The sequence below is a fragment of the Paroedura picta genome, chromosome 9 (genome assembly GCF_049243985.1).
Source record: "Paroedura picta isolate Pp20150507F chromosome 9, Ppicta_v3.0, whole genome shotgun sequence".
NCBI lineage: Eukaryota > Metazoa > Chordata > Lepidosauria > Squamata > Gekkonidae > Paroedura > Paroedura picta.
In genome coordinates, this window is record NC_135377.1 from 88,635,274 (window position 1) to 88,742,466 (window position 107,193).

General features: G+C 44.5%; 3 protein-coding genes across 5 annotated transcripts; all 3 read left to right on the forward strand.

Annotated features, from left to right (window-relative positions):
• The first annotated feature begins 28,652 nt into the window (after positions 1 to 28,652).
• LOC143845235 (leukocyte elastase inhibitor-like) lies at positions 28,653 to 65,567 on the forward strand. Of its 2 annotated transcripts, none has more exons than XM_077353464.1 (8): positions 28,653 to 28,680; positions 52,878 to 53,057; positions 55,655 to 55,765; positions 57,983 to 58,117; positions 59,595 to 59,712; positions 62,059 to 62,201; positions 62,399 to 62,566; positions 64,321 to 65,567. In XM_077353464.1, exons 2-8 carry the CDS (start codon positions 52,890 to 52,892, stop codon positions 64,723 to 64,725), a joined length of 1,248 nt encoding a protein of 415 aa, XP_077209579.1. In that variant the 5' UTR covers positions 28,653 to 28,680; positions 52,878 to 52,889; the 3' UTR covers positions 64,726 to 65,567. The 2 variants fall into 2 exon arrangements, with proteins under 2 accessions (XP_077209579.1, XP_077209577.1); XM_077353462.1 differs by lacking the exon at positions 28,653 to 28,680 and adding an exon at positions 48,670 to 48,719.
• A 2,050-nt stretch (positions 65,568 to 67,617) lies between these two features.
• LOC143845236 (serpin B10-like) lies at positions 67,618 to 83,921 on the forward strand. The gene is made up of 8 exons (XM_077353465.1): positions 67,618 to 67,674; positions 69,860 to 70,036; positions 71,964 to 72,002; positions 75,034 to 75,168; positions 77,269 to 77,386; positions 78,635 to 78,777; positions 81,611 to 81,778; positions 83,244 to 83,921. The coding sequence occupies exons 2-8, from the start codon at positions 69,869 to 69,871 to the stop codon at positions 83,646 to 83,648; spliced, it is 1,176 nt and encodes a 391-aa protein (XP_077209580.1). The 5' UTR covers positions 67,618 to 67,674; positions 69,860 to 69,868; the 3' UTR covers positions 83,649 to 83,921.
• Positions 83,922 to 86,543: 2,622 nt separating this feature from the next.
• On the forward strand, positions 86,544 to 105,955 carry LOC143845238 (serpin B6-like). 2 transcript variants are annotated; one of them, XM_077353467.1, is made up of 7 exons: positions 86,544 to 86,697; positions 96,077 to 96,254; positions 99,955 to 100,092; positions 101,307 to 101,424; positions 101,546 to 101,688; positions 103,912 to 104,079; positions 105,079 to 105,955. In XM_077353467.1, exons 2-7 carry the CDS (start codon positions 96,087 to 96,089, stop codon positions 105,481 to 105,483), a joined length of 1,140 nt encoding a protein of 379 aa, XP_077209582.1. In that variant the 5' UTR covers positions 86,544 to 86,697; positions 96,077 to 96,086; the 3' UTR covers positions 105,484 to 105,955. The 2 variants fall into 2 exon arrangements, with proteins under 2 accessions (XP_077209582.1, XP_077209583.1); XM_077353468.1 differs by lacking the exon at positions 86,544 to 86,697 and adding an exon at positions 86,745 to 86,886.
• Positions 105,956 to 107,193: the final 1,238 nt, after the last annotated feature.

Below are 107,193 nucleotides of genomic sequence, written 5' to 3' on the forward strand. Positions count from 1 at the left end.
GACAGTAGCCATTGGAGCTAGAACAGTAGCCATTCCTGGCGTGTTTAATGTGGAAGAAGCAAGCAGACTCCATGCTTAGCATATAGGAGCTGTCTTTTTTGCTTAAGTTTGTGGAGCCCTGATTAAGAAGGCAGGCTAATCGAAGATAATGATATATCTATATCTAAATATATTTATGCCAGTACAATTTTGACTCTCTATAGCTGTGTGTCTGTTTTGGAATTTTGCCTCTCTCATTTAAGATAAGGTATTTTACTACAGTCTCTCTCAATGGGCAAGTTGGGAGTCTCTCTTTCTTTTTATTTGTTGGTTGGCCTTCACCAGAGCCTTAATGCAGCTACCATTTTTGAGGCCAGTGCAAATGATTATTGGGAATACACCAAAATCCCAACAAGTTCTCTGGCTCTTTTTGGAAAGTCACATTCAAGATTGGCCTCCTCCTTTAGTGGCCACAATCACCTGCCAGGACAACGCACACAAGGGGCTTCCTGAGTTGGTCAGCGCATGCCATATTATTTATGTCCATGTTACGTAAGGCAGGAACCTGCCCTACAGAATGGCTCACTGTCTGCCACAACCAGTGGCACTCCTCCATAGTCTAGGCTTGTGCCAAAGCCAGATGTTGTTAAATTCTGCCAAGACCCTGCTGAGCCAGACTCCATCTTGGCAAACAAAATACAAACAAACAAACAAAACCACTAGTCTGTCCTTCACTACAGGTTCATAATGACAGATTCAGCCAAGCTCTTCTGTCTCTCCCCCCCCCCCATTGTATTGCTGATCCAGTGGCTGGTAATGTCTTGTTTCCCTAGGGGCTCCTAGGTAATCTCCTTTGTCTTACACCCATGACTCACCCTAGGCCAACCTGCCAGGGGAAATTGCTTCCCCCACCTCCATAGATAGACCCATTGCTAAGAAGTTACCTTTTGTAAAAGGTAAATGTATCCCCTGTGCAAGCACTGGGTCATGTCTGACCCTTGGGGTGACACCCTCTAGCGTTTTCATGGCAGACTCAATACGGGGTGGTTTGCCATTCCCTTCCCCAGTCATGACCGTTTACCTCCCAGCAAGCTGGGTACTCATTTTACCGACCTCGGAAGGATGGAAGGCTGAGTCAACCTTGAGCTGGCTGCTGGGATCAAACTCCCAGCCTCATGGTCAGAGCTTCAGACACTGTGTCAGCTGCCCTACCACCCTGTGCTACCCATTAAGTCCCATTTCCAGACCTGGCTAGGCCATTTCACAACTTCCTACCCCTGGAAAATCCCATTGTGCACCCACCATGCCCCTATCATGAGCTCAGCATAACCCCCATTCTCCCAAAACCTATAAAAACTCTGGTTTTGCCAAGCCAAAGTGTCTTCTGATTTGGACCCATTTGGAAAAACCCTTCACGCTGCTGACTGGTTGTGTCACTCTCTGACCTCTCTGCTCTCCAGGACTGTTAAATACACCTACTGCAACTCTCTTCCCTGTTTCTTTTCCTATCCTAGCGAATGTTAGTGTTCTAGATATATTTTTTGCCTATGCCTTTTTGTTACTTTCCTTCAAATAAAGATTATTATTCTACTATAACCATCTGTTGTCTGTCTCGAGTTCTAAAGGGTGTCATCACTTTGTAAATGAGCTAATCGGTATGTTACCAAATCTCTCACAAGGCAATTCCCCACTGCTCAATATACACGTGTCTTGGGACACGTTTGTGCATTTCTCATAACATACGGCACAGAGGTGCCCAAGCAGGTCAAGTAGAAATTTCAAAATGAATGGACTAATTTAAACAAATAAGACAATTAAAGAAATAATAAAAGTTTCCAGCCCTGGCCTCAGCCTGGTGGAATGTGCCATCTGCCATCACTGCTGAGCAGAAGAGAGGACCCACCCACCTCGTATCTGGGAATTTTAGTTAGAGGGCATCAGTGATAACTATGAGTGTTTTAAATTTTAACTTAGCATGTGGTTTGATTGTTGTTACTCACCCTGAGCGACATGGAAAGGAGGGATAGATTTTTTTTAAAGTGCACCTTAGGCTGGTTCTGGCCAGACACTGCCTAACATGAGTCTCCAGCTACAAGGGAAAAGATTCATTGCTCCTTGTTTTGTTCTCATCCTAGGGCTCCTCATTCACATCTCTTTCCGCCTTAAAAAGAAAGTAAGCTCCGCTACTTCGGGCCTGCTACCTACACGTCAGTGAGCTCTTCTTCAGTTCCCCCATTCACGGTTACCAGGACCAGGTGATCAATGCTCTGTCTCTACCCGGAGAGCCAGTTTGGTGTAGTGGTTAGGAGTGCGGACTTCTAATCTGGCATGCCGGGTCCGATTCTGCACTCCCCCACATGCACCCAGCTGGGTGACCTTGGGCTCGCCATGGCACTGATAAAACTGTTCTGACTGAGTAGTGATATCAGGGCTCTCTCAGCCTCACCTACCTCACAGGGTGTCTGTTGTGGGGAGAGGAAAGGGAAGGCGACTGTAAGCCGCTTTGAGCCTCCTTTGGGTAGAGAAAAGTGGCATATAAGAACCAAGTCTTCTTCTTCTTTTTCTTCTTCTTCTTCTACCTCACTTCATCATTTTATCTTCCTGTCTCAATCAAGATAGCACTTGTACTGGCTGCTGCTTTGCACTGCATTTCTTGTGGCCAAATGTTGAGGTGTTTAAAAAATTCAGCACACAGAACCATTCTCTCCTTTTGCATAAACAAGTCCTGTGAAGTCTTGCTCTGAGGCCAACTGTTGTTTTTGGGAGGGGGGGTCAACAAAGTGAAGGTCAATATGAACCCCTTTGAAGTGAGGGCTATGGTTTTTTAATAGGGAAAGAACGACAAAAGAACAAAAACACTGCCTGTGGATGGAGACCTAAAAAAGGAAAGAAAGAATCAGTTCAAAACGTTGTTCTCTGAACACAAAGTCATAGGGCAGAGTCTCATAAGCAGGAATGATCAGGAATGAGGAAAGGTGACAAGCAGAGGCAAGGGTTTTTAATTTCTAATCGCTCAATTGATGAATCAGTTAAGCACAAGGTGGTTAATTGGTTCCATGATCTATTTTTAGATGACTTGACATGAGGGAGGGAGAGCATCTCTGTCTATATTCTTCAGCTTGCAAAAAGATCCTTAATATCTACTGCTGTGTATGCTTATCCCATTAGTGTAAATGAAGTACTATTAATTACTGATGGTATGAAGTTAAAAAAATTTAAAAATGCATTCACCAAGCTAATTAGTTTTATTTAATTGCCTAATCTTGGAGATCTATTGGAGCATTAAAAAAAAGGTCCTGCCTTAATTAGATAAAAGCAAACTTGCATCTAAATCACTACAGTGTATCCGGGTCTTGTTTTATCAATACACAACAAAAGGAACCTTGGGATTGATCAAACGCTTATTAACTGGCTTTGTAATGCTTTTCAGAACAAACACCTGTGCCGATACAGAGTGAGCTGGTTGGGTATGAATTATCTATCAAAAGCCTGGTTTGAACAGGTGGTAGAAGGATGTGGCAGAGGGCTAAGATGACAGAATGGGTGAGGCTCAGAGAAACAATGGGAAAGTTGACTGAAGTCAACCCAGTTTCACTTAAATCCCGGCCTCACTTCAACTCCTGATCCCACATGGCTTTTGTCTATACAGATCCCACAATTCTCATCATAGTCTTTTTGGTGGCCAAAGGGTAAACCCCCTCCTCCAATTTTCAATCTAGGTAAAGCTGGCTGGATCCAACTCTTTGTTCTAGATGACTCTGGTAAGAACTGATTCAGATAGAGGTGCACACTTCAGAAACCCCGGCTGTTAGCTTTCCTATATCAGGTCTTTAATCTTTGGGCAAGAGAGACCTCACAGATGGGAATGGGGGTGGGGGTAGTCCAGCCAGGGTGTAGTACGACCTTTTTCAACTTTGTAACTACAGGGAAACTCCCTGAACCATTCTTCAGGCTTCAAGAATCTCCAGAAGTGACACAATCATGCAGAATATGGTTAGGAAGCAGAGCTGTGGACACGCCCACCCAGAATCCCTCCCCTTCCCACCCCCTCCAGGCCCATCACTGGCCATTTTGGGAGGGATGGTGGGTCAACATGGTCATATATGGTCATATTACCTGATAAATTGCCTGCCAGAAATAGGACAAGATTGCTCCAATGAGTAGCTACATCCTTCCATGAGGATATTGGTTATTACAGAGTAGCATAATTAATTGCACAAGGGGTCTGATCATTGACCTTTCTGTCACCTTGGAATGGTTTCACAAAGGAATCTTCAGCTCTGGTAACTTTCTAATGTTCTCTGATAGCCCTCAGTGCTATCCTTACACCTGGAGATCTTCTAATCCTAATTTCTTCCCTGATTATGTTATCTACCTCAGCCACTGTCAAGCCCATTTTACCAAAGTGCCACATCCCAAACCCATTCAAGTATGAATGTTCCAACTATCTGAGAAAACCCGCCACTGTGTTACATCACTCTGGAGGTTTCCCTTTAACTCAAACAAAGTTTCCTTGTCACAAACTTGTTAGAACCATTAGTGAGTGTCTGTTTCTTTATTTCAAGGTTATTGTTTTGGGGGCTAATCCCTCAGACTTGGCCTTTGGACACATTTTGGGGTATTTAAATGCCACATCAGACCATTTGTTATGCGTGCTGTTTCCTCAACTACAACATGCACCCAGCTTGCATGCTGGGTCAGTCTTGCTGCTTCTCTCTTCACAGACTTCCCCACATCACAGAAAGTAGCTATTAATTTTTTTTTGATCCCCACAAAAATCAGTCCTGTTTTGTACCATCTCAGCTCTTCTCTTTCTTCTTGTATGCTTGCTTAGTTTAAACAATGTGAAAGTGTATTTGGGATTTTATTTTGTTTTTCAGTTAAAAACAATCCTTTCCGGTTAATTTCAAAGTTTTCCTTTGCCTGAGATTTCTGGCTAGGATATGCCCTTCATATACCCAGGTGGAAATCTCACTTGTTACCCACTCTGATTTAGCACATCTCCTAAAATTCTTCAGCATGTCTTCTAGAATTGCGAATTGGAGACAAGTCTATTTTCAGTAACAAAAGATGTTCCAAGTCATCTCAGACTCTTGTGTTTATGCTTCTGGGAATTAGAGTCAAGTTGCCATCAATTTAGGGCAACCTCTTAGTTTTTTTTCTAGGCAAGAGTCCTAGACCCATTATGCACGGGGGGAATAATGCACATTCAGGGTGGAATGGCGGCGACTAAAATCACCGATAATGCACGGAGCCGGCTGCAACCAGCCGCAGCTTCGGTGCATGCCGCCGAAAAAGCCGTGTCAGTCAAACGCAGAAGAAAGCGCAGCTTCTGAGTGACTGGGGCGCAACCAGAAGCGGCGCCGGGATCGCCACGTGCATAATCGGTTACTCTAGGTTTTGCCGCCGTCGCTCCCCCTCCCGTGCATAACCGGTGTGCTTCACGTCTTCTCCCTCCACGTTTTCCATGTGATCCAAAATCGCCGTTTCAGCGGCCGTACATAATGGGCCATACAGAGGCATGTCCCTGCGAAGAAGCTGTGGATTCCCTTGGACTGTTTATGCACTGGAGGTTTCATGACACGCTGCAGGCTGGAGTTTTAGTCGTGGCAGGTTGCCCCACCTCATCCTGCATCCGCACGGGGGAGCATTTGGCCCGGGTCACCTCATCCGCCCCTGATTTGTGCTCCTGTATGGGAGGTGGGGCAGTGAAGTTCTTAGTGCATAAACAGTCTTGGTGGTCTCCCATCCAAGTATTAACTAGGGTCAAACCTTCTTAACTTCCAAGATCTAACAGTATTGGGTTGGCAGTATTTCCTAGGGGGCAGGTTTCAATCAAACTGTGAGCCCTACATTGGTCAGGATTTTTACAGTGAAGTACAAAAATACAATTCCAAGCCTCTCCTGCCCTCCATCTTTAAAGGCAGCTGTATTTTTTTCTTCCTTTTTTTTTGCAGGATTTAAGATTGAGCTCAGATGGAAAATTTTTCACTGACTGTCACCTCACAGATTGTTAATGGCTAGCTCTTAAATTATACTACGGAGGTACAGAAATGTTTATGGGGTACGCATCACATATTGAGTGTCTGCATTTGCCTGGGTATATCAGCAGCTAAGAAGAAATGTGTTCATAAAATTGACCATGCAAAATATATAACCGATACATGATAGAGCTATCTTACAAACAATAATGCGGAAAAAAACTTTGTCCACAACATTTCCGTGAATTAATATCAGCATGACTGATTAATTTCATGCCACTTTATATTTTGGTACAGTAAAATATATATATATATATATATATTCCATTTTAACCTATAGCTACTCATCTTTCAGGCAGAAGATAATGGATTATGATCATTTCAACACAGTAGCCAATATTAAATGAGAGATTATTGACGAAGTACTACATTTTCTAATCTCTCATGTGGAAATGTTATGCAAATTATTTGTAAATGTAAAAGCCTGGGGAGCAAGACAGGCTCCTATTGCAAAGGTATGCTCAATAATTTACAGCTCAGAGGTTTAATTGGATATAAATTGTTGTGACACAGGTCCCGGTTTGTGAATGGAAAGAGCACCATCTTGTGGAAATCGGGATGCACTTCCATTGGAAACCATGCAAGGAAAAAGAATCCTTGCAAGCTGCTTTCCTGCTACACTTACCATATTTAATGGCAGTTAAAAACCACATGTTGCGAAGACTTTGCAGGAACTAAATGCAAGCCTACAAAGCTACCATCATAGCTGGGGATCATTGGAAGAGCCCCTGCTTTCCATGCAAATGTTCCCAGTTTCCATCCCTGGTATCTCCAGTGAAAAAAGATCAGATAGGAGGTGATGTTGTAGAATAGCGATCCCCAACCTGTGGGCTGCGGACCACATGTGGTCCTTCGACTAATTGGAGGTGGGCCCCGAAGGACGCCTTCTCCTCCCCCCCGGCCCTTCATCCCCCCCAGCCCTTTACAACACACTTCATTGTTGTGGCGTGTCTGTATCTTATTTTGAAGGGATGTTTAAACATTACCATAGCGATCAGAGAGCGTTAGGGCAGTGGTTGAGAGTAGAGGAGTAAACTACCCCCCCCCCCACCAGGCCTCAGTAAAAGGCATTGAGTGGTCCCCGGTGATAAAAAGGTTGGGCAACACTGTTGTAGAAAATGCATTTTTCTTTCGGTATTTGGACTGAACAGGATCTACGACTTGAGTTTTAAAAGGTAAAGGTAAAGGTATCCCCTGTGCAAGCACCGAGTCATGTCTGACCCTTGGGGTGACGCCCTCCAGCGTTTTCATGGCAGACTCAATACGGGGTGGTTTGCCAGTGCCTTCCCCAGTCATTACCATTTACCCCCCAGCAGCAAGCTGGGTACTCATTTTATCGACCTCGGAAGGATGGAAGGCTGAGTTAACCTTGAGCCGGCTGCTGGGATTGAACTCCCAGCCTCATGGGCAAAGCTTTCAGACAGCTGCCTTACCACTCTGCGCCACAAGAGGCTCTTGACTTGAGTTTTAAGAAGGTTTTATTTTTCTCTTTTGGCAGAATACAGGCAGAAAGCTTCCAGTGGATGTGGGAACAGAGATGTTAAAACTATCTGGCATGAGGAGGAGGGTCACTTTTGTAATGGTTACACTGACACACGCAGAGCTTGCCGGAGGTGGGGCCTGGGGCCTGCTGAAGGCGGTGGTGGCCATGTCAGAGACTGTCAGCCAGAACAGAGACTCCAAGATAATGGTGGCTCCTTAGACCCACTGTAATGAGCCTACTTTAGATTAACATCTACTAGGACATGTACAGATGAAAAGACAGAAGTATGTGTATTTTAGAATCTTTGATCGATCTGTTGCTGTGCTGAGAGTATGCATGTGGACACTTTCTTTGAAATAAATGTTTTATAAATTGAGTGCTGGTAGTAGTTCCTTGTGCCACATAGATCTCCACTATCTCAGACACACTAGTTTGAAGGGCGGCCCAGAGGAAGAGGAGGGGCTACTCCCCTAGTAATGTACAAGTGCATTAAGCTGTTCCGGCAGTAACCAGATGCACAGTAGCATGAGACAGAGGCACTGAGTGGGACCTTAGAATAGCAACACAGAGAAAGGAACCTGGCAGTTTCTGCAGGTAGTTTCTACAAAGGCCAGGTAGTAGCAGTGGTTGAACCAGAAGAGGGAGACATAATGGCTATTGGAAAAACTAGGTGGGTGGCCTATGTCTGGCAGGGATCTTGAACAGCCACTGGTGCCCACGTTTCTTGGTTGGCAGGATGGAACAGGGCCTGTAGGTCAAGAGTGGGGCTGTTGAAAGACCTTTACTGGAAACATATTATGGCTTTCTTGGGAGGGGGCCTCATCTGGGCATGAAATTAGGGTCACTGTGGGTGCGTTGTGAGTTACCTGCATTGTGCAGGAGGTTGGACTAGATAACCCTGGAGGTCCCTTCTAACTGAGCTCTTCTGAGAGCCAGTATGGTGTGGTCTCAAGAGCAGTGGCTTCACAGCAGCTTCAAATCTGGCAATCCGGGTTTGATTCTCCACTCCTTCACCACATGCTGCCACCTGGATGACCTCAGGTTTGTCACAGACCTGATAATGCTGTTTTCACTGAGCTGTCAGAGATCTCTCAGCCTCACCTACCTCACAGGGAGAGGAAGTGAAGGCAATTGTAAACCACTTTGAGACTCTTTTAGGTAGAAAAAAGTGGGGTATAAAAGACAACTCTTCTTCTTCAAAGCATATCCTCTGCCATTGAGCCATAGTCCCTCATCTAGTACATCCTCATGATAGAGGAAGTTGTCACACTGTAGCAACTCCCATGTGTCTGAGCATTTGGTAGCAAAAGGAAAGGTGAATGACAATGAAACACTTTCCCAGCCCCCTTCCAGTCCTTGCCTGCACTATTCCTTGACACCAACCACTCCTCTTCTGGATATTTATTTACATAGCCTTCCTTTCTCATTGAGGCTGTAGGAGGACTCCAAGATAAATGCAAGGCTAGTGTTCAGAGGCAGTCTGGAAGCTGTGTGACTGGAGGTGGTGACTATGTCCGCTTCTGCTCCTTAAACTGAGAAACTCCATGTTCGTGTGAGCTAGCAAGCATGAGATGAGATCTCCCCCTGTCATTACCAAAGCCTTGTAGATACAGTGGTAGCCAGTCTTGAACAGGACAGTCTGGTATCTCTGCTTTCACTTTGGGAAACTGAGAAAAGACTGGACATTTCTCAATACTAAAGTGTGCTATAGTTACTTATGGGAGGGAGGGTGCTGTCCAGGATTTATTTTCAGTTTCAGCCTTTCCTCAAGAATCACATTGTGGAGGGCTAGTACAAGAGGGTTCTATCAGGCCAATGGTACAGCTCCTAACAGGCTTGAGTTTTGTACTTGTAAATGACAGTTGCTTGCTCATTGGTCGCAGCTTCAAATGAAAGGAACTGATGAGAGCAGCCTGGTTTTACCACTCCAGATAACATTGGCTAGGGGCAGAGAATCCTCTGAAACAGGAGTCATTTCTGTTCTCCTGTTTCTATTTAGGTCATTAACTGTATTACTAAATGCATTCTGAAACAAACCCTTTTTTCCTTGTTCTGTTGGCATCTGAAATGAAGATCAGGGATGGGGAAAAGTGTCTGATTTTAAAGAGTGTCAGCTTCTCGATTTCTTTGTGAAAGAAGGACAATGGCTTACAGAAAGGCAGGACGAAAAACTGCTTTATTTAGCGAGGCTGGAGAGCAGTAATAGCACTGCAGAAAGTTGGGCTCTAGCCCCTGCCCCTTTCAATTCCTGCTGGTGGATTTTCCATCTGCCTGATTACAAAGGCTTGGGTTTTTTCCCAGTTTTTTTTCTAGGTGGCTTGTTCTGAAAATCTCTCCCCTCTACTTTCCATCCCCCTCACACAATAAACCATTGTATAATTTGCATTTCCCTATGTCACTTTCCACTTCAGTGCGTTTTAAGCCAATGCTGCATATACGAAAGATAAAAAGAAATTTTTTAGAATAAAATATTTTCCAAGAATAGATGGATTGTTATCTTGTGTGCATAGACAGGGAAAGTACTATTAATGAAGAGTTTTTTGGGAAGACAGTTGAAGGGTTTTGCAAATTAGTTTCTAGATTATTTTTGAGAAATATTGGTTTTTGTTACCTGTTTTTGATATAATGTAGATTACTTTTACCTGTTTTTGATATAATGCAGATTGCTGACAAACTTCCCATATTATATGTGTGTTTTGAAAGTATGCAGTTATTAGTTACTTCTGTGGATGAGGCACAGATCCAAACTTCATGCTTTGAAGTTTAAAAGAGATATTCTTTACTGCATGGTCATTTACAGAAATATATCATATTAATCTGCTTCAGTCTCTTAATGAGTACCAAAGCATAAAGAGTAGTTTAAAAAGCAGCACATTTTAAGCCTCTATGGCCCCAAGGCAAACAAGAGACTGAGTTGTGCCAGCCCTGGGATGGCCCCAGCCCAGTGACAACATCATCTGGAATTGGGAATTTGCCCTGCAAACTTCAATATTTGGTGGACTGGAACGAGTTCCCTATGGGGGACAAGGAGTGGGTGGGGGCGGGACATGTTTGGGCTCCGAAGTTGGTGTGCACTTTTCATGCAGAATTTCGCCTGAAACTGGCCCTTCCTGTTGGAGGTTGAGGGAGGGAGAAGGATCTCTTGGAGGGGCAGAATGTCAAAATCCCTTCAGAACTGCTGCCATATTGATTGTGACTGATTCTCAATGCTGTTACATATGCCTGATCTGTGATGCTTCCCAGTTCCTGATTCCCTTCATGCCTCAAGGCTGAATTCCAGTGTTTGTGGTTTATGGTTCTGCTCTGACAGCCTCCCTTCTTCCCTGCTTTTCCTCCCCACACCTTTGTAGTTAGATTACAGCAATGTTTGGTCTTCCTTTGAAATGCAGGTCATCACCTTCCCATGGGAGGGGCGAAATAGGAGTGTACTGGTGTTTTATATGTGTAGCCTCATGCCTGCAACCCCAATTCTGTCTATGCCTTGAATGCATGTCTTCATTCCTGATTAAAGAAACTTTCTGAAACAGAACTTTGCTCGTCTGGAAATGGAGCACTCTGACACAGATGAGCAATAAGGCGGCGCAAACTCCCAGTGCGGAAAGGTTTGCCTGGAATTTGGCTCTGGGCTATAAAATCTAACTCTTAAGAACTTTACATTTGATTTGAGCAGATGTCCAATATGAAACCCGATAAGATACTGATAATCAAATGTTATCAAAAAACATGGCATATTATCTTTCAAATATGGATTCTAAATGTTATGGCATGTCATTCATCAAACAGTCAAAATACCACATGCTGAAATCAAATCTCAAGGGATGCCATTATTCAGCTAAAACTCAGGAAGTAGTTGGCAAGGAAGAAAAATTTTGAGTATAGAATTTCTTTTATTTTACTAAAAGTGGATTTTATTAAAAATGGATATTCTCTGTTTTTCCTGGAGCGGTTCTATGAGTTATGCTGGGTATTACATGCAAGAGGATTTGGACGGGAAAGGTACACTTGGCAGTTTGTCCCACCCACTCATTGGTTAGATGTTGAGCCTCTTTGCCTCTTCCTCACCTTCTGTTCCATCTTATACAGCAGGGGTAGTCAACCTGTGGTCCTCCAGATGTCCATGGACTACAATTCCCAGGAGCCCCTGCCAGCAAATACTTTAAGGCAGGTGTAGTCAACCTGTGGTCCTCCAGATGTCCATGGACTACGATTCCCATGAGCCCTTGTCAGCAAACGCTGGCAGGGACTCAAGGGAATTGTAGTCCACAGACATCTGGAGGACCACAGGTTGACTACTCCTGTTATACAGGACTTCTTCTTCTCTCTCTTTCCAGCACTCAGCACTGTAACAAATTAACCTTTTTCTAAGTTAATCTGTTCACAATAAATTAAATGTACATACATGAATACGTCCTATAAGACGTGCTTCTGTTTTTGTAAGTCAATGCTCTTTCTCTTGTTCTCTCTAGAGTCAGATCATTTTTTTTATTTGTTTGAACAGCATTTCCCCCTTAACTGGGAAATGAGGGAAATCACGGATACCGCATAAAGCTGCTGTGCTTCCACGGCAAATGAAATTTTATTATGTTTAACCCAATGAGGCTAACTATGTCATTACAAAAGACAAACCACTGGGAAAGTACCTTGAAATTGCAGTCAAAGGCCACCAAAAGACCGGGCTAAAGATTTTGAAAAAAATCTAGTAAGTATCCAATGTAAACAGGAATTTATAGTTATCTGGATAATGAGAGATGAAGGCAAGCAGATGGACTACAGGAAATAGCACTTAGATGAAAAACTAATCTCTGTTTCACTTTTAAAGATTGCTTCGTTGATAAATATAAATCTTTGCACCTTTTTCAGACTTCAGCAGAATCTCAATTGACTTTGCTAATTCAAAACTTGCAAGTCGTGACTGATACAATTTATTCACTGAAGAAGTCTATGAAATGCATCCAACTGGAATGACATTTCAAATATTATTTTTCCAGTTGACTACTATAAGCTATAGAAGCCAAAAAGGTCAGTTTGAGGGTTGCTAGATGTCCAGGGCTGACAGTCTGGGAATGGGGCTATTTTCTCTACATTCAAAGGATCTCGGTAGTCGCAAATGGAAACGAAACCTTAGTTTTCCATCTATAGATGGTTCATATGAATCAGTGGTTACTTTTCATTTCACACAGAAGTGCTGGCATGAGGATTTTATTATCCGAAGGAAATTAAAATGCAACTTCCACTTGAAGCCTTCTTGTATCCCAAAAGGATTAATTGTGCATAAAATGACCAAGAACTGATCAAGATATTCTTCTCTCATTTTCACTGTTGACATCAGTTACTTCTTAGGTAATCTTTTATAGCTTTGTCTATGGCCCATTTGAGAGCCTCTTGTGGCGCAGAGAGGTAAGGCAGCAGCAATGCTGTCTAAAAGCTCTGCCCATGAGGCTGGGAGTTCAATCCCAGCAGCCGGCTCAAGGTTGACTCATCCTTCCGATGTCGGTAAAATGAGTGCCCAGCTTGCTGGGGGGTAAATGTTAATGACTGGGGAAGGCACTGGCAAACCACCCCGTATTGAGTCTGCCATGAAAACGCTGGAGGGCATCACCCCAAAGGTCAGACATGACTCGGTGATTGCACAGGAGATACCTTTACCTTTTACCTTATGGCCCATTTGTGATCAGTAGAGATCATAGACCCAGTGTGGAACTACAAGTTAGTTTTGGACTTGGATCTGGGATGTCTGGGTTCAAATTCCCACTTTGCCATGACGTTCACTGGCAAATGTTAGGCCAATCAATTGCCTTGAAGATGAAACAGGGGAAAGAGAACCACACGTTAAGCAGGACAAAAATATACCAACAGGCAGACAGCTTTAAGTAGATGGGGGGGGCAGGTAACTGGAATCTCCCCCAATGTTTACTCTGCCATAGAAGTCAGCTGGCCAATTCCTCTTTTTCAGACTTACCTAAATCACTCGGTTGTTGTTGCTGCCCATGTCTTTTTCTGCCAACAATTAGTGCAGAAGTAGGAGTAGCTCTTTCTTATTGTAATGGTAGATGTCCTGGGGCCAATCTAAGTATTTAAGGGACAATCACCCCAAGATATTATATCTTATGAAATTTCTCCCTCACTTGCAAAAACCTAACTAAGGCAAACAGTCTGACAGTCATAATTCAGATGGAACAGTAACTGAAAGCAACAAGTACATTCAACTTATCTCAGAATAGCTGTCCTCTTTCTCAGTGTTAGCTTACAGCCATAAAAAGCTGAAGGTATGAATTATACCAGGATTAGGACCTGGTAGGGTGGGGTGGGTTGGGGTGGAAGAGGCTGATCCAGGGCATGATCGACCACAAGTCAAGAGTCTACTATAGGTCACATTCTGTGCCTGGAGATCTGAGTGAAGGAAGGATGGGCCATGGGAAATGTGCATTCCAAATGTGTATATGCAAATTCTGATGAGAATATGTGTTCTTTGCTAACCTTGGAAATGCAGTAATTCCAAATGAAATCACCTTAGACTATCAATACAGAACCTAATAAGCCATTCTTGTTATTGTTAGGTGTGAAGTCGTGTCCGACCCATCGCGACCCCATGGACAATGATCCTCCAGGCCTTCCTGTCCTCTACCATTCCCCGGAATCCATTTAAGCTCGCATCAACTGCTTCAGTGACTCCATCCAGCCACCTCATTCTCTGTCGTCCCCTTCTTCTTTTGCCCTCAATCGCTCCCAGCATTAGGGTCTTCTCCAGGGAGCCATATCTAAATGTAAAAGGCAGCAATGAAAAAGCATTCACACATTCATAAATACATACACCCAGCACAGAAAGAAAGATGTTTCTCTGCAACATGTCCAAAGACAGCCCTGGGGGACCTGATTATCGTCCAGCCCACTCAATTCATGTGAACAATGGTGGGTTTGTTTATGGGGTGGGGGGTTGTTGCATTTTTGCAAAAAGGGATTCTGTGAATGAAGCCAGGCAAAGCCCTCCCGCCCCGAATCTTCTTGCACTCTCGTGTCTGAACGCTGAAGCATTTAATTTTCTGCCAGAGAGCCTGTCAGCTCTTTGAAAGGTAGAAGGAAGTAAATTAAATTAAGTCAGGCATGGGGGAAGGGATGGAGAATGAACGGGGGTGGGGAGGAAAGAATGAACATAGAGAGGGGGTTGTGTGTATGTGCGTGCACATGGGACGCACATACAAATAGCATTCCTTTTTAAACAAAATGCCCAACTTCAGATCCCAGAGGTGGGAAAGGACAAAATAAAATCTAATCCCACACTTCATTGCGTCACCTTTTGCAAGGGGGCATTTTAACGGCCTGTAAAACGGAGATGCTGCTTCCCTTATTGTCTGCTCTTTGGCTGAGCTGATTCTTCCCAAGAAGGGTATAGGCCCTGAGAATTTCACCACTGTTGATTGGGAAACATGCACAACAAAGAAGGGAATGTGTTTCCCCCTTCTGAAGCATCACTTGAGTATAATAATGGCTCTGGACATACTGGCCACATTCAATTTTGAATCAACAAAATAAACTGAGCCATATAATTAGAATAAAAACCAAGCGTATATTGTTGCTAGAAAATAGCAGGGTGGTAGAAAGCTAGCAAACAAAAGTGTGATGGAAGAAGCAACAGGCTGAAGGCTAAACTTAGTGATAAACATGACAGGAGTGAGATTGGCGATGCAACAAGGATTCCAGGAAGCATGGCACACTTGCATTCAATGAAACAGGTTGTCCAGAGGGCAGCAACCAATGGCAACACTATTAGGGCTCTTGACCTACAAAGTGGGACACCGAGAGCCACCGGCAGAAGAACACTGGACTAGTTCAATCAATGGGGGTTTATAAATGTTCCCCCAAATCATTTGGTTAAAGGAAAATACTGTAATCCATTTTTCCCTACTAGCTCTATAGGAATGACAGGCCCCCTCTCATAACACCCATTCATGTTCTTGTGCTTCTTCCATGATTGTACATGCTGCAATTCATGAGTGCATTATTGAAAAACAAATAGATAACTGCTTTGTTCATACGCAACTTATTTAAATGAATAGCATTCTCCTTTTCAGCCCATCAGCCTGTAGACAGCAACTGGCTTCAAATTACAAGCCAAACATCAAAAGGACTGAACAAAAAGCAACAGCAGCAAACCACGTCAGTAAAAACAAACAAACAAAAAACAGTCTGCCAAATGAGACTGGAAGGAGAGCTCCAATAGTCCCAGGACATACAGCTCCAATAGTCCCAGGACATAGAGTCCTCTTGTGGTGCAGAGTGGTAAGGCAGCAGACATGCAGTCTGAAGCTCTACCCATGAGGCTGGGAGTTGAATCCCAGCAGCCGGCTCAAGGTTGACTCAGCCTTCCACCCTTCCGAGGTCGGTAAAATGAGTACCCAGCTTGCTGGGGGGTAGACGGTAATGACTGGGGAAGGCACTGGGAAACCACCCCGTATTGAGTCTGCCATGAAAACGCTGGAGGGCGTCACCCCAAGGGTCAAGCATGACCCGGTGCTTGCACAGGGGATACCTTTACCTTTACCTTTACCTTTACCTTTACCTTTACCTTTACCTTTACCTTTACCTTTACCGAGTCCTCTATAGATGATTGAAATGGGTATATAGGCTTCTATAATATCTTTGTGTTAAACTGGTCACAAATAATAGAGGGTTTTTATGGTCACTTGCCATAAGTCTGAATTGGGCTCAGGGGAAAACCACATCAACAACAACTTGAAACCAGTTGTCATTTCATAGAAGAGATTGTAATAGTCTAATCTGGAGTTCACTGCATGTAATGTATCTGAGTGTAGCCAAGGCCTTCCTAACTAGAAAAAGTTGCTGATGGTATGTTAACAGATGAAAGTTTCTCATAATACTGCTGCTATCCAGATATCCAGTAGTGGTGATGGATAAAGAAGCATGCCCAAGCTCCAAGTCTTAGGAAATAGAACCTCAGCCAGAAGAAGCTGTGAATTTACTTTCAGATCAACTGTGTCCCTCACTACTGGTACTTCCATTATTGTGGGCAAAGCTTCCAGTCATTTGCCTCCATTCAGCCCTTTACTGCTTCCAACTGATTGTACATTTGCATTATATTTTTGGATCCTCCGTATGCCCCCACTTGTGGGTAGGCTTTCTCTTCTTCCCATGAAACATGGATTGTTTGGCTGCTGCCTCTGTGGACCTGATTTGTGCGAGACTTTGTCTTTTAGCAAGAGTCAGCCCCTGACTATCAGGAAAAGGGTTAACTGTTTACACTTGTTGCTATGGGGACAGTCAAAGTGGGTCATGTGATATGTTTATTGGTATGCAAAGTGTTTAGGGCCATTGCCTCTATGTCCCGTTCTCATGTACACCAGTGTAATGGAAGAGAAGCAATTCTCCTTCTGCCTTTGTTCTCTGAAACTGTTTTGGGCAGAGAGGGAGATCCATATTGGAGTTGAGCCATGTAACATCTAGGGTATTAAGTTCCAACATGAGCTAAAGAAAACTATGCATTTTCTTGTTTTATTTCCAAGTTTCCCTACCCTGGTAGCCTTGTAAAACCCTTTTTTTAATACTTGAATACAGCCTTGTCTGGTCTCATCACTTATATATGAACTTTGCTATTTCTATTGCAATTGCTATTGCTACTTTTATATGCAATATACCCAACGATTTCCTCTTAGCTAGCTTTTCTCTTTTGATAAAATAATATTTCTGGTTGAATATAGACCTGATTTACTCCAAGAGTCCTCTTAAGGGGAAACTCCCTGTAAACATTGGTGGAGAATCCCAGTCACCCCCTCTTGTTTTGTCTACTTTAAAGCTAATTTCCCCCAGCTAGTTAGGAGAGCTCTTAGAGTAAGAGCCGTGCTGTAAGGGTGAGTGCATAGGACTGTCCCTTCCTCATTCACTCTTGCACCCCCCTGCACAGGGTGGGCTGGCTCAGCTGGAAAGTATCACAGGTCTGCCAGGAACTCCGGACATAACTAGAATTCATATGACTAACAGGCTAAGATTTCTTGATGCAGGTGAAGGCCCTGTTGTACAGCACCGTTACATTGTTTTGCTTATTTTTAGATAGTCAAGTCTGCTGCTATATTTGAACAGTGTTGATTAGAATTGATTTCCTGCCAAGGGTGATGTCTTAACTGAGCAAATGCTTGCTTCCCCCCCCCCCCCCTTCCTTCAGATGTCCCTCACCTGCTCTTTGTAAGCCTATATTCGCAACTGCAGCAAGCTTAGGTCGAACTTCCAAGCAATAATTTTAAAAAAGCACAAACATTGACAGATATGCATACTGTGACTTCCCAGCACATCATGCTGAGCTCTGTTTGCATTCCAGAAGAGTTATGACAGCAATTGCAAGGCATGTAGAAGATGCAGAATCAACGTCTTCTACTTGAAGCCATTCTGGTGGCATGGATGCAGCTGTGCTTGTAACACATCTCCAGCTAAGTGTTTCTTCATGTTTCAGCACATGAGCTCACAGTCAATGGGTTCCAGCCAGCCAGCTTTTTCATATGATCTCTATTAATTCTCCTCCATTCTGCTGCTCACGACTCTCATGGCTTTTGATGGTTATAATTCATTTAAACTAGAGGCAATCCCCAGTCTTGGTTCTGGGAGGCTAAAGAAGAAGAAGAAGAAGAAGAAGAAGAAGAAGAGTTGGTTCTTATATGCTGCTTTTCCCTACCCAAAGGAGGCTCAAAGCGGCTTACAGTCGCCTTCCCATTCCTCTTCCCACAACAGACACCCTGTGGGGTGGGTGAGGCTGAGAGAACCCTGATATCACTGCCTGGTCAGAACAGTTTTATCAGTGCCGTGGCGAGCCCAAGGTCACCCAGCTGGCTGCATGTGGGGGAGTGCAGAATCGAATGTTCTGAGGTGCAGGTCTATGGTCTTTGCCATGCAAGTTTCTGGGTGACTTTGGGCAGGTGCACATTCTGACCAAACATACCTTACAGCAGTGGTCCCCAACCTTTTTATCACCGGGGACCAGTCAACACTTGACAATTTTATTGAGGCCTGGGGGGGGGGGTGTAGTCTTTTGCCGACGGACGCTGCTGCCTGAGCCTCCGCTCCACCTGCTTTCCCGCTGGCGCCCCTGACTTCCTGCTGCCCGCTGGGGAGCACTGCCAGCAGCAGCTGTACAGTGCCATGCCCAGGGGGAGCCCCAGCCACGGCGGCCGCTGGAGAGCACCAAAGGTGAGCCGGCAGCAGAGTGGCAGGGCAGCCCCTGAAGCAGCAGCCAAGGAGGAGGACGAGGAGGAGCAGTGGCCCGGGACTGACTGATCGACGGACCAGTACCGGTCCCCAGACCGGGGATTGGGGGCCACTGTCTTACAGGGTTGTTGTGAGGATAAAATGAATGGAAGGAGAGTGATGTAAGCCACTTTTGGTCCTCATGGGTCAGAAAAGCAGAGTATAAATGAAATAAATAAAATAAATAAATAAAATGGTGATGTGTAAATGATTGAAATATATATATTTGGAAACAAATGCCTGTTTGGGTTAAGTTTATTTTCTGGTTCTTGAAGGACTGTTGGCTACCTTCCAGCTGAGCGATGCAAAACCAAACAGGGAACAGAAACCCAACCTGGACAAAGTCAGAAACTCAAAAATTGAGCTGAAAAACAATGTTAAATGAATATTAAAAAATATTACAAATATATTTATTAAAGTGCACCAATAATATATTAAAAACAAAGTCAAAACAATGCATATCTAACTGCACATGAAGAACAGACCGAATGCATTTCGACACAGAAGGGTCTTCCTCAGTGGTTAATATATACTGTACAATGCTCTCTTGTCTAAAAAAAATTTTTGCTGGGTGGTCAAGAGTAATCTGTTTGGTATAGCCCCAACCAATGTTTCTAAAGGGTTTCTTTTTGGAGCCCACCTTCTAAGATATATATTGTCTAGGAACACCACTCTCAGCTATAGTCATATTCTGCATCAAGAGTGTATTTTTGACACACATATCGTGTATATATTGACCACTGAGGAAGACCCCTGTGGGTCAAAACTCATTTAGTCTGTTGTTCATGTGCAATTATTATTTTTTAATCAACAGACAATCCCCAACAAAAACAAAACAAAACCCCAACCCAACTCAGTAGCTTCATCAATCTATTGATACCTTTAAACAATGTCCATTGTTACAATTCATCCAATATATTACAATTCATCCAATAATCATAATTCAAGTCTCAAGTTACAATATTAATTCACATACCGTACAGTCTGAAAAATTTCCTTAGGTAATTTGCCAAATCAATCCAAATTATATTTAAATCTTCATTCTTTTTTTCTCCCTTTGAATTACTTCATGTTATTTGTTAATTTTTCCAAAATCATAAACTGCCTTATTTTCTTTCACCAATTATCTAATAAATATTATCTGCGTTTTTCCCGTTAGTGGCAATTATCATTCTGGCTGCTACAATCAAAAAGTTCACCAATGTTTTCCACTTATTTTCATGTGCAATTAGATATGTAGTTTTTACTTTGTTTTTAATATATTATTGGTACACTTTGATAAATATTTGTAATCTTTTTTAATATTGTTTTAACATTGTTTTGCAGTTCAACTTCTGAGTTCCTACTTTCCAGCTGAGATGAAATCTTACCTTTTTTGGTGGTGGTGCCTCATCTTCGGAATGCCCACCACTTTGTGGCTTGCCTGGAACCTAAATTCACGTTCCCTTTAGTGCCCAAGTAAGACATTTACATTTTCCCCCCTTGACACAGGCTGTTAGCTGAGAAGTTCCATCTACATTTGTTGTTTTATGATCTGCTCCTTGCCTGCGAACTGTGTTTATAAATATCCAATTATAGAGTGCTGCATTTCGTGTGCTTTTGTGACTTGGCTTGCTTTTAGGGGTGGTTTTTATTGACATGCTTTTATTATTCCCAGTGACCGTTTTATTGAAATGTTGCTATTGTTGTTTTATGGTCCATTTGGTTTTGGTTTATGCTTCTGAGCTGCCTCAAGCAGGTCTGGAGAAGCCACATGCAATTCCCCCCCCCCCCAATAAATAAATATGTGAAGAGGATTAATCTAGCCCTGGGCATCTAGTTCCTGAGCATACAACAGCACGAATCCAACCTTGAGTCAGATTGTTAGTAACATCTACTCTGACTGGTACTACTGTCCAGGGTCTCTGACAGAGGTCTTTTATACCTCCTACTACCAGATCCTTTAAACAGGAGGAACCAGTTAATGAATCACCATGTAAAACAGTCAATCTACCACTGAGCTATGCCTCCTTTTCCAGAGAGTAAATTCCTGTAGAATACAAGCAAATAAGAAGCAGAGGTTGTTTGCTATTACCTTCTTCTGCAATATGTTCCTGGGTGGTCCCCCATTTGAGTATCAACATTGCTTAGCTTCCAAGACCTGAGGAGACACGGTTATGCCATTCCACCTTCCCTCCAGACATAATTTACGGTGTCTTCTTTTCACATAACTTTGAAGAAATCTGGCTGTGTGCCAGCTCTGAATGAGGTTTTCTTTCCATTTAAATAATCCTTACATTGTTTCTTAGCAATCAGTAAGTGATCCTGGGGCTAACTGCTTTTTATGTAGGTGTAAAATCATTACAATTACAACGGGAGTGCAGTAACAACATAATGAATTTCAAGCAAGAGGAATTCAACGAAGCAGGAAACTATTTTAGCAAAATACTGATATACCCATATGGATCCTTATTCCCTCTCCCCCCCTAGAAAGGTTATTTGAGTGTAAATGTGACATTTTGAAATGTGTGGCTGGTGCAAAATAAATCAGCCGAAAAACATTTATCACTTTCTAATGAAATCTCGTATTTATCTTTCTGCTCTTTATCATTTAAAGGGGACTTGTCCTCTTAATTATTAGCCATTCAGCCAACTTTCCTTTAATGCTTCCCCCAGCCCTCCCCCCAGATCAAGCAATTGAATTTTCCCCTCCCATTTGCCCATGGTCTACATAAGAATCTGTTCATTTACCAAACCTCTGTTTTCATATAAATAATATCACTTTTGTGAAACAAAAATGAAAGAAAGATGATGAAGCCAAACAAATTTCAAAATAATTAATTCAAAATAGTCTGGTCACTGTAAATTAGTCAAAATGGGAGGGTTTTTGTTTTTAAACCCCATCTCCATTCAATAAATCCTTTAAAATTCAATAGCTATTAAATTCTGGTGGGACAGAAATAAACCATGATATTAACCAAAAATTATAATATTGTCTGAGATTAATGAACTTGGAGAGGAAAGTAGTGGAGAGGAAAGGAAGAAAAAACAGAAATTGTACATTAAAAAAATCAAGAAATTATTCATTTTATTATTTTAAACCTACCTGTTGTTTTATGTCACAGGGACTATGATTACCTCACTATAAAAGAACAATGATAGATGATCACAACAGGACAGAACTTCCTTAATTTTTCAGTTCACATTTTATTTGTTTTTTAAAAGCAAATCATTGCTGATAACCAAAGTAGCAAACTGAACATTTTGCCATGATCACTCTGAATCAGCAGTATTAGTGGTCCTAGGAAGAATGTGATGCCCAGTATCTAAGTCAGTAACCCAGCCATGCACACCTGAGCATGCTGGTCCCAAGCCTGGGTTAATGGGGAGGGTTAAGGAAAGACCTGGCAACCTGCTTTGTAAAAAAAATTGCCAAGAAAATCCTATGGTACAGCTCTCAAACAAATTCAATATGGTGCCCAGTGCTGAGCCCCTCAGGTCATAAGGTACCCAACAAGTGACTGGGGAAGAGCAAGGACCTGCAGGAAGTTCTCCTAGATATTATGACATGCCTGGGGCAAATCCAGGAGGAACTCCAGGTGCTGATGCTGCCAATAATAAAAGTAAGAGTCTGTGCTTTACCAAAATGCATCGAATAACATCAAACACTGGAATTAAGATTGGAGGAAGGAATATAAATAATCTTCGGTATGTTGATGACACGACCCTCCTGCCAGAAACTAAGGAAGGCCCAGAACAGCTGATTACAAAGGTCAATGAAGTAAGCAAGAAATTGGGCTTTTTCTTAAATACTAAAAAGTCAAAAATAATGAAAACTGTAAAAAAAACAGACATGTCCCAATAACAATTGATGATGAAGAGATCAAATGCATTCAAGAATTCATTTTCTTGGAGCACAAATTGATAGGAGTGGCGATTGCAGAATGGAAGGATCAAATTGCTCTGAGTCACTCAGCACTGATGAGCTTGGACCAAACATGGAAATGCAACAACATAAGCCTGACTACCAGATGTAGATTAGATCAATCAATCATATTTCCAATAGCTGCTTCTGGCTGTGAAAGTTGGACGATGAAAAAATCGGACAAGAGAAGAATTGATTCCTTTGAACTCTGGTGTTGGAGAAAGTCACAAATAAGGAACTACTAAGTGCATAAAGCCTGATATATCATTGATGGGCAAAATCACGGAACTCCAGCTCACTTACTTCGGCCATATCACGCAATCCAACTCAATGGAGAAAGAAGTTAAGCTTATGGCCAGTGGGGAAAAGAAACCAGGCCAACAAAAATCATGGTGGTTGGATGCAATTGGGGTGCTCTTAGATTTGCGTAGTGGAGACAGATGTGTTCAAGACAACACATCAATTTATCAGCCAGAAGATGTGGAGACAGAAGTAACTGGTTTCAGGACAAGGGAGCTCATGGAGTCTATGATTCTAACAAACAAACAAAACCAAGCAGGAACTCCATCCCATGAGATTAAACATACTGACACAAATATTGTGGGGGGATGGGGACAGACGGTTCCACTGTAACACATCCAATACATTTATTTATTTATTTATTTATTTATTTATTTATTTATTTATTTATTTGCATATACCGCACACCAGAGCTCTGAGGCCATTCAGGCTGAAAACCAGGCTGAAAATGGTGAAGTACATCCAGAAGTTATTCATGTAAGTCTGCTATGACTAACTAACCCTAACTAAGGCTGCAGTCTAATGCACATTTACAAGGATATAAATCCACTAAATCCAGTGAAATATAAGTCTGAGTAAAACTGTTCAATGTCACACTACATATCTGTTCCATTCTGTTTACGAGGCAGAAAACGTACACTGAGATATTACACACACACACAATACTCCATACCCTTGTCAGACACACTGGGAAACCTTCAATTCAACCACAGTGCACATGTGAAGCTCAGTGCCAGTGAGAATTGTGAATAATACATTTTGACAGCACACCCTGGTGTTTCTTACTGCTTAAATGCTACAAAGGTCAAACTTTGACTGCATATTTTCATGTCTCCAAGAAGCAACTATGCATTACAATTTCCTTTGCTCTGTCTTTCAACAGAAAAGTCTATCAAATAGGCTACAATGAACTATAAAGCGCTTTAAGGAATTAACAACACTGATGGCTCCTTTGGGCTTAGACTGGAATAACAATGCATAGGAGTTCACAGTCATGTATAGACTAAGCCCCCCCCCCCCATGGCATCCATCCACATATTTACTGGTACCTACCCAGTGTTTTTAGGAAGTGGTTGGGGCCAGGTGGGGCTTTCCCTATTGGAGATCTGCTTGGCTGGGCAAATTTTCCAGATTTTTTTTTAATTGCTTTGTCAGTAGCTGCCACCAAAGAGCAAGGATCTTTATTTATTAATTAATTATTTATTTTTCAATTTTGTATACTGCCCCTCTTCCAATGGTGTCGCAGTGGTTCACAGCAATAAAAACATTAAAATGCAATAAGGTAAAGGTAAAGGTATCCCCTATGCAAGCACCGAGTCATGTCTGACCCTTGGGGTGACGCTCTCTAGCGTTTTCATGGCAGACTCAATACAGGGTGGTTTGCCAGTGCCTTCCCCAGTCATTACCGTTTACCCCCCAGCAAGCTGGGTACTCATTTTAAAATACAATAAAACCCCATAAAATCATCCCTTGCAACAAAGGCGGCAGGCGGTCACGTATAAACCTTCTAATTACCCTCCGATCCCTTCCTTCCTCGTCCACCTGGAGGCCAAGTCTTCGTCCATTGGGAGTGAGTTGCCATATCTGGTTAAACTCTGGGAGGGATCCTCAAATGGAGTACCGGAACTCCACCCTGGCCTCAACCATAAGCCATCTTCACTGTGCGACTGAAAGTAAGATGTGGCAGCCATTTTGTACAGCAGACCTTCTGTGGCAGCCATTTTGTCACTGCACATAACACACTGTGGCTGAGTTTCAGAGGTATCCTGCTGGCTCAGAGAGATCGGGGACCACTGGTCTTCCATCCTTCTGGAATTAGCTGTACAAGTTATGTATTTTGTCATTTATCACACAGGAGTAGGGACGCCAGCATCCAAGCAGACATTGGGGATTCCCCAGAATTGCTTACCATCCCCCAACTATAGAGATAATTTCCCCTGGATAAAATGGATGCTTTGGAGGGTGGACTCTATGGCATTGTACCCCACTGAGGTCCCTGTCCTCCCCAGATTACACCCCCAAATCTTCAGGAGTTTCCCTAGTTGGATCTGGAAATCCTATCACTCCTTCCCCCACTGGTGACCAGAGGGGACCTGGAAACCCTAGACAGAAGGGGGTGGTAGAGAAAAAAGAAAACAGACAGCAGGATTTATTAAATTGTCCCGCCATTAACTTTTTCCCCTAGAGTGGGAAGAACAAACGAACCCCTGTAGTAAATTAAAGAACATATAGAGGCATTAATGGAAGCATTAAGCTGGCTCCAGTGATGCTGCTGCTCCAAATCAAGGATGCATAGCACACACTATCTAAAGGGTCCCTGGCCACACAACCACCTTATAGTATTGTGTTATTGACTGTGAAGTCGATTTATGATCATTTGGTTTGCCAACCTCAAGATGGCAGGCACCTGGAGATCCCTTCCTATTACAATTGATCTTCAAATATCCCAAATCTGTCCCCCTAAATAAAATGGCTGTTTGAAGGGTGGAGTCTATGGCATTATACACCAATGAGGGTATCTCCCTTCCCTAAATCCCAGAGTTTCACCTCCAAAATTCAAGGTATTTTCCAAACCAGAGTTGGAAACCCTCTTTCATACAGTTTGATGCAGTTTCTACTGTTGGTATAATGTACCAAGTGACAGCTAACAGCGTGAAGTTGATCAAACTGATCTAACTGACAGGTACTGATCATGTGAGAAGTGTCAGGTGCACAGGAATGACACAGCACAAATGCTTCTATTGGCTGGATAGAAAGCTGATGCAACATTAGAGAAGGTTGCATGTACATAGGTTGTGTATATAAGGAATGATGGGAAAGCTGTTCTTCTCTCTCTGGAATGCCATTGTGCGCGCAGCACTCTGCTGGATAACATGTAAATATTCTGTACATAATATAACTGCTAAGGAACCTACAAACCTGTGTTTGCTTGTGTTCTTCTGTCACATCGAGGTGACAAACCACTACAACGGCTTCCGCTTCACAACAACGCCAACATCTACATTCTCTCTTATGGTTGGGCCAGATCCTCCATTTTTCTTCTTGTGCTTTTCTTGAGTGTCCACTCAGCAACATATACTCAGACTATATCAGAAATTTACAATTCAACATTTCTTCTAGCAATTTATGCACAACAATCCAGAAACTTTTTGATTTCTTCACATCTCCACCAAGTATAATAAAAGGAGCCAGTTGTTTGATTACATCTCTACCATGTTGGCTCGATATCCTACTAATTCCTTTTGGGGTTATATACCATCTATAAAACATTTTATACCGGTTTTCTCTCAGGATTTGACACTTAGTTTGATACTTTTACCCTATAATTGTTCCCATTCATCTGGCATTACATTGCGATTTAAGTTTTGCATCCATTTAACCATGCAATTTTTGACCAGTTCTGTCTCGGTCTCATATCTTAACACCGCCCGCGGCACCACGGGCGCCGCGGACTAAATAATGTGATAAGGCCTTGGGGGGAGGAGTTAGGGCGGGCTCAGTCCGGGATGAGGAAGGGTGCCGATTGGCCCCTTCCTCTGGACTGACAATGGGAGGGCCCAATCGGCAGGCGCAAAGTGCCTGCTGATTGGGCTCTCCGATTGCTGCCCCCCGCCAAGGGAGTACCCGCCAGCCGTGCGAAGTGAAGCACGGCTGGCGGGTGCTCCCTCCCCGACGGCCTGATGTGTCAGGAGGCGCAAAGCGCCTCCGACGCGTCAGGCCGCTGCCACACCGACAATTGCGGCCTGCCGACTCGAGGGCCGCACGGGGCCCCGCTAGCGCCCGCTGTATTCCAGGTACAGCGGGCTTGATTACTAGTTTCAGTAATAATGTATAAGCTTGACCTTGCAAATGAGGCTTGTCTTGATAATCTATCATCTCACATTCAGTCATTGTGCCTACTGGCCCTGGCAGACCACTCAGTTCCAACTTAAGCTTAGAAGTTCCTTGCAAGTCTTGAAACAGCCAATATTTTTCTCTCTTTTGAGTTGATCCCAACTCTTATTAGTCTGTCCCACACTGATTAAGAAATCTTTGGGCTCTTCTACACATTGGTCAAAATACCGGCATGTATCCTGCATGTGAACGCATGATAGTATATCAAGCCTGTGGGCTTTCCTTACCTTCAAGCCATCTCGCCTTTTCTAGCCACCTTTTCATGCATTTTACCCTCCTTGTTAGTGCTTGGAAAAGGCAGAAAAAGGAGAAATGTACCTGGCCTGTCACTCACTGTAGGCAACCAATCCCCACCCAGCATATCTGTATTAAGCAAAGGATTGTAAGCCACTCTGAGACTCCTTTGGACAGTGAAAAGGAGGGTATAACAAACTCTTCTTCAACTGGAAAGGTGCTACTGGGAAGTTGCTACTGGGAAACAGTGTCTCCCCTCTCCACATGTCTCCGTGACCTCATGGCGCTTCTGCGCCCCCTCTACAGTTTCCCCATCTTCCATGCCATTGATCTCAACTTGGCTTTGTTGTGATGGTCTTGTAAAGATTGGAACAAGACCAAGGTGGTATCCATATGGAAAGGGAAACTCTACATCTTCCCAGTTCCACCCACATCAGCATTATTTTCCCTGCTGCAATTTCTTGTAATGGCTACCCCCAAAGCATTCCTACCTTCTCAGACTGCAAATTGCAAACTTCACATGACTTCCTCATGAGTAAACTTTCCCATGGCAGAGGCTTTTCCTGGGCACCCTAGGCCCCAGAGGGCCAGCAGAGGGGCTGTTTCTGGGGCTCCTGCAGCCCCCATCCACATGTCCAGAAGGCACACAGAGACTGCCCCAGCTCCTCCCACGTCCTCAAAGTTAAAAGAGGCCAGGAGGCTAGGACAACTTACTGGCAGCAGGGTATGCTGTGAGGCTGTCTCCTCTTCCACCCATTAAACTTCTGAAACCAGCAGGAATTAGGAGGTGGAGAGCTGACTGCTTGTTAAGCCCTTCCTGGCTGAGGGCTGCCTCCTGATTGGGTCTAAACTACCTGGGCGGGCCATTCCTAGATGAGGGCCAATCAGGTAATGGGTGAGTTGTCAGTTTGGGCTTTATAAGGTTTACTGATGACTCCCCAAGGCCATAGTATCTGAAAGAACATGAGGCAGCTTTGGAGAGACTGGTCTTTCCCTGGAAGGCACCCAGTCACAGAAACTCAGGAGTCAGTAAGTGAACAGTCCCCAGGTGGGACCTTTGAATCCCCTTATCTACTGCGACAACAACAGTTCCACTGGAGAAAATGAGTGCTTTGGACGGTGGACTCCATAGCACTATATTGAGATCCCTCCCTGCCCCCATTTCCTGCACACTCCCCACTCCTCCAACAAAGTCTCCATGTATTTCCCAACCCAGAGCTGGCAGCCCTAGAACAGGCCCTTACTTCTTCCACCAGAAGTGGAATCTAAGCAGGAGATGATGACCTTTATTAGAGATTCCCTTTAGTCGCCATGGATAGCAATTGCCGATAGACCTGTCCTCCATGACCTCTGACTCTCAGTTCTGAAGTGGTTTTAATAATTTGGCAGTTAATGGATCCAAAGGGAGACGTATATGTGTGCGTGCCTTGAGGTCAGCCCTCGCAATCTAGTTTTTGTTTCCTCTGTCAAGGTCTGCATGGGAGGGGCTGCACTGAGTTCTGGTTCTGTGGGTACCAGTTGCTGATCCACATGTGTAGGGGGCAATAACAATGCCTGCTGCTGAAGATGCCCAAGTCTCCTGTGTGCTAACTGGACAGGTAAGTTTCATCCTTTGCACCAGACCCCACAGGATACATCTCATGCAGGTCTCCCACCCAGCATCCACAGGGCAGCAGGACTGGTGCTTGTTGCATACAAATCTGCCTTACTCAAAGGGATAGGCAAATCCACCCTGAACTCATTGAATTAAGAACTCATTGAATTCACTTCTCACAACATTCTTTGGGTATTTTTTTTTTCACCTTCACAAGGACATGAACTTTTGTCTTCAAATTTCACTGGAGGCCAATGGCACTCGTAATACTAATTATTCATCCAGTTCAGCACATCAGAAGGATCTTAGATGGAGCAGAAAGCAACCTGGTTTGACAGGGGGCAAGCCAGGCTATTGGGTTTTATCCCTGAGACTAATAAGGAACCAAATAAGGAGATGGCAGATGGCCACACATCTACACAAGAGGACTGTGAGGCCTAGATCTCACTGAGGAAGGAAACTTGTTTCTAAACTGTTCTGGCAGAAGGCAGATCTGACGGGGCAGAGACATATGGAGGGGGGAGTTGCCACCTTTATAATAGCATTGCATCATTTTTCTGGGTTACAAACTATTTTCTGTTTTTATTAATTTTCATTAAACATTCTTCTCCAATTGGGTAATTTATAATTTTAAAGCTGTTTTTAAACAATTTTCTTTCTTAATTTGTTTAAAGGTGTTGTCCTATTTCCAATTATTTTTAGGGCTATTCTTTCCCCCACTGCCTATGGGTGGTTATTGGATTATAATTTCACGAAATTGTTTGCAGTGTTAATTATAATGTAGTGAACTACTCTTACGTATTCCTTTTCAAAATGGCTAGACAGCTGTCATAAACTGAGCTGAACTCAGAAGTGATGTCGGTTTGCTCTACGAATCACCAGAAACTCTATGGTAAACTATAGTATTTCCTGTGAGTTCTAAGGTGGAATCAAATTTGCCAGCCTCCAATTGTGTACATGAAGTTTTACATTCCGTTTTTACCAATGTGTGATTTTATTCAATTGTTGTATTCCACCGTAACTTATGAATGAGCTGAGGAAGACTTGCGAAACTGGCTCAAAGCCAAGGGGCTAGTTCTATCTCACTCACTCTTGTTCCATGATGTTTAAATGAAGATATTTTCTGTTTTACGGTGTGAAAATGTACCATCTCTTCCATATTAAACGAAAGACTCAAATCTATTTTGTGTGCTTGAAATCAACTTTGTTGGAAATCCTGATCTTCCCAAACTCAAATTTTCCAGGATCTGGCAATACTAGGTGAACTGCAATTATTTCTTCTTTTTTTTCCTCCTGGGAATGATGTACAACTGCTTTGATGTTAGGGATTATTTTTTCTTCTTCCAGCCACTGGAGCAACTGTAGGAAATGTGGAGGGAAACTTGACAACCTGAGCTGTACCTATTCAGACTTCACAAGGAAGATCACATGATGGAGTCTTCCCTCCATGTGTTTTTAGGGGTGTTTTTCCTACAGAGAAAACTTGCAAGACATGTGCAAGTTTTATGTGTGTGTTTTTTTTTAAATGGAGAAACTGTCAATCATCTGAGCTTCCACCTACAGTCTATTGTGCTGTAGCCCAGAGAAGTAGATCAAGGAGGGGGTAACTTAAGGAACTCCTTTTCAAGCTAAGAGGGTAAGCTTCAAATCCCAGCAAGATGCAATACTTCATAGAGAGCAAAGAGACTTTGATTAAAAAGGACAAAGTGGAAGGCTCACTCCGATACAAACTCACACAGCCCATTCACAGGCACTCTTGATAAGTCTGCAAGCCAGTTTTTTTTTATAATTGATGCCGAACATACCTAGCAAAACTAGCAGGGATTGATTTCCCCTCTGAGATCAAGGTCTGTTCCCATTCTCATGATGAGTTAAATGGAGCCAGCGAGTCTTAAACCGATACTGTTCAAAGAAGCCCTGCATGAGGGATACATTTTGAGCTAAAGTGTTGCTTCCTAGAATATGTCCAAGGTCCCTACTCTCCTTCTCTCTAATTGGTAAACCCCTTGACTAAGATGGCAGTTTTAAAACAAACAAGCAAACAAGCATGCAAAAAAAGTCCAGTTTATTAGTAAGGCCCATTGAATAAAATGGACCTCCGGGACCTCCTTAGGATTGCACCCAAACCCATTTTTGTTATGCTACTTCAGACCAACACGGCTATGCACTTGAATCTACCCCAACCCCGTAGTGTTTACTCTTGTCTGAAAGAAAGCACAAGTGTACCAGCATCTTTTCTCTCCCCGATTCCTCAACTCACTCTGCACATGCAGGATAATGCATTTTCAATGGGCTTTTGCATCTGGGTTTTCCTGTGCAGAGCAGGAAAATTTCCTTCTGAAGTGCATTGAAAGTGCATTAACCATTGTGTGCAGAATGGGCCCTGGTCTCCCTCATCATTTTGCCTCTACCTATCCTGCAAGTTTGACTCCTCAAGTCATCTGGATTGCTGGCAGTTCATAACACTGCTTCCATAGTGCTAAGTAACCACAGAGAATCCTCTGCGTATATGAAAGTGGTTTTCCCATCCATGTTAATTGAGGGGCAATTTTGGGAGCTTTCTGGGTTGGGGTACAAAATGGAGACTTCTCCATTCTGTCCCCTAGCTGGGGCTGGGCAGTGAAGCCTCTGTGTTTAAAGTCTCTGTTGCTCATTTCATTGCTGATATAGAGAAGCTCATCCCTTTAGAGAAGCCATGGTCCATTGCTAGGCAGACTAGATCCCCCATCCCAATACTGAAAGGAAAAAGACAGAGTAGAAGGGGAAAAGTAGAGCAGGGGCTGGAAGAAAAATAAAGCTCTGTGTTAAGAATCTTGTTTCCTTTTCCACATCAAACTACACAGTGCTATGCGTCATCTGTAGGCTCCACATTCAAGTCCTGTCATCTCTAGTTGTTAAAAAATAGATGCATGCCGAAGAAAAGCATGACCAATAGCCTGAGTTGCAAAGACTCAGGAACAGCTGGAGGCCTGGTATATGGTAGCCCCTGTTGGAGTGAGTGATCCAGCATGCCCAGGAAAGTGGGAGGGGGACACTGTACATGTGTCTAGATGTTATCACCTTTAATTGGATGCCTCTCTTTGTTGTCACCTGGGAGCTTCCCTCTGACCCCTCCTCTCTCCCTCTGTCCTCTCACTCACTGTACATGGCCTTCCATGGAGACTCCTGTAGGTCTCTCCTGTAGAGACAGTGCCCTCATCCTTCACACACATGATGCTGCCCAAGCTAGCCATTTGTGACAGGGCAAGGACTCTTTAGATTAGCCTTTTCACCTAATCTAAAGAGTCCACAGCTGGCTTCATGTGGAGGAGCAGGGAATCAAACCAGACTCGCCAGGTTAGAAGCTGCTGCTTTTTAACCACTACACCTCCCTCTCCTTTGCAAATCCAACTCCAGTTCCGGGCTGGTGCCTGGAGAAAGAGTTTGGGTAGGGGAGGGAACTCAACAGGGGTGCCATTTCATAGTGTCCACCCTCTGAAGCTGCCATATTATCCAAGGGAATTGATGCCTCTAACCTGGAGGTAAGTTGTAGTCCTGGGAGGGTTCCAATTCCTACATAGAGTTTGGCACCCTGACGAGTTAATTTTGTTTTTAGATTTCAAATGTATTTAATTTGGGATTTTTAATATTTTTCTCTGCGGGTTTATTTTTCCATTTGATTTTGTTATGATGTAATCCGCCCGGAGTCTCAGGAGCCAGGGGCCTAAACTAAATATATAATGATAAAGAAATAAATACATGAACTCTGTGAATGAAATGTACAGCAGACAGAAATAAAGAAAATGTGGACGGGCGGGGGGGCGGGCTGGGGAGAGTAAGATAGAATGGAATTTATCTATCAATATAACAAGCCACTTAAAATCCCAAAATAAATTGGCTAAAATAAATTAAGTGTTAAAAAAATGGAAATCTTAAAGATTTCCTTATCCTCTTTTGTCACAGCGAGCAGCTCTCCCATGCAAAGTAAATATTTAAATAGAGTTAATTGGGTGATCACTTCACTTCAGCCCAGCACCACCTCCCAATTCCTCCCCCCCCCCCCAAAAAAAAAGGGCACAGAACTGAATGTCACAGACAAGGTTATTTGAGTAAATTATTCCAGGGTAGTTTTCTAGCTTTTCATGCTTGTCTCAGTCTACTGATTACTTCCCCCTATGATTGTGTTATGGAAACATTCCAGAAATCATAACTAGTGTGGGGGAGGCGGGAATTACAGGGAAATATTAGAAAAAATGCATTAATCGAATGTCTCATGAATAAATGTTTATATTAATAGAGTAGCACTATTGCTTTTAAATTAACACCAAAGGCACGGATTGACTTGGCCTTAGGAATCTCAAATGCCTGTTGTTTGAGCTTTCACAGGTCTGTTGATTAATTTATTATCAGCTTACAACAAACAGGGGGCATAATTGGGATTCCCCCCATGCCTCTCCGATGAATACTAATAGCTTACTGCGTGCCTCATTGGGGATTGCATAACACACAGAGGTAAACCTCTAGTTTATGGGTTTATTTAAATGTTAGGAATGTTCGGTTCAGGGTCTAAGAATGGGACTGAGTCAGTTAGCTAATTATGCTATCACATGTCTGCTTTTACTTTGTTTGTTTGTTTGTTTGTTTGACCTGGAAGGGTTGATAGGGAACAGGGGCCCTATCCATGAAGTGCATCAGGGACTGGTTCATCCAACAGTTGAGTATAGCTGGACCTGGGGATTAGGGATGGGCACATGATGAGTCAAAATTTGTGCTGAATTCTGAATGGATTGGGCTTCAAGAGGCGATGTTCAGCACATACGCGGTCTCCAAAGAAATCTCCAAGCTTTGGTGTGTGGTCTGGGGTGGTTGGGAAAACAAAACCCACCTAATGACTATGGAACAAAAATGCTAGACAACAGTGAGGATGGTGTTTTCCAGCCTTGGAAACACAAATAGAATCTCTAGAAGTATAGAAGCAGTGCCCATTTCCTTTGTTGGCATTGTGGTTTTGGACGGAGAGGGTAGACTCGTGAAAGCGTTTGGTGCTGGGCATGGTGGGGGATGGCTTTGCTGGGTTACTTGGTTAAGGGCCAGGGGCTTTTGCTTTGCCCTGGGTTCCTCTGTGTTGTGACTCAGCTTTTGTTTGATTGCTCATTTGCTGCAGAGAGTATAATGGTACTGAATTCTTCTTTCACTAGCATATTCATTTAGTGAGATTTTCCTGCTTCCTGCTTCCTTGGTGGTTTCCCTTCCTTTTTACTTCCATTATAATCCCTCCTACCACCTCGAACGGGGCACACCACAAAACACAAACTGAACTGAGCCCCATTTTCCTGGTTCAGGCTTATCCCTAGCTATCATGGCTGCTTCACACTTCCATCCTATTGGCAGACCTGTTAGGGTTTCTTGGTCCCCCCTGACCACCAGTGATGGAAAGGAGGGTAGGATTGCCAGTTCCTGGTTGTAAAACTCTTGGAGACTTGAGAAACGAGCCTAGGAGAGACCTCAGTGGGGTCTGAGTCCACCCTCCAAAGCATCCATTTTATTCTGAGGAACTCCTCTTGATAGTCTAGAGCAGGGGTAGTCAACCTGTGTGTCATGAACCCCGATTCATGCCATCTAAGTTTCGTTTCTCACTCTACTTTCGTTTCTCACCAGCCTGGTGGATTCGAGGCCATAAAACTGTATATCTGTCTGTAGGCTCCATGCCTCCCTTCCCTTTCCCAGCAGGAGTTTTCGGTTGTTGATGTATCAATCTCACTATAAGTGTCCTTGTGGAGGCAGCCCAGTGTCAACAACTTGGTAACAACTTAGATTAGATTCCTGACCATCTGGTACCCTGTGAATCGACTCACCTTTGCTGCCTTTTCGCTCTCCCGCCAAAATGCCTGTGTACCCCTCCCTTATGAACAGGGCCCTATATCTGCCCTGGATGTCCCAATTGCTCTTTGTTATTATCAAGATCTTTGGTTAGGAAGATCTTGGCTTGCTTTAGCGTTCTGTGGACTCTGTTTAATAAAGCTCTCTTTGGATTTAAAACTGCCTGTTGCATCTCGGATGTGTCTTTATCACGGACTCTGCAGGCTAGGCTCAGCCTGGTTCCTGCCACCTGTGGTCCTCCAAAGGTTCATGGACTACAATTCCCATGAGCCCCTGCCAGGTGGCAGGGGCTCATGGGAATTGTAGTCCATGGACCTCTGGAGGACCACAGGTTGATTACCCCTGCTCTAGAGAACCTCTCGTTCCGGGGAACCCCTAGGTCCCAGTACAAAGTCCATCTCTTCTCCTGCAGAGCTTCCATTTTTCAGAGGGTCAATGGCAAAATTGTCCTCTCCTCTTCAGGGCAGAGAGGGGAGTAGAAAATGCCATGTTTTGCATGGGCTGTTTAAAACATCTATAGAAAATGGGATATTGATCATGTATCCATTAATGTAGGATAATCAGAGCACTGCCTACTTAGACCTCTGCAACACGGAAAATCTCCCTCTTCTTTGTGGAACATCTTTAAAACACAAAATCCCTTTTGGTTTTGTATTTGATCATCAATTTGGCTTTGCAAAGGATTTCAAGGGAGCTTAACCAGAGGAAGCTGGCAGCTGGGTTTGTTTGTCGTGAGCAGATTTTTCTCTGTGCTGCCTATTCTTTCCTAATCCTCTCCTTTTCTCAGCATGGCACAGAATTAGGGGTGCCAAAGCATCATGGGAGGAAGGGTGAAAGTTGCACAGAAAATTGGCAGTTCCCACTACATACGCTACTGGCACAGAATTTAAATGTAATGAAGTTTCCCTCTCTGGAATGAAGACGGTCCTTCAGAGTCCACGGCGAAAACAAGAAATTCCAAAGAAAAGCCACTGTTAGAGGAGTAAATGCAAGTTAAAGGTAAAGGTAAAGGTATCCCCTGTGCAAGCACCGAGTTATGTCTGACCCTTGGGGTGACGCCCTCTAGCGTTTTCATGGCAGACTCAATACGGGGTGGTTTGTCAGTGCCTTCCCCAGTCATTATCGTTTACCCCCCAGCAAGCTGGGTACTCATTTTACCGACCTCGGAAGGATGGAAGGCTGAGTCAACCTTGAGCCAGCTGCTGGGATCGAACTCCCAACCTCATGGACAGAGCTTTCAGACTGCATGTCTAGCAGTCTTACCACTCTGAGCCACAAGAGGCTCTCAAATGGGCCATAGACAAAGCTATAAAAGATTACCTAAGAAGTAACTGATGTCAACAGTGAAAATGAGAGAAGAATATCTTGATCAGTTCTTGGTCATTTTACGCTGGAGATCTACATCGATAGGATAGTGCAGGGGTTTCAGGGCTCCACGTGAAAAGCTGATCACCAACGGTTCATAGGGAAAGGATTATCTGCCAAAGGGGGCCAGGTGATTCTAGGCTGGGGAGGGACTTTGATGTGTGATTTGCATACCTGATTTACAGATGCATCAGGATTTGAATCTCAGCATCTTAGGTTGTAGTCTGATGCTCCAACATTATGCTATTCTTTTAATGTATCATGCACATGGTCAATGTGATATAGATATATGATTTGAAGGCTGCTCAGATCCAACTTTGCCCTTACTTTGATCTCACTGTTATTACGAATGATCCCCGCTACATCCACTTTTGATTGTTTTTGTTTTTTTTTAATAATGAGCAGAACAAATATACAAACTTTGGTAGACCAGGGCAGAGTCTGCACTTACTTTGTTTATTCCATTGTCAATCCTGTTGAATTCAGATCGCTTTGAACTCGGATCTTCCTCCTCCCCCCCCCTCCCCATTGAAACAGGAAAGTGTTCTGCACATGGCAGTCTTCAAGCAAAGGTTGAATACACACTTTTCTTGGATGCTTTAGTATGCTTTGGGCTGATCCTGCGTTGAGCAGGGGGTTGGACTAGATGGCCTGTATGGCCCCTTCCAACTCTATGATTCTATGATTCTATGGTTAGGGTAGTTCAGAAGGGGGGGAGCCAAGCCTCTTTCTTTTCTTGAAGGGTGGGGGAGAGGAGCCAAGCAGGGAGCCTCTTTCTTTTCTTGGAGGGGGGGGGGAGATGATCGAAAAAGGCAGAAAAGGGAGAAAAAATCCAGTACCAACAGAAGTTGAGAGAAATTAGGGGCTTCTCCTTTAAGGCAAATTTGTCACATGACCACCTGTGGCCAATCACGGGTCCTCTACCACGGAGGAGAGCCGAGATTCAAAACAGCCTTTAAATATTGAGGGTTAAAAGCACTCTAAGATATCGCACAATAAAGGTAGGGTCACTCCGGAGCAATCCTTCTTGCTGCAGAAGGAAATTTTAAATCACCCCAAATCCAAACGGAAATCGCATTCTGTGTAGAGGGCAGGGACTGAATCGATCCGGGGTTGGAATAAAAGCTCCGTGCAGTTTACACCCAGGAGACTGACCCAGTAAAAGGCAAAGCTGAACATTTGTGATTTAAAAAAAAAAAAAAAAACCTGGCCAAGACTTACCTCGGCCATACATTGATGCAGCAGAGGGCTTGCTGGGAAGCAGCGACCACCCAGAGGCCTTCTAATGTGCATGCTGGCCGCCATTGCCTCCGCCTCGGTGAGGGGAAGACGCGGCGGCCCTGCTCCTTTCCACCCGCACACCCACCCAATTATGCCTTCTCACGGCCGCTGGGGCAGCCGCGCCGCCCCCACTTCCCCCCTTGCCTCTCACTGACCTTCACCGCTGCTGCGGCCACCGCCCAACACGATCCCCAGCCTCCACAACTCACCACCGCGCCCAGCACGGAACCTCCCACATGGCCCCCGACACAACAATGCCGCCACCCAGCCACTCTGCCGTTAGCCGCACGACAACACCCACCACGGACGCCGCCCTCTGACCTCCGCAAACGCCGCCGCCCCCAGCCACCAACCTCGCGCCTGGCCCCCGAGACCAGGAGGACTTTGCCAAGGCCACTGCGCCCACGCTGCACCCTCGAAGATGGCCACTGAAACAACGAGGCCGGCGACGACCCGCTCCGCCCTAAGCGACGCCTCCACACATTGCCGCCTGGCCTCTACTTCGACGCACGCCCAGCCAGTATGCCGAGCCGCCGCCCGTCCACTGCGACATGCCTGGAAATCCCCTCTCGCCTCCTTCACACCACTGCTGCCCTGGCCCAGGTTAGTGCCGCTGCCATAGACTCCCCGAGCCCCGGTGCCACACCAGTAAATAAATGCCATGTAAAATGATGTCATTTAACCTGTCTCTGCACCTATCAAAGTGTGAATCCTTTCTCCAGTCTAAGAAACTGTCCTCCAGCAAAGGAAGTACTGAAACAGGATGAAGGTTTCTTAGGCTGTCGGAAAGCTTTATATTTTGCTGAATTCAGGCAGACACATGCCAAAACTGTTTTAGAATCATAGAATCATAGAGTTGGAAGGGGCCATACAGGCCATCTAGTCCAACCCCCCACTCAACGCAGGATCAGCCCAAAACATCCTAAAGCATCCAAGAAAAGTGTGTATCCAACCTTTGCTTGAAGACTGCCTTTTAAAATGTCTTAAACAGCATTCCATTCATTGTTACAAAAATGCCTTTTATAAGAAGCCTTTTAAGTTATCATTTTTTTTAAAAAAAGCTGAGGGAAAGACCTTTGGGATCAATTATGGGGGGGGGGGAATGTTATCCCATATTTTTGTAGTCCCCCCAGCAAAGGTCAGGGGTCCCCAATCTCTTTGAGCCTGTGCACACCACTGAATCCTGACACAGGGTAGTGGGCAAAACCACAAAATGGCCAATGTGGGAGGCTGAGTCAAAAACAAAATGGCCACCAGGTAGAAGAGCATTCACAGACACACACAATGAGAGAGAAAGCCCAAGACATAAGAATTTATTTTTTTAATCCTTTGGGAAAGAGGAACATGAGAGAAGGAAGCCAGCATAGTAGTGGCAGCTTCCAGTGGAGCCATACTTTAACCTGCATGACCAGTCCGATCTCCAATCAGATCTCCAATAATGAGCTCCACCTGGATCCATCCACTTTCTAAATGTTGGCAGAGTTTAGCAAATAAAAAATAGTTTTATTTTTTTAATTTTGAAGAGAGAAACAACTTTGTATAAAAAGAGGAGAAACCCCGAACTGTCTAACTGTTCTGTTCTGTTTGTTCTGTCTGTTGTGGAGGCAAACAGGGAGGAAGCATGCTCAGGAGAGTAGAAGGACTCCAATTAGCCAATCAGGGCACTGGAGGAGACAACTGGAAAATATACCAGGAAGTTCCTAAATACGTTAACTACCCATCTCCCCCTATGCCCCCTGTAGGGTATTCTTCATATGTTTTTGACTCATTAACACTACGGATCTTGCTTATTAATATAGTCATGACAGCTGCCATCCATAGTAAGCAATCGACAAGCAGGATTGGTTGCAAGGAGTGTTGATAAAGAATTCTTAGATCTAATCCAAGAATCTGAGTCTTTAATGAACCAAGTGAAGACACCCACCATGGCTCAGTTCCTTTGATTAGATTTAAGAATTCTTTATTGACATGCCTTGCACCGATCCTGCTTGTTGACTGCTTACGTCTTTGGACCAGGTTGCCTTCAAATTTTATTTCACTTATGGTAAGCAGCAGGGGTGGGATGGCCCAGAAGAGGAGCCTTTGCAGACAACACAAGGGGACCAGCAGGAACCCTGGAGTGGTGCAAACCACTGCTTCCAGGCAAGTCAGGGTAGAACCGGGGGGGGGGGGTTGCGTGTATTTAAGGAGTGATGGGCAGGCCTGCCCTCTCTACAGCCTCGTGCTCTTCTCACCCTACATTTGTACTTTCTTGCATATGTTAATTTCTCTGTATGTTCATTACATTGAATTTTGTCACAGCTGGTGGTTGGGACAGAGTCCGTACCTGTGTGCTGAGCTCTGCCAAGTTGGGGGTCCTCCATAGGAGACTGGGTGCATGCTGAGCAGTGGTACCTCCCTGGCTGGGGAGGCAGATGCCTCACATGAAGGTAGCTTGGAAAATCCTAATAGAGGTTGACCCCTGAACATTTCCACCACATGCCACCCCACATCCCATTGCCTAGCAGTGGTTAGGTGGAGCTAGACCTACCATTGCTCAGTCCCTGTGCGATGGCCTGCTTGTGTGGTGAGGACCCCTGCGGTCAGCTTGCTACAGGGGAAGATTTTGGATCTTAAACTGGTGGTGCAAAATGCATCCATATTGGGAGGAGAGATCGCTGAATTCCATGGTAGGATGGAAAACTAACTTGAAAATTTGATAAAAATGGTGAGATGGGTGCAATTAGCATACAAGCCAGTAGATGTCACTGTAGAACAAGACTTGTAATCCATGTTTTTTTTATTTTGGGATCTGTTTCCTTCAACTACAAGTAGTAAACATTTCCTGTAATCCTATAGTAACAGTTTCAGATAGTTTATTTAATGCTGCTTTTCAACCCCCATGGAATGTATTTTATGTTAGCTAATAATTACAATTCATGCAAGGCGGAAGGAAGGAAGGAAGGAAGGAAGGAAGGAAGGAAGGAAGGAAGGAAGGAAGGAAGGAAGGAAGGAAGGAAGGAACGAACGAACGAACGAACGAACGAACGAACGAACGAACGAACGACACATCCAAACAGGACTGGTTCTCATCACTTCCCCCTTCCCTCTGCACAGCAAGTGTTTTGCCATTACAATTGGTTACAACTCACTTAGGTCTTATGAAGGAAGCCTCATCCCTTAACAGACATGATTTTTTCAAGCCTTAGGTAACATGGAAAAAGAGTTGAATTGGGAGTATACCAAACATCAACCACTGTGAGATTAAACTGACCACTAGAGGGTGCAAAACACATGAGAAACAGAAAACAACCCCTCAACACAAAAGAAAAGAAATTTACAAACAACGAAACCAGAAAGTAGAAAACAAAACTTGTGCTGAAATCATATGAACAAGACATGAAGTGTTATATGAAACCCAAATGAAGGGGAGGAATTGATATAGTTCGTGTATTGCGTATATCATCCCACCTTTCTTCCATCATGGAACTCAAGGGTATATGAACAAGTCTTTCTATTTCTGTCTTTCTTTGTATCTCTATTTATTTATCTCTCTCTTTCTAACTCTGTCTGCCTTTATACATCTCTCTTCTTTCCATCATTCTCTCTTTCTATCTCTCCCTCTTTCTTTATCTCTCTTACTTTTTCTTATTTCTTTTTCTCCTTCTTTCTAATTCTCTCTCACTTCTCTCTTTCCTTCTCTCTCTTTCTTTCTTTTTCTCTTTCTCTCCTTCTTTATCTCTTGTTCTTAATCTCTCTCTTTCTATCTATCTCTTTTTCTCACTGTCTTCTTCCTTCTGTCTCCCTATTTCTCTTTTTCCTTCTCTCTCTCTCTGATTTCACTCTTTCTAACTCTTTCTGTTTTTCTCTTTATCTCTCTCTTCTTTCTCTTTCTTTTTCTATTTTTCTTTGTATCTCTATTTGTCTCTCTCTTTCTAACTCTGTCTTTTTACCTCTTTAGTTCTCTCTTTCTCTCTCTCTTTCCCTTCAATCCCTTTCTATCTCTCTTTCTCTCTTTCTCTTTCTATTTCTCTCTCTCTTTCATTCTCTCTTTTCTGTATCTCTTTCTTTCTCTCACTTTTTTTCCAGCTTTCTCTTTCTTTCTATCTCCCTCTCTCTGTTTATATATGTGTGTATTTGTTTGTGGGATGAAGGGGCACAAAGAAAACAAAGGTGCAAGCAGGCACTATTTTGCAAAAACCACATTTTTTGAAAAAGGGAAGGGAGCAAAGCATGATGGGAGGCTCAGCTCTTTGTGGAAAACATATCACAAATTTTAGCCTGGAAAATAAGGGGAGGGAAGCCCAAATGTGGAAAGGCTAGAGTTGACTCACAGCATCCAAAGAAAATCAAAAACAAGGCTAAAACAAGGTATATCTCCTAATGCAGAAACGGTCCATGAGTTTCCTGTTTCCTCTTGGTTTTATTTATCAGGGATCATTTAGAAACATTGAATAATGCTGACAGGAACCAGTAGAGGGCACTCCATGTCTTTAGAAATTGGATTCAACTATCTCACAAAAACTATACACAGCTTTTCTGTTTTACTGTTCATTATATTTTAAATCCATCTTGTAAATTAAAATTTTGAAGATCTGCTCTTGTATAAACAAAGATCTAAATAGATGTGAAGCCACATGATATCATTTGCATGAGGTTGGATTCTGTTATTATAGTTTCATTTTAAATATTGTATGTTTTTAAATTTTTTATAATATACTGTGCCTCCATCATTTAGTACTGTAAATTTGTGAGGTAGTTTTAATAAACCTATATTAAAAAGCTAACTACTTTTGCAATGGAGACATTTTGCTGTTGAGTGTTATTTAGCTACCTTCTCCATAATCTGATGGCATTTATTGACGCGGAACATCTACTGGTGTTCTGCTTTAAACAGAATTGTAGATGGATGTGACGTCTGTCATCCCGCCTTAGGGAGAACGCCACTAGATGGACTGCAGCAGCCGCAGTGGCACCAGAGCCAATCCTGCCCTCCCTAGGCAGCGCAGCTGTGTCCGGGCCTCCTCACAAAATGACCCATGCTGCCCCTGCCCCTTCTGGTGCTCTCCCTGGGGCGGGGCTAAGGACATCACATCCATACCCATTTCCATTTCAGGAGCCACACCAGCAGATGTGTCCCACATTAAAAAAAAAACATGACAGGAGGGGAAGAGAACAGAATGGGCATGAGATAATGTGATGGCTACTATCTTCCCTTTGTCCCACAATACACTCAATTGCTCACTTTGGAGGGCAGCAGACTTCTGGGCCAAAGGTTTATAGTTCGAGATGAATAAATGCACATGAATTTCTTAACTTCAACAGCACATGTGCAGGGTTTCAATTGACCTGTAAGAATTCCTTTTTCCTGTGGGCACACTCTTTCTGGGGGAAACAATTGGGTATTTAATGAAAAAGAAGTTTAGAACCCACTTTTCACTACCCGAAAGAGTCTCCAAGCGGCTTACAATCATCTTCCTTTCCTCTCCCCACAACAGACTCCCTGTGAGGTAGGTGGAGCTGAGAGAGTTCTGATAGAAGCACTATGTAAGAACAGCTCTAACAGGACTGCAACAAGTTCAAGGTCACCCAGATGGCTGCATACAGAGAAGTGGGGAATCAAACCCAGCTCTCCAGATTAGAAGCCACTGCTCTTAATCACTACACCAAGCTGTACCTGCAGGGTTCAACTGTGGCAGGACTTTGGCATATTTATCATAAAGGTAAAGGTATCCCCTGTCTGACCCTTGGGGTGACGCCCTCCAGCGTTTTCATGGCAGACTCAATATGGGGTGGTTTGCCAGTGCCTTCCCCAGTCATGACCGTTTACCCCACAGCAAGCTGGGTACTCATTTTACCGACCTCGGAAGGATGGAAGGTTGAGTCAACCTTGAGCCGGCTGCTGGGGTCGAACTCCCAACCTCATGGGCAGACAGCTTCAGACAGCATGTTGCTGCCTTACCACTCTGCGCCACAAGAGGCTCTATATTTATCATAATGGAATGCATTTCAGCTGATTTGTAACTCTGTCTGCATTGGGGGTTTTAATGTTGCCGTAGCTGTGACCACAAGGGAACATGTTCGCTGGGACTTGAATCTTTGTACTGGGCTACCGGTCATGCCAGCCATGGGTTTGTTTCACCATTCAAGAAAGAGCTTGCCGAACTTTTGCTTTGCTCCGAGCTGTTTCCTTTAAGAGTGTTCTGACATCTTGATTGCAGATTCGGCTTCACCATTGGGATGACTGTTGTGCAGAGAGGTTGTTCTATGTTGGGCAAATTCTTTATCGGTGAACTGTGAGCCTCCAACCGAAACCACATAATCATGTTATGTATGCCCAGGTCTGCTGAAATGGCTACGAGATCTATTATTATTTTGCTGCTGCAGTATCTGGCAGTTTATCATTTTCCCAACAAATAAGAGTAATCATCCGCTATGATGAGATAAGTGCAGGAATTTATTTTTTCTAGAGAGGCCCATGTACTGTAATACAGTGGTCCCCAACCTTTATTAGGCTAGGGACCGGCAGGGCATCGGGCCGCGCCCATGGGGACCGCGCCTGTGCAGGCCACGCCCACGCTTCGGGCCGCGCCCACGCATCGAGCCGCGCCCGGCCGCGCCCGCGAGCCGCGCCCGTGGATCGGGCCGCACCCGCGGGCCGCGCAGGCGTAGCTTGCACGGGCACAGCCCGGCCCTGATTCCCTCTCCCTGCCCTCCCGCAGTAAGAAGCTTCCCGGGCCGCAAGCTTGCGGCCTGGGAAGTTTTTTACTGCGGAGGGGGAGGGCGGGGAGAGGGAGCCACGGCCCGGCGCCATGGCCTTTGCGGCCCGGCGGCGGGCCGCGGCCCTCAGGTTGGGGACCACTGCTGTAATATATTCCCAGGAGTTCCTTTTGTTGATTTGGTTGGGATTCTCTGTATGCATCACAATTTCTTATTAGGACTCTAATTTTATTATCGGTGTTTGTCCAGTATTTATTTATTATCTTTAAACCACCCGCTCCGGAGGAGCGGTAGGAATAAAGGAGTAAGGGCAAGTGGGGAGGAGTTAGGGCGGGCCCTGTCCGGGATAAAAACTCAGAAGGGCAAATCAGGAGCCCCTCTGAGTGGCAATCCAGGGCCAAGTGGCTAATGGGGAGCCGTGCTTTGGCCACTTGGCCCATTGGCCACTTGGCCCATCCTCCAAGGAGCACTCCGCAGCCCGGAGAAGGCCGCGAGTCTCAGCTGGGGGGGGCGGCCTTCTCCTGGCCCCGGGAAGAGCATCGCTGCATCGCAGATGTGGCAAGGCTCTTTCCACGGCCGGGAGAATGCCACAAGTCTCGGCCAGGGGTGGGCGGCCTTCTGACACCCTGGCCTTCTGACACCCCGACGGCCGCCGCTGACCATGGACTCTACAAACGGTGAGTACTGCTCCCCAGGGTCATGCCTATCACCAGGTTTCGGGGCATCTGCCTTCCACTTTCCTTTCTCCCCTTTCAAAGCCCATTTTTATAAATGGGCTTTGAAACTAGTTATATTTATATAGTGCACCTCCCAAATGTCAACTGAGAGCGCTTAACAACTTAAAATAAATCCCACAGAGTTAAAACCATAAAAAATAATACAATTAATAGCAATAAAACCAAATAACCAAATTTGACATCTCCAGCTTTTCTCAAACAAACTTCAGTCCCAGAATGCATTTCTGATAGTGCTTCTTTTCTCACGGCTTTTGCTATGAGCGTTTTGTGACCTCTAAATATAATGCCGACTGGACAATGAGTTCATTGCAATAGTTCTGACATCGGGGCTGCTTCCAACCTGCTAAAATAGCGGAAAGCTGTTTTTACCATAGAGTTTTTGCCCAATACCAGAGTGTTCCTGTGTTGCCATCAAAGTGATGATATCCGTTCCCCCCACCCCACTGTATTTCTTTGTCGCCAACAACAGAGGCCTAGAGCATCATCTTTAGCCTTGCCTGGGCCATCCAAAAATGACAAGTGACAAACAGGAACTTTTGACACAAGGACTTTACCACCAGCGATCTGCATGTCTTCATCTTCCTGTTGGTTTGGCTTGTCATCACATTGGGAAAGGGTGATGAGACCCAAGAAGTGACCCTCCTGCTGTCCAACTGCACATGTTTAATAGGTCTTTCCTGAGCGCAAAAGCAAGTTTGAGTCACAAGCCTACTTCTCAAAGGGGATAATTTGAGCAGTCTTACTCCAAACTAGGTTTGGGAAATACCTAGAACCAGTGTGGTGTAGGAGGGGTTAAGTGTGGTGGCCTGTAACCTGGAGAACTGGGTTTGATTCCCCACTCCTCCTCCACATGCAGGCAATTGGGTAACCTTGGGCCCGTCACAGTTCTCTTAGAACTCTCTCAGCCTCACCTACCTCACAGGGTTTCTGTTGCAGGGAGAAGGAAGGGAAGGCGATTGTAAGCCGATTTGAGACCTCTTCGAGTAGACAAAACTGGGGTATAAAACAGGTCTAGAGATTTTGGGGGTGGAGCTTGGGGAGGGTGGGGTTTGCGGAGGGGACAGACTTCAGTGGAGCATAATGCCATAGAGTTCACTTTCCAAAGTGGCCATTTTCTCCAGGAGAACTGATCTTGGTCATCTGGAGATTCATTGTAATAGAGGGAAGTGTCCAGGTGCCGCCTGGGAGTTGGTAACCCTACTCAGAGCCCTACTGGGAAAAAGATGGGTGTAATAAAATAGTACTTTGCCAATCCACAGGGAAAAGCCCATGGGGCAAAATGTTACGGTGTTTGTTTTTCATTGGTATTAGCTCTGTGCGTTTGGTCAGGATGTGGACCCTTCAGATCCAACATGAAGAGAAATTTTTTTATCAAGGAGGAAAACTGAACAGCAACAGGGAGAAAACCCAGGCCTTACATACATCTCCAACTGCTTCAGGCCATGTCCCCTAGACCATGGGTAGTCAACTTGTGGTCCTCCAGATGTTCATGGACTACAATTCCCATGAGCCCCTGCCAGCGTTTGCCAATGGGAATTGTAGTCCACGAACATCTGGAGGATCACAGGTTGACTACCCCTTCCCTAGACCTATTATTGGTTGTCAATGCCCCCTTACCATTGGCTACAAACACAGTCTGTCAATTGGCTGCTTGAAAAGTTCTAGCAAATCACAATTGAGGACCGAGCAGCCGGCATAAGCTCAGATACATGAACTGTGTTGCATGAACAAATATCTCCGTATATAACAATTGCCACAAACCAGCTCCGAGGAAGAAAAAGAGAACAACTCGGAGGATACTAGAGTGTCGGAAGTTGCAGTTCTTTGGATTCTCCACAAGAAGACTGATGGATCAGTGTGGAAACAGCCTCAGGAAAGAAGCCCCAAATATATAAAAACCTGATTCCTTAAGGAAAGGACCTTCTTGGATGCTTTAGGATGCTTAGGGCTGATCCTGCGTAGAGCAGGGGGTTGGACTAGATGGCCTGTATGGCCCCTTCCCACTCTATGATTCTATGATTCTATGCCCATCAGTGCTCCCCCACCTACTAAGGCATTTGTTCAGAATGCTGAGTGAAATCTCTGATGCGCAACTCCTACCTTCTGAGTCATAGTTTCTTTGAAAGCTGCTGTGAAAGGTTATTGGGATTCCAAAGGGTGCATACTTTGGGGACGGAGGAGGAGGAGTACCGCATGAAACTTAACCGTGCCCCGTCATGGTTGATGAAAAGGGTGCAGCTTAATCAGATACAAATGAGATGTTGCAGAGAACATGCTGCTTTGGCGTGCTTCCAGCTTATTACTTAGCAATACGAAAACAAACAAATCTGCTTCTAAGAAAAGTTGAGCTTACATCAGATAATCCCAATCGGAACTGAAAACCATTGCGAGAAACAGGTTTGACCGCAAAGATAATCTTCGGCAGGGGTAGTCAAACTGCGGCCCTCCAGATGTTCATGGACTACAATTCCCATGAGCCCCTGCCAGCATTTGCTTATGGGAATTGTAGCCCATGGACATCTGGAGGGCCGCAGTTTGACTACCCCTGATCTTCGGGATGCAGCTACACCTCTGACCATGTTAGGTACATGTTAAGATTTGGCATTTTTTGACTACAGTAAAAATATACTATGGTAGTTCTTGTGAAAAGAAGATTTTGGACAACCAAGTTATGCTTCAAATCTGCCCTGTTGACAGTTGGTTGTTTCTCAGTAAGCCAAGGCAATTTCATCTGTGGCATTTAGCCCTCTCTATAAACACTGGGAAATTGTTTCACATAAGCATTCGCTGATTCTGTTTTTTAAAAAAAACTTTTACCAGCTGATTTTACCTTATTGGGGTTCTGCTAATGGCAGACGGGAGAAGATCAGACTGGTACAAGAGATTCTTTTGTCTAGCTGGAAATCCAATTTGAAATCCTAGATTTATTACAAGGGACAGCAGAATGCAGGCCCAGATGGATTAATTAATCCAGAATGTGATTTGTATATTTTATACAGGATGCATTGGATTGCTCAGCTCTTCCAGCCCAACAAGCTGCTATTCATTGCTATTCAGCAGATCTATACTCCAAATAAAGTTCCAAATCCCGCATTATAAAATCATTGTTATCTGAACTAGACCCTTCCAAATTTACCACAATTGTGGTTACTCTTGGGAATATGCTGAAAATAAATAGCCAATGTTTGTGGAGGCAGGAATGTGGCTTTGTATAAGTGGGGTTTTTTTGTCTTGTTTTGTTTTTTGATATTTGGTTTTTGTTCTCTATGGATTGTGGTTCGCTGTGCCATTAAAGATTTCTGATAAATCTACCTGCATGCTATATTCTATGTTAAAAGTCAGTCTTTTGTATTTGCAAAAATGCGAGCCTGCGCATCAGGTTTCAGTGTATATCACCTATGTCCATCTGTGTTGTAGTTAGCTGTATTTATCTGAAATTTATGCCATTACAGAAGCCAGTTCACCTGGAGAAAATGGCCACTTTGGAAGGTGAACCCTATAGCATTACATCCCATTGAAGTCCCTCCCCAAACTATGTCAGCTTCAGCGGCCATCCCCAACTTCCCAGGTCTTTCCCAACCCAGAGCTGTCCCAACCCAACATGTCCCAACCCAAACAAATGAGCTGGTTATTAACAGCTCACCATTCCAGTCATTTCATAACACATTCTCTGGGAAACAGTCCTTGTATGGATGTGCCTACACAGATCTGTGTATTAAGTGTCATTTCAAAGTTAAAATCCAATAGATGAAATGAATGACAAATTCGTGGGATTCCAAGTTTTGTAGCGAAAGTTCCTTTCAGTGCTCTGATACAACTCCTCTGTGATTCGCTGTGCAGCAATTTTTGTGACGTAGCAGCTGTTGGCATTCAGACATTATGATTTAATTATTACATTCCCTTTTAGGTCATGACATTCTCGGTGCTTCAGACTTTCCATGGAGACTTTCCCTTGGGACAGAAGTATATTGCACAATATATCTTGACAATGTAAGAAAGTTGAGGTGGGAGTGGTGAGAAATCCTATATAAACAGCCAGCCTGGCCCTTAGATTTACAGGAAGGAGCAAAGAGCACCTGTGTGTATCAGCCAATTCAACAAGGTATGTAAAATGATACCCTTTTGTTTTTCTATTATGAAGTTGAGGTGTGTTACTGAACTGAGCTTAGTTCATTTCTTCAAGAACAATGGTGGCAGAATGTTGTTCCAGTGCAGGCTTCCTCAACCAGGGTCTTGTGAAACCCTGGGGTTTCTTGATGGCCCTGGAAGGGTTTCCCAGATTGGTGGGAGTTAAATAATTTGTATGTATTTTTTTTAATGTGTTAAACATTTATGACCATATGTGGTCATGTTGACCTGCTCAGCCCCTCCCAACAAAGCCAATGATGGACCTGGAGATGGTAGAAAGAGGAGAGGGCCCAGGTGGGTGCATACACTTCCATACTTTCCAACCATAATCCACACCATCATGCCACTGCTGGGGTTTCTCAAAGCCCGAGGAATGTTTCAGAGGTTTGTCGATGGTTAAAAAAAGCTGAGAAAGTCTGTTCTAGTGCAACTAAACTGTAGTTTGTGACCCATTCGGATACAAGTTTACTTGCAAGAAAGACTAGGGTGGTCAGCTCTGGGTTGGGAAATCTCCAGATATGCTGAGCCTAGGGGTGGAGTTTCCTAGGGGGGACTTCAGTGGGGTATAATGCCATACAGCCTTTCTTCCAAAGAAACCATTTTCTCCAAAGGAACTGATCATTGTCGCCCAGAGATCAGTTGTAATTCCAGATCTCCAGCCACCACCTAGAAGTTGGCAACCTCAAATAAGACCCACTAAGGAGACCTGGGCCTCCCAGCACAGTCCAGCACTCTGACTACTGCATTGTGCTTGTTTGCAGTGCCATTGTGGTACACTTCTGCAAAATTGCTTTTATTAATGGCTGAATTAGGGCATTAAAACAAAACAAAAACAAAAAACCTTGAAGTGAATTGTACCTTGCTTGTTAGTTTCAATAACGCATCGTGAATTTCCTATGATTTACAACCAGTAACTCTGAATAAGGCTTACTTGTGCGGGTATTTGCGTCATTTCAAAACTTGTTGCTTCAAAGAGCTGTTGCAATAGATCATAAGGCATCATGGATCATAGCACTTACTCATGAAATGTCTGAAGGAGCACAACACACCTGGATAGCTGAGGCCAAGCAGGGCTGGCCCCTCCTGCTACCAAGACAGGAGACTACCTGGGAAGGAAACTAGCTAGTCAGGGAGGGAAGGAAACTGCCACTAAGGGATGGTGATGATTGTTTTACGATTCCTATCTGATGGAGATTTTGGGCTCCAACAGTTGCTAGGTATGGAAAACCCTGACCTAGATGGCTCAGGATAGCCCTGTCACCTCAGACTTTAGAAGCTAAGCAAGGACTGTTTCTGCACTAATATCATTTGGACTTGCATTTTTAAAGGGTCGAATTTTTTGTCTATTCTGCCCAGAAATTTGCCTCTTTGGGCACGGATCTAAATTGTCCCCTCAGCAAAGGAATCCTCAGACAATCGGTTTGCATTTTTTAAAGCAGACACTAACAGGATCTAATTTGGGTCTGCCAAATGCAGAAATGCAAGCAATTGGGTTTTTGCCTGCATTTGCCATTTTTTGTTTGAGAATGCCTCTTTCCTTGTTGCCATCCTCCCTCCCTCTGTTCCAAAAAAAATCTGCCTTTTTTTTTAAGGGTGATGCTATTCCTAAATATACAATGCTATTCCTGATTTTTTAAAAAAAAATACAGACTTACAGTGTAACACAGCAGTGTTATGATGTTAAAACATTATAATTCAGGTTTCGTTTTAAAAATTACATTTGAAACACTTGGGGGGAAGGTGAGGAGGCAGTCATGGGCACAGAATGTTGGGTTTAAGGGGTGCAATGAAAACAAAGGCACCATTTTGCAAAAGACACATTTTGGAAAGGGGGAAGGAGCAAAGCATGATGGGAGGCTTCCTCCCTCAGACTCAGTGAAGAAAGCATGTTGCAAATTTCAGCCTGGGGAGGGAAGTCCAAATGCGGAAATGCTAGAGTCGACATATAGCATCCAAAGGAAATCCAAAGTGAGGCTAAAACAAGGTATGTCTCCTAATGCAGAAACGGTCAAGGTCAGCCCTGGTTAGTACTTGGAGGGGAATCCCACAAGGAAATCCAGGGTTTCTGAACAGAGGCAGGCAATGATAAATCACTTCCGATCATCTCTTTGCACTGAAAAAAGAAACATATTGGGGTTGCCAGAATTTGACTGTAACTTGACGGGGAAGAATAAAGACATGGGAGAGAGTTCCGGACATGGACCTTTTCTCAGCATGGAGATACTGTCAAGTTGTTCCTAGCCTGCAGCCATGAATGTTGACATCAGAGGAAAGGCAGCACCATGCAAATGATGGCATTTGGGGAAAGGTGAACTAGAAGGTACCTGGAACAGGTAATGGGAACACAGGTAATGGGAACATTAGAACAGGAAATACTGATTTTTTGACAACCAGAAATCCAGCAAGAGCCAATGCTGCTTGAGAAAAGCAATCCGGGTAGTGTGTCAGTGGCTCACTAGGCTATCCTAAACAGAGTTGTGCCTTTCAAAGTCCCCTGAAGTCTATACGCTTAGAAAGGGTGTATTTCTACTTAGGACAAGAAGAAGAAAAATTGTTTTTTATACCTCGCTTTTTACTACCCAAAGGAGTCCCAACGTGGCTTGCAATCTCCATCCCTTTCTCTCCCCACAACAGGCCCCCTGTGAGGGAGGTGGGGCTGAGAGAGCTCTGAGAAATCTGATCTATGAAAACTGCTCTAACAGAAATGTGCCTAGCCCAAGGTCACCCAGCTGGCTGTGTGTGGAGGAGGAGCAGGAAATCAAACCCAGCTCTCCAAATTAGAAGCCACTGTTCTTTAACCACTACACGAAGTTGGCTCTTGAGTTAGTCAGTATAACACAACTATTAACGAGCAGAGAATCGGAACTATTGAGATGCTGACCGTCAAGAATAAACCTGACAGGAAAAGTCCTTGGGAACCAGCAGGTGAACTGTGGGACCAAGGCAAGAAGAAACCTCTTTCTATCACAACTATTGCAGCCCAACCCAAAAGCACCAGAAAAGGTTCTCAGGGGATGACTGACTCAGGTGAACTACAGGGTCTGTTATGTGCTCTGGGTGTCTCCCAGAAGCCAATAAATCACCATTGCCCATGAATCATGACCTTACTTTGGCTGACTGGGCCAACAAATCCCAGAGCTGATAGAAGGAAACTGTTGCCAAGTCAGATCCACTTGCGCGGATTTCAAGGCAAGAGTTAAATGCAGGTGGTTTGCTGCTGCCTACCCCTGTGTAACAGTCCGGGATTTCTGTGGTGGTCTCCCCTCCAAGTACTAACCAGGACTAAACCTGCATAGCTTCCAAAATCAGATGGGATTGGGCTAGCCCGACCCATAATATTGAGGCATAATGTATATGTTAATCCTACTTTTCACGACCCAAAAAAGTCCCAAAGCAGCTTACAGATACCTTTCCCTTCCTCTTCCCCCAACAGATGCCCGGTGAGGTAGGTGAGGCAGGGAGAGAACTGCCCTGTGAGAACAGATCTAAGAGAACCATGATTGAGCCAAGGTCACCCAACTGGCTGCGTGTGGAGGAGGAGTGGAGAATCAAAATTGGCTCTCAAGATTAGAGGCCATCACTCTTTAACCACTATGCTGTCTTTTGCACTAGGTTAGCAAAAGTTTGTACAATTTTGTCCTTAAGCTGGTTTACATAACATCCACACTGGGCTTGCACAACACATGTTCTTGCACAGGGGTCTAAAAACATCACGTTTCCCTCCAAAGGCCTCTCTACTCTTGTGCAAGAGCAGCAGGTATGCAATGTGCAAGTTAAGAGCAGAAGACACATGAGATAGTGAGAGGCCAGCTGCCCCAAAATAGCAGGTATTTTGGGGGGGTTGAACGTGTCCTGCTGCAGAGTCAGTGTGTCATGACAAAGGGCTTTTGGACAGGAAGAGAATTTGAACCACACCGGTAATCTTTAATGGCCAGGAATGTATACGAGGAAAACACCAGACAACTTCTGTGGTTTAAGTGGTGGGTTATTCCAGAGAGTCTGGACTATCTGGCTGTACCAGAAATTTCCTGTACATCTTCAATAGGCGAGAGGCCGGCACGTCAGTCACCAATGCTCTTAAAACAGATGGACAGTCAGGTCTAAGACACTTCTCCCTCTTTCTCTCTACCAGCTCTGCGTGATAATGGAGACCCTGAGCAAGGCCAACACGGAGTTTGCCCTCGATCTTTTCAAGTCCATGTGCCAGATCCATCATGACACCAACATCTTATTTTCCCCGTGGAGTATTTCTTCCATTATGGCTGCTGTTTATCTTGGGGCCAAAGGCTGTACGGCGGAGCAGATAGCGGAGGTAAATTTGAACACTGAATTTAAAGACTTTGATGAATTGCTCACACTACTGGGCATAAGAATGGCTGATAACCCTTTGGTAGGAGAGACTGTCTAGAAAATTAATTCAGGTTTTCATGTTGGTCTGAAGCAACGGGACACAATTTGACTTCAGAAGCACCTTAAAGACCTTGTTCCTTGTGTTTATAACCCCCAGGGGGGAAGCATATGTCATCACCCCCAGTCCATTAGAGGCAAATGGTGCTTGACTCTTGAAGTGTTTTCTCAGCCAACTCTGGGCAGCCTTTCTCTGGGCAGCTATGAGGTAGGACCCAAACGGTTGGGTGTCCACAAAAGACAGATAATCAAATTATATTCACATTTATTGTGCACAACATATAAAGTTAAAAAGTTTAAAACATAGACCTAACTCATAGGCTGAGCATTGAAATCACATAATATGCACCATACGATGGTAGACCTAACCCCAAAACAGGTCTTCCTCAGAGGTCCAATCCTGAACACACATGTGATAGAGTAGAGAAGGCAGACAGTGAATTTTTTTTAAAAAATGCAATTTATTCTTTCTGAATTGCAAGAATCAGCTATGGAACTGATAGAAGATGTCCATTTATCAAGTGTACGTCTCCTTTTCCATGGCTGCTAGGAAGTTCTGGCGTGTGCCAGTAGCTTATGTGCATATATGAAAGCAAATGAGGAGGGGAAGTTAAATGCCATATGGGAGATTTCCTGCTCTGATAGGCGTAGGCTTTTTCAACCTTTTGATGGTGGAGGAATCCCTGAAATATTTTTCAGGCTTTGAGGAAACCCCAAAGTGATGTCATTCCCCTTCCCCTTCCGAGAAGTGGCCATGGGATTAAGGTGCGGGAGCCAGCCAATCGATCGATCATTTGCCATTTTCAATGTGGAGAAAGAGACGAGACCTGTAGAGCAGGGGTAGTCAACCTGTGGTCCTCCAGATGTCCATGGACTACAATTCCCATGAGCCCCTGCCAGCATTTGCTGGCAGGGGCTCATGGGAATTGTAGTCCATGGACATCTGGAGGACCACAGGTTGACTACCCCTGCTGTAGAGGAACAGGGGAAGTGGGCTCCAGGGATGTCTAGTGATGTCAGCAGCCACCTGGACTTCTGGGAAAGGCCACGGAATCCCTGGAGATCCCTTGTCAAGCTCCAGGTTTCACTAGAACCCTTTTTGGGAATCCCTGGTCCAGAGATCTGGAGGCAGCATTCAAAATTTCCAGGCACACCCCAGGTTTCTTGTAGCACTCTGAACCATTGTTTGGAATGCTGCTGCCAAGATAAGGCGGAGAGAGAATGCCATTCCACCAGGCCTATGGTTGAGGCTGAGGCACCACGATGCTGGCCTCCCTGCTTGAAATTCCCCCTCCGTTCACTGACCATCTGTAAGTTCCCCATAAAGAAGACGCGGCTGCAGGTTTTGAACCAATTGGGTTAATTATTAACCTAAATTACTGATTTTTAGAATTTTAAAGCCTAAATTAATATCTGATTTGGTGGATTGTTTTAGGGGGTGTTTTTATTGGGGGGTTTTATGCACCTTTTGTAACCCGCCACAAGCCTTTTGGGAATGGCGGGCTACAAATGTAATAAATAATAATAATAATAATACATTTGTGTCTTCCCGTTTTGAAAATAGGGATTGAGGTTTCACTGGGATTTAAAACTGTGGATGCTGCTGAATTATAGACCTCAGTCTAAAGTATCGTATTGATAGTTCTCCATCTCTAAGGGGACTTTGAACTTGAGCTTGTCAAACAGCATATCTCTCCCTGCCTCTCCCTCTCCCCACTACAATGGCAAACCTTTATTGGAATAGGGGGGATTTCAAAAGCAGCTGATATGGTATGTGAGGTGGGCAGGCGAGGTATATATCGCCCAAGAAAGCCCAAAGTCCTTCTGGATCCATTCTTGAGCTCTTTTTGGTTCCAGCCTTGTACAGAATCCTCTTTCTAAGGAACGGCTTTATAAACGGCTGGGTGTTACCTTATCCTGGCCTGGAGCCATATCGATTAAGAAACCTAACGTCATCAAGCAAATCAGCAGCAGACAAAAGGGGGGGGGGAACAGTATGAGGTTTGGTGGGGATGATTCTTCCTATCTAGATCCAGCATGGACAGAATATCCTCTTGTTTTTAAGGAAAGGGGATGTGGTACTGCCATTGTGAACATTCCCTGAGCTAAAGTTATTGATAAAACACTGAAATGTATTGCAATCCCCTTTCCTTATAGAGTTAAAGTAACAGGTGCTTTGGGCAGGCAGAATACCCTAGCCTTGGCTGAACTCATCAGAGCTTGCCTGCTAAGCAGAGCTAGCCTTGGCTAGTACCTGGTTGGGTGACCGGGGAAGGTCAGGGTCACTACAAATAGGAAAGTAACAACAAGCTACCTCTACTTATCTCTGACCTTTAAAAATCCTTAAGGATGTCACTGTATATTGATTGCAACTTCTTAGTTGTTATTATTAACAGAAGGCTTTACGGAAGGACAAGGCGCAACCCCCTAGCATGTGGTGTCTATTTTAAGGCTATCCCCTTAAAAGTCTAATGCATTTCATTGCATCCATTCTAACTGCAGGTGTTTCATTTCAAGAAAGCTGGAAGAACAGGAGCCACTAGGGCAGTGACACGACGAGCCTATTCCAAAATGGAAGAGCTCCTAAATAACCCCTGCATCTCCATCCAGAAGGTATTTTTTCCACAAAGAAAATCAAATGTCTCTAAGATGAACACAAGTGTGCCTAGATGTAAAGCAGTTTTGAAAAAGTTGGTATGGGTCTCTTACTCTGTTTTTAATTTGACATTCTCACATTCATTCAAAATTTTCCAAAGAACAACACTAGCATCTTCCCTAATCTACAGACAGTTTTTCTTCTGAGATGTTAATGCCAAAGCTTCATGTAGGACAAGTGGCTCTGGACAAAGAAGCTCAGAGAATTTAGTTCTTGTGGTGTTAGGTGACATATTGTCCTTGTTTGGTTTTCGGTAGCAAAAGGATATGTGGTTGGCATGAGGTTGCCAGTTCCAGGTTGGCAAATACTTGGAGATTTTGGGGGGTGGAGCCAGAGGAGGGTGGGATTTGGGAAGGGGAGGGACTTCATTGGGTTATAATCTTATAGAGTCCACCTTTCAAAGAACCCCTTTTCTCCAGGCAAATTGATCTCTGTCACCTGGGTGTAAACTGCACGGAGCTTTTATTCCAACCCCAGGTCGATTCAGTCCCTGCCCTCTACACAGAATGCGATTTCCATTTTGATTTGGGGCGATTTAAATTTTCCTTCTGCAGCAAGGATTGATCCGGAGTGACCCTAACTTTATTGTGCGACATCTTAGAGTGCTTTTAATGCTCAATATATTTTAAAATTGCATTGTTTTGAATCTGGGCTCTTCCTTCCTCCTCTGACTTCTTGGATCCTCTCCCCCCCCCTTCAAGAAAACAAAGAAATAGTCTCCATTTGCCTCCCCCCCTCTTCTGAGCCTCCCTAACCACATGCAGAACACTTTCCTGTTTCAATGGGGGGGGGAGGAAGGCTCGAGTTCAAATTGATCTGAATTCAACAGGATTGACAATGGAATAAACAAGACTCTGCCCTGGATATGTAGCCCCTGGAGATCTCCAGCTGCAACATGGAGCTTGGCAACCCTAGGTTGGCTCAGTGACATGCTTTGTACAGCCAGAGCCTCTGATAGCACATATATATTCAGAAGTCAGATCTACCAGGGAGGGGGGGTTCTTGCAGTTCAGTAGATGTATATAGGTTTGCAAGTTCTTGACTGTTGATCAACATTTCTTTGTGGATAGTTGCCAGCCTCAACCTAAACAATTCCAAAATTTTAGCATTTATTCTGTTGGAAATGTGGATAAAAACCATAACACTTCTCATTAAAATAGCAAGAATTCAGAAGCACTCCAAAGACTAACAAAAGGAGAAAGAGCCTGAAAGACTAACAACATTTGCGGCAGGGCAGGAGCCTTCGTGAGTCACTGCTCACTGAAAAGACCAAGAGTCCAGGGCCTATTCTGCACACAATAGATAATGCACTTTCAATGCACTTCAGAAGTTCCGCACAGGAAAATCCAGCTGCCAAAGTACATTGAAAGTGCATTATCCTATATATGCGGAATGGGCCCAGGAGCACCTGAAAGACTAATCATATTTGTGACAGGGCAGGAGTTTTCATAAGTCAATGTTCATTGAGAAGAGCAAGAGTCCAGGAGCTCCTGAATGATGAACAAATATTGTGGCAGGGCAGGAGCTCTTATGAGTCACTGCTCATTTCTTCATTCAGTAGAAGTAGGACACTATCAGCAGAAGCCAAGGGTGATCCACTGATTTTCATAGAACTTAAGCGCAACTATCTAGTTAGGTCCATCTGAAATGACACAAATAACATTTAATTTTCCGTTTTTATATTGAATCTATCATTTGCTAAATAGCCATTGAAGGCTACCTCTGGGTATGGCTTGTGGGGGAGGGGGACTGTGTTCCATGGGTGTACCAGAATCTGCTGGCCCAATCTGCTCCCAATGAAAGCCATATAGAATCATAGAATTGGAAGGGACCTCATGGGTCATCTAGTCCAACCCCCTGCACTCTGCAGGACACTCTTATCCCTATCGCTCATCCACTGTCACCTGCCACCCCCTTGATCCTTCACAGCTATCTAGCCTCTGTTTAAAACTATGATAGCCTCAGCTTAGGGCTGATCCTGCGTTGAGCAGGGGGTTGATGGCCTGTATGGCCCCTTTCAACTCTATGATTCTATGTTTTTCTACCAGGTACATCTATTTGTGTGGAGGGGAAATAAGTGAAAGCAGAGGATGAAACAAAATGCAATAAAGTGTGATGGCATAGACATGGCCAACAATTATAATTACATGTGCGTTTCACTGCATTTTTTTAAGGTGCCGCTTGATACACCAAACAATATCCATTCAGAATTCCAGGTGCTTAGCCAAGAAATCAACCAGCCTTCCAAAAACTTCCTGCTAAGAAGCATCAATCAGCTATATGTTGACAAATCAAGGCCTTTCAGAAATGTAAGTGAAGCTTTAGTTGTATTCCTTAAAATGCAAGTCAAATCCATTTGCAGACCAAGCTTGATGAGTTGGCTAGGAATGCATGCAACAGAGTGGATAACAAGGTTGGAATTCTGTTTCCTGTCGCTTTTGACCTCTGGTGCGATGATGATATTTTGTCTTTGTTGGCAGAGTTTAAATTTGCAGAGAGCTGTGAAGCACCCAGCGGCTTTAAAAGAATAAAATAGTTTTATTCAGGAGAGAAACAAATTTGTACAAAAAGAGGAGAGAGATGGTACTGTCTGACTGTTGTTCTGCATTCATTCTGTCTGTTCTGGAGGCAAGCAGGGAGGAAGTGTGCTCAAAGGAGCAGAAAATCTCCAAACAATCCATAGGACGAGATTATTTGAAAAAAACATAAGTTCCTAAGCAAACTATGCTAAATACACATCCCCTTTGATGCCCCCTGTGTGTGTGTGTGTGTGTGTGTGTGTAGGTGTTTTGTTAGGAAAGAGGCTGATATCTCCAAGTATGTACTTTCATCAGCCCAGGTATTGGAATGAAATAGCTTAGACATCTTCCCTCCAGTCATGAGTACAAAGCAAGTGGTGGGACTCAAATCCCATTCATTCATTCATTCATTCATTCATTCATTCATTCATTCATTCATTCATTCATTCATTCATTCATTCATTCATTCATTCATTCATCCATCCATCCATCCATCCATCCATCCATCCATCCATCCATCCATTCATTCATTCATTCATCCATCCATCCATCCATCCATCCATCCATCCATCCATCCATCCATCCATCCATCCATCCATTCATTGAATGTGTTAGACATGGTTTAGAGACAAGCAGATAATGGGACAGGCTCTTATAGAACAGGTCAGCTGACCTACTTAGGGCCAGCCAGATTGGACAGAAAACACCCATCTATCAGTGAGGAGGAGACCCCGGGGTCTGGGGACTAATCCAGTAGGGAAAGGCTGAAGGAACTGGAAATGTTCTGCCTAGAGAAGAGGAGGTTGACAGGGGACATGATAGCTCTCTGAGCATTTGTAAGGCTGTCAGAGGAGGGCAGGGAGTATTTCTGGTTGGCAACAGTGGTAGGACCTGCAGTACTGGATCTAAACTATGGTATCAGCTAGATTTTGGGCTGGGGGGGATTTCACAGTATGAGTAGTTCAGCAGTTGAATCAGCTGCCCAAGGAGGTGGTGAGCTCTCTCTCACTGGCAGTCTTTAAGCAGCTGCTGGACAGATCCTTCTCCTGGATGCTTTAGGCTGATGCTGCATTGAGCAGTGGGTTTGACTAGGTGGCCTGTATAGCCCCTTCCAACTCTCCAGTTCTGTGTTGGGGGGACATTAACATGCTAATTTGCAGGCAAAGATGGCTTCTTTGTAGTTCAAGAAATGCCTGTTCCACAATTTAACAATCTTCTTCAAAGCTCCAATTGCCTCTTTCAAGAAAATGTTCATTTCTCTTTTAAGGAATTCCTACAGTCAGTCAAGAAATATTATAACATGGAACCGCAAACAGTAGATTTTCAGAAATCTTCAGACGAAGTCAGAAAAGAAATTAATTCCTGGGTGGCACAACAGACAGAAGGTGAGCTCAACATGGCTCCTTGGCCCTTTTAAATAATCACCTGTCTCCATTTTCTTTTCCTGGTCTTTTAAAGCATTGTTGTTTTGTGTATCTGAAGCATTGCTACAGATATTTGCACAACGTTCAACTTCCTTTCTTGGGATTTCTTGCCATTGCTTGCAATTGCAAAATTTCTAAGAAGTTGACTCATACTGAGCCAGTCTATTGGTCCACTTAGCACTGTGTGGTCTTCTCTGACTGGTAGAAGCTTTCCAGAAAAAGAGTCCTTTCTAACATTTGCTATCTGATAGATTCAGATGAGTCACTGTGAAGCAGCAGAACAAGGTTTGAGTTCGGTGGCACCTTTAAGATCAATGAGGTTTTATTCAAAGTGCAAGCTTTCACGTGCATGCACACTTCCTCATACAGGAATAGCAAGCTAAGCTTATAGAGTTGTCATATTTTTGGATTTAATTCTAGGGAAAAACATAGTGAAGGAAATATGTCAAGATAGGAGATTAATGGATAGATGCATCCCTAACCGAGGAATGCTGAGAGTATTTAACTCAGTCCCTGTGGTGATGCTCCATGGGGTAGAAACCATGCTAGTCTCCCTGATGGACAACCTCCACCACCCGCTGGACCGAGGCAGGTCAGCGCTGCTTGTGATATTAGGCTTCTCAACAGAATTTGACACAATTGACCATTAGCTTTTAGCTCACTGCCTCACCAATGCCAGGACATGGGGGATAGCCTCAAATGGCTGATCTTCTTCCTCTGGGATCACAGATAATGGTAGCAATAGAAAAGAGATTATCAAGCCACCACCTACTCACATGTAGTGTCCCACAGGGAGCAATCCTCTTTCCAATCCTATTTAACATCTTCATGCGCCCTCTTGCTCAGCTGGTGTGGAAGTTTGGGCTGGGATGACATCAATATGCAGTTGACACCCAGATCTTCCTCCTAATGAATGGCCACCTTGATTCTCCTCCTGAAGCCTTAGCCAGATGTCTGGAAGCAGTAATGAGGCAGCTCAAGCAAAGTTGTCTGAAGCTCAACCCTTCAAAGATGGAGGTCCTATGGCTAGGCAGGAAGAGACCAAGCAAAGAAGCGCGACTGCCCATCCTTGACAGGGTACAGTAATGAGGCAGCTCAAGCAAAGTTGTCTGAAGCTCAACCCTTCAAAGATGGAGGTCCTATGGCTAGGCAGGAAGAGACCAAGCGAAGAAGCGCGACTGCCCATCCTTGACAGGGTACAATAATCTGTGGCTCACTCCACCAGGAACCTTGGTGTGATTTTGGACTTCTCCCTATCTATGGAGGCACAGATCAAAAGAGTAGTGCAGCAGGCTTTTTACCATCTATGCCAAGCCAAACTATTAGTGCCCTATTTGGCCCCGGGACACCTAACCACAGTGAACATGCAATGGTAATCTCTAGATTAGACTTCTGCAACTTGTTCTATGCAGGCCTATCCTAAACCTTGATCCAGAATCTGCAACTGGTGCAGAATGCCACAGCCAGGATCCTCGCAGGAGCACTGTTGGTGGTCCCACATCTGGCCTGCTCTCCAACAACTGCACTGGCTCTCAGTTGAATTCCAGATCAGACTTAAGGGTTTGGTAATCACCTTCAAGGTCATAGATGAGCAACCTGACGGCTGGCAGGGTGTCAGGCTCCTTACTTACTGTGCTGGGGGGCCAATTCCCCCCCCCCTTCGGGATGGTGGTATAATAAACGGCTGCAGCCATGTTAATGCCAGAAACGAGTCACATCTTCCTTAGCAATTCTGCCACCCTGCTAATCAACTAGTTGGCTACTATGTGAAACAGAATGGACTAGATCAGGAGTGGCCAAACTGTGGCTCTGCAGATGTCCATGGAATTGTGGCTCATAGGAATTGTGGTCCACAGACATCTAGAGAGCCACAGTTTGGTCACTCCTGGACTAGATAGATCACTGGTCTGATTCAGCAGCTCTTTTCTCATATACTTATGTTCTTAATCCATTCTTTCTTTGGTAGGCTTCATGTGTAGACTCAAAATATTATATTGGTTGCATATTTACCGTTTTTGAGAAGAGAAGTGAAAACAAAATGAGACTATCCAAATGTTCATGGATACAGACTTCTTTATGGCGTGGGGGAATGACTTTTAGATAGCTGAGGAATGTAAGTTTGAAAAATGAAAGTCTGTTGGGAAAGGAAATGTGAGATAGCCAGGAAAAGAGCACAGAGTTCTTTCCAACTAAGATCACATTTGTCAGAACTGATAATCCCTAAACCTGGTGCTATTTTTAAAAACCAAAGGAAATGGAAACAACTACAGAAACATATGACAACAACTTTCCTCTCTTCCTTAAAAGGTAAAATACAGAATCTGTTGAAGGAGGATTCCATAGATTCACTTACCCAACTGATCATGGTCAACGCACTATACTTCAAAGGAAACTGGTCAAAGACATTTAGGAAGGATGCCACAACGGAACAGCCTTTCAGAATGACTAAGGTACAGAACTGCATAATAATGAACTAACAAGCAGCAGTCAGATCCTTCCAGGCCACCGTAGTCGATTAACATGCCTGTGACGGTACAGAATGGCTACAAGTAATATAGATGAGGTCTCTATGCCAGCACACATGCACAAGATAATATTTTGCTTTCCTTGAAATGTAATATGAAATGGTTTGTTTGTCATCTTACAGAGCACAAGTAAACCCGTAAAGATGATGTTCCAGAAGGGTAAATTTAACTGGAACTACATAGCAGAAGTCCAGACTCACGTCCTTGAGCTCCCGTACGTCAACAGAGACCTCAGCATGTTTATTCTCCTTCCCGATGACATCAGAGACAACAGTACTGGCTTGGAAATGGTAAGGAAAAGGAAAGCGTCTACAATAAATGAATTTTGCTTTTGGTTTACAGCTCGGCTGTTCAGTGGATTTCTTTCTTCTAGTATGGCAGAAGCAAATAGAGGGATTTGTCTACTTAAATTGAAACTGGCCTTTGGTGTTTTTGAACCAGTAAAAAAAAAAATCAGACATACATCACATTGTGCAAGGTCATACAATGTTAGGAGAGGATAAGTTATAGTTCATGCCATCAAAAAACAACAACAACAACCCCCAAACTCTGAAAAAACCCTCATTCAATAAGATTTAGAGTTTTCATTGTGTAGTACAGCAGTGGTCCCCAACCTTTTTATAACCGGGGACCACTCACCGGGGACCACTCAACACCTTTTACTGAGGCCTGGTGGGGGGAGGTAGTTTACTCCTCTCAACCACTGCCCTAACACTCTCTGATCGCTATGGTAATGTTTAAACATCCCTTCAAAATAAGATACAGACATGCCACAACAATGAACATAAGGAACATTTTATTTTCATGGAAATGTTAACTCATGACAATGACAAATCAATGGGAACCCTGAGCTTGTTTCTCTGCAATGAGATAGTCCCATCTGGGAGTGATGGGAGATAATGACACCCGAAGTGTGTTGTAAAGGGCAAGGGGGGAGAAGGCGTCCTTCGGGACCCACCTCCAATTAGTCGAAGGACCACATGTGGTCCGCGGCCCACAGGTTGGGGATCGCTATAGTACAGCATTTCTCAACATTTTTACCATTGAGAAACCCTGAAACATTCTTCAGGCTTTGAGAAACCCCAGAAACGGCATGATCATGAGGACTATGGTTGGGAAGCAGAGCGGTGGACACGTCCACCCGGGGCCCCTCCCCTTCCCACCCCCTCCAGGCCTGTCATTGGCCATTCTGGAATGTGGGACTGGTTGACATGACCATATATGGTCATATCACTTGATAAATGTTTAACAAATTTTAAAGGTATATAAAAAATTAATGAACTCCCATTCATTTGGGAAACCCTTCCGGGGCCATTAAGAAACCCGGGGGTTGAGAAAGCCTTTTCTACAGCTTTAGAAGTGATTGACATGAATGACATCGGTAGATGTGAGACTGGAAATTGAACATGACCAGTCCAGGCTTGCAGTTGCATACTGATCTAGTGCTGCCACTGATCTAGTGCTGCCACTTGGGCTTCTGGCTGGGAAATTCCTGGAGATTTGGGGTGGAGCCTGGAGAAGACAAGGACTTCAGTGGGGTTAAATGCCAAAGAGCCCACCCTCTAAGACATCCCTTTTCTCTAGGGAAAAGTGATTTCCATACTTCAGAGATCAGCTATAATTCCACAAGATCCCCAGGTCCACCCTATACTGATCATTAGGAGTGTGTACATTTGCACTGTAGATGTGACAGTCAAGGGTGTCTGACTTAGAGTTTTTTATGCGCCACTTTTCATTACCCAAAGGAATCTCAAAGCAGCTGACAATCACCTTCCTTTTTTCTCCCTTCAGTAGACACCCCGTGAGGTAGACAGAGAGCTCTGAGAAAACTGTCATTGTCCCAAGGTCACCCAGCTGGCTGCATGTGGAGGAGTGGGGAATCAAACGCAGCACTCTTAACCACAGCACCACGCTGGTTCTCACAGAAAATCCATATTCTGAGTTTAGCCGGACTGAGATTCTGAATCTGAATTGAATAGCTTATGTAATGTTCATTTGTCTGATTTCTCCCTCCCTCTTTCTCTTTTTCTTGAAATAACTGTAGGTAGAAAGAGAATTGACTGGTGAGGCTTTATCCAAGTGGACAAGCCCAGAAGAAATGGAGGAAACGGAAGTCCGAGTCTATCTTCCTAAGGTCCAACTAGAAGACAACTATGAGTTAAAGTCCACGTTGAGCCGCCTGGGGGTAACCGATGCCTTCGATGCAGGCCGTAGCGACTTCAGCGGGATGTCTGACAGTGACCATCTGGTCCTATCACAGGTGTTCCATAAGTGCTTTGTTGACATCAACGAAGAAGGCACGGAAGCCGCAGTGTCAAGCGTCGCTGACATAGCCAGCCGAAGCGAGGGGGACGCGGTTCTGTTTGCGGCCGAACACCCTTTTCTCTTCTTCATAAGGCACAACAAAAGCAAAAGCATCCTCTTCTTTGGAAAGTTCTGCTCCCCCTAAGCGATTGCAACCGTGTCAGTATTACAGGAAGGATCTTGCCTCAGCCGGAAGAGGCCCCAGGCACAGTTCACCACAGTCTGTCTCAAGAGAGGGTCTGTCCTTCACCCTCTGCTGTGCATTTGAGGGACAGAGCAATATCGAGAGACATGTGTATGGCTGTCACTGATATCCAAACATGGACTTTCTGTTTTAGAAATGAACTAAACTCACCTGGCAGGGCATCTTTCCCGACTCAGTCAGTGGTGGTATTTATCGCAAATCTAAATTAGGATATTCAGCAAAGGAACATCTGCTTTTTGGCGTGTTGTGGGATTAAAAAGCAGTGCAAGGAAATCAGTCCAGTGACCCCAGTGTGCTACTAATCCAGTGTGCCATGCCCAGTGACATCAACATTGGTTTATTACAACTGCACTGTGTGAACAGCTTGCTGCATGCTTCAACAGACAAAAACTGCATGCTGGAGCAAAGAATGTGACGCTTTGCCATTCCGCAGGCGTGATGCTATTTTTACTAATGTGCGGAAATGCCCTTATTGTCTGTGGCCAAAGGCACTCATAATATACCACCAACCATACAATTTTTTTTAAGACTCCTTATGCATTTGCAGAAATGTAGAGTTGGGTTGCTTTATGTTTTATCTGTGTTGGTTTATGTTACATATAATGCTTTCTTAACCTGGCTTGAAATTTAAGACAGTGTTGCCGGTGTGGACAAGTTCCTTTAAAAAAAAAATTGTACCGCTTTGTTACAGATTTATTTATTTTATTGCTTCATTTAAGGTCTCCATGCCTCGGAATTTTGTCGCGGGATGCAAATCCACCATGTAAATAAATAGGACAAACTTGGACCTTGTCTGTGGTGTTTCCAGCCCTATTTATCCCCATTCAGGCCTTTGCAGTGGCTTTACATGTAGACTTGCCAATTCCAAGTTCAGAAATTTGAGCAGTAGAACCATGGGAAGCTTGGATTTGAGAAAGGGGACTTCAGTGGCAAGTAATTCTATAGACTCTATCTCTTGATGCAGCCATTTTCTCCAGGGGACATTATCTCTGTCAGCTCAAGATTTGCTGTAATTCCAAGAGTCCTCCAGTTCATACATGGGGGTGGGCAACAGTAGTTACATGGTTTACAGCAGCCTTTGTCAACCTTTTGACCCTGGAGGAGCCCCTGAAATATTTTTCAGGATTCAAGGAGCCCCAGAAGTGATGTCAGATGGCCACACATCCCTGCCACGCCTGAGGAGAACTGAAGGGGGAGAGAAAGGAAATATGTTGTGGCAGAAGTAGGCATCCAAGTTCCCACCACAAAAGTTGGTTGAGTGTTGATGGCTGGGCCTTATCAGGGACTGGCCAAATGGTGGGTGGTTCCTTCCAATGGGGAAGTGTGGTCACAATGCTACAAATGAGTGCGAATGCCAGGTAGGCAATGAAGACAGAGGTGTTGTCCATTATCTGTACACCGCCTGTGGCACCGCGGGCGCCACGGACTAAATAAAGGAGTAAGGCGTTCTGGGGCGGGATGTGTCCGGGATGAGGAAGGGTCCGGATTGGACCCTTCCTCATGACAGACAATCGGAGGGACCAATCGGCAGGCACGAAGCGCCAGCCGATTGGTCCCTCTGATTCCCAGCCCCAGCAAATGCGAGCTGCGCGATGGCAGGCGCTGGCAGGCGCTCATGGGAATTGTAGTCCATGGATATCTGGAGGACCACAGGTTAACTACCCCTGCTCTAGCTTATGGTTAAAATAGCCTCTGTACATCTTTGAGACTATGCTTAATAGGCTTATTGGACAATAATTGTGGGGGTCAGTCTGGTCCCTGTTTTTGTATCCAGACACCCCTAGGCTTGTTTTCCAACACTCGGGTAATTTGCTGGATTCATTGATTTGGGTCAAAACCCTAATTAAAATCCAAGTCCACTAACTACTGAAAACTATCTGTTAAAGTTTTCTTTATCAAAAGCAATATACTCAGATGGTTTATAACCTGTTGTTTCTTCCCCAAAAGGGGGGGGGGGTCAAGCCTTAATATCTGCATATCGTCAGATATATTGTGTCAGGTAGAAAAATCAAATGCTGGCAACTCCCATTCTCCTCCGATGGCTTTGCCTTGTGTCTCATTTTGCTCCCAATCGTCGGCACAAAGGAGAGATCAGAGCACTGGAGATGTATCAGACTGCCTAGGCCAGACTTTTTAGCTGTAGAGGAAGGTTTCTCAGCTTCCAACAAAAGTCCTGATTCCTTTCAAGTTTGTAAATATACACTCTACAGCAGGGGTAGTCAACCTGTGGTCCTCCAGATGTTCAAGGACTACAATTCCCATGAGCCCCTGCCAGCATTTGCTGGCAGGGGCTCATGGGAATTGTAGTCCTTGAACATCTGGAGGACCACAGGTTGACTACCCCTGCTCTACAGTTCTTGTCATCAGCCCAATTTGTCCACAATCCATAGTTCTTACAGCCTCACCCCTGTTGGTATCATATCAAGAGCCCTGCAATATCTCATGAGAAAACCCAGTGGTGTGCTCCACCTCCTCTTGGGGGTCACAGACTTCTGCCAGGGGGAGAGAAGTGGTTTGCAGTCTCAATAGCAAACACCATCATGATTTTATTACCATTTGGTGCAAAAAAGGTCACCTATTTTCATTTGCTTACAGACAAGTGTTCTCCTTTTCTGACTCTCTCTGGCATTTTGCCAGCTGCCATTTAGTAGTTTATAGCTGAGTGAGGTTTTGGCTTTCAAATGCCCAATTCACAGGTTCCCAAAAGAATTTTCTTAATCATACCTTGAGCAAACGACAACCCAGCCCCCTGCCAGGGTTCTAATTGCAACATGGAGGCTTCTAAGTAAAAGGAAGTGTAGTCCACTTATATTTCTACACAGGGGTTGCATAGCAGACAGACACTACCTGGCTGCAGAAGCGCATCAAAGAATCTCTTTGGAATCCAAGGTAATGTACACATTTCAGATATGTATATTTTGCTTTTCTTTAAAGGTCACTCTTCTTTAGGGATGCCGGAATTACAGTTCATCTACAGAGATCAGTTTCCCTGAAGACAAAAGATTCTTTGGAAGGTGGGCTGTATGGCATCCAACCTCACTGAGGTCCTTGTCTTCCTCAGGCTTTTTCCTCAAATCTTTCAAAGTTTGCCAACCTCAGCCTGGTTACCCTACCCCCCCCCCTCCTTCCCTATTGGTGGCAGGGTGGGGGACACACGTAAAACCCTACACCTCTTACACAAAAAAAGCCAAAGAGAAAGCCAGAAAAAGGTTGAGCACCACACTCAATAACTACTGCTCAAAACTCTTCTAAATATTGTTTCACCTTGTAATATGCATTTTTTAATATAAATAACCGAAGAACTCTACCCATAAAAGCAACCTAGTAGATGCAGTCCTATTCCTTGAACAGCTTACAGTAATTTTACTGGGAGCTACCTGTACTAAGAATCCAAACCTCAGTATCACAAGATCAGTTTTTAATCCAGGCATTTAAAAATGCCAAAATACCCTAATTTCATTTATGGCATCTCAGCCTGTAGGCATAGCGATTCCGCACATGAAACAAGTTTCTTTGTAATGCTCTGGATATTTCCTTACCAGCTCAGCACTTCACTGGTGCTTTAGTTCTGCTCAGACCAATGCTCATTCTGCACACATTGGGCAAGAAACTTTCAATGTATTTTAGAAGCAGAATTTCCTGTTTCTGCACAGGAAAATCCATCTGGGAAACCACATTGAAAGGGCATGATCCCATGTCTGCCGAATGAGTCAAAGTTGATAACAAGTCCCATGGAAACCCAGTGGGAGTCCCTTTTGAACAAGCACGTTTAGAGCCCTCGCTGCTAATTATGTACACTGAAAATGCTTTGTGGCAACATGATCTCAAGGTCAGCAATTAGTCACATTGAGTTTAATGAGTTTATCTTAGCAAGTGTCTGACGGATTTGCTGCTTCACTGACATTTTATTGGTTTCAGGAAGTCAGTCTGTTGTATCCAGCATGGACTAAGAATGGAGCAGGCAAGACCATGATGGATCTCTCTCCCTTCCTTCCAAAATTTCTTGATTCTCCCCATACAACTGCTCCCAAGGACCTAGGAACTTGGGGCCTGGATAGAGAATCTTTTCCCTTCTTGCACGAGATTTTCCATAACCAGCGAGTGTTGGGTGGGGAGCTAATTTATACTTTGTAGCCACTGGGTGTGGGGGGAGTAGGGCAGCCAGTTCCAGATTTGGACTCTCCCAGAGATTTGGAGATAAAGCCTGGGGAGGACAGGAACCTCAGTGGGGGTACAATGCTATAGAGTCCACCCTCCAAGAAATCTGTATTCTCCAGGGAAACTGATCTCTGTATTCTGGAGATGAACTCTAATTCCCACCTGGAGGCCAGCATCCCTAGTTTGTAGTAGGCACAAATCCTATAAAATTGAGGCAAATGTACTTAGTTTTTAAAGAAAAAAAATCTGTATATGTCATTGGTCAGAACTCACCCAGAGTACTGTATGCTGCACTGGAGGCCTCACTTTTTAGAGGATTTGGACAAAATTGAGAGAGTGCAAAGGAGAGCAATGATGATCCGAGGCCTGGGGATCAACCCTTATGAGGAAAGGCTGAGGGAAATTGGAATGTTCAGCCTGGAGAAGAGGAGGTTGAGAGGGGACATGATTGCCCTATTGAAGTATTTGAAAGGTTGTCACTTGGAGGAGGGTAGGGAGCAGTTGCTGTTGGTAGCAGAGGATAGGGCACAAAGTAATGGCTTTAAACTTTGCATAATATGGAACCGACTAGATATCAAGGGGGAAATTTCACAGTCCAAGTAGTTCAGCAGTGGAATCAGCTGCCTAAGGAGGTGGTGAGCTCCCCCTCACTGGTGGCTGGACAGATACTCATCCTGGATGCTTCGGGCTGATCCTGTGTTGAGCAGGGTGTTGGACTAGCTGGCCTGTATGGCCCCTGCCAGCTCTAGGATTCTATGCTTTGCTATTTGACATGGGTACCTTTTCCCATAAAAATGGTAGGATGATATAATACTAAGGTCAAGTGAGGAAAAGCGGTTCCTCAGGATGATGTATGTTTTTTTTTTTGGTGATGTTTTATGGAGTAGCCACATTGTCTGTCTCATCCTTGGCACAGGTTTCAGCAATGGATTCCCTCGTGGTATCCAACAGCAGCTTTACCTTGGACCTTTTCAGAGTGTTGGCTCAGTTGTCTCCAGGCAAAAACCTTTTCTACTCTTCTTGGAGCATCTCATCTGCTCTGGCCATGGTCTATCTAGGAGCAAGAAATAAAACTGCCTCCCAGATGGCGACGGTAGGTTTGTAGATTTCCCTGTGATCTCCTCACATTGGCTCCAGCAGATGGTTTGTATATATATATATATAATATATAAAACAGAAGAGACCTTGAATGTTAAGTAAAACAGTCATCAAAACAGCAGTTCTCTGTCAATATACTTTCTAGCACCCACCTTCTTCTTGAGGTAAAATCCATGGGGCTTAACTGGAACAAAAGGAAATTGGGGGGGGGGGGCTTTGGGTTTCTGTCATATCTGCCCTCCTGTTTTTCTCAGGAAAGTTGAGTTAAAGGTTAAATGAGAATAGTTCCCGCTCCCTGCTGCAAAGTTCCTGACATTCTTTCTGAACCTCTCCTCCTCGCCTCCTGTCGCAAGGTTTTATGGGTCAGAGAGGCCCTTTTTCCCCCCGCTGTGAGAATTCACTCTTATTTCCCCGTGTACTTGGTCCGGCTGGTAGGTGCTGGAAATTTACTGCCAAAAACAACAGGCAGGGCAGACGACTAAATGTCTCTTAGAGTTTGGGCCTTTTAAATCAAAAGACTTTCCTATGTGAACCCATTTTCCTGCCTAAACTGCCCCCCTTATATATAACCCCAAGGGAACTACCATTCTTTGTCTCTGTCAATGCATCCTGCACTTGCCATGCCTGTCCCGTTTCACCTTATGGAACCCTTCAATAAAGACTGAGTTCTTAGCACCACATGTGTCTGGAGCAGCTCTGTTTGAGGGGGTCTCTTCTGGTCGAGCGGACCAGCCCATGGTTCGTGACACTTTCTCCATAAAAATTTGCTAATTAGGCAAGCACTACCCTAAGCTCCTGGGCAGATGTGTCACTACTGTGACCCTCACCTTGTTTATACACAGAGCTTTTCTTAAATCTCTGGCATTGGAAACCTGTCACTCTCATTCAGGGAACCCATACACCAGGGGTAGTCAAACTGCGGCCCTCCAGATGTCCATGGACTACAATTCCCAGAAGCCCCTGCCAGCCCCTGCTGGCAGGGGCTTCTGGGAATTGTAGTCCATGGATATCTGGAGGGCCGCAGTTTGACTACCCCTGCCATACACTCTTTATTTGGAAAATGACACATTGCCTGTCCAAAGGGCACCAATCCAGGATTTCCTTGGCTTCGTCAACACAGATGCTGAGAAGAGCCCCTGAAGGAATGCTTTTACACCTGTAGAGAGTTCCCCATTCTAAAGCAGCTGTGCCTATTGTAAGACGATGCTTGGTTTAGAACCAGAAGCGGTTTATCCTAGGGTATGTGGAGCACATGCTATGTGGCCCATGGTGAGACCTCACAATGCTGTACAGTTAGAGGGCCTTCATACTTATGTGGCTTGCGAACCGCAAGAACAGAAAAAGGGTGATACGCGTGCTCTGTTAGTAACTAAGCATGCACATTGCTCATTGAGCATATGTGTGGACCACAAGCCACATAAGCATGAAGATCCCGCTAGATATTGGGGCATTGGACTTGGATTTCCCACCAAAGTTCAAGAAATGTTCTCAGCAAATTAAAGCTGTCAGCTGCTTCAAAGTTCCAAATATCCCTGTAAAGAGTGCCCCACTTTTGCTTGTGTAGCATAAGGAACCGTGCAAGTTGTGGTCAGCTAAGGCCCTGCAAATCCTTGAACTGGCTCTGGCACGACGGGCCCCACAAACTCTTTAACCATTCCACACACACGGGATAATGCACTTTCAATGTGCTTTGGCAGCTGGATTTTCCTGTGCAGAACAGGAAAATCTATTTCTAAAGTGCATTGAAAAGTGCATTGACTATTCCCTCTTCATTCTGTTTCTGGGAGGTGCTGGGAGGCAGTGGGAAGAGAGAAGCAAGGAAAATCTGCACTGTTGATGGGAATCTTTTCCATCAAAACAATCGGCAGGATCGAAGCCACTATCTGTTTTATATAATTATATCTCTACCCTTTGACTTACAGGTGCTGCACTTCAACAGAGGTACTGAAGATTCATCCAAGGTACTACAATCATGTAATGTTTTAAAACAAACAAGCACTAACATAGGGTTATTACAATAAAATCAGAGTCCAGTAGCACCATTAAGATCAACAAAGATTTATTCAAGGTGTGAGCTTTTGCGTGCAAGCACTCTTCGTCAGACTATGAACTGACCATCATAACAGTAGGAAATATGGTCAGTTCATAGTCTGATGAAGAGTGCTTGCACTCAAAAGCTCACGCCTTGAATAAATCTTTGTGGGTCTTAAAGGTGCTACTGGGCTCTGATTTTGTTGTGCTGCTTCAGACCAACACGGCTACTCATTTGAACATAGGGTTATTGTAACATGCACAAAGTAATTCCCATGTTGTTAAAACAGAGCCAGTGTGGTACAATGGTTAAGAGCAGTGGCCTCTAATCTGGAGCATCGGGTTTGATTCCCCACTCGTCTTCCACATGCAGCCAGTTGGGTGACCTTGGGCCAGTTACATTTCTCTTAGAGCTCTCTCAGCCCCACCTAACTCGCAGAGTGTCTGTTGTGCGGAGAGGAAAGGAAGGTGATTGGAAGCCTTTTTGAGATTCCTTTGGGCAGCAAAAAGTGGGATATAAAAAAAACAGCTCTTCTTCTAAAGCTGAAGTCCTAAGTATACTTATGAGGAAAAACAGCCGTTGTACTCAACAGGACTTCTAAGTAAACATGCTCAGGGTTCATGAATGTGTAGAAATGTTTATTCCTTATTAAACTGTAATTCAATCCACATTCAATTCAGCCATTTGGAGTCAGTCCACAGCACAGATTCCCAACCAGTGGATCTGTGGACCCCTAAAGGTCCGTGGGAGCTCCGAGGGGGAGGTCCCATGGCCTTTCTGTCCTATCTAACTGGATTTGGCCAGAAGCTGGGGAACTGGCTGCCTCTGCCCAGGGGGCTTGGCCATGGGTGTAGAAATCAAAGGTGGTGGTGGGGAGTTGGTCTTGGCATTGTATGGGGGGGGGTCCAGGCTGTCTTCTCAACTCCTGCTCTTCTTTCCAGTCTACATGAGGCAAAACCACCATAATAGCAGTAAAGGTGGAGGGAGGGTGTGAAAAAAGTGCAAAAGGTGTGGATGCTTATGGCACTTCTATGGCAGGGAGGCATAGCCAGCTGACATCACTTCCAGGGGTTCTTGAAGCCTGAAAATTTATGTCAGGGCTCCTCCACAGTCTGAAGGTTGGAAAAGGCTGCTCTGCAGTATTGCCCTAAATTAAGGAAGTGTATTGCTAATCTGAGTTAAACAGAGAAAACATGGGGTTGATCATTGTGTGGGTGTGTATGAATAAAGTGAGATCAAGTCACAGCTGGTTGATGAAGTCGCCACAAAGTTTTCAAGGAAAGAGTCATGCAGAGGGGATTTGCCATTGCCTGTCTCTGCATAGTGAGTCTGAACTTCCTTGGTTGTCTCCCACCCAAATACAAACCAGGGCTGAACCTGCTTAGCGACCAAGACCTGACAAGACTCGAATCAAGGCTAGTTGGGCATTGCTACTGGTGAAACAGCACTTGTGTTCGAGAAAAGCTTCTTATGCCAAAGAAATCTGCAGCCATTCATGGGGTGGCGTGGTAGGATGAACCCCTTCAAAGTTCTTGACTTGGATATGTGCTGCACCCGACTGAGGAGGGTCAAAACACAGAAAATATCAGCAGCAGTTAGAAGATGGGGAAGTGGGTCAACTGAAGCCCAAAACAGGTTGCAGTTTCTCTAGAATGTGTTGCAGATATATTTCATCATTTGCTGGGCAGCTGCCAGAGGCATCCTCCCATAATGTGAGAGACTTGTATTTCTAAATAAGTAAACTCATAGAATTAAAATTTATTTAAGAAAATGCAAGCATCTGCTTTGAAGGCATAGTCAGCACTGACTTACAAAGCGTAGGATGTAGGGTCTTTTCCCCTTCCCTTAGGAACCCAAACCAAGTACAGTTCAAAGAAGTCAAAATATAAAGATAACTACTTAGTCATCAAGGGACAGGAAGGTCTGAAACTATAGGACAGAAAAAGGGACATGAAAGAATGCGGAAGAAGGGTAAGGAGGCATAAAACTTTATGACAGGAAATCAGTCTTGGGGTGTCAAGCAAAAGCATCAGGTCCAAGAGGCCAGGCTAGATCAACACCCTACCAAGCAACAGAATAAAACAGAATTAAATCATGGCAGAAATACCTGGGGACTCTGACACATAGTTCCTTCTATTAAGTCTGTGTGTTCGGTAGACACAGACTATAAAGTTCTTTGAAACAATCAGCTCTTTTATTAACTCCAAACACCAAAAAGCAAGCACTAGAACCTATGGAACTTACATACAATTCTAGCAGCCCACTGAGGAACCGGACTGGCTTTTAACAAAGCCCACAGATGGTTCCATCATTAGAGTCTGGAGTCAGGTAGCAATAGGCTAGCCTTCAAGCCTTCATTTGTATATTGTCTTGTTGCACAGAATGTCCATATATATATTTCCTTGCAACATGACTGCCTCAAGCTTGAAAAAGGATGTTCTTCTGACTATCCCCATATATCTTACAGGAAGACATTCTCACAAATGACCTGTCTTATGTAACATCTGGATTGGTTGAATCTTATAAACTCTAGAAGCAGAGGTGGCCAAATGGTGGCTCTCCAAATGTCCATGGAATACAATTCCCTGCTGGCAGGGGTTCATGGGAATTGTAGTTCATGGACATCTGGAGAGGCACCTTTTGGCCACCCCTGCTCTAGGAAGACCTGATACAGATAACAACATTTGACATGTTAAGGTCTTTTGGTAGGTATGACTGAAGAGAGAAAAGGAATCTTGACCAGCATGTAACTTGATAAGAAGTCTTATAAGTACAGGAAATGGAAGATGGTAAGACAAGTCTCTCCTTCCCCAAAGAAAAGAGACCTATTACTCCCACCACCATTGTCTTACCTCAGAGTGGATAACAGGGAGCAAGAGAGAAGAGCCTCTACTGCATAGGAGGTTGAAGTTGTCCCTGGAGCTATGTAATTTTGCAGCTGATGGTACCCCTTTTTACAGGAACCGGATCCTAAAGATGAAGAGCTCCACCAGGCTTTCCAAGAACAGATTTCTGAAATCAACCAACCGAAGAGCACCTATTTGCTTAAAACAGCCAACAGACTATATGGAGAGAAGACCTACCCTTTCCTTGCTGTAAGTAGAGTATTTTCATTAAGCTGCCAAGTATAGTTTGAGGTTCATTTTTTAGTAATTTCCACCATTATTAAATACAATTAAGTAAAATCATTCTTAGATCTGAAATTGTTTGTGCTTTTCTGGTTTATTATGAAGTAATACTGAACTAGAAATGGCCGAACAGGCTGTACAAGCCAGGCCGTGGTGTCAGAAGCCAGCCTGGCATCCCAAGGAACAGCTTGGATCAGCCCTGCCTTGGGATTGCAGTTCCCAGGTGGGACCTGGGGATCCCATGGAATTCTAGCTCTTCTCCAGGTGAAAGAGATCAGTTCCTCTTGAGAGCCAACTTGATGTAGTGGTTAGGAGTGCAGACTTCTAATCTGGATCACAGTATAGGTATCTGGGCTGTCAAAAAGACAAACGTTATCTACTGAATGTGAAGAATCATCCCAGCCCAAAGCAAAGGCCTCGCTTCTGAGAAGTGGTGACTTACATCTGGACACAGTACGGCTACAAGAAATTGGATAGGGCCACTTAACACTAGTACAAAACCCATAAAGGCACATCAGTTAATTCACAAAAACTACTAGCCCATATTCTCACCAGCCCAAATTCCCATTTATTTATTCAGTAGAGTATTTGCTTTGAGCTGCCAATACTTACCTTTCACCCTATTGGGTAGGGTTGCCAGATCTGGGTTGTGAAATTCTGGAGATTCTTGGGGTGGGCTTTGGAAAGAGGAGAGACCTCAGTGGGGTATAATGCCACAGAGTCTACCTTCCAAATTAACTGTTTAATCCAGAGTTAAGGATCCCTTTGGCCTGGAGACCAGTTGTAACTCTTGGAGATCTCCAGCTACCACCTGAGCAGAGACTCTCAGTCCTTCCGCTGGGGACCCAAAGCGACCTCCATTTTATCCTCCCAACAACAACCCTGTTAGATAGGTGCATCTGAGGGTGATTAAGCTCAGATCACCCCAAAAGCTTCAGGGTAGTGTCAGAGTAGGGCTTCAAACCTGGGTCTCTCACTCTAACCGCACTTATGGCTACAAGGATGAGAAAAACTATCACCAAAATTCTCTGCTTTGTTCTCTGATGACAGCTTCTCGTTTGCTATAGGTGAACAAGCAGCGGTGTGTTTTTTCTGGAATAAATTTTTGAAGGCCTGCAGAAATCTTTTCTTTTTAAGAATAACAATTTCTCACCAGGAACACCTAAAATAAAAGTCATGCAGCAGATAACTCATCTTGCGAAATCAAGTTTCCTATCATGGGTCCTAAGCTGTTAAGCAGCGGAAGAATATGAGCTATGTAACAGGACTTAGCTAATAAGAAATAATGTTGAAAAACGGAAATGGCTTCATTTCCCAATCAGAAACCTTCAACTTCTCCAGACCGATCAGCTAAATCTTTGCCAGCTCCAAGTGGGATTTCCATACTGGATTTATTGTGGAGTCGAACCATTTAGTGCATTTAGTGCATATACAATGTCTTATTTGACTGTGTGGATGCAAGTAAATAAAGTCTGTTTGGTGTAGTGGTTAGGAGTGCAGACTTCTAATCTGGCATGCCGGGTTCGATTCTGTACTCCCCCACATGCAACCAGCTGGGTGACCTTGGGCTCGTCACGGCACTGATAAAACTGTTCTAACTGAGCAGTAATATCAGGGCTCTCTCAGCCTCACCCACTTCACAGGGTGTCTGTTGTGGGGAGAGGAAAGGGAAGGCAATTGTAAGCTGCTTTGAGACTCCTTCAGGTAGAGAAAAGTGGCATATAAGAACCAACCCTTCTTCTTCAATAATATCAGGGCTCTCTCAGCTTCACCTACCTCACAGGGTGTCTGTTGTGGGGAGAGGAAAGGGAAGGCTATTGTAAGCCATTTTGAGACTCCTTCAGGTAGAGAAAAGTGGCATATCAGAATCAAATCCTCTTCCTCTTCTTCCTCTTCCTCTTTGGGAGTGTGTTATGTGCATATATGTGCACATGTGTTAAATGCCAGGATGTCACTTTGGACTTATGGCAATCCTACAAATTAATTAATTAACCCTATGAATTCATTAACATGCTAACCGTAACAGCCATGATCAGGTCTTACAAATGGTGGTCCTGTATCTTACAGGAATACAAGGAGCTTACTAAGAAATATTACCATGCAGAGGCTCAAGAGGTTAATTTCCGAAGCGAAGCGGACCAAGTCAGAAGAGAGATCAACTTGTGGGTTGAAAGCCAGACGGAGCGTAAGCCAGTTCATTCAATAATTGCATACCATGGCTCCATTAATGGCTCAGGAGCAGCTGCTATTCTGTAATGCTCTTCAAGGGATGGACCAGAACCAATGGGATGAAATTAATTCAAAAGAAATTCCGTCTAAACATCCGGAAGAAGTTCCTGACAGTTAGAGCGGTTTCTCAGTGGAACAGGCTTCCTCGGGAGGTGGTGGGTTCTCCATCTTTGGAAACTTTTAAACAGAGGCTAGACAGCCATCTGACAGAAATGCTGGTTTTGTGAAGGCTCAAGGGGGTGGCAGGTTATGGTGGATGAGCGATAGGGTTGTGAGTGTCCTGCATAGTGCAGGAGGTTGGGCTAGATGACTCATAAGGTCCCTTCCAACTCTATGATTCTATGAGTATGATTTAGAGTGAAAGAAGGGAACAAGCAAAAATATTTAAGAACCTAGCCCAAACTTACAAAATCCAGTTGATTTATACAAGCTTGGGTGGAGGGAAGAAAGGAAGGAGGGATTCTTTTGGATTCTGATAACTATTAGTTTGGGAAAAGAAAAACTCGTGCAGCAATTTGCAAAATGTAATTCCCTAAAGTAATGTGTGAGTTGCTTGATGGCTTATATTAAGGTTGTTTGAACATGTAGTCATCCTCTGAGTTTCAGCGCTCAGTTTGAGGGTTGAAATCGCCACAGTGCTCTTCCACCAGGCCTTTAATTGAGGCCAGAAAGGATCAGCACTTCCTGCCCTCCCCAATGGAAGCCCCCCCCACTGCCCATGATCATCAGAAGACCTGAAAATCGCCAATAAGGTAATGTCGGCCACAATGAAATGGTGGAAGGGAAGAGCATTTTAGAATATATGGATTTTAAATACTATATTGTATTTTATTATATTTTATTATTGAGAATTAATTTTTAAATGAGTACTTTTGCTGTAAACTGCCCCAAACCCACTTACAGAGAGGCAGCGGTCAACAAATTGAATTCTAAATAAATAAATACCCAGCTTGGAAGGCTCCATGCTTCAGTCTGATTAGGAACTCAAGGACCCCCCCGGGTCTTGATCTTTCTTACAGGAGTGCTTTGACTTCCTAATCTCATTTCTGGAGTACTGGCTGGAAGCACGTGTTCCAGGACTAAGCATGATTCTGTAGGATTTCTAGACTGGACGGGTCAGTAATTTGATGCAGTATAACTGTACAGCATTTGCGCTGTTAGAGCACTAGAAATCCTAATTCTCTGTCTTCATTTCCCCCCAAAGGCAAAATCCAGAATCTGCTGCCTGAAGATGCTGTCGATTCTCTGACTGCACTGGTTTTAGTCAACGCCATTTACTTCAAAGGAAACTGGGCAAACAGATTTAAGGAAGAAAATACTATTAATGCAGAGTTTAGACTGAGTAAGGTATGCGATGCAGGCACATTTTGTGGACGTTTCTGCTCTCGTTAATGAGCAGCTCTGCACCAGATATTTCATACAAACATGATAAAAGGAAAGATTAGTACTTTGTTGAACAGGATTCAAGGAGTCTCCATATTGATCTGAAGCGGTGAGCAAAATTTGAGTCCAGCGGCACTTTTAAGACCAACCAAGTTTTATTCTAGGTGTGAGCTTCCGTGTGCATGCACTTCAACAGACAATGAAATAGCAATCATCAGGATACATATATAAGGAGAGAACAAATTAGCAGTAAATTAGTAAACAGCAGCATAAAGATATCCAACAAATATGCAGCAGAATGATGTTTTGCACTATTGAACCCAAAGGACTGACAAACTCACTTTGTTATTCTAGCAAGGCATTTGATTGTGCTAAACATCTTCATTATGCTACAGGATATGTGGGATATCTTTATGCTGCTGTTTACTAATTTGCTGCTAATTTACTCTCTCCTTATATATGTACCCTAATGATTTTTATTGTATTGTCTGAGGAATTTTATTGAGGAATTTATTTTATTGTCTGCACACAAAAGCTCACATTTTGAATAAACCTTGGTTGGTCTTCAAGATGCCACAGGACTCGAATTTTGTGGGATAGGAGACTTACACTGCAATCCTAATTAAATTAAACCTCATTGCTTTGACTTCAGTAGGATACTGAGTAGACCCACTTAGGATTGCACAGTTACGGTTCTATCATTCTGGGTTTTTAAGTTGCTTCTTTTAACTCAGGGGTAGTCAACCTGTGATCCTCCAGATGTCCATGGACGACAATTCCCATGAGCCTCTGCCAGCAAACACTGGCAGGGGCTCATGGGAATTGTAGTCCATGGACATCTGGAGGACCACAGGTTGACTACCCCTGTTTTAACTGACTCAAAGCTGACCTTGTGGAAAGAGCCACAGCGATCAACTCTGGCTGAATCTGGTACTGCAGATCTTGTAAAGCTTGTCTTAATTGTTATTAATATTAGCAAGGTCCCTTTTTGGAAAAAAATAACAACAATGTAAGTGTTGAAAAGGTACAGAGAAGAGCAAGAGGACAATCCGGGGCCTGGGAGCCAAATCCTATGAGGAAAGGCTGAGGGACTTGGGAATGTTCAGCCTGGAGAAGAGGAGGCTGAGAGGAGACATGATGACTCTCTTTAAGTATTTGAAAGGGTATCACTCGGAGGAGGGCAGGGAACAGTTCCTGTTAGCAGCAGAGGAGAGGACTTGCAGTAATGTATTTAAATTATGTGTATTGATTGATTGTTTGATTGATTGATTGATTGATTGATTGATTGGATTTTTGGCCTCTCTGAAGAGACAGGTTACATCAGACATAAAACCCATCAAAATCCTTACATCATAAAAACCAGACATAACCCCAACAACAAGTTGGCTAAAAACTTTTCCCCTACCCACAGAATCATACTGGCTAGATATGCGGTGGGGGATTATTTCACAGTCAGATTAGTTTAGCTGTTGAATCAGCTGTCCAAGGAGGTTGAATCAGCTGTCCCCCACCCCCTCCACTGGCAGTCTTCAGGCAGTGGCCTGACTGATACCTATCCTGGATGCTCTAGGCTGAACCTGCATTGAGCAGGGGGTTGGACTAGAGGGCCTATAGGACCCCTTCCAACTCTGTGATTCTATTATTCTGTTCTATGATTCTAAGTAAAAGAGAGGCCTTTTCAAAAGGAGAAAGCCCCTGACACCATGTACTAGATGAGGCCTGTTTAGAGGAGTGAGCAGAAGGTAATCCTAAAGCTTTAATAAATATTTCAGCTGCCATCCAACCTTACTCTGAAAACTACATAAAGAATGTTATGTTTTGAAAGGGAAGTGCATGAATACGCTTAGTAAATAAGGAAATCAGAAAGCAACTAGGAAGCATTGGATTTAGAAACAACAGCAAAAATCTCAGTTGGAATGCCTGCCAGTTTCTGATAATAAATAGCTTACTAACCAAAAAAAAAGCTAACAGCATCAGCCAACAGCTTGGAAACCATCCACAATAAGGGTTGGATCAAGTCAGTTTTCACCCTCCATGTCACCATTTCTCCTTCTTATTATAGATAAGCCCCCATCACAGATACATATGGCTTTCCTCCATGCAGGTCCATTGTATTGGGTTAAATATTTTTGAACAGAAGCTTTAGGTAGTCTCCACAATCCTCCACATTTCTCAGTTAAGGGGAGAATGCTGTTCAAAGCAGTTACAAAGATGATCTGACGGCAATGGTGACATGAGAAAGAAATTTTACTTACAAAAATAGAAGCACATCTTACATGACATATTCATGCAGGGACATGAATTAGGAACCAATTAACTTCCAACAAGATTAACTTGCTACAGCTTCAAGGAAGGTGAGAGAAAGACAAGAGGTATTATTTATAAGTTGAAACAGAAGGCATCTAACTCATGAGAGGGTGGGGTATCCCAGTGGGAGAATCCTCTTAACCCTTTCCCTCCCAGATCCTTTTGCAAGCAGAGCTACATACCCAGTACATTGGTCTCCAGCATAGCCAGTTGGATCCAACCCTATGTTTTCACCTCCCACCCCAGCAGATCAGACCATCTGGCTGAAAGAATAAGTCACTCAAATGACACATGAGCAGAATACAGACTTCCCACATGCTTGGATCCAGAGCTGTTCTTGGCATGGAGAGAATTCTTCCTTCACTCTCACAGAGTCCCAAACTCCTTCACTCTGCTTGAGTGCTTAAAACTTTCTTGATCATCGTCTCTGTGGGATGCAGTTCATTTTTGTCGGGAAAAAGAATAACGCGTGTTTTAAACATTATTTCAGACCACGTCAACAACTGTCCAAATGATGTTTCTGAAAGATACATTTCGAGCTTTCCACATCAGCATCTTGAAGGTCAATATCCTTGAGCTCCCATATATTAACAATGACCTCAGCATGTTGATCCTACTTCCTGAAGACATCGCAGACGAGACTACTGGTCTGGAACTGGTAAACACTTCTTTTCAAACATCTAAGCGATGGCTCCTGTGTAAGTGGGCAAAGAGGCAGTTCCGGCACACTGTACAAAATCAACAATAGTTCATGCTATCTGTTAGGACCAACAGTGAAAGCAAGCTTCCAGTGTCACCGGAATTCAGAAAAATGGCTGGAAAATAGCATCTAGGAATTAAAGCTTTAGTAATTTAGCTATGTCAGTTTACCTATGCTTTTCCCATAGAGATTAGGGGAGATTCCTAGAGTGTCATTTGGAAATCATAGTCTCCCCAAACCCTCCCCCCCTTTCCAGGACACTTCCCTTAAAGTTAGAGCAGAAAATAGGCCTGGCTGGTTCTGAAAGAGATGGGACTACCAGAGCATCTTATTTGTCTCTTGAGAAACCTATATGCAGGTCAAAAAGCAACAGTGAGAACCGAGCATGGAATCACTGATTGGTTCAAAATTAAGAAACGAGTTCGGCAAGGCTGTATACTGTCACCTGCCTATTTAATTTGTATGCAGAGCACATCATGAGAAAGGCAGGGTTAGATGAGTCACAAATTGGGATCAAGATTGCAGGGAGAAATATCAACAACCTCAGATATGCCGATGATACCACTCTAATGGCAGAAAGTGAAGAGCCTGTTGATGCAGGTGAAGGAGGAGAGTGCAAAAGTTGGCTTGAAACTCAACATCAAGAAAACAAAGATCATGGCATCCGGCCCTCCCCTGGCAAATAGATGGGGAAGAAATGGAGATAGTGACGGATTTTATTTTCCTGGGCTCCAAGATCACTGCAGATGGGGACTGCAGCAAAGAAATTAAAAGATGCTTGCTCCTGGGGAGGAAAGCTATAGCAAATCTAGACAGCATCCTAAAATGCAGAGGCATCACCCTGCCAACAAAAGTGCGTTTAGTCAAGGCTATGGTATTCCCAGTTGCAATGTATGGCTGTGAAAGTTGGACCATAAGGAAGGCTGAGCGTCAAAGAATTGAGGCTTTTGAACTCTGGTGCTGGAGAAGATTCTTGCAAGTCCCTTGGACTGCAAGGCGAACAAACCGGTCAGTCCTAGAGGAGATCAGTCCTGACTACAACTTAGAAGGCCAGATCCTGAAGATGAAACTCAAATACTTTGGCCACCTCATGAGAAGGAAGGACTCCCTGGAGAAGAGCCTAATGCTGGGAGTGATTGAGGGCAAAAGAAGAAGGGGACGACAGAGAATGAGGTGGCTGGATGGAGTCACTGAAGCAGTAGGTGCAAACTTAAATGGACTCCAGGGAATGGTAGAGGACAGGAAGGCCTGGAGGATCATTGTCCGTGAGGTCGCGATGGGTCGGACACGACTTCGCACCTAACAACAACAACAAAGGTTGAGAAAAGTGAGCTATAAACATCTACTCTTCTTCATATTAAAAGTTCAGTGTTTCTCATTAAACTCTCTTTATTTTTGACACCCTTTCTTGTGTTAACTACAGCTAGAAAAGGAATTAACGTACGAGAGGTTATCAATATGGACCAGTCCAGAAATGATGGAGAAAATGAATGTGGAGGTTCACCTGCCAAAGATCAAGCTGATGGAGAATTATGACCTCAAGACCACTTTAAGGAGCATGGGGATGACAGATGCCTTCAGCCAAAATCAAGCGGACTTCACAGGGATGTCTGCAAAAAATGACCTGTACCTCTCCGAGGTGTATCACAAAGCTTTCATAGAGATCAACGAAGAAGGCACGGAGGCCTCCGCCGCCACGGCAGCCGTGGTCACGACAAGAACCTCTCAGGAGCCGTTGGTATTTAAAGCAAACCACCCCTTCGTCTTCTTTATCAGGCACAACAAAACCAAGAGCATCCTCTTCTTTGGCCGGTTCTGCACCCCTTAGAGAGTGTCATGTTGCCTCTGCAGCCACTCCTAAATGCTATGGAGCCAGGCCACTCGTGTTGCTTTTGAGGGGTGGCCATAGATGTACGGCCCTCAGCCTTCCTTTCAAAATCTGTCTCTTTGTTGGCCAGCGCTCTCTGTGTTCCCGTTTGGGAAGTTTTGCAGCACAAGGTTGTTAGCAGTGGTCCCAAATTCAGACACACACACACACTCCGCTTAATATAATCTCTGTGTGAAAATAATAAAGGTGTTATTAAAAACTGTATTCCTGCCATGGGATGCTCTTCTAGGTTTCTTTTGTGAGATCTCACATAGCACTGAATGTGGCGCCTTGTTCCTTGAGGATTTTACAGCGCTGCTCTCCATTTTTATGGTTTACATTTTTGTCTTGAATTAAAGGTGCTGTGTCCTCATCTCACACAGCTCCCGAATTCCCTCATGGCATCTCCATCCTGTAAGTGCACTGCGGGGAAGGGGGGTGGAAGAATTACAGATTTTTCATTCCACTGCAGAGCGCTCATTTACTGCGAGTCTTGACATGCCTTAAAAACTCAGATGTACAAAGAAGACCCTGAAGGGGGCAGCAAGAAGACAGGATAGTGATGTCAGAATCCTATTCGCCTGTTAAGCATGATTCCTACTCTTAGGTCAATTTCCTTCTTCTTGGAAGTTCTCCACGCAGTCTCTCTCCCCACTGCCCCAGCTAGAGATGTAGTTAGGAAACTACCTCTGTCTCTCTACTTTCCTATCAAGTACATTCGTTCCTAAGCAAACCTTCACCTATTCTTTAATTAGTTTGCACACTCTTGTTGTGTTAATTACTCTGCCAACACTACATAACAACCTACTCTTCTTTTTCTATATTCCCAGATATGCCCACACCCTGCAAACCCATCATACTTCATATTGTGCAGCCCAGTCTTCTACAGAAAGGGTTGCCAACCCCCAGGTAGGAGCTGGAGACACACATACCCCTGCACTCCAGGAATTACAACTCATCTCCAGACTACATTGATAGCGTATTTATTTATTTAAAACACACACACACACTTCTTCTTGAGGAAATGGCTCCTTTGGAAGATGGCCTATAGGGAATTCTTCCCTACTGCAGTCCCTCCCCTTCCTACAGCCCCACCTCTCGCATTCTGCCCTCAACTCTCCATGCATTTAGGAACCCAGAGTTGGCATTCAGAGAAGAAGGGCTTATGATGCGGTTGAGAGAAGTCTTCAGCCTTGGCTTAAGGATGCACGAAAGCCAGTTGAAGGATTCACAGGGCCTCTGCAGAGCACAACTGGCCTTGTTCCTTGTGTTGTAACAGCAGGGTACCCCTGCCAGGGATAGTGGGAATTCTGGAGGCAACTCTCAGCTTTTTTTTGTGCTACATAAGTATGAAGACCCCCCCCCCCCTAACAATCACAGCGTGAAGGCCCCCTAGCCATACAGCGCCGTGGGGCCTGGAGCACATACTACATGTGCTACTAGGTTAAACCACCTCTGCAAGGAGTGTGGGGGTCGCAGCCTGGGGAAATGCCAGGCGACTACAAAACGGCTCTCTTCAGCAACTGCAGGTGAGACCTGTTGAAGACCGCTCTCCCCACAGGGAACCTTTTGCCTTTTCCAGCTCTCTTGCTGAATCCCAGGCGAGTGCCACCTGGTGTTCATTCTGCTATCCTGCCAAGTTGATGGCCATCTCTTATCACTCCAGGCGAGGAATTTGTAAGCAGAAAACCTGCAAGTGTCCAGTTTATGGGGCTGCCAATCTCCAGGTATTCACCGGGAGATCTCCTGCTATTACAATTCATTTTCAGGTGACCGAGGTCAGTTCCATTGGTGGAAATGGCTGCTTTGGAGACTCCTCCACTCCCCAGGCCCCGTGACCAGAATCCCCAGGTGTTTTCCAACCCAGAGCTGACAACCCTAGTCCAGAGCAAAGTTCAAATCCAGGGGCACCCTGAAGACCAACAGTTTAATTCAGGGTCCAAGATATATATATATATATATATTTATTTATTTATTTATTTATTTATTTATTTATTTATTTATATTTTTATACCGCCCTTCCCTACAGCTCTGGGCAGTTTACATAAAACATTTTTGAACATTCACATAGAACACTATCAAAATCAAATGTAACAGTATAACAACAACATATCAACTGGAACAATTAGAACGGCCCTTCAATATCTGAAGACACGGTGGAATGCTCTCCCTGGGGAGATGAGGGCCCTCCTGAAGGCCTGTGGTGGGCACACTGCCAAAGAATCGCCAACTTATGTATATCTGCAGACACAACCCAGTCACCTCCAACATTGTAAGAGGCAGCTTTTATGCATGTATTTATGTATGCATGCATGCGTGTATGTATATGTGTGTGTATATACGCATACACATACACACACACACGTATGTGCATGTTTGTATATAATAGTATATATAGTGTTTGTAAATGTATCTGCACGTGTATATGCATATGTGAATATATATATATGTCTGTCTGTGGATGTGTGCCTGTATTTGTGTACGTGTGTATGCATGTTTGTGTAGTGTGTGCATGTGTGAAAATATGGATGAGTATTTGCATGTATGTTTATATATACATATATGAACGTGTGGATACATGCGTGTGCATCTGTGTGCGTGTGAATATCTATGCCTGGGTTTACGTGTGCATGTTTTTAATATGCTGTCGCCCGCTCTGAGCCAGATGGGAAGGGCGGACTATAACATAAAGGTGCTGCTGCTGTATTCTTCGGGGAAGCCTGCCTGGCGCGCTCGCTCGGAAGCAGGGGCCCAACTTCTGAGCGCGGCTCTGGGCGCCTCCCGCATCCCGGCCTCCTTCCCCTCCCCGGGGCCGCTCGGGCGAGGCGGAAGCGGCGGCGGCGGCGGCGATGCCCATGTTGTTCCCGGGCGCGTGTGCGCACATGCCCAGAGGGCCGCGGGGGCGGGGGGGGGCAACGATGACGGCAGGAGGCGTCTCTTTATAGCCCGGCCCCGCTGCTCCGTGGAAACGCCCGACCCGAAGCTGCTGCGCCGGCCGCTCGTCTCGCCAGTAAGTTGGAAGGAAAGGGGTCCGCCTCGGGTGGGGCCAGGCGCGTGCCTCTTCTCGGGAGGGAGGGTCGGTCCCGCAGACCTTTGAGCCAGAGTTGCTGGGCGAGACCCCCCCTGGCCCGTTCAGGCCAGCCACATTTTATGTCTGCAAGGTGGAAGCTTTCCTGGGCGTGGGTTAGGAAGAGCTAAGGTGGGTTGGAGCCAGGCTCTCTTCTGCTGCTCCGGACCAATGTGGAAGAGGAGCGCGAGTACCTGGGAGATTATCCACAGAATGAAACTCGGGTGGTCTTCAGGAGCCTCTACGCCAGGGGTAGGCAAACTGTGGCCCTCCAGAGGTGCATGGACTACAGTTCCCATGTGGCCCTGCCAGCAGGGACCTCTGGAGGGCCACAGTTTGCCTACCCCTGCTCTAGGCTCTCTAGCTTCAGACCCACTTGGAAGAAATGGGCGTGTGCGTGAGAGATTGCGCCCAGATTTAAACCCGGTTGGGCTTCACAAAAGGAGCCACCAGACTCTGAATTTGTTCTGTTGCTTCAGACCGATTTTGAAGAAATAGGCGTGTGCCTGATAGATTATGCCCGGATTTGAACTCTGGCTTTGTTCTGTTGCTTCAGGCCAACTTGGAAGAAGTGAGTGTAAATTACATTTGGCTGGTCCTCAAGGTGCCACCAGACTTCGACTTGGTGGTGTCCAGATTCGCCCTTTCATTGCCACCTGTCACGGTTGCACGGCAAACAGAAAACAAGCTGGTGTGATTTTCCTCTCCTGAAGTCTTCAAGCAAGGAGCAGCTTCGCTTGGGTGGAAGGGCTGTTGCTCTCCTTTGCAAGGAGAGAGGCCAGGCTTTGGGCCAGCCATGTCCACAGAGACAAAGAAAATGGTCAGACAGTATCTGACCAAAGGAACTTTTGACTCTCAAAAGCTTGCTGCTGTCTGAGCTGGGGCTGGATTTGAATCCAGGCCTTCTGCTGCAGACCAGCCCTCTGAAATGAGTACAGAAAAGTACCTCATCTTCATTGCAAATCTTTAGAATGGAGCAGGGGAAATGGGTGTGGGGGTATTCTAGCTCCAATTGGATGCAGAACCGGTGCTGAATACTCTTTCCAGGGCTTCCCCGCCCCTGCCCCTAGTTCTGGGTTTTGCTTGTTCCAAAAAGATGTGCCTGTTAAGAGGTATGCCTGCCGGCAAGAAGGGTGGAGCATAATAAATCAGTTCTGCCAAGCATACATTGTAGTAGGTTAGAATTTATAGTATAACTGTCTTGGGTTTCATCTCAGTATTGAAAATCTCTAGTCAGTTGTGGAATGCCTAGTGGATTTTAAGAAAATGCTCTGTATCTTCCACATTATACAGCTGAGCAGGGGTTTTCAGCGCAAAGCAAAAGAATGTCTCTCAAAGTTCCAGCAGCCTAAAAGCAAGAAGTGGCAGTAACTCCAGTATGGGTCTCATTAAAGAAATTTATAGCATTTTAAGTGTACATGAAAAGATTAATCCCTGGGGAAACTGAAATAATTAACTAATTGTGCTTTTTAGCCCTGTTAGAAGTATTTATTCTTTTTTAATCACCATTTTTATTGTAGATCCCGCAATAGGGGAACATGCAGGAAAACTGCTGCCATTGTCTCCTAATCTCCCCCACACAGGTGATAAAGCCCCCCCCCCCCAGTGCTTTGTCCCATAAATGCTCAAGCCATCCAGTTACTGGATTTTGTCCTCTTCCCTCTTGGATGAGCCTTACCTATAAAAAGTCCCCCAAAACCACTATTGTGCTTTTCTCCCACATCACATAGATGTCACGGGTTACTTTAGGAAGGCTTTATTTATTTATTTATTTATTTTGTACTGTCATATTTTTCCAGCAAACCTGGCACTCTATGGAAACATAAACTGTACTCCTGGATAGGCCTTCTTCTGAACTCTTTGTTATGTGCAGGGAAGTCACCCATCGCAGTGGGATACATGAAGTGCTTTTACAGATGTGATTAAAAATTGTTCTAGTTAGATCAGACTGTCTCAACCAGGGTTTTGTGGGTGGGAGTTAATTAATTTTTTAGAAAATTTGTAAACATGTTAAAAATGTATTGGGTGATATGGCTATAGATGGTTACGTTGACCTGCCCCTCCCCTTCCAAAATGAGCGGGAAGGAAGGGACCCTGGGTGGATGTGAACACAGCTGTGTTTCCCAACTATATTCTGCGTGATCACACCACTTCTGGGGTTTCCTGAAGGCTCAATAATGTTTCTAGTGTTCTCAATAGTAAACAAGGTTGAGAAAGGCTGAATTAGATAATCTGATTGTATTTAAAACTCTTTGATTTAGATGTAACTGCAAACAATTTACTGCATTGTGAACTGATCGGGGAGGTTGACCCCTTTCCATATCACTGAACTGGCAAACCGGTGGTAAGGGACGTCAGGTTTCCCCGTGTGCCAGGATTGAGCCACTATTTGGAATCCTGGCTTGGAAGAAAACGCAAACTACAGCTTCCTGATTTGGTTGAATTGGCAAGACTTGGTTTGCTGTGATTTTGTCAGGTTAGGATTAGTGAAATTCCATAAGAAAAGAGGAAATACTTGATAAATTGAGAAGGGGGGGGAAAGCAGCAAGTGAGGCAGAGCCCCCCCTCTCAGGTCTCCATCCCAGGAAGTAATGCTTTTTGGTTACCTTTGAACTACGCCTATGAAGAAGCAGCATTGCTGTAATTATTTCCATAATATTATCCAGCTTTTGCAGGAGCATTCTATTAAACCGGGGGGGGGGGGTACTCCTGGATAAGTGATATGAAGATTCTGCCTTTGATGTGATTTATGATTGTATGTAGAATTGCACCTAAGACTATTTGAAGTATCTGGATATCCTTGTCTATGCTCAACAGAACATTTTTTTTTGTAATTGCAGTGCTATAGTCTAAAAGCAAATAGGTGAGGTTGGCAGCTCTGAGTTGGGAAATACCTGGAGATTTGGGAAAGGGAGGGGGGATATAAAAGTACAATGTCATAGAGCCGGGGTGGCCAAACTGGCTCTCCAGATGTCCACGGACTGCAATTCCCATGAACCAGCAGGGAATTGTCCATGGAAATCTGGAGAGTCACAGTTTTGCCACCCCTGCCATAGAGTCCATCCACCAAAGCAGCCTTTTTCTCCGAGGAAGCTGATCTCTGTAGCCTGGAAACTGATTGTGATAACAGGAGAATCTCCAGGTGCCACCTGGAGGTTGGCAGCCCCGTTGATGGGGAAATTGCACACCACTCCTCCTGGATGTGAATGTCAGCATTATGCCAGCAACAGCAACAAAAGTAATTTCCCTTGTTACGTGTCATGGGAAATGTCCTGCAGAAAGACAAGTTCCGATGCTGGGGTTTATACAGCTAGAGCGAATCCCTTGGATTACTTCTCTGTCCTAGCATGCCTCCTTTTGTGAAAAAGGTCTTGGCTCACAAAGGATTCCTTCTTATTAATGCCGCAACAAGAGTCATGCCCTCTACCGGGAACGATTTCTTTGTTACGAAAAACAAAAGGTCTTTTCCGGCCAACCATCTCTTGTAAGCCAAAAAAACGGTATACTACAATTTAGCATAAAACAATGAAACACATGGTTGGGGAAAATGATCGCCCATCTGATTAGACAACACTGAGCTAATGCTCTAATTTGACACAGGATAGTTTTGTGAGTTCTCTGCTCTCTTTGTACTACACCAGGGATTCCCAGCCAGGGGTCTGTGGGAGCTGCAGAGGGGGTCCTCAGCCTTCCATCTTCTGCTTTAATGGACTTGGCCACAAGCTAGGGAACGAGCTGACTCCGCCCAGAGGGCTCGGTGGGTAAGCCATGAGTGTAAATATCAAAGTGGGGGGAATTGGTTGGGGCATAGTATGTGCAATTCTGGCTGTGTTCTCAGCTCCCGTCCTTTCTGGCCTACATGAGAAAGAGCCACCGTAGCTGTAGTAAAGGCAGGAGGAGGGAGTGAAAGGCGCATGAAAGGTATGGGCGATGATGTCACTTCTGGTGTCATGTTACTTGCAAAGATGTGGCAGGGAGGTGTGGCCAGCTGACATCACTTCCAGAGGATCCTTGAAGTCTGGACATTTATTTCAGGCGCTCCTCCATGGTCAAAAGTTTGAAAGAGGTTGTACTACACTGAGGTGCCAATATCTTCTTCCTTTGGTATGTATACAGCCACGCACATTAGATTTTATTTCAATCCAGGAGAGCTTTAAAGAATGGTGACTTTTTGAAAAAATCAGTCTAGTGATGGTGAATTCTGTACATTATAGACCCAGGATATTGACCTTGTATAGTATTGTATAGCATCTTTCCGAGGTATTTCTATACATGTAGAATCTAGGAAAATTTCATCATTGTGTTTGTACAGGTAACAATTAAATTACATGTTCCAACATCTTGGCATTTCCAGGTTCTGTATGAATTTGTTGTGAGGCCTCCTTCCAGTATCCCTCTGCCATGTGTTTAAAGAAAGATTTATCTTTCAGAGAAAGGTTGTTGATGGGTACAGTGGCTTTTTGTCATATCTCTTCGTACCATCAAACAATTCTTTGTTTATTAAAAAAAATTAGCGTTTTTAGACAAAGAAGAAAAAGACATGTTTGCACATTATTACAATCTCTCAACCTAAAAAAGAATGAGCAGTTACAAAATATAATTACTGGAGAAAGACTCCCATATTGTTTGATGGTACCCGGAACTGATATGCGGCTGATAAGAATGGGAGAATTTGTAATTATGGCAAAACTTACTAGTTTGATACACAGAGACTCTTCTGAAGAAAGTTTAGAGCATTTATTTATTTAGTTTAGAATTATAGTAGAATGTCAATCAAAGAAAATAATAACTGATTTATTTAGTTAAGAATTATATTTAGTTTAGAATTATATTATATTATAAACTAAATGAATCAGTTATTATATTCTTTGATATTCCGAAAACCACCTCCAATGCTCTAAACCAGGGGTAGTCAAACTGGGTAGTCAAACTGCGGACCTCCAGATGTCCATGGACTACAATTCCCAGAAGCCCCTGCCAGCAAACGCTGGCAGGGGCTTCTGGGAATTGTAGTCCATGGACATCTGGAGGGTCGCAGTTTGACTACCCCTGCTCTAAACATTCTTCATAATAGTGTCTGTGTATCAAACTAGTATGTTTAGCCATAATTACAAATTTCCCCGTTCTTGTCAGCTGCGTATTAATTCCTGATTCCATCAAACACTTCCTACTAAGAATTATATGAAGCAAGACCTCTGGACATTTCTTTACAATGTGGAACTTACGTTAGTACGCAAAGGCTTGCGCCCCACCCTTGTTGCAAGGCCACGTTGCCAAATCGGTTACTCATCAGATGGTTCTTGAGAACTGGGAGGCGATAACCGAGAGAGTCGGTTTCACACAAGCTATATTGCTTTGGTAGCACAAGGAGACGCTTGTCTAAACCTGGTGGATCTAGAAGAGAGCAATTCTGTTTACGGTTGCACCATTAAATAAAGCAGACAGACCAGGGAAAGCCCCTGTAGAAAGACTGAACTCCCTTTGTAGGGTTGTTGCTACAGTGTTCTGTACGCTGCAGGGTTTCCTTTCTTCTTTGTACAGAAGATATTGCAGTATTCCATCACCTGGAGCATTTCTTAAGGTTTGGCTTCCCTTTGCCCTGAGAAGAAACCCCTGACAGATTTCTTTTTTCAAGTGACATGAAGTCGTGTAAGAAAAACATGTGCTCAGTTGCCATAGAATCATAGAATTGGAAGGGGCCATACAGGCCATCTAGTCCAAGCCCCCCTGCTCAACGCAGGATCAGCCCAAAGAATCCTAAAGCATCCAAGAAAAGTGTGTATCCAACCTTTGCTTGAAGACTGCCAGTGAGGGAGAGTTCACCACCTCCTTAGGCAGCCTATTCCACTGCTGAACTACTCTGACTGTGAAAATTTTTTTCCTGATATCTAGCCTATACTTGTAGTTTAAACCCATTATTGAACGTCCTTTTCTCTGCAGCCAACGGGAACAGCATCCTGCCCTCCTCCAAGTGACAACCTTTCAAATACTTAATGAGGGCTATCATGTCCCCTTTCAACCTCCTTTTCTCCAGGCTGAACATTCCCAAGGCCCTCAACCTATCTTCATAGGGCTTGGTCCCTTGGCCCCAAATCATCCTCGTCATTCTCCTCTGTAGCCTTTCAATTTTATCTATGTCCTTCTTGAAGTGAGGCCTCCAGAACTGCACACAGTACTCCAGGTGTGGTCTGACCAGTGCCGTATACAATGGGACTATGACATCTTGCGATTTTGATGTGATGCCCCTGTTGATACAGCCCAAATTGGCATTTGCCTTTTTTACCGCTGCATCACACTGCCTGCCCATGTTTAGTTTACAATCCACAAGTACCCCAAGGTCTCGTTCACACACAGTGCTACCTAGAAGCGTATCCCCCATCCAGTAGGTATGCTTTTCATTTTTCTGACCCAGATGTAGAACTTTACACTTATCTTTATTAAATTGCATCTTGTTCTCATTTGCCCATTTGCCCATTGTGTTCAGATCTCGTTGAACTCTGTCTCTATCTTCTGGAGTATTTGCCAGTCCATCTTGTCTCCTCCGGTAGATCTCCTTAGTCTCAGCACTTGAAGAAGAAGAAGAGCTATTTTTTATCCACTGCTTTTCATTACCTGAAGAAGTCCCAAAGAGGTTTACCAACACCTTTTATCTCCCCACAACAAACACCCAATAAGGTAGGTGGGGCCAAGAGAGCTCTGAGAGAATTGAATGGCCCATGGTCCCCCAGCTGGCTGCATGTGAAGGAGCAGGGAATCAAACCCGGTTCTCCAGATTGGAGTCCACTGCTCATAATCACTACGCCGAACTGCCTCCCCTGCACACCGACCAAGTGTTGAGACGGTGAGCTTCTCATCCTTCAATCTACATCGAGAAAAAAATCCAGCGTGAACATCGTGCAGTGGATGGGAGGTATTGGCTCACCAGAAGGACATCTGCTCTGTGTGCAAGAGGTCCCAGGTTCAATCATGGGCATCTCCAGTGTTAGAAAGTATCACAAAGCAATGTTGAAGATGTCTACTGGTCATCTCATTTTTGTCACTCTCACTAGGGAACAAATCCATAGAATCATGGAGTTGGATCTCCTGGGTCATCTAGTCCGGGGGTCGTCAACCCTCCGGTCCGTGGCCCACTAGTGGGCCGCCACGCCTGCCTCTCTTCCCCCGCCCCCGCAGAGAGAAGCTCACCAGCCCAAAGCGGCCACTTCACTCGCAGCCCGGCTAATTTTCTGCTGTGAGAGCTGGGGGGGAAGATGTAGGCGCAGCCGCCAGCATGCCGGCGGGCACAAACGCGCATGCACAGAGCTCCTGCGCGTGTGCGTTAGCGCCCCCTGATGGTGAAAACACACATGCGCGGTGCCCGGACCGCCGGCTCTTCACCACCCCCGAAGGCAGTCCTCAACCTTTAAAAGGTTGAGGGCCGCTAATCTAGTCCAACCCCTGCAGAATGCAGGAAATTCACAACTGCCTGCCCACCCACAGTGACCCCAATTCCATGCCCAGATGACGACCTTCCATCCAGAACCTCAGAATCCCTGGCCAGTCTGGCCTGGAGGAAATTCGTCTCTTCCCTCCAAAGTGGTGTTCAGCATTTCCCTGGGCATGGAAGAAAGGACCACAAGAGCCAACGCCAACACAGTGCCTTCTACCCACCCACTCTCTATCTGCCTGAATTCACAGAATCGGCATTTCTGTCAGATGGCTATTCAGGCTCTGCTTAAAAACTTCCTAATAAGGGGAACCCAGCCTTTCCTGGGGAAGCCTGTTCCACGGACGAACCGTTCTATCTTAGCCACAAATTTGGTTTGAATTAATTTCAAGCCATTGGTTCTGGTCTGACAAACTGGTGCTACCCAAAATAACCCTGCTCCTCCCTCTGCGTGTCAGCCTTTCAAGAACTTTCTTTCTATTTTGTAGGTGTTTCCGTTTCTGTTGATTCAGTTGCACAAAGGGAAGGATTCGTCATGAATGTGCTCGACTGAGTTGGCAAATTTGGATGAATGAATATTTTGAAGTTAAATATGTGTGAACTGCACAGATTACATCCTTGGCAGGAGAACAGAGAGATCCTAGAATGTGTGTCGACAGGCAATTTGGAAAACAACTGTAGATCTTATCTGTACACGTTCTTTTAACACTGTCTGGGACATCCGTGTGTGTTTTCTGATTGCTTGTAAAACTCAGATTAGCTTGGCTATTGTATTAGAAAGCAGTTTTCCTGGAGCTACCCAATAAAAAGGAATGGGTAGTCACTGATGAAAACCACTCCATAATCCATGTGTCATAGAGACTGCATTGGAATTCACCAGTTCTTGGCCAGCTGATGAAGGGGAGGCATGCTTCTACAGAAATGTGTTCTGGAATGTATGTCTCCTTGCTTGCCGAATGGCAAGCACTAGGGCTTGTTGCAGTGACATGGGAACACACTTGGACTGGAAACTGGTTTGCATTGTGTCTATGCCATTCATTGAGATGTCTGGCTTCGTTGCCTTGGCCCTGGCCTGGCAGAATACTCTGCCTAATGAGATCAGGGCAGCATATAAATGCAGTTAATAATAATAAAGAACAATAACATCTGGGAGACCTGGATTCAAATTCCCACTCATGCCATTGAAGCTCACTGGGTGACCTTTGGCTAGCACACTCTCTCTCTGCCAAAGCTACCTCACAGGGTTGTTGTGAGGTTAAAATGATGGGCAAAGAATGCTAGAAGCCACTTCTGGTCCTTCTGGGGGGCGGGGGAAGGCAGGGCATAAGTGAATTAATATTAAAAATTAAAAGTGCTGCAGTAGTCTCTTCTTTTGTGTGGTTGAATAGATTAATACAGGCTTTCCCAACCAGGGTTTCTTGACAGCCCTGGAAGAGTTTCCTAAATGGGAAGGAGTGAATTAATTTTTGATATGTTTTTTTTTAATTTGTCAAACATTAATCAGGTGATATGACCATGTGTGGTCATGTTGACCGCCCCCCCCTCCCCAGATGGCCAGTGATGGGCCTGGAGGGGGTGGGAAGGGGGGGCATTGGGCACAATGGTGCCACTTCGGGGGTTTCTCTAAGCTTGAAAAATGTTTTAGGGGTTCCTCAACAGCAAAAAAATAGAGGAAGGCTGGATTAATGGGCACGATGCTTTTTCCAGAATGTTACCTGTCTGGGTTCTCTGCTTAGGGCTGTAGATTCTCTGACACAAGAAAACATTTTGGTGGGATGGAAAACATGGATTGATGGAACTTCCCGTGTCAAGAGATGAAATTCCGACAAACAAATCCTTGGCTTGTCTCAGAACTGCCGTTTTATTTGATTGTTTTGATCTGCGCTTATTTTGCAGGTTCTGCACCATGGACCGGGTCACTGCAGCCAGTTCAACTTTTGCCGTTCACCTTTTCAAGAAGCTGAGCGAAGATGATCCCCAAAAGAACTTGTTTTTCTCCCCGATGAGCATTACTTCTGCTCTGACAATGGTCTTTCTAGGCGCAGGAGGCAATACTGCAGCCCAGATGGCAAAGGTACGTCCAGACAAATGCTTTAAGGAAGAAACTATTGCAGTTGCTGCTTTCGCCTTTCAGACGGCCATGCTGTGATTTCAGGGGACAGTGCACACCTAGAACTGCCTCCTGAATCTCATTTGCTCGTAAATGTCATTCAGTTTAGAATAAGCAGGGGTAGGGCAGAATAACTTGAAATTCTGACGAGAGCCGGACCAGCAAGGGTGTGATTTCTCCTGGCTGCTAGTAGCCCACTGGGACAGTGGCCTACCAGAATTTTCTCAGTAGGTTAAATGGTCAGTGTTGGCTTACAGTAGACAGCACAACATTGAGAAATGTCTAGGTCAGCCTGTCTCAACTTCTTTACTGTTGAGAAACTCCTGAAACATTTTTCAGCCTTTGAGAACCCCCGGAAGGGCACGATCGTGCAGAATATAGTTGGGAAGCAGAGCTGTGGACATGCCCACCTGGGGCCCCTCCCGTTCCCACCCCCTCTGGGCCCATCACTGGCCATTTTGGGAAGGGGGCAGGTCAACATGATCTTATATGGTCATATCACCCAATAACTAACACTTTTAAAAAAATATATTAAAATTAATTAACTCCCATCCATGTGGAAAACCTTTACAGGGCTGTCGAGAAACCGAAAAGCCTGGTCTAGGTTATCTAGCCACCAGCAACGGGTTGTCTTGTATGCTCAGTCTGTCGACTCAAAATACCTTTAACAGCGCTTCGCTGTTAAAATAATAGCCTAAGGGCTGGGTGGGCCTTCCCTGTCACTTTAAAATGGCATCATGGCCAGGAGCCGGCTCCTGACCGTGGCAACATTTTCGGTCCTTGGGGAGGCTGGGGGGGAGGGGGAGGGAAGCCTCCCTCCTGCCCCCCCCCCAGCCTTCCCTGTGACTTAGGTGGGGTTGGGCAAAGAGTCAGGAGGCTTCTCTATACCTCTACAGCCCTGCCTCCCCCCCCCCCCAACCTTCCTCCCACTAGCGCCTGCGGCATTTTGGCATGCAGCAGGCTTTACAGCTAGTTAATATATTTATGTTATATATGTATATATGTATTTTTAATCCCATGTCCAGAGAACCTTGTAGCTGGAAGGATCCTTTACTTGGAGTGCGTGAAATAAGGCTGAAATGTATGCCCTTGCAGTGATTCTAGAACCTTTTCTGTTAGTCACATGGTTCTGCTGCCAACTTGGTTTCCCCAATGTCCTGAGCTCCAGGCAAGCTGGTTGCTCATCAGAGTTCCTTTATCTGAATTAATACTTCTCAGAATACAATTTCAGATGCATTGTTCAGATTGTAGCAGAACAGAAGTGACAGTCTCCAAGGAGCCATTAAACAGAAGAGCATTTGAAAACAGCATGCTTGTTCTGTTTTGAAAGCTGTCTGTTCCACATAATATTTCTCGTAAGACCCTGGAGGAGTAGCGTGTCTCATGGCTTAAGTGCCACTCAGTGCAGCTGTCCTGCCCCTGAGTGCCTCCTCCTCCAACTGGCTTGCCTGTCTATCCAGCAGCTGGCCAATCGCCTTCCATCCCCCACCCGTGACCACCCCCTCCTCCTTCCACTTCCCTCTGAGGCTCGGAGGCTGCAGATCCCTGCTGCATGAGAGCTGCCCCTGCTGGTGAGTTCCCTAACAGCTGCCTGCAGCCTTTCCAGGTCTTGGGGGGAGAGGGAGGCCATCCACAGAGTTCTTCCACCCCATCTCACCATCTAGCACCCATTGTATTCCTGAATGCAACAGGCTTGACCTCTAGTTTCTTTATATATACACACACATCTTGCTGTCAAGTCTAAAAGGATTTATTTGGATAGAAATTCTTAGAGATCTATGTTTAGCAAATATTAGTTAAAGAACATATTAGAAAAAATGTACATTGCTGTTGAATACTATATTTAGGTGGAATGCTTAATAGTATATTTAGGCAGAATAGATAACCTGTTGTGAAGGTGATCTTTTTTTAGAAGATAAAAGCAATGGAGATAAACCATCTACAAATTAGAATTACAGTAGGGACTGTTAGGATGTTGTGGAAATTAGGGGGATCAGTTCTGGAGGGTGTTTTTTTTTCCAGGACACTTTGTATTAACCATTTTCTGCCAGGTCCTTTGTGTCTCCCAAGATCAAAAATCTCAGTCTAAAGGGGAGCAAAGCAAAATACCCAGGGATGCAACGCAGCAGAAAGTCCAGTCTGTATGGCCATCTAATGTCACTTCCACACACCAGCAAAAACAAGTGGAACCATCTGCGGTAGAAGTTCAATTGAAATCGTATTTTTCAGAACGGTGGTTGGAAGCTTTGGGCAAGGATCTGCTATAAGGGAAACCATCAGCCAAAGTCCAATCGGCTAGAACAATATCAACTAGATATTTGGGGGAAGGGGAATTTCACAGACACAGTGGTGCAGCAGTGGATTCCTGTGGAGATGGTGATCTCCCTCTCAGTGGTGGTCTTTAAGCAGCAGCTAGGCAGATACCTATCCTAGATACTTTAGGCCAGGCGTGGTCAACCTGTGGTCATCCAGATGTCCATGAACTTGCTGGCAGGTCCAGGATTTGCTGGCAGGGGCTCATGGGAATTGTAGTCTATGAACATCTGGAGGACCACAGGTTGACTACCCCTGCTTTAGGCTGATCCTGCATTGATAGTAATATCAATATAATCAATATCAACATAATAGTATTATCAATATCAACATAATAGTAATATCATAATAGTAAGATAAATATCAACATAATAGTAATATCATCCCCCTGTAGCAGGGGGTTGGACTAGATGGCCTGAATGGCCCCTTCCAATTCTATGATTCTGTAATCCTTCCCAGCGTGTCTAACTTGGACCAATCCTGTTGGATTTATTGATTTTGTTTGGTTGTCCACAAAGGGAACAGAAACTATTTCATTCCTTTCAAAATCAAATGCCTGCGCTGATTAGCCTCCACTCTTTGAATATTTGTGACCATTCAATGGCGCCCATCTGCAACTTGTCAATGAACCTCTTTAAGCCAAATATGTATGGGGTTCGTTTTTCAGATTTTTAGGTATCACTTAAGCTGCCTGATATGTAACACTGTGCAGCAAATACTCCTTCCCTTTGTGCATTTACGCCCGGAATGGAAAGCAGAGAATTATAAATGGCAGAAGTAGACAGGGAATGCTACATTTGAGATATTGTTGTGCATGATTGGTTCTTAGGTGATGGCTTCCCTTCTAAACTCTTCAGAGCTGAGTATCTTGCAAAACTGGGAACAGGGCCTGCGATGTACTCTTGCCTCTTTAGCATTATTAGTAACAAATCTCATCTGCTTTGAACAGCAACTGCAGGGGGTGGGAGATGTTTGGTCTGCATCTATCTGGTTTGCTGGAAGATTCTGAACTTCATTCATTCATTTATTCACTGCCCCTCCCAGCATAGCCTGCTTGGGGTGATCTGCAACATTTCGATAAACCAGCAGTTAGTTCATAAAAGCAATACAAGACATTGTGCATTAATAAAGCATTAAAATCTGTTAAACCATGAAGATTTACTGGTGGTGCATGTTATTTTCCGGCGTCGTTGAGATAATTCTGGTTTAATTCCAGATTTTATTTCCGGATCCTGGTTTCTGGAGGAGGAGGTTTTTGTCAACAACGTCCTCCTTGGACTGGTATTGACAACCCAAAGGGATCAATTTAAAATGTAGACAATTAAATAATAGTAATATCGTCCCCCTGTAGGTGCTGTCTGTGGACAAATGTGAAGAGATCCACGAGGGATACCAGCAACTGACTCAAGAAATCAACAAACCAGGCACCAAGTACTTACTTAGACTGGCCAACAGGCTCTATGGAGAAGCGACCTATGATTTTCTCACAGTAAGTTGTCTTATTTGGCCACAGGATGGGAGAAGCACCCCTGAATGCAGTTTCCGTTCACTAGAAGAATGGGTTGAGTCACAGTTTCCAATCCTTCATTAAGACTTTCTTTAATCCTTGGATTAAACTAGCACTTTTCAACCTTTTGGCCACGGAAGACCCCTGAAAGAATGTTTCAGGCTTTGAGGAGCCCCAGAAGTGATGTCAGCTGGCCATGTCCCCCAGAAGTGGAATGTCACCGGAAGTGACATCACCACCTGCGTTAACTGGCAGGCTCAACGAGGACTGAGGAGGGAGAGCTGGGAGGCAGTTTAAAACAAACAAACAAACAAACAAGTTGAGAGTAGGTGTTCAGGCTCCGCCCCCTTCCAGGCGCAGAAACCCCAAGACAACTCACTCATGTTGTGGAGGGGAAGGGGAGCAATGGAAGCAGCCAATTCGCTAGCTTGTGGCTGAGTCAATTAAGGCAGGAGGGGAAAGACTGTGGGCCCCCTCTGGAAGTACCGTGGACCCCTGTGTCTCCACGGACCCCTGTTTGGGAATCCCTGGATTAAGCAAACAAGGAGTTAACCTTTATGGTTTGAATATAACACTGAAGACAAGTCAGGTAGAAGTTATGAACAATGAATACCAAATATATGCATGTGAATTGAACCAGTGAGTTAGTTGACTGGTTTGTATCTGCAGCAATAAATTAAGGATGCTAATAAGATGCAGGTGGCATAAAATCCTAATTTTGTGTGTGTGTGTCAAGGTATAGATGGTACCACAAGGTAGAGATGGGACAACGCTGTCTGGGGCAGTGATGTTCTGTATTCTTGGAGCTTGGAGGACAATAGTGGGAGGGCTTCTGAAGTTCTTACCCTGCTGGTGGACCTCCTGATGGCACCTGGGTCTTGGCCACTGTGCGACACAGTGTTGGACTGGGTGGGCCATTGGCTGGATCCAAAATGGCTTCTCTTATGTTCTTGTGTCTGGGACAGTGATATTCTGTATTCTTGGCACTTGGGGGGGGAATAGTGGGAGGGCTTCTTGAGTTCTGGCCCTGCTGGTGGACCACCTGATGGCACCTGAGTTTTGGCCACTGCATCACACAGGTGTTGAACTGAATGCGCCCTTGACCTGATTCAACATGGCTTCTCCTATGTTCCTATGAGAGGCTAGGTTCCTCTTCTAAAGCATTCAGGTACTGAACGAGCTGTGCTTGTTTTAAGACTTTTACAGATGCGTGTGAGAAGTTTTACCATGCAGATTTAGAGAGACTTAACTTCATTGGAAAACCAGATGATTCTAGAAGACACATAAATTCCTGGGTAGAAAAAAAGACAGAAAGTGAGTAATTCTTTTCCTTTCCCTATTTGCTTTTAAAAATAAAGCTGACTAGTGACATTCTAGAATTTGTTGGTAGAGATTTACAGTGTTACTGCATCTTTTTTTTTAATCTCTCCTAAAGATAAGATCAAAAACCTGCTCCCTGAGGGAATAATTGACTCGGAGACACGGATGGTCTTGGTGAATGCCATCTACTTCAAGGGAAACTGGGCGAATCAGTTCCTCCCAGAGCACACAAAGGAAAGGCCCTTCAAAATTAGCAAGGTAGGAGAGAGAAACATTCTGCTGCACATCTCTTTCTCATTAGGATCCTCCTATGTCCATTCCAGCAATCAGAAAGTAATTCCCTTCTGCCTCTTTCATTTTTCCAATGACACACTTTGCAACCAAATCCTGTTAATGCCAAGTAGCTAATTAAAATAAGAGCAGGAAATCATAGAATCCTAGAGTTGGAAGGGGCTAGACAGACAATCTAGTCCTTGCTCAATGCAGGATCCTGCTCAATGCAGGATCAGCCTAAAGCATCCAGGATAAGTATCCAGCCACCTGTGAGGGGGAGCTCACCACCTCCTTAGGCAGTCAATTCTACTGCTGAACTACTCTGACTGTGGGGAAAAAAGATTCAAATGTGTAGCCGTTTTAGTCTGAAGTAGTACAATAAAATCAGAGTCCAGGAGCACCTTTAAGATGAACAGGAAGGGTGCTTGCACTCGAAAGCTCACGCCTTGAATAAATCTCTGTTGGTCTTAAAGGTGCTACTGGACTCTGATTTTATTGTGAAAAAAATGTTCCTCTGTCTAGTCATAGAATTGTAGAATAACAGAGTTGGAAGTGTCCTCCTGGGTCATCTATTCCAGCCCCCTGCACTATGAAGGACATTCACAACCCTATCGCTCATCCACTGTCACCCCCTTGAACCTTCACAAAATCAGCCTCGCTGCCAGATGGCTATCCAGCCTCTGTTTAAAAATGACCAAAGATGGAGAACCCACCACCTCCCAAGGAAGCCTGTTCCACTGAGAAACCGCTCTGTCAGGATCTTCTTCCGGATGTTTAGACGGAATTTCTTTTGCCTTAATTTTATCCCATTGATTCTGGTCCGTCCCTCCGGGGCAAGAGAGAACAAATCTGCTCCCATATAGCAGCCGATACCGTTCTACACGTAGTTTTAACCCATTACTGCAGGCCCTTTCTTCTGTGGCCAACTTGGAACAGTAGTGCTTCGGTGTAGAATGAAAATAAGGGAAAAGATCGAGAAAGGCAAAGCATGTAAGAACTTCCACGCTTTGCATTTCTCAATCTTTTTTCCTTCCTTTCATTTTTTTTCCCATCCAGTCACAGCTGACTTAGGACAACAACATGCAGTTTTCAAGGCAAGAAAGACTCAGGTAGTTTGCCGCTGCCTCCCTTTTCATGATGACCCTCAACTTCTTTAGTGGTCTCCCATCCAAACACCAGCAAGGGCAGACCCTTCTGAGCTTCCAAGAGCTAATGCAGGGGTAGTCAAACTGCGGCCCTCCAGATGTCCATGGACTACAATTCCCAGGAGCCCCTGCCAGCATTCGCTGGCAGGGGCTCCTGGAAATTGTAGTCCATGGGCATCTGGAGGGCCGCAGTTTGACTACCCCTGAGCTAATAAGTTTGGGCTAGCCTGAGCTGTCCACGTCAGCCTTCCTGTATGGTGGTGATATTTGCTCCTCCTCGCTTTCAAACTCTCACATGGGAATTTCTGAAAGAAGCTGTGGATTTTATTTTTTTATTTTTTTGAAGAGTAGTTTACATACTTTATGCTTGTTGCTGTTAATAATTGGTAAGGGAGGAAAGGTTGTGGGCAAATATATTTAGTAAAACAAATATCATTAGTAATGTCTAAAGAACAGCAGTGACACATGGAAGGAGCATAGTCTGGGATTTCGCAAGACATAGCTGCAGTTCTATAACTGCAATAAAACAATACGCTGTTAGCCAAGGGTGGTGAAACTCTCCTCTAGAAACATACTTGGGTTCAAAAGTTGTGCATCTTCCAGAGTTGCCTGGGCTTGTGTTGCTAAACATCTTTGTGATGTTTTCATGTTACCCAGCAGTCATTGTGAACAGCCCCCTTTAAATCTTGAGTGTGGATCATGAACTGCGATCCATTTTCAAGCGTTATTAAGTTGATGACTTCAAATCTCAAAATGGGTTGGAGCAACACCTTGACTCTGTAGTGGTTCTTTTTCCAGTCCTGAATGTCATTCAGCTCTTCTTTCCTTGAGGACACTTTGCACTGAATTTTTCCATTTGCATTAGACATGAGTTCCTATGTGCTCCTTCAGACGACAAGCGGGATTACGGTGGGATGTGCAACTCTGCTTTCACTTTGTAACACAAGGACACATGTGCAACATAAGGGCACACTCATTTCTTGCTTTCTCAAGAGTGGTTCTGAATGATCCGGCTCCTGATTTGCATCTGCTTAACCCTCCTTCCACCCCTTCCTCCTTTTAGAATGAAAGCAGACCCGTGCAAATGATGTACAAGAAAGCCAAATTCAATATGACTTACATATCGGATTACGAAACCAAAATCCTTGAGATTCCTTACATCGATAAAGAGTTGAGCATGCTCATTCTGCTTCCTGATGAAATCCAAGATAATTCCACGGGTCTGGAAAAGGTGAGAAACTGTTGCTAAACTGGCATTCTTACCCCTCAGAAGGAGTCCCCGGTAGAGTATTAAAAGTAAAGGTAAAAGGTAAAGGTATCCCCTGTGCAAGCACCGGGTCATGTCTGACCCTTGGGGTGACGCCCTCTAGCATTTTCATGGCAGACTCAATACGGGGTGGTTTGCCAGTGCCTTCCCCAGTCATTACCATTTACCCCCCAGCAAGCTGGGTACTCATTTAACCGACCTCGGAAGGATGGAAGGCTGAGTCAACCTTGAGCCGGCTGCTGGGATCAAACTCCCAGCCTCATGGGCAGACAACTTCAGACAGCATGCCGCTGCCTTACCACTCTGCGCCACAAGAGGCTCTAGCCTCTTGTATTACATAGTGGTAAATCAGGTAGAGTATTACGGAATGGTAAATCAGACGCTGCTGTAGCACATCCACTCACCCTGAGCAATATAGCAACTTCTGTTTCTGCCAGTGATGTTTGGGTGTAGCAGCCTTGCTTTAGAAAGAGACAAAAAAGTGATACCCCAGCATCAGGGAGTTTGTGTTCGTTTTCACCCGTTGTGCAATAAGATCCAATCATCCCACATGCAGGCTCGAGAATTCATTCAAGACACCATTTTAATAGCTGTAGCTCATGTCCAAAATCCAGTGTGTCCAGCTGTCATGCGCACAGATTTTTATACAGTCAGAATAATGCACCCAAATTAGGTTGTTATGTAATCCAGGGTTTCGTGAACCCTTGGGCTTGCTTGATAGCCCTGGAAAGGTTTCCTGAATGGGTGGGAGTTAATTAATTTTAATATATTTTTTATGGGTGATATGTCCCTTTTTGGTTATGTTGACCTGCCACATGGCCAGTGATGGGCCTGGAGGGGATGGGAATGGGAGGGGCCCCAGGTGGGCATGAACACACCTCTGCTTCCCATATTCTGCCTGATTGCACCACTTCAGTGTTGCCGTCTTCCTTCAATTCTTCTGACGTTCTTCGTTTTCCTTAGCTGGAGAGAGACATTACCTATGAGAAACTCACGGAGTGGCTAAACCCGGAGATGATGGACCTCACGGAAGTCGAGTTGTCTATGCCCAAGTTTAAAATGGAAGAAAAATATGACCTGAAGCCAATTCTGAAAAGCATGGGCATGCCCGAAGCCTTTGACCCGAGCCAGGCAGATTTCTCTGGGTTGTCAAGCAATAACAACCTTTTCGTTTCAGAGGTGGTTCACAAATCCTTCGTAGAGGTCAACGAAGAGGGAACGGAGGCAGCTGCTGCTACCGCGGCAGTTTTCATGATGCGGTGCGCGATGATCGTGCCACGATTCACGGCCAATCACCCCTTCCTTTTTTTTATTCGGCACAACAAGACCAACAGCTTTCTGTTCTGCGGGAGATTCTGTTCCCCCTGAAGCGCTTTGTCTCTATATGCAAACACACTACAGTTCAAAGTTGGCCTCTGGCCTCTTATTCTTATAGAAACGGTGCCTTTTATACTCCGCCTCCTTTCTTCTGCCTGAAGTGAGCTTCGCAGGACTCAGTTCATAGCTGGCTTGATGTAAATAAAATCACTCCCATCGGAACAAAACTGGCAATTCTAAGGCCCAGTCAAAATTCACATTAAGATGCGGCCGTGTTCACGATGTGCGGTTTGCAGTTAGGAGACTTGTCACCTTAAGTGGCATTGCTAATGAAGTAGCAGGCCTTTCTCATTGCCTTTCTTCAGGTGTGCATGTGTTTTTTGAGGAGTAAAAGTCTTGCTTTCTAGGTGACCTGTCATCCATTGGCTTTATGAGGCAGTGTCCATTCTTGGTCCTTTTCCCTAGGATCCTTTAGACCAGGGGTAGTCAAACTGCGGCCCTCCAGATGTCCATGAACTACAATTCCCAGGAGCCCCCTGCCAGCGTTTGCTGGCAGGGGGCTCCTGGGAATTGTAGTCCATGGACATCTGGAGGGCCGCAGTTTGACTTACCCCTGTTTTAGACAAAACAAAAAAAAATGCCTTAAAGAGTTTTACCAAAGGAGCTAATACACAGTGAATATCTGAGAGGGCTGTTTATCGTCAGTTTATGGGGGTTAATGCCCCATGTGTAATTTGCAAAGATTTGAGGATTTTCTGAATGGTAAAATGTAAAAACAATGTAAGCCTTCAAGAAAGAATTACAGACTTTCTGGACAGGCGATGTTGTGCCTGGACCCTGTGAATTGTATTCTGAAGTTGGGATTTTGGTGGATTTACTCCTTTCACACAATATCAAATTAAGCAGCCTGTATACAGAGCCACAGGCAAGGGACGTGAGCCATGCTGAATCTGTTAATTGGTTGTGATGCATAATAAAACATTTTAGAACTTCCTCTGAACCGTTCTGTTTTTTCCATAACATAACTGAAGTTTTGGGGGCTTTTCAGGCAGCAGAATGAAAACCATCACCAGTAACATCTTGGGTTGGTTACTGACAACACTCTGTCACTGTGGGGGGAAATGCGGCCTGTGGGTGTGCTACGTGGAGGTTCTTTCAATTAATCTGGCTGCAGGTGGAGGGCACACAAGAAACCCACGGGAGAATAGCTGAGAAGGGGGAAGGATATGGGAAAATAATGTGAGGAGAAAAATACAGGAGGGTATTTCCTGGAGGGTTCCCATCCATGCACTGAGCTGGCCCAGTGGTTGGCACTGCACACCTGGGCCATAGTTTTCCTAGGTAGATGCTGGAGGGAGTGGGGGAGAAGGCTGAGGTCCAGAGATGCAGATAAGGATAGGTTTCGTGGGAAGGAGAGAAGGAAGCTAACCTGTTTATGAGGGCCTTCAGGAAAGAGGAAATAGTTCAGGAAGGGAAAAGGCGATGCCCCTGAAAACCCCTTGTGGGGTTCTACTTGTACTTAATAAGTATGTTTGAAAGGAAAACATGCAGTAGCATTCCAGAGTAGGATGTACACACGTTGATAACACATCCAGGTGGGTCACTGTGCTAAAACAGCTATTCTTTTAAAGCAGCAGTGGGCACTCACTTGTAAGTCCCCTGTTACGCCTGTGACTCTGTTTTAATAACCTGAAAAGCTTACAGTCATTGTACCTAAAGTGGGGTTTGATTTCAGGGTCACTGAAATACAGTAAGAAGAAT

What these genes read in the sequence shown, in the direction of transcription:
- LOC143845235 (XM_077353464.1), top strand. Translation starts at nt 52,890, where the DNA reads ATGGAGACCCTGAGCAAGGCCAACACGGAGTTTGCCCTCGATCTTTTC. An exon ending in CCTGCATCTCCATCCAGAAG is followed by an intron (nt 55,766 to 57,982) that starts GTATTTTTTCCA and finishes CATTTTTTTAAG; the next exon opens with GTGCCGCTTGATACACCAAA. An exon ending in AATCAAGGCCTTTCAGAAAT is followed by an intron (nt 58,118 to 59,594) that starts GTAAGTGAAGCT and finishes TTCTCTTTTAAG; the next exon opens with GAATTCCTACAGTCAGTCAA.
- LOC143845236 (XM_077353465.1), top strand. Translation starts at nt 69,869, where the DNA reads ATGGATTCCCTCGTGGTATCCAACAGCAGCTTTACCTTGGACCTTTTC. An exon ending in CTGCCTCCCAGATGGCGACG is followed by an intron (nt 70,037 to 71,963) that starts GTAGGTTTGTAG and finishes TTTGACTTACAG; the next exon opens with GTGCTGCACTTCAACAGAGG. An exon ending in GGTTGAAAGCCAGACGGAGC is followed by an intron (nt 77,387 to 78,634) that starts GTAAGCCAGTTC and finishes TTCCCCCCAAAG; the next exon opens with GCAAAATCCAGAATCTGCTG.
- LOC143845238 (XM_077353467.1), top strand. Translation starts at nt 96,087, where the DNA reads ATGGACCGGGTCACTGCAGCCAGTTCAACTTTTGCCGTTCACCTTTTC. An exon ending in GGTAGAAAAAAAGACAGAAA is followed by an intron (nt 101,425 to 101,545) that starts GTGAGTAATTCT and finishes TCTCTCCTAAAG; the next exon opens with ATAAGATCAAAAACCTGCTC. An exon ending in ATTCCACGGGTCTGGAAAAG is followed by an intron (nt 104,080 to 105,078) that starts GTGAGAAACTGT and finishes CGTTTTCCTTAG; the next exon opens with CTGGAGAGAGACATTACCTA.